This window comes from Cucumis melo, chromosome 8, assembly GCF_025177605.1.
Source record: "Cucumis melo cultivar AY chromosome 8, USDA_Cmelo_AY_1.0, whole genome shotgun sequence".
NCBI classification, from domain to species: Eukaryota; Viridiplantae; Streptophyta; class Magnoliopsida; order Cucurbitales; family Cucurbitaceae; genus Cucumis; species Cucumis melo.
The window spans coordinates 25,478,495-25,622,673 of NC_066864.1; the positions used below are offsets into that span (position 1 = coordinate 25,478,495).

The window sequence follows — 144,179 nt, forward strand, 5'->3', positions numbered from 1 at the left end:
TTCACGGGAGTCTGAAGCCAAACATCGTGAAGAAAAGTAATTCAGGGCTGTGCGCAGAGTACCATATGCTATATTGATGTATATTGACTCAAGTGAATATTAATAAAGATTACTCATCAGGGCTGTGCGCAGCTCCCCAGACGTAGACAATATTGACCGAACTGGGTTAATAAAGTTTCTTGTGTTATTCTCTTATGTTGTCTCTCTAGTTATTACAAAAGTTATTAGCTTTAGTGTTAATTGAAGATTTAATTATCTCATTGTTTTTTCAATTGGTATCAGAGCGGGTTATTAGATCATGGAGATAATCAGAGAGGGACCATCAGCTTCTCGTCCTCCTGTACTGGATGGAAAAAATTACTCATACTGGAAGCCTCGTATGATATTCTCCATTAAAACTTTAGATGGAAAAGCGTGGAGAGCCCTTGTTGCTGGTTATGAACCTCCAATGGTTACTATGGATGAAGTATCAGTGCTAAAACCAGAAGTTGACTGGACAGATGTTGAAGAACAAGCTTCAGTTGGAAATGCTAGAGCTATAAATGCAATCTTCAACGGTGTGGATTTAAACGTGTTCAAACTTATTAACTCTTGCACTACTACTAAAGAAGCTTGGAAAATATTGGAAGTTGCATACGAAGGAACTTCTAAAGTGAAGATATCCAGTCTGCAATTGATAACTTCAAAATTCGAAGTCTTGAAAATGACTGAAGATGAGTCAGTCTCTGAATATAATGAGAGGGTTCTAGAGATAGCGAATGATTCGCTACTGCTTGATGAAAAAATATCTGAGTCTAAAATTGTTCGCAAAGTGTTACGCTATTTACTAAGGAAGTTTGACATGAAGGTCACTGCCATAGAAGAAGCCTAAGATATAACAACTTTAAAACTTGATGAGCTATTTGGCGGTTGCTACTTACTTTTGAAATGGCTATGTCAAATAGAGAAAGTAAGAAAGGTAAAGGGATTGCCTTTAAATCAGCCTATGAACAGGAGACCACTGTAAATCAGTCTGATAATGAAGTCAATCAGGATGAGTCAATAGCTCTCTTAACGAAGCAATTCTCTAAGATGGCTAGGAAGTTCAAAAGTATGAATACTGCTGGAACAACTGTCAAAACTAGAAGACACGATGGTGAGAACTCTATAAGAAAGGTTAATGACTTCTCATATAGAAGAAATAGCGACCATGGTAAGAAAAAGTAAGATGTAGGGAGGTCTTTTAGATGTAGAGAATGTGAGGGGTTTGGCCTCAAATTTGATGCTTCCATGAGGAGTGCCAAGTTTACACCTGAAGTAAGATTTGTTCCAACTTCAGTAAAAGGAACAACCGAACCAAATTGTGAAACTATGATTACTAATACAGCTGTTAAATCTTCCAGATAGGCCTGTTATTATTGTGGTCAAAGAGGTCATATTCGGTCATTTTGTTACAAATTACTAAGAGGCAGGAGATATCAGTAGAAGTCAAAATTTGAAAACCATCATAATAATTCTATGTTTGCCAAATGGAACAAAAGTATAAGGGGAACTCACATGATTTGGAGAGTGAAGACTTCTGAGAAGTGCAAGGTTGCATTTACAACAATTCAAACCCCTGTTGATGCTTGGTACTTTGACAGTGGATGCTCAAGACATATGACTGGCAATCGATCATTCTTTACTGAATTAGAGGAATGCACCTCAGTTCATGTTACTTTTGAAGATGGAGCCAAAGGAAGAATTATTGCAAAAGGAAACATTAATAAAAGTAATCTACCCTGTCTTAATGAAGTTAGATACATGGATGGACTGAAGGCAAACTTGATTAGTATAAGTCAAATATGTGACCAAGGATACAGTGTAAACTTTAACAACACTGGTTGTGTAGTTACAGACAAAAATAATCAAGTGTTTATGAGTGGCAGACGACAAACAGATAACTGTTATCATTGGAGCTCAAATAGCTCAAACATATGTCACTTAACTAAAACTGATCAAACCTGGTTGTGGCATAGGAAATTGGGACACATTAGCATGAGAAGCTTAGATAAAGTTATCAGAAACGAGGCTGTTGTAGACATTCCTTCTTTAGATATCAATGGAAAATTCTTTTGTGGTGATTGTCAAGTTGGAAAGAAAACTAAAATTTCTCACAAAAGTTTAAAGGAATGTTATACAATTAGAGTCTTTGAACTTCTACATCTTGATCTTATGGGTCTCATGCAAACTGAAAGTTTGGGTGGAAAGAAGTATGTGTTGGTTGTTGTGGATGACTACTCCAGATTTACTTGGGTTCTGTTCTTAAAAGGAAAATCAGATACTGTTAAATTATGTATCAGTCTATGTTTGAATTTGCAACGTGAAAAAGGGAAAAAGATAATCAGGATCAGTAGTGATCATGGGAAGGAGTTTGATAATGAAGATCTTAATAATTTCTGTCAATCGAAAGGAATCCATCATGAATTTGCTGCTCCCATAACACCTTAGCAAAATGGAGTAGTTGAACGGAAGAACAGAGCTTTACAAGAAATGGCTTAAGTTATGATACATGCCAAAAACTTACCTCTGAATTTTTGGGCCGAAGCCGTTAACACAGCATGTCATATTTACAACAGGGTCACTACTCGATCTGGTACGACAGTCACATTATATGAACTGTGGAAGGGAAGGAAGCCAAATGTTAAGTATTTTCATATTTTTGGAGGTACTTGTTACATTCTAGCCGATAGAGAGTATCATCGGAAGTGGGATGTGAAATCTGATCAATGAATCTTTCTTGGATACTCTCAAATAGTTGAGCGTACAGAGTCTTTAATATTAAATCAGGAACAGTTATGGAAACAATCAATGTTGTGGTAAATGATTTTGAATCTAATGTCAACTATTTTAAAATTGAGGATGATGAGACTTCTGTTATACCTGATGTTACTTCTACCCTTCTTAAAGAAAATACCTAAAGATGATTCTCAGCCAGACAGTACGAAGACAAATTCAGAAAAAATAACTGATGAAGTTATGAATGATGAAACTATACTTGTCCCGTCTGCACATGTGAAAAAGAATCATCTCCCAACTTCCATAATAAGTGATCCGTCAGCTGGAATCATTACTAGAAGTAAAGAGAATGTAAATTACATGAAAATGATTGCTGATTTATGTTATGTGTCAGCAATAGAACCCACATCTGTTGCGAATGCTCTCAAGGATGAATACTAAATAAACGCTATGCAAGAAGAATTACTTCAATTTAAGCGTAACAATGTGTAGACCTTGATTCCTAAGCCTGACGGGGTGAATGCTATAGGAACTAAGTGGATTTTTAATAAAATTGATGAATCAGGGAATGTAACAAAGAACAAAGGTCGTTTGGTGGCTCAAGGTTATGCTCAGGTAGAAGGTATTGACTTTGATGAAACTTTCGCACCTGTCACCAGACTTGAAGCTATTCACCTTCTGCTCGGAATATCGTGTATCCGCAAATTTAAATTATATCAAATGGGGGTCAAAAGCGCCTTCTTAAATGGTTACTTGAATGAGGAAGTCTTTGTAGCTCAACCAAAAGGGTTTGTTGATTATGAATTTCCTCAGCATGTTTACAAGTTAAATAAAGCTTTGTATGGGTTAAAGCAAACTCATCGAGCTTGGTATGAACGTTTAACAATCTAGCTGGGTGATAAAGGATACTTTAGAGGTGGGACTGATAAGACATTATTTATAAATAGAATCAGCAGTGAGCTTATTGTAGCACAAATTTATGTTGAAGATATTATATTTGGGGGATTTCCCAAGACACTTATTGACAACTTCATTAACATAATGAAATCAGAATTTGAAATGAGCATGGTAGGAGAACTTTCCTGTTTTCTAGGTCTACAGATCAAACAGAGAAGTGAAAGTATATTTATATCTTAAGAGAAGTATGCCAAGAACGTGGTAAAAAAATTTGGTCTGGATCAGTGTCAACATAAAAGGACTCTGACAGGAACACATGTTAAAGTTACTAAAGATGTTAATGGTACAGTTGTAGATCGCAAACTGTACGGGAGCATGGTTGGGAGTCTTCTATATTAACGGCAAGCAGACCTGACATTGCCTATGCTGTTGGTATATGTGCTCGATTTCAGTCAGATCCTCGCACTTCTCATTTGACCGCTATTAAACAGATTCTCAAATATGTACATGGGACGAGTGACTTTGGAATTTTGTATTCTTTTGACACAACCTCTACTTTGGTTGGATATTGTGATGCTGATTGAGCTGGTTCTCCAGATGATAGGAAAAGTACTTCTGGAGGTTGTTTCTTTGTAGGAAACAATCTTATCTCATGTTTCAGTAAGAAACAGAATTGTGTATTGTTGTCTACAATTGAAGCTGAATATATATCAACAGAGAGTGCTTGTACCCAGATGATTTGGATGAATAATATGTTACAGGAATATGGGTTTGCTCAAGAAACCATGACTTTATATTGTGATAATATGAGTGCCATTGACATATCTAGAAATTCGGTTCAACATAGTCGAACCAAACATATTGATATTAGGCATCATTTTATTCGTGAACTTGTTGAAAATAAAGTTATTAGACTTGATCATATTCGCTCGAACTTGCAATTAGCTGATTTTTTTACTAAGCCTCTAGATGCAAATATGTTTGAATATTTATGTATTGGTTTAGGAGTTTGTCACATTTAACTCCATGACCAGCTATTAAGACGGCACATGTTTACACGTTCTGAATCATTAGGGATGTCAGCACTCCTTGAGGATTTAATGGCTATCTTTTCGGCATATGGAGAGTCTCCCCTGACATAATGGAGTTCTTAACTAGTAATTATTTAAACGGCCATTAACCTGTTCGTCCCTTTATTTCCACTATTACAATAGTTCATTTTGATCATTGTTCACTATGGTTAATACTCGCAAGGGTTCCTACATGTCGCAACCATCTGAAGATGCACCTGAGGTTATAATTTCATCACCTTCTGTGCGACAGGTGAAGGTGAGAGGAAGAAGGTTCAAGAGTACTCTGCCACGAAGGCCGTATTGACTTTCATATGAAAAATCACAGGAAGAGGCCTCAAGTAAGTTGCATGAATCAGTGCTGTCTGAGTCTGTGCCTGTAGTGGGTGAGTCTTCTGTTCCTGCTTCTTCTGTCGTACATGCACCTCGAGTTCCTACGACTAATGTGTCAGATATGGATTCGGATGACCGGGATGATGTACCTTTAGCTCGATTGTTGAAGAAGACCTTGATTCTATATGTTTCAGATAAACTTCCTGTTGATCCCCCTAGCTCTATTCATTCACAAGAAAGTTTGTCAACTGAATGAGTATTTATTCCTACTCCTGGTATTCCCTCCGCATCTAATATTCAACCGGGGTCGTCAGCTCGTTTCCCTCCTGCATCGGTACGTCCATTTGCTTCGGTTCATTATCATGAATCTGTTCCTGATGCTGTTCCTGGTGATATTTTTGCTGCACCTGTACGTCATCCAAATGATCGCCAAGTTGAGGATGAGGTGAAGCCTCAACACCCTGATATCGGCACTGAAGAAGTTCCTCTGAATGATGATGAAAATCCAACTATTCTTTCTGCTTCTACTGATATACTCGCCGCATCTAAGCCAGCAGAAAAGCAAGCTCAACAAAAGAGGCGTAATATAACTACCAAAACTGGCAGGAAGAAGATTCCTCCAAATATTCCTTCTGTCCCCATTGATGGAATATCCTTTCATCATGAAGAGAGTGTCCAACATTGGAAGTTTGTGGTGCAACGAAGGATAACATATGAGGTAAAAGTTTCTGACAAACATCAATCCTGCATGAGTATTATGGACCTTATTGAAAGGGTTGGTTTAACAAAAACTATTTCGAATGTCGGTCCATTTTATCCCTAGCATATTAGGGAGTTTATAGTTAATTTGCCTGATGATTTTAATGATCCAAGTAGCCTGGATTATCAGACGGTTCATATTCGAGGGTTCAAATTTGTGATTTCTCCTACTGTGATTAACGAGTTTTTAGGGAATGTTATTGATGTTGGCTGTTCTCCATCGTCTCCTTCCAATGATGTTCTGGCTTCTGTCTTATCTGGTGGGACATTGTCCACTTGGCCTGTAAATGGAATTCCTGCAATCGCTCTCAGCATCAAATATGCCATTTTGCATAAGATTGGCATTGCTAATTGGTTCCTTTCCTCTCATGCCTCCAGTGTATCTGTTGCCTTAGGAACATTTCTGTATCAAATTTGCAATGATGATAAGGTGGATACGAGTGCATTGATTTACAATCAGCTGTTACGACATGTTGGCTCATTTGGGGTTAAGATTCCCATTGCTCTTCCGCGACTTTTCTCAAATTTGTTACTACACCTCAATGGAGCTGTGCTCACTGCAGCTGATACTCTTGGACCTGACCCTAAAACATTAACTCTTAGTTACAGACTCTTTCAGGGCAGTCATATGCCTGATATTGATCGTGATGTACATCCATCTCATGGCCCGCGCGTTTTCGACACTAGTGACTGGGATGAGTCTGCTGAAGGTTTCTTTGTTGATCATGAGTTAGCTGCCCGCATTGTTAATGCTCTGACAGCTAAATCTTGTGCTTTAACTAACTCCATCAATCTGTTGTCTGAACGACGGTTGGAAATCGATGCCATCATTCGACACTTAAAGACCTTTGCTCCATCTACTAGTTGTAGAGAATCAGCTACTGATTGATATATGTTTTCTGGTTCAAAGGGGGAGTGTGCTTTTGTTGGTTGGGTTTTTTTTTGAAACGATATTGTGTGTTTTTTTTAAGATTTGTTGTTTTTGGTGATAGAAGTAATTGACTAAATATTCTGTCCTCTGTTATGTGAATTTTTTTTTTGAAATGAATGAACTAGAGTTATTAAGTGTTGAAGCTTGTGGTCTTGTCTGTGTGGAAGTTTTGTGTTGAACCATAAATGAAATTCCTTTTAGACAGAAAGGGGAGTTTGTTAAAGATTTTGTCTAAAAGATTTTTTGGGAATATCTTTAATTATATATCTTTGATCAATGAATTAATTAAAGGATGAGATATTCAAAGGATAAAATTATTTTAGGAATCTTGTTATTTATCTTTAAAAGAAAAGAAGATTTATACATATAATATATATGTATAAATAAGTTGTTACGGTGTGGTTTTGTGGGCGACGAAAAACTGAGAAACACAAGTTGAAGAAGATTGTTCACGTCAGAGGTCGTCTGCAGAAGCTACCGGATTCTAAAGGGATTATGATCTTATGTCTATGAGATCGACATGTTGATCTAAGTTGCAATAATTGATGAGTAACAGACGAGACAGTGACTTGTGTGATCACTAAGATCTTTAAAGGGATTTAAAGACGTTGTCAAAGATATTCACTCATGTGTTCAGGGGGAGCGTGAAGCCAGACATCGTGAAGAAAAGTAATTTAGGGGGAACCTGGAGTTTGATGTCAAGACACATGTTATTGAGTCATATAATTGAACAGAGTACCATATGCTGTATTGATGTATATTGACTCAAGTGAATATTAATAAAGATTACTCATCAGGGGTGTGCGCAGCTCCCAAGACGTAGGCAATATTGGTCGAACTGGGTTAACAAAGTTTCTTGTGTTATTCCCCTTATGTTGTCCCTCTACTTATTACAAAAGTTAGTATTAACTGAAGATTTAATTATCTCATTGTTTTTTTAGAAATTAATCGTAGTAAATGAGAAATGGCTACCATCCATTTAATTCAGACATTTCTCTTTAGTATTAAGTTAATTTTTGCATATGAACAAATTTTGTACACATGTGAACATTATTGACTAATTATTTAAAATTAAATTCTAATCGAATATCTAAATTGATTCATTTACAAAAGTTTAATATAATTATTAGTTTGGAGCTTTAAAACATGTTAACTTCAAAATCTAGAAATATAAATTGTTTCTATCCTCTAATGAAAAGTCACAAAGGATAAGAAAATATCGATTTTAACCTTTAATTTGAAAAAAATCTACCAATCTTCATCTTATAGACCTTTGATTTCATCAAATAACATTTTAAACTTTGATAAATGTTGCATATCTTGACTTTAAACTTTAATAAGCGTTAGATCAAGGGGCGGATTTATTAAAGGGCTAGTGGGGGTACGTGTCCCCCTTCACATTATCGATTTTTATATTTTAATATTAATTTTGAAATGTCGGACTACAATATATATTAAATAATGCTTTACATGTTTTAAAATTTGGTTTTGATGTAGTGGTTGTGCCCTCATTTTGTAGCAATTATGTTGGGTTTGAATCTTGTTTTTATAAAATAATTTTGATTACAAATATCAATAGTTTTGTTTCCCAAATATCAAATTTGTTCCTAAATTGCATAAAATATATTTTATTCTACACATTATTAATTTTCTTTTCCCTAATATCTTTCCAAAGTTCAATAATTTTATTTCCAAAATATCAAATTTCTTTCTAAATTGTCACAAAATATATTTTATTCCAAACATCATTAATTTTCTTTAATTTTCTTTCCCCAAATATCAAATATCTTTCAATTTTCAATAATTTTATTTCTCCAAACGACAATATTAATAAGAGGAAAAAAACCTCACTAAGATAAAACCTAACTTATTTCCTAGCCGTCGTCATTTGTTATCTGACAAATATTTAGTAAAAAATGCAACAAAGTCTGTGATCTAAACTTTCACTCTCTCAACAATATTCCATGAAAAATGTATTATTCTTTTTTTTTTATATATAATTTTTAAATTCACATTCACATTACTTATGTATATATTTATTTAATTTAATTTCAGAATTAAAGGCTAGAAGATAATTTTTTTCCATTCATCGTTAGAATGTACATACCATATCAATTTGTCAGAAAGTCCAAATTCTTAGATATTTTTAATTTTAATACTTTTTCAATTTGCTATGTGATAAATCATAATACTTATATCGTTTAATATTGATTTTGTAGAGTTAACATATTAATATGGAGAGATATTTTAAAAGAAAAACAACAATAGAAACTATAGAGTCATCATCCTAAAAAAAGATACATAATCCTAATTCTAATAGATCTTATACAGAAATTAATTTAGGAGAACTACCTGCAAATCCTGGTCTAAGAACTAGAATTTCTGAATATAATTATAATATTCAAGATCAAGTTTGTAGAGCACATCTATAAAAAGATCCTTGTCAACCTCTAAATCATACTTTTCCATTCAAGAAATTTGGGGCAAAGTCAAGACGATTTAATCCAACTTGGTTTAAAGAATATCCCAATTGGTTAGAATATAGTATTTTTAAGGATGATGCATTTTGTTTATGTTGCTACTTGTTCAGACTAGAAGTAAGTGGAGAATTAGGAGGGGGATGTTTTGTTAGGGAAAGATTTTCCAATTGGAAGAAAAAAGAGAGGTTGAAAACTCATGTTTGTGGTCCTAGTAGTGCACACAATCAAACTTGGGGAAAATGTGAGGCTCTTTTAAAACCAAAGCAACTTATTGAAACTTTTTTAAATAGGATGTCTGACCAAGTACGAGCTGAGTATCGAACTCGATCAGGTGCATCAATTGATTGTACTCGATTTTTATTACAACAAGGTCTTGCATTCCGTGGACATGATGAGACTGATGATTCAAAGAATCAAGAGTTTCTAATTTCTGCAATAGGCATGATATTAAAGTTCTTAAAATGGATGCTATGTTTTTAGTTCGGGGACGAAAAAGTCAAAAATCTCAACCAATTACAAATTTGCATCATTATCATGTTGAAGTCTTCTATGCTGTCATTGATATGCAACTTCAAGAGTTGAATAATCGTTTTACTGAATAAAGTACTGAATTGCTTCTTTGTATGGCTTGTTTGAATCCGAGTAATTCATGTGCTGCTTTTGATAGACAAAAACTTAGTCGACTTGTTCAGTTTTATCCAAGAGATTTTTTAGCTATTGAACTCTTTATGCTTTAGGATCAACTTCAAAATTACATTATTAATATGAGTTGAGAGTTTGTTGAACTAAAAAACATTGGTGATCTTGTAGTGAAAATGGTCGTTACCAAAAGAGATAAGGTCTACTCATTAGTTTATCGGTTGCTCACATTGACATTGATTTTACTGGTTGTAACAGCTACTGTAGAGAGAACATTTTCTGTTATGAATATTGTGAAGACTCGACTGTGCAATCAAATGGAAGATGAATGGATGAATGATTGTCTTATAGCTTATATTGAGAAAGATTTATTGGATAAGTTAGATAATAAACTTATCATGGTTCGATTTCAAAACATGAAAACTCATAGAGGACAATTGTAATACGTATTAAATTAATTAATCTTTGAAGCTATTAATATATATATATATATATATATATTTTTTTTTTTACATTTTTTAATGTGTTTATTATATAGTACCCTCCTATATAAAATTGTTGAATCCGCCACTAGTTCTATTCGCTACAAGAAAAGGGACATATTATGACAATTCATTCCATCCCAAATTGAAAGGAGGAAAAACAAATGTCATAAAATGTTAAAATGCGTGTTTTTGGCGGGAAAAAATGGTGTTTCGGATTTCAGTTATACAAGATAGTTACATTGACTACCACTAAAATTTTATGTTGTTACATTTATTTAGTTCATTGATTTCCCTTTTGTTTTTAAAAATTATGCATTGCTTATGGATTTGAATTTGGGGTAGTGACTAAGATGCTTACTTAGATTAAGACTTGTAAGTCTTAAGGAATGATATTTAAACATTTTGGCACTTTTCATCAAACTTTTTGTGGGTTCTTTGAGTTTCATTTGTTGGGTTATTGTTGTTGTTGTTTTTTTTTGTCATAGTACATTCTTTCATATATTCTTGAATGAAAGCATAGGTTCATCTAGTCTTTTATCGACTTATTTTGACATAATAATTCTTTAAATTTTATGTGGCTTGTTGACTACAATGCAACCTTCGCATCTATTTGCTTCATGACATTGCTTGAATTTGTAGATGGTGTTCTGAATGAATCTTGAAGAGTGTGAGTATTTTTTACTTAGTTTACTCACTCGATTGTAAGTCTTTAATTTATTTTGACATGAAGTCTCTTATTTGTCGTAAAGATTAGGAAACTGCTACTGCCATTGTGATTTCAAGTTTTTTTTTTATTTAGTCTTTTCTCTTTGAAAATTACCTTACAAATTTCATATTGAAAGGATTTAAATTTTGAATTAATATTCTAAAGGATCACCAAGAATCCTGCTTGCGAACAAAACTTCCGTTTCTTTTTTTTTTTTTTGAAAGAGAGCCAAACTACTCAAGTTAAAGGCAAATAAGAATTAACTCCAACAAACCGCCTAAAAAAGAACACCTCCAAAAATATATGATCAATAACATATTTATCGAGAATGCACTCCAATGAGGCCTAAAGGCCAAAACAAAGCAGGAAGTTTCTATATAGCAGGCAATGAGTAAATTCTCCCTTAACGCAACTAACAATGAGAAAAGTTTAACTATCTTCCAAAGTTCAAAAAATCAAGTGTTGCAATTCGTGGGCCTTGAAGTAACACAAAACCATGGGAAGGGGCAATAAGTATTTAACTCATTTAACTCTCTTTCAATGAAGTGTGCTTCTGGACTGGAAGTAAAAAACAGACTGCTAGAGGAAAAGAAGAGTAAAGGTCGTGTGAGATAAGAGCAATTGTTTTCAATAGCGAGAGAGTAAAGGTGAGGGTATTGGGTAAAACAACTAAAAAGAACTGTCAATCCATCGATCCTCCTGAAAAAATATCAAACACCAACTTGTTATTTGTTATTATTTGTGGCAGATTGATTCAATTCTCGAAATATTTTTTTTGAAGATGGTGTAGTTAAGCGTGAGCATTTGTGGATCACTTCCAAACTCTGGTTTGTTCCTTGTTACATATTATTCCAAACTTCGGTTCTTGTCAGTTTTATAATCGTCTTTTAAAATATTTTGGTTCAGATTGTAGATATTTTGATGCTTCTACTACTTTTTTTTTATTTGATTTCTCTCTTTGATCTTTGATTTATATATACTATGCTAGATGTTTGTAGATTTAAGGTGTTCTCCCTCATGTGCCCGTGCAGGAGTTCATGGTACAGAGGCAATATGTCCTCCTAACTGGTGGTATGTATGTGAATGTGTTGTGTTGTGTATGTGTTGTGTATGTGAATGTGTTGCAATTAAATGAACTGAGTATAAACCTATTGTGTATGTGAATGTGCTGCAATTAAATGAACTGAGTATAAACCTTTCTTATATTTTTATGTTGATGTGTAGAGTCATACTCTAAAATTTCATTTTGTTTTCTTACTAGGTTTTGTAAGAATCCATTGGAGCGGTGAAGCCATATTTGCGGCAATTGATTAATTTATAGGCCTTTTTGTAGGTTTGGTAGCAAAACTTTGGTTCAAATTTGGTACCAAAACATGCATGTTCATTCTATCATTGTGCAAATCTTTTACCAATAATTTGTATAGATATTATAAAGTGTATGTTAACGTATATACATTAAAGCGTTCGCGGTTTGTTTCCATATAGGTGTGTTGTATAGTACTTTGTGCTTGAATTGGTCTGTGTAATGGCATGGCGGCAAGAAAAATAGGGATTGAAAAAAAATAAGGCAAGAAAAATAGGTACTGAAGAAATTATGATATTGGAATTTAAAAAAAAAAACCATCATGGAAAAGGTATTCTTGACAGTCAATTAAAGTCATGGTAGGTGAAATGAAGACAGTTTTGTCATGAAAAACACCTATTGTGATAGTTTTATCAAACTCTCATAATATACTTTCCATGACTGCTAAAATAATGACTGCAAATAACTGTCTCGAAATTTAACTATGACAACGTTTAACTGTCATTGTGGGCCCTTTTTCTAGTAGTGATATGGAATTGTGAATTATATAATATATTGATTAGTTGTAAACCCTGAATCTTGAAGAACTTTCCAAGTCTTTTAAACTGATCATTCTTTCAAAATGTTTTCTCACTTTCCATGTAAGGATCAGGTTACATTGAGCTGAGCTTATCGCTGCCATGCTGACTAGTCTTTTAAAAGAAATTGCAAAGTTGTTATAATTATGTTATACTGTGGTGGGTGGAGGATTGTATAAAGGTCTAGGAGGCGGTCAAATCTTTTTAAGTAACATGTCTTATATAATATTGTAATAAGAATATGGACTGCGCTTTATTTTTCTTAAAATTAGAATGATAGTATGCTTCCACTGTATTTTAAATTAAGTAATGGTTAAAGGGATTAGGATCAACATGTATCGTCAAGGTAAGAGACGGTATCAATTTACTTCATGCCGTCTTTCGGGTTAAGAGTAGGTGGTTCGAAAGAGGGTGTGACATTAGTTTTGAGAGAATTATCAATCTTGTCTTTAATTTGAGGTAAATTTAATGAAAAATGAACGTGAGCAAAAGTAAGTTGGCACGTTTTTATTTGATTATATTAAAAAAAGGTTAAAAGTGATGTAGCTTGACAACTTATTTTTTTTAAAGAGGGTATATTACAAAGAACTAACAAGAATCCTACAAACAACACTCCTCACAGATAGAGGAGAACCAAATTGGCACAAAACAATCCCCAACAACATCATCAATGGAGAAAGAAAAGGGGGAATAAAACAAGCCTTACAACTACCTAAAGAAATAACCTCACGAGCAAGGCGGCGAGCAACACCATTTGTAAGCGTGAACACCACAAAAAGGAGATGACCCCAACAGACAAAGCAAGAGACTAATTGTCCAAAATAAAGCAAGAGAACTTCGATAAATCAATCCACACCATTGATATAATTAAAAACTTCAGCGCTATTAGACTCCACTTTAACGTGAGGGATAAAATTAATATCAAACTTGGAGATAATGTCAGACAACCTTTTAATCATAGCAAGGGCTTCCAGGTGTTTTATGCCCCAATTTGATGTCACTTTTTCACATTATCAAGTAAGGATAAACGATCTAATGGAGTCACAGATGAACCAATCGACTTCTTAGCTTCATTGAGATCGTTCCAAGATGCGTCGATGTTGATCTTTTAGCAATTGATTCAGGCAGAGACCACGATCCATGACTCAGCTGGCTCACCTCAAGAGGTAACCTCCTAAACACACGAGCCGAACTCCTTAGTATGAAAGAAGACTTCCCTGACGATGAACTCTCTTAGTGGAAGGAAAGTGCCTGACGCCAGTTCTTTTCTAACAAGGTGTCAATTTAGAATTTATAATGGACGAACACAAGTTTTCGTCTCTACTAAATGCGTTCATAACATCCCAACGTCAGTTACTACTAATGTTGGAGTTGTTACATAACGACACAAAGAGGATACCCTACATCCTACAGGACACTAGGCATAGGATTAGACAGTTAGCCGATTTTCGCATGATTCATGAGTTAGACGAGTGTGTCAGCAAAGTACGAGAATGGACTGAAGATGTTTCGCCATTCTGTGCCACCTACTTAGGACCATTGCTGGACTAATGTCGATGGAAGTCCTCGATGTTGGGAGATGGTCGCAATGTTCCTCCACATACTTACCATGACATGAAAAATCATGTCATTTAAAAGGAGTTTATACGATTGGGTGAGACAATTTCGCGTTATTTCAACGTGGTATTTTCATAGTTATTCGACTGCATGACGAGCTTTAGAAAAAACCATAACCAGTGACGAATGGTTGTACAAATCAAAGATGAAGGTGGTTTGAGGTTCGTCATTTTTCTCTAACTACGTACGTCAAACCATCCGACGTAAGATCTTGTTATTAATCATTAGTTATGCATTGCAGAATTTTCTTGGGCATTAGATGGCACATATATCAGGGTTAACGTTCCAATAAGTGAGTAGCCTAGGTATAGAACACACAAGGGAAATGTGGCCACAAATGTCCTTGGCGTATGTGGTATGGAAGGAGATTTCATGTACTTACTAGCTAGTTGGGAAGGATTAGCTGCAGACTCATGTATCGTTCAAGTTGCCATTTTAAGACCTAACGGCCTCAAGGTGTCCAAGGGTATCTACCTACGACATTGTATCTAGAAGTACAATTTTTCAATTATCAGATGCAACATTTTAATGGTACAATGTGATGATAGACTATTACTACCTAGTCAATGCCAGATACCTAAATGCAGAGAGTTTTCTGGCACCATACAGAGGGAAAAACTACCACCTATAGGACTGGCGTGGCATTGAGAATGCACCTTCAACGTTGAAAGAGTTCTTCAATATGAAACATTCTTCTATGCATAATGTAATTGAAAGAGCATTCAGTGTCTTGAAGAGTCGATGGGCGATACTGCAAGAAAAGTCGTACTACCCTATAAAAGTCCAATGTCGCATGATAGTCGCATGTTGTCTACTGCACAACCTCATCAATAGGGAGATGACGAACTTCAATATACTAGACGACATAGATGAGAGCGATTCAAAACATGCGACTACTATCGGAGATGATATACATTACATAGAGATCTCTAACGAGTGGAGTCAGTAGAAGGACAAGCTTATAGACGTAATGTTTAGTGATTGGGAGTTGTGTAACCAGTAGAAAAATTAGTGTAGCACTATTGAATGTTCTGCGTTCAATTTCATTGTTAATGATTGCCCTGGATCTTCTTTTGTCAGAGTTTTGGAATATATTTGTTTCAAATGTATTGATTAAGCAAGTAAATGAATGGCAATATGACAGTTCTCTAGGAGTTGAATGTATTATGTCATTATGTTGTAATCGTAGGGAAATTAATGACACTAATATGTTTGCGTTTGATTTATAGCATGGCAACTATATCAAGACTGCCTATGCACAATTGGACGAAAGAGGAAGAGACAACCCTCGTCGAGTGCCTCGTCGAGTTAGTAAATGCTGGTGGCTGGAGCTCCAACAATGGGACCTTTAGACCCGGGGTACCTAAATAAGCTCATAAGAATGATGGCCTTTAAGATCCCAGGTTGTAATGTCCATGCTTCAAATATCGATAGCTGGATAAAATTACTAAAGAGAACGCTCAATGCACTAGCGGAGATGTTTAGCCCGTTCTGTAGTGGCTTTAGATGAAACAATGAACAGAAGTCCATCGTCGCAGCGAAGGAAGTGTTCGACAATTGGGTGAAGGTGCGGTATTACTTATGTTAACTGTTACTCTAGTATAATAAAAAATAGTACCAACAATTTTTATTGTACTTAAATAGAGTCATCCGATGGCTAAGGGCCTTCTTAACAGATGGTTTCCCCGCTATGGCGAACTTTTGTACATCTTTGGCAATGATCGTACGACAGGAGGTCGAGCAGAAACTTTTAGCGACATCAGGTTTAATGATCCTACTGGGTACGAGGGATTTATAGCTAATGCTGCGCACGATATAGAGTTCCAAACAATGTACAGTTATGGACTAGACATATCGTCTAACGAAGTAATGGAAACAAGAACTGCTTGGGCAAGTGAGGGTAGACATGTTTCTAGCAGAACTAAGCGAAAACGAGGAGGATAGTCCATAGACAGTGGGGACATAATTAACACTGCCATTGAGTAGGACAATGAACAACTTAGTCGCAGTGCTGACTCGCCTGCCCTACAACATCAAGAAGCATGCACAAGATGACAAGAGGTCGTCCAACAGTTACAGGCCATCCTTGAGCTGACGTTAATGGATAAGTGTTGCTTAATGCGTAACGTGGATGACATGAAAGCTTTCCTTGATGTACTTGACGAAATGAAGTTCCCGTACTACAGTGTGATTCTTTAAGAAAACCCGTGACCACTTTGTTTGTTCTATTTATTTCATTGTCTTTTCAATTTGCTTAATTATCCATGTACATTACTATTTTTGTCTTTTTATCATATGTACTGTTATTTCACATTTCTTAAGTTTGTATTCAAGTGGTTATGGTATGTAGACAGATTCTGCTATCGTATGTAACTTTATCGTATTGTTATTGTATCATATGCATGTACTGTTTTCCTAGCATGTTAACGACAAGTTGTAGTGAACCACTACTTCCCAATTGCATTCACGTAAAAAAAATATTTCAATGCACTAACGAATTTATCCGTTAATTGTCCACGACACAACATAAGAAAAGAAAAAAATAAAAATAAATGGGTCTCAACGTAACAATTTATAAAATAAATATTTTGCTAATCTCGGGGTATGTAAGAAAATAATTTGAGAACGTATAATATGGTTTATTATAATTACATATATTAATATTTTTTATTTACAAAAAAATTATATGATATTTTTTTAATTCATATATTAAAATTCCTTATTTTAAATAAAAACATTATCCTAAATCCATTAACGTAATCCTTACCCCAAACGCATATTATCATAATACTACACTCATACCCGTTTCTCCAAGCACATGTTGTAATAACACTACAATCATAACCCTTTTTTCAAACACATATTATAAGAATACTATAATAATAATCATTCTCTCAAACACATATTATATTATAACACTACTATCATAATCCCTCCCCGAAACACATACTATCATAACACTCCTTTCATATTTCTTCCCCAAAACACATATTATCATAACACTACCAATAATAATCCTTCCCCCAAACACATATTATTATAACACTAGGATTATTATAATCTTTTTTTCCCACAACTTTTTTCCTCCTCTAAACGCACACTTAGAGTATTTTCGGAAATAATATGTACGATTTTTCCTATTTCCTAAATATTTTCCTTTTTTTATTACTTATTGTATTCTATTTATTCTCCCCCTTTGTACCTATTGTATTCATTCATCAGAAAAATAATAAACAAAAAACATCGTAATTTTTCTCCCTGTTCTTGGGTTTCCACGTAAGCCTTGGTTTCATGTTTATTTCTTTCAATAATGTTCATATATAAATATCTCTCATAACCTATAGTTTTAAGGGACATTTTTAAATATAGTAAAATAAACTAAAATATTTACAACATACAACAAAATTTTGGATTCTATCTGTTGGAATTTGTGTCATAAAACTCGTACTTTGTTATTTGATTCAATAAATTTTATTATTGAATACTATAATCTTAAAACCAATTAATTAAGGTCCCGAGGCTATTTTAATGAGTTTTTCAATTACACTTGAACTTTATGTAGAGACATAAACATGGATTAAGTTCAAGTTAATAGCCCAAATAGTCTATAATGTATGAATAAGGTTGGGCGCCTTATTCTGGATAAACACTATGGATGCGTCCCCCTCCGTAGTTAGTACAAATGATGTAATCTTGAATCGTTCATGTAGAGACATAGGAGTTGAGGCATCCTATGTAAATGGTTTGCATAAGACTGGAACCACGAAGTAGTCACTTTTAGTTATAACACCGTAAATTACAAACTAACTATTTCAATTATGATGACCTAGGTAACTTGATTTTAATCCTGAGCTAACTATGAACTTCTATTCATTCGATAGTATCCTTAGATCTGCATAGGTGAGGGCAGCTCAACGTCGCTGGCCCAATAAGCCTCCTATTTCAAGGGTAAGACCGAGTGGATAGCTAGGGACATAGGGTGCAAGAAGGAATTCACTCCTACCCACTTCTGGGATAGTAGATAGGTTGTTCCCTTAAGGACTGAATCCAAGTCTTGAACAAGGGGCCCCACCTTCTCATTGGCTCAAGAAGGATTCTAGTTTATAGGTTGGACCTTAAACCAATTGTTCAATAGTGGATCAATGGGTCTTAAGGAACAAGATGTAATCTCGGGGGTAAAACGGTATTTTGACCCAACCGAGATTACGAACAACCTGTGAAGGATCAACTTACTCATCATGGTTATATCAGGTGGACAGAAATATATTTATAGTGAGGAGTGTGCAACCAAGAGTCTTTAGTGGAATAACTCTTTAGTTAACGAATGTTGATTAAGCTTGGTCTAAAAGAGTTTAGCCAGTTAATCTCGAATCGTTGGAGCCCATGATCTATAGGTCCATTAAGTTTCCCTACTAGCTCATATGGATTCAACTAAGAACAAGTATGTTGAAGTAACTCGAATTGTTCGAATAAAGATAAGAGAGAGAAACCGAAAAATATATAAGATATAAGTCGATAGAAATAAACTTTAAGTTTTTTGTTTAAATATAATTTAAATAAATATGGATATAGATTCATATTTAAAAGCTTGAAAAGTTTTGAAACGGTCAAAGTTGTAAAAGTCAACATGTTGACTTTTAACTTTGAACGGATTTATATTCAAATATGATTTGAATTTTAAAGAAATGAATATGGTTCATACTCGGGAGGTTAGAATTAGTCAAGATGGAAAAATTAGTAAAAAGTCAAAAAGTTGACTTTTGACTAAGAAAAGTCAAAGTTTGACTTAGAAAAGTCAAAATTTGACTTTGACTTAATTGGTCAAATGACCAAAATGTCCCTTTGATAATTACTTTATTAATTAAAGGTTAATGGAAAATGTGGCAGATTATTGTGAATTTGAAGCCACTAATTACATTAAAAAGTTAATGAATTGATTAGGTGTTGATTATATATGAAATAATTTACATGCAATTTGCATGTAAATTTCATATAAAACTTCTCATTACAGAATGAGAAGTGGATGATGTTTTTCTAAAAAAACAACACACCTAAACGATACATCGCTTCCCATCTCTCATTATTTTTTACTTCACAAAACCAAATCCCACAACTCAGCTCTTGGTCCTAAGCATAGTAGGTCAACTTGGTGGTTGTCCTTGTTTGTGATTTTCAGGCAGAGAAGAAAAAGAATTCGAAGAAGAAGTACAAAATAACAAAAGGTAAATTCATCGTTTACTTTTTAGGTACTTCGTTTAGGTTCATCGCATAGCATGTGCATGCTACCTTCTAAACCGTTTAGATGCATATAGAGTAAAGCATGATCCTTTATTTCCGCTGCAGCATGTCTCTTATTGCTTTTCCATCACTATCAATGGTAGACGCTGATAGATTTCTATTATTGTCTATTAATATGACTGATAGAAGCATATCAGTGTTTATCATTGTCTATCATTGATAGAATTTGAAACTTTGCTATATTTTGTAAATTTTTGTCAAATTTGCTATTTTTGACAATTCTCATAGTTATGTGTATTATATACGCATAACATGTAGTCTTAATAAAAATTTAATTCACATTAAAGTAATATTAAACTTGTTCAAATATTTTATTCTCTCATAAATTAATTTTGAATCATATCCAAAATTAAATTTATATAATAAATTTTAATTAAAATATAAACTTTATATTATAATGTATCACCATACGTTATATTAATTCCCTAAGTAAATTTGAACATTTCAAATTATGATCAATACATATTAATTTCATTACCCTTTACAAGCTAGGAACGAGAATTAATGGACCTACAGATAAGAAGTTACAACGATATAAGATTAATTAGCTAAACTTATTAACCACATTAATCAATATTCATTAACTGTGTGTATACTTGACTGAAAATTCACAGTTGAACTCTTCTCACTGTAGATATATTTATGTGTCTATGGATATAGACCAATAACATCAAGTTAGTTTTTCACATATGTTCATAATACTAGTTGGGTCAAATTACCGTTTTACCCCTAGGTTACTTCTTACTTCTTAAATACTAGTGCTTCTTTAATGAACAACCTATTTATGGTCCAACTGTGAGGCCCTAATTGAGATCTATCTTATGCATACGATAAGATTCATACAGTAAAATTGGACTATGCGATGAAACCATTACGTGGCAAGAAGGCTACGCGATGAACAATTATGTGTTTTAAGCTTCTTCATCAGGAAATCGTGATGTCATCCTTGTGTAAGTAAGTTGGCGACTGATTTGATCTTACTACCTAATCCAAATTGAGAATAAGAAAGTGGCAGGGACACATGGCGTTCTAACATTGAACCAATTCTCACCGTCGGTAGAAATAATCATTCTGTCATGGAAGAATTCATTGGAAAAGGCTTATAAATAAGTAAAGATTTGGTCATTTTGAAGCTACTTTAACCTTGGGCTTACTTTAAAAAGAGTAGAGAGAATTTCCAAGGTTTTTAGAGATCCAAAAAAGAACTTGAATTCAGCAAGAACTGCAAGGAAGTGCAAAGAAGCTTGTGACTAAGAAACTAGCTGATTGTGATTGTGAGTGGTTCTTCTTATAAAATATTTTTCCAAAATAAAAAGAATTTGTAAAATGTGTTTAAAATCCTTATTATATTTCTATTGAGACCATGAACAACATGATTTCTCCTATGCTTTCCAATTCTTAAAATGTATGCGATTTATAAATAAAATAGATTTATTATGAACTAAAATTAGGTGATGAGATAATCTATATTTGAGAAATACATAAGATTTAATGTAGATTGAAATGGTGAAAGGAGTTGATATTCTATGCAATGAGATGTCTTATTTTTGTTGTGTGATCTATGATAAGATGTTATATCCTCGTTGTGTGTTCTGGAATAGAATATAATGCTCTATTCATTCTGTGTGATCTTGAGTAGGATGCCTCATACTTTCTGTGTGATCTGGTATGGAATGTCCTTTTCCTGTTATGTGATCTGGCATTAGAAGATGCCTTAAGTATAATGGAATTGATTGAATTTGTTAAAGCGTTGAGATTACTCCGCATAGCTACAACTTGGCAAAAGAGTGTGGTAAACACTTGGGTTGAGGAAAGGGTATAAAGATGAAATTAAACCAATGGACTAATTCCGCAAGGTGATTATATTATATGTGAGATGGATACCATGCGATATGATTTACGATGAGTGAATTGAAAAGAAAATGATTCTGTGTTGAGATGTTAAGAGTTCCACATTGAAAAAACCAAGGAGACTCGCACTCTTTCTAAGATAGATGAGCTACTCTTCTCATTGCCAATTGGTTTTAAGATGGAACCTTATACTATCAAACATGGTATCAGAGTCCATTAAGCCTAAATAAGTATTCAGTCTAAGATAAATGAACCCAAAGAGGTATTATCTTGAGGGGCATGTTGATATGTCAAGAGTTCCACATCGAAAAAAACCAAGGAGACTCACACTTTTTATAAGATAGATGGACTACTCATCTCAGTGCCAATTGGTTTTGAGATGGAGCTCCATACTATCAAACATATACTCGTAGAAAAGCCCACGATGATAGAAAATGACGAGGCAATCATGAAAATTATTTTATGACAGTTCTACAAAACTGTCACGAAATATGGTGTTCATGACAAAGAATAAATGTCACGAATTACTTATTTTATGATAGAGAATAAGTGTCATTATTAATCTTCTTTTACAGATATTAAATGTCATTATTTATCATTTATGACACTTATTAACTGTCATCATTTAACCTACCATGATTTTAATTAATTGTCATCATTTAACCTACCATGATTTTAATTAACTGTCAAGAAAACGTTTTCGATGATAGTTTTTTTTAGATTCAAATGTCCTAATTGTACTTTTAGTCCTTGTTTTTCTTGCCCAAATTTTTATTGAATCCCTGTTTTTCTTGCTGCCCTACTATTACACAGACCAATACAATCACAAAATACTATTCAACACACCCATATGGAAAGAAATGGTGAACGCCTTAATATATATACTTTAATATATGTACAATTGTTCATAAAGTGTTTGTACAATGAAGAATGAACATATATATTTTAGTACGAATAAGCTATTTAAATAAGTATATTTGAACTAAAATTTGGCTACCAAACCTACAAAAAGGCCTATAAATCAATCAATTGCCATAAATATGGCTTCACTACTCCAATAGATTCTTGCAAAACATAGTAAGAAAATAAAATGAAATGTCAGAGTATGACTCTACACATCAAGATAAGAATATGAAAAACAAAAGCATATGCCACGAGAACATTGCTATTTTTGAAAGATGATGGAACTTTGAAGTCATTGGTTATTGAGTTAAGTCTGCCACACTCTCAAGGTGATCAATTTGGTGCAAATAGAAAATAAAGTTTTCCAGCTGAAGAAGGAGTTAAAAAATCAATATGGCAATTGGCTAAGGCTTATGTTGTTGTCAATGATGCTGGTTTCCATCAACTTATCAACCATTGGTATGTTTGCAAATAATTAATTATCCCTCTAAAGAATGGTGTTCAATATATTGCCCTCAATTGAGAAGGTAATGAACTATTTTAACATTCTACATCAAAGTAAATCAACGCTAAGCTATATGCAGGTTAAGCAGACTTTTGACTTGTGAGTCCTAGACACATGGACACTCCAAAGCCTAGTCAACTACATCCTCACCATATAGTAAAAGAAACCCACAATGATCAGAACCGATTGAATTCTTAATATTAAATGCATGTATGACGTAAAGATAAGTACATTACAATTCAAAACTTTTCTCAAAATCAGTTTAATATGGACCAAACCAACTTAGCCATACCTAATCGACCATCCAGCAAAACTAGAATGCAAGAAGTGGTTATAACTACTATTACAAAATTCATATTTATAAATAACACATCAAATGGGCACTACATATCTCAAGTCTATACTTATTTAATGCAGAAAGCAAAATTTTAGTTAAAGCTTGCATCATTAGCCAGTAGAATATGATACACAAGCCAGTCAAATATAATAATGATTCCAGTTTTAAGGAACTAAAATAAGAGAGAATAAAAGTCACTAAAATTACCTGTTCAAGAGAGTAGCATCTTTCTTAATGAAGTCATAACATTGAAGAAGTATATTCTCAGAGAAATCAAGAGCAATTACGCTCGAGAAGGACCCAGATATTACAAATTTTCTTGAAAACAAACCATTACCACAACTCGCATCCACTAAAAGACCACCTTCAACAGATTTAAAATACTCCATGGCCATTTTAAACTGCAATGGTGTATAGTTACAGAAAAGGTATCAACTTATAGTCACTTTGTCCAACAAACAATACCAAGGAAAATTATGTAACTTTGCAATTAAATCACTTGTTTTTCTCCACGAATAATATTTTATGTAATTTTGTTGCTTTGAAGAATAGTTTTGGGATTAAAAATGTCTTCAATTGTTCCAAGAAACAGATCAAAGGAAATAAACAAGAATATAATATAAGAACGAGCGATTTTCAAAGGTTCTAGCAAACAGATATTCACTAAACTGGATTCAAAGGTTCTAGCAAATGACTCAAAGTCACAAAAGTAACAAACTTCCACGTAAAATGAGGCTATAAAAGTAAAAAATATCCAAATATGAAGTCAGACTTACATAAACCAAAGTGACAAAATAATATGCTGCTATAATGTTGTGGAGTCCAAATATTAGGACACCTTCAAATGCCAGAGTATGAAATTTTTCTGCATAAGGAAGACAACAAATACTTGAAAATCAATCCAATAAACCATAGAACTATACATTTAATATCTCATTGAATAACATATGTTATCTTCAATGCATTACAATTTTGGTTATAAAGGAAAAAAAATTCATTGAGAACAAACCTAAACAAAAAACAACTACTCCGTAAACATTTCTTCATCCAAATCTCGCACCAAAATATATAAAACAAGGTAGATTAACTTCCCATATGTCATTTGGAAACCCATACAAGCATAGACTTTCCTTCTCCGTAAGCATCAAAGAACCAATATACATATCTAAGAAGGGAGTTCATCAACTAACAGAACCTCGTGACAACAATTGAAATTTTAGAGCAAAAAACCAGAAACTTAATAACCAAATCCAAATTACTTAAGTTCAGATAAAAAACCAAAACCTACACTCCTAACAAGAACAAAAACCAACATTAAAACAACAACAACAACAAGAACCAAAAAGTAGTCAAAACTTGGGGGACTAAGATTCATAAGAAACTTAAAGTAATGGAGCATGAAAAAGAGCAAAAACCAGCCACTTAATAACCAATCCAAATTGATTAAATTTGGTTAAAGAACAAACCAAACCAAAATTAACAAGTTCCATACTTTGCGTAGGAAATGAGTAATATGATACCTCATATAAAAAAGCTTGTCCAAAGATGGAAGAAGTTTTGTTGGTGAAGTTCCTCACTTTGGGATACGTAGGAGGATTGTAATATTTCTACCAAATATATTCTTGCTCTATTTGATGCATTCCATCACTCATATGTTCATACACCTTTCTTTAATGGATTGCACCCAAGATCATCTAAGCCTCAAAGCCTATCAAAATAGGTGAGATATTAAATAAAGAGATGTAAATTTTACCTTATTATTTGGATTTTCGACGCCCAGTATCCCAAAGTAAATGTCATTGCATGAAATGCCAAAACTAGAAGAACCAACTAGGCTTAATGGATTGACAAAATTTGGCTTCTGTTTATAGTAAGGGGGCTACCAATGCACAATGTAACTACAGATAATTGTTTTTTTTCTTCGAAAAAGGTCTTGAAGTGCCATATTTGCAATCCCACCACTGATAAGTGAACACAAAAGGAGAGAAAACTCAACCATGCCATATTATGTTTGTACTTCTATTCAGATTTTGCATCTCTTCCTCCTTGCCACCACATATTGTTCAAAATTTTTAGACCTAGAGAACCATAACAAAATTCACTTTTTTTTTCTATTTAAAATGCATTCTTTTCAAAAAAATTAATCACTTGAAAAGTTACACAAAACACAATCTTATTATTCTGTTTTACCTTTCACGGAGTTAATACATCTCTTCTTGAATAGAATTGGCAGTTATGTGAGAATACCCATCTGAGTGTTGAATAAATTGAGAAACTTGCCCCAAAAAGAACACCAAGTTGGCTTTGAAATATTGACTACACTAAGCCTAGCCATCTATTGGCACAACAACAAAGTTATAAGCCATCTAGGGAGAGAGAGATAGAAACCAACATAAATTCATAAGTGTGAAAAATGAGAACTTATTGCAAAGGCCTTAGCTAAATCTCCTTCTGTCAAAAAAATTAAGGTACACATGTATTAAACAAAACAAAACATATTACAGGCAACAAATAAATACAAAATGCCTACAGAAAACACACGCATGATCCATAAATTCCTACTATATTATGATTTCTATATTATAATACAAAACACCTACCTTACCGCATATAATTTCTCCTGCTTTAATACATCAACAAAACTCATCCCTCAAAGTCTTAACTAAACGAACTCTTAAGAACCAAAGCATAGCTAAGTTCTTGAATTGACGAGTTCACAAAAACGCACATGGTTTCAAATTAAATCAGTTCATGTAGATTCTAAAACACATAGACCATATTTCTTCTAGTGAATGTGCAATGTCTAATTGATTGATCTAAACAAAGTTTTAACATAAAACTTATCGAAAATGAATTTAGTCGTAGCTGAAAAGTGATTGAAGAAGTCCAAAACTACAAAAGAGGTTCCAAGTGTTTTGAATGAGATAATGAAAATTTTCTACTAACAAACAACTAATAGATGTTTTCGGCACAACAAGAATTAATGATTTTTTGGGAGTTCTTGAGAATTATTATTCATCCATTAGACTACGAATGAATCTATTTGCAAGTTTTTTCAGAAATAAATCTCAGTAGAATAGTTTCAAGGCACATTTCCCTGGTATATAAATAATTAAAACTAGGAGAATTCAACTTCTAGAACAAAGCAACTGCGGAGCGGAAACAATTCTACAAGAAATGATAATGAATTCAAAAAAAAAAAAAAACTAAAATTCTGTTCAATCGGATAGAAGTAGGACCAAACAATTAATTGAAATAAAACAAAATAATAGCAATAATATTATACTAAACTGCCAAAAAATGTGTCCTTCATACACGTATCGACGTAGACATAAGCAATACAATCAAAGATAAAGAAGAAATGAGAAAGAAACCTTTTCTTCCTTCTTCTTCTTCTTCTTAAGGTCTTCCATTTCAGGTTTTTGGTCCGGTTCCATCTAAAAATCAAACAAACCAATCACTAACCAGTGTTTTAAGAAGATACAGAGTGTGAGATGAATGGGAGGCATCTGCGATCTTGTCGGAAGGCTGAGACTGCAACAGCTGAGGGCAGCGTGGTAATGAGAGGGAGTGAACGACTAAACGTGAGATAGGATTTAAATGAAAAATAATCGGACATGGCTATCGTGGTTCATCGTTCGTAGTGGCCGTGGAGATGGAAAGTAGAGATGGCTGTCGTCGTTCGTTGTTCATGGCTGCGATGGAGATGGAAAATCGAAATGGTTGCCTTCATTTTGCCGTCGTTCGTCGGTTGTGGTTGCCGTAGAGATGGAAAATCATTCGTGGCTGCCATGGTTTAGGTTAGTTTGAGATGGAAAATGTGGAGATGGAATAGGGTTTTAAGGTAGTATAGTGGAGATGGAGAGAAAATGCGCTTTAGATTTTTTAAGTTTTTAACCAATCAATTTTTTCCTTTCTCTTCGTTTAATTTAAAATAAATATTTATTATTTTATTATTTATATTTAATGATATCGAAAAACTATCATCGATTTATGACACTAAAAAAATGTCATAAAATTGTTCAAATCTAAAAACTTTCGTCTTTTTCCCGCCAAAATTGCAAATTTTGGCATTTATGACAATTGTTTCTTCTCTCCTTTCAATTGGTGTTTTAGTGAACTGTCATAGTAGCTTGTTTTTCTTGTAGTGATGGTATATTAGACCACAAGTTCACCCAAAAATTTAAACTAGTGGTTGAAAGAAAATTTAATTATATATCACTAACACTCCTCCTCACTTGTGGGCTTGAAATATTTGAAAGGCCCCACAAGTGAAAATCAATTTTAATTGGAGATGAAACGACAATGCAGAGGCTTGGACCACCTGCTCCGATATCATCTTAAACCACTAATTTACCAAAAAGCTTAAACTAGTGATTTAAGGTAAATTTAATTATATATGACTAACAGATTCCATAGGCAACTTTTATTTATCATAGGCATCGATAAAAGACCCCACTCACTAGAAATTTTTGTCTAATCTTTCAAATGTTTTGTTTTAATTCCCACTCCCACAGGTAGCGAAGGACATTAAATACTGAACTTGTAGCCTTGATCGCCTACTGTGCCATTCATGAAACACATCATTTTGGTATTGGTCACTATCAACTCGCATAGAACGTATGAGCTAGGCGAGAAGAGTCTAAATGTTGTTTTGAGTTGTATATAGTTCTTTTGAAAGAAACTTTGTATTAAGTACTAAATGTACTCTGTTATTTAAAAATATTAATGAAGTATTCTTGTTTCATTTGAGTTCCTATTATTTGTTTAAGTTTGTTGGTCACATTTATTTCTGCTTACTAGGCATTTTGCATGCCATCCATCTTGCGAAGAGACTCATGTAGAATGTCTAGACGGTCACGTCCCCACTTGGTCGCAAAGTGTGACTTTTGGGGTGGGGCGTGAACCAACCAATAAAAAAATCCATCTCGTTTAATAGAGAGGGTATGACTCTTTGTTCAAGTCTTGAAGATACCATTTCGGGAAACACTCATCTATTTACTCTAAAGTCGGGAAGGAGTGAATTCCATCTTGTGTCAATATGTTTTTAGCTTTCCACTCAGTGTTGTCCCTAAATAATAGGCTTATTGAGTTAGTAATCTGATCACTTTCACTCGTACAATTAAAAAAACAATCTCCTATGAACAGGACTTCATAAAACACACAGGATTAAAACTAAGTTATCTAGGTCATTCTATTAAATTAGAAGTCTAATGAGTCAATCGAGTTACATATAAAGGTTACTATATCATGGTCCAATTTTATGTAAACTCATTGCATAGGATGCCCTCACTCGTCCATCACCTACACAAACGCGTTTGAACATTGTGTTTGTATCAAATACAAAGTGGGATAAAGTACACATCCTTTATTCCAATACCATAGATCGTTTAAGTTGTATTTCGAAGATTGATCACTGTACGTCTCTATATTCAATTCAAGACTCATAAAGCAGCTTTGGATATTAGTTTACTAAATTTAAATTATTAAGACAAAACTAATAAAACAAACAATAGCACGTATTGAAAATACAATAATAATAATTTATTAATAACAGTCAATGTATTACATTTACTATCTACGAGTTTTAGGACATAAAACCCAACAAACTTCCACTTGAACTAAAACTATAGTCTAGTAGTGGTCTACATAAAGTACATAATAAAGTAATCGACAAGCATCCAAAATGGTAAAATGTACAAGTATATTATATAAAATGTATGTATATAAATACAATAAACTAAGGCCTCCTCATACCCATTAAACATCTCCTACGTTCCCTAAATTACCTAATGCACATATCTAACAGACCTAGACACTTTAGACGTTAAAGTCTTCATAAACAGATCAACAATGTTGTGCTCAGCGTGATCTTGGTTATGATCACATCCCCTTGTTGCACAATCTCCGTATTAGGTGATATTTCATCTCTATATGTTTCCCTTGTTTGTGACTATAGGGTTCTTTAAAATTGGTTAGCGCCCCACTATTATTATAGTATAAATGTGAGGCCCAGATCCAAAAAGGAAAGTTTTGTTGAAGAAGAGCTTGACAAAAGGATTATTTTGGCTAAGTGTAAAATTGAGGCGTTTTGCTGAGAAGGCTGCGCTTTAAGGAAAGACGACGTAGGGTGAAAGTTTGTGGTAGTGAAGTAGGCATTCTATTGCAATGAAGTTAGGCGTTCTGTTGCAGTAACATTAAGTAAAGTTAGGTAAAAGGAGTAGGTATTTATAGTTTGTCGCGAGAAAAAGAAAAGGGCGAGGAAGAGTTTAACTTCTCGAGATGATAAGGTTAGCATCTTAAGGGTGCCTAATCTCGAGTTAACAGCTGGCTATGCATTGAGCTTAGATTGACTGCATGGTCTGACAAGTAGTAAGACGACACGTTTAAAGTGATAAGTTGGAACTGGAAAACAAAGAGAGTTTTGTTGGTGATTAACTGGACCAAAGAATTAGTATAAATAGGACCAACGACATCAAAGAAAGGTGATTATTTAGAGAAGTTTCCAAGGAAGAGCTAAGAGTTGAGTTGTTGCTGAAGAAGCTAGGCGAGAAAAGGTAGTGAGCTAAGTGCCAGGAAAGGAAGAAAATCGAGTATTTTATGAGTGACTTTTGTAAACTAAGTATTCTTGTGAGAGTGATCTTTAAAAAAAAAAAAGAGCGATCTTTAGAAACAAAAGAAGTATTTTGTGAATGTTTTCTTAAAAAAATGTATTTGAAAGTATTCTTTTCAAGTCTCTAGTTAGCATAACGCCTCATGTATATCTATGTATTGTTGTGTTGCTATTGATGTTGTTGTTTAAAAAGAAAAAGCTACTAATTTCTATGTGATGATTGTGATACTTGTGTTGGCGTAAACCATTAGCCTTATTCCTATCAAGTGAGCAGCTGTTATGTGGTGTACACACAATGTGTAATGGCATCATGTGGACGACCTATGCAACGAGAAGTGAATTAGGAAAATTCCTGGATGCTATAGATGGAGTGAACATCACAATATTCTAAATGTAGGATGCTAGTAAGAGTAAATCCCAGTAGTCTTGGCACAGGGAACGATTCATGTTCTTGGTGGAAATGAATACGAAGCTAATGTGAGATTTATGTGATTTATGAAATGAGGCATTGTGAGCCTACATTTATGAAATAAAAATGAGTTTATGTGATTGTATTGTATTCCCCAAGACGGTATTTCTAAAAGTTTCACTCATTAAGTATTTGACTTATGTGTTAAGTTTCCGTTCCCAGGTGTTTAGACGTTGAGGCCAAGTAAAGAAGGATAAGATGAGATGCTTATGTGTGGAAGATGAGCGAGCAAGCGGTGCTCTTTTACATTGTATTCCCTTATAATAAGAGAGTAATTATACTCCTAAACATCTTGAATGCTGAGAACTTTATCAAAGTTTTGTGAAGGCTAGGCTAAACATTCAAGTCTAAGATTTACCTTTATACTAGGAAGAAAGGAAAGTGTAATTGTAAAGTGTTGGTCTAAGAAATAGAAGATGTGTTTAATTATTTTCCTCTATATTATTCTATGTTTATCGCTGAGTGGTTAAAAGCTTAAGAAAATCTAAGTTAAGTGAGTTCTCAATTGGTTATTTAAATTAATTTTCCGCTATGTTGAGTTGAGGTCTCTTAAGTTCAAGGTTGGAGCTTTGCGTTGAGACTGGTAAAAGAAGTTGTTTCGCTTACTAGGCGTTCAACGTTTATCACGTGGTGTGATACATGTTGAGTGTTTAAGCGGCACACCTCCATCTGGTCACATGAAGTGACTTTTAGGGTGGAGCGTGACAATAAAGTGATGCACAAGTTCATGTTTGGAACAACTTCCAAATCATGCTGGAACTTCCTGAGCCAAACTACTTCACAAGCAATGACACATTCAACCTCCATAGTGAAGTCTGCAATGTATCCTTGCTTGATCCTACACCATACTACAGCTCCCCCATTCATGGTGAACACTGATCTAGACGAAGATTTCCTAGAATTCTTATTGATTTGTAAATCAAAGTTAGTGTATTATGTAAGGATCAAATCCTTAGCACCATACACACGCATATAGCCCCTCATTGTCCTAAGTTACTTGAGGATAATTTTAGCTGTCATTTAGTGGTCTAACCTTGGATTGGACTAGCATCTACTAACTATTTCCACTAATAACAAACATCCGACCTAGTACAAAGCATATCATACATTAAGATGTCTGCAGCTAAGACATAGGAAATATGTCTTATATCCTTAATTTCTTAAGAGGTGTCTTAAACCACTGTTCCTTATACAAGTGAACCTTGTGCCAGAGAGGTAATAAAATTTTCTTAGAGTTTTGCATCGAGTATCGAACCAACATTTTATCAATATAGGATGCTTGAGACAAACAGTGCTAGCATTTCATTTCTACGGTACCTAATGATTTGGATCTCAAGAACATGTTGCGCCTCTCCCAAATTCTTCATTTGGAATTGAGTTGCTAGTCAAGTTTTAACATCGATTAGGCATCCTACATCATTTCCAATGAGAAGGATATTGTCCACATAAAGTACTAAGAAAGATACTTTTCCTTTGTTGATTTTTTTTTTGTATACATAAGGTTGATCAATATTTTGGTCAAAACCATAAGGTTTGATTGCAATACCAAATCTAATGTTCCATGATCTGAATGCTTGCTCAACCTATAAATGGATTGATTTAGCTTATAAACATTTTCCTCCAGACCTTGGGTTATGAATTATTGGGGTTGATGCTCTAAATCTCGTGGTCTTGTAGTTTGTAGTTGTATTATACAAGCATTTTATTTCTTTAATAAAATAAAGTGTTTTGTTTTATTTGACATTTAATTTCATTAATCCACAATGTTGAAGATTTTGTCTAAAAGATTTTTATGGGAATATCTTTGACTAAATATCTTTGATTAATGAATTAATTAAAAGATGAGATATGAAAAGGATAAAACATTTTCCATTATTTTAGGAATCTTGTTAATTATCTTTAAAAGAAAAGAAGATTTATATATATGATATATATATATATATATATATATATATATGTATAAATAGGTTTTTACGGTGATGATTTTTTGTGTGTTTAAAAACAAAAGTTGAAGAAGATTGTTCACGTCAAAAGTTTCTCTCAGAGAATAGTCTGTAGAAGCTACTGGAATCTAAAGAATCATGATGTTATGTCTATAAGATTAGCATGTTGATCTAAGTTGAAATAATCGATGAGTAATATAACAAATGAGACAGTGATATGTGTAATCATTGAGATCTTTAGAGGTATTGAAAGAGGTCGTCGAAGATATCCACTCATGTGTTCAGGGGAAGCCTGAAGCCAGACATCATGAAGAAAAGTAATTCAGGGGGAGTCTAGAGTCTGATGTCAAGACACATGCTATTAAGTCATATAATTGAACAGAGCTGTATATGTTGTATTGATGTATATTGACTTTAGTGAATATAATGATTCACTAATAATTCACTACTGCTTGGTGAAAAGATACCTGAGTCCAAAATTATTCGCAAAGTATTGTGCTCTCTACCAAGAAAGTTTGACATGAAGGTCACTGCCATAGAAGAAGCCCAGGATATAACAACTTTAAAGCTTGGTGAACTATTTGAGTCGCTACTTACTTTTTAAATGGCTATATCAAATAAAGAAAGCAAGAAAGGTAAGGGGATTACTTTTAAATCTGCATATGAACAGGAGACTACTGTAAATGAGTCTGATAATGAAGTTAATCAGGATGACTCAATAGCTCTCTTAACAAAACAATTATCTAAGATGGCCAGAAAGTTCAAAAGTATGAATACTACTGGAACAACAGTTAAAACTGGAAGACACGATAGTGAGAACTCTACAAGAAAGGTTAATGATTTCTCATACAGAAGAAATAACATTGTAAGAAAAAGGAAGATGTAGGGAGGTCTTTTAGATGCAGAGAATGTGAGAGATTTGGTCATTATCAGGCTGAATGTCCAACGTTTCTCAGAAGACAAAAGAAAAACTATTATGCTACCTTGTCTGATGAGGACTCTGATGATGCCGAAGTTGATCATGGCATGAATGCCTTCACAACATGTATTACAGACATCAATCTTGATGATGATAATGAGTGTTCTGATAATGATAAGGATGAAGATCTAACGCTTGAAAAACTCAAAATGCTGAGGAAGAAAGACTCGGAAGCCAGAGCTATTCAAAAAGAAAGAATTCAAGATTTGATGGAAGAAAATGAACGATTGATGGGAGTCATATCATCTCTAAAAGTGAAATTGAAAGAGGTTTAGAATGAGTATGATTAGACAATCAAGTCTGTGAAGATGCTAAATTCAGGTACTAACAACTTAGACTCAATCCTAAACTCAGGACAGAACGGTTCGAGTAAATATGGTCTTGGGTTTAATGCTTCCATGGGGAGTGCCAAGTTTACATCTAAAGTAAGATTTGTTCCTGCTTCAGTAAAAGCAATAACTAATACAACTGCGATTACCAATACATCTGCTAAATCTTCCAGATGGATCTGTTATTATTGTGGTCGAAAAGATCATATTCGATCATTTTGCTACAAATTACTAAGAGACATGAGGTATCAGCAGAAGGCGAAATTTGAAAACCATCAGAATAATTCTATATTTGCCAAATGTAATAGAAGTATAAGGGGAACTCATATGGTTTGGAGAGTGAAGACATCAAAGAATTGCAAGATTACATTTACAACAGTTCAAACCACGAATGATGCTTGGTACTTTGACAGTGGATGTTCAAGACATATGACTGGTAATTGATCATTCTTTATTGGATCAGAGGAATGTGCCTCAGATCATGTTACTTTTCGAGATGGAGCCAAAGGAAGAATTATTGCAAAAGGAACCATTGATAAAAGTAATCTACCCTGTCTTAATGATGTTAGATATGTGGATGGATTGAAGGCAAACTTGATTAGTATAAGTTAACTATGTGACCAAGGATACAGTGTAAATTTTAACAACACTGGCTGTGTTCTTATAGACAAAAATAATCAAGTGTTTATGAGTGACAGACAACAAGCAGATAACTGTTATCATTGGAGCTCTAATAGCTCAAACATATGTCACTTAACTAAAGCAGATTAAACTTGGTTGTGGCATAAAAATTCGGGGCACATTAGCTTGAGAAGCTTAGATAAAGTTATCAGAAACGAAGCTGTTGTAGGCATTCCTTCTTTAAATATCAATGACAAATTCTTTTGTGGTGACTGCCAAGTTGGAAAGCAAACAACTTCTTACAGAAGTCTAAAGGAATCTCATACAATTTGAGTTCTTGAACTCTTACATCTTGATCTTAAGGGTCCCATGCAAACTAAAAGTTTGGGTGGAAAGAAGTATGTTTTGGTTGTTGTGGATGATTATTCCAGATTTACTTGGGTTTGGTTTTTCAAAGGAAAATCAAATACTATTAAAATATGTATCAGTCTATCTTGAATTTGAACCGAGAAAAGGGGGAAAAGCTAATCAAGATCCGTAGTGATCATGGGAAGAAGTTTGATAATGAAGATCTTAATAATTTCTGCCAGTCGGAAGGAATACATCATGAATTTGCTGCTCCCAAAACTCCTCAGCAAAATGGAGTAGTGGAATGGAAGAACAGAACTTTACAAGAAATGGCTCGAGTTATGATACATGCCAAAAAGTTACCTTTTTGGGCCGAAGCTGTTAACACAACATGTCATATTCACAACAGGGTTACTACTCGATCTGGTATGTCAGTCACATTATATGAACTATGGAAGGGAAGGAAGCCAAATATTAAGTATTTTCATATTTTTGGAAGTACTTGTTATATTCTAGCTAATAGAGAGTATCATCGAAAGTGGGATGTGAAATCTGAACAAGGAATCTTTCTTGGATACTCTCTGAATCGTTGAGTTTATAGAGTCTTTAATATTAAATCAAGAACGGTTATGGAAACAATCAATGTTGTGGTAAATGATTTTGAATCTAATGTCAAACAATTTAGTGTTGAGGATGATGAGACTTCTATTATACCTGATGTTACTTCTACTCTTCTTAAGGAAATACTTAAAGATGATTCTGATCAGCTAGATGGTACGAATATAAACTCAGAAAAAATAACTGATAAAGTTATGGCTGATAACCCCGTACTTGTCCCAACTGCACATGTGAAAAAGAATCATCCACCAAGTTCCATAATAGGTGATCCTTCAGCTGGAATCACTACCAGAAAGAAAGAGAAAGTAGATTACTCGAAAATGATTGTTGATTTATGTTATGCTTCAGCAATTGAACCCACATCTGTTGAGGTTGCACTCAAGGATGAATATTGGATAAACGCCATGCAAGGAGAGTTACTTCAATTTAAGCGTAACAATGTGTGGACCTTAGTTCCTAAGCCTGACGGGGAAATATTATAGGAACTAAGTGGATTTTTAAAAATAAAACCGTTGAATCAAGGAGTGTAACAAAGAACAAAGCTCGTTTGGTGGCTCAAGGTTATGCTCAAGTAGAAGGTGTTGATTTTGATGAAACTTTCACAATTTTTGCCAACCTTGAAGCTATTCGCCTTTTGCTCGAAATATCTTGTATCCTCAAATTTAAATTGTATCAAATGGATGTCAAAAGCACCTTTCTAAATGGATACTTGAATGAGGAAGTTTATGTAGCACAAATTTATGTTGATATTATATTTTGGGGATTTCCCAAGGTACTTGTTGACAACTTCATTGACATAATGAAATTAGAATTTGAAATGAGCATGGTGGGAGAACTATCTTGTTTTCTAGGAGTGAGGGTATATTTATATCTCAAGAGAAGTATGCCAAGAACATAATCAAAAATTTGGTCTGGATCAGTCACAACACAAACAGACTCCAGTGGCGACACATGTTAAAATTACTAAGGATATTAATGGTACAACAGTAGATCACAAACTATACAGGAGCATGATTGGGGGTCTCCTATATTTAACAACAAGCAGACCTGACATTGCCTATTCTGTTGGAATATGTGCTTGATTTCAGTCGGATCCTCGTACTTCTCATTTGACCGCTATTAAACGGATTCTCAAATATGATCATGGGACAAGTGATTTTGAAATTTTGTATTCTTTTGACACAACTTCTACTTTGGTTGGATATTGTGATGCTGATTGGGTTGGTTCTCCGGATGATAGGAAGAACACTTCTGCAGGATGTTTCTTTTTAGGAAACAATCTTATGTCATGGTTCAGTAAGAAACAGAATTGTGTATCATTGTCTATAGCTGAAGCTGAATATATATCGACAGAGAGTGCTTGTACCCAGATGATTTGGATGAAAAATATGTTATAAGAGTATGAGTTCACTCAAGAAACCATGACTTTATATTGGGATAATATGAGTGCCATTTATATATCTAGAAATTCGATTCAACATAGTCGAACCAAACATATTGATATTAGGCATCATTTTATTCGTGAATTTGTTGAAAATAAAGTTATTAGACTTGATCATATTCGTTCGAACTTGCAATTAGCTGATATTTTCACTAAGCCTCTAGATGCAAATACGTTTGAATATTTACGCACTGGTTTAAGAATTTGTCACATTTAACTCCATGGCCTGCTATTAAGAGGGCGCTTGTTTACACGTTCAGAATCATTAAGGGTGTCAGTGCCGTTTGAGGATTTAATGGCTATCTTTCGGCATATAGAGAGTCTCTCTTGACATAATTGGGCTCTTAATTACTGATTATTAAAACGATCATTATCTTGATCGTCCCATTCATCCCAGTTGTTACAACAGTTCCATTTTTTTGGGGGTTTCGATCATTGTTCACTATGGTAAATACTCGCAAGGGTTCCTACATGATGCAGCCATCTGAAGATGCACCTGAGGTTACAATTTTGTCGCCTCCTATACGATAGGTGAGAGAGAGGAGATGGAGGTTCAAAAGTACTCCGCCACGAAGGCCGTATCGACTTCCATCTAAAAAATCACAGGGAGAGCCTCAAGTAGGTTGCAAGAATCTATGCTACCTGAGTCTGTGCCTGTGGTTGGTGAGTCTTCTGTTCCTGCTTCTTCAATCGTACATACACCTCGAGTTCCTGAGACTACTGTGTCGGATATGGATTCAGATAACCGGGATGATGTTCCTCTAGCTCGATTGTTGAAGAGGACTTTAATTCCAGATGTTTCAGATAAGCTTCGTGTTGATCCCCCTAGTTCCATTCATTCACAGGAAAGTTCGTTAACTAAAGGAGTATTTATTCCTACTCCTAGTATTCCCCCAGCATCTAAAGTTCAACCTGGGCCGTCATCTCGTTCCCTTCCTTCATCGCCACTTCCATTTGCTTCGGTTGATGCTCATTAATCTTTTCTTGATGATGTTCCTGGTGATATTTCTGCTGCACCTGTGGGCAAACTGATGTTCGAAGTAATGAGGATGAGGTGGAACCTCCACACCCTGATATATGCACTGAAGAAGTCCCTACCAATGATGATGAAAATCTTGCTGTTCCACCTACTTCTATTGATATCCACGTTGCACCTAAGCCAGCGAAGAGGAAATCTCAACAAAATAGGCGTAATATAACTACCAAAACAGGTAGAAAGAAGATTTCTCCAAATATTCCTTTTGTCCCCATTGATGGAATATCCTTTCATCACGAGGAGAGTGTCCAGTGTTGGGAGTTCATGGTGCAGCGAAAGATAACATATGAGGTAAATATTTCTGACAAACATCAATTCTGCATGAGTATTATGGACCTTATTGAAAAGGCTGGTTTAGCAAAAACTATTTTGAATGTCGGTCCATTTTAACCCCAGCTTATTAGGAAGTTTATAGTCAATTTGTCTAATGAATTTAACGATCTAAGTAGCCTGGATTATCAGACGGTTTATATTCGGGGGGTTGAAATTTGTGATATCTCTTACGGTGATTAACGCGTTTCTAGGAAATGTTATTGATGTTAACTGTTCTCCATCGTCTCCTTCCACTGATGTTCTGGCTTCTGTCTTATTTGGTGGGACTCTGTCCACATGGTCTGTCAATGGAATTACTGCAGCCGCTCTCAGCATCAAATATGCCATCTTGCATAAGATTGACATTGCTAATTGGTTCCCATCCTCTCATGCCTCCAGTGTATATGCTGCCTTAGGAACATTTTTTTATCAAATCTGTAATGATAATAAGGTGGATACGGGTGCGTTTATTTACAATCAGCTGTTACGTCAAGATCCCAATTGATCTTCCGTGATTCTTCTCAAGCCTGCTACTTCACTTAAATAGAGTTGTGCTTACTGCAGTTGATGCTCCTCGACCTGACCTTAAAACATTAGCCCTTAGCTACAGACTCTTTCATGGCAGTCGTGTGCCTATATTGATCATGATATGCATCCATCTCGTGGCCCGCGCATTTTCGATACTAGTGACTGGGATAAGTCTACTGAAGGTTTCTTTGTTGATCGTGAGTTAGCTACCCGCATTGTTAATGCTTTTACTGCTGAATCTCGTGCATTAACTAACTCCATCAATTTATTGTGTAAACGACAGTTAGAGATTGATGCTCTCGTTCGTCACTTGAAGACTTTTGCCTCAATTACTAGTCGTAGAGAGCTACCTACTGATTCGTGTAATATTTTTTTGTTCAAAGGGGGAGTCAGTGCTGGGTGCAGAGTGCTGTCATGAGATTGGGTTGGTTTGTTGTTCTTTTGATGATTTGTTGTTTTTGGTGACAAAAGTAGTTGATTAAATCTTCTGTCCTCTGTTATGTGAAGTTTTTTTTTGAAATGAATGAATCAGTTTCATTAAGTGCTGAAGTTTGTGGTATGCAACACATTTGTTAAGTGTTGACTGATTTTGACTTGTTATCATCTGTTAGTCTCAACAATTGATTATGTGGAAGTATTGTGTTGAACCGGAAAAGAAATTTCTTTTAGACAAAAGGGGGAGTTTGTTGAAGATTTTGTCTAAAAGATTTTTATGGGAATATCTTTGACTAACTATCTTTAATTAATGAATTAATTAAAAAATGAGATATATCTTTGATTAATGAATTAATTAAAAGATGAGATATATCTTTGATTAATTAATTAATTAAAAGATGAGATATTCAAAGGATAAAAGATTTTCCATTATTTTAGGAATCTTGGTAATTATCTTTAAAAGAAAAAACATTTATACATATAATATATATGTGTATAAACAGGTTTTTACGGTGATGATTTTTTGTCTGTGAAAAAAAAACAGAAGTTAAAGAAGATCGTTCACGTCAGAAGTTTCTCTTAGAGAATAGTATGCAGAAGCTACTGGAATCTAAAGGATCATGATCTTATGTCTATAAGATCAGCATGTTGATCTAAGTTGAAATAATCGATGAGTAACGTAACAAACAAGGCAGTGGTATGTGTGATCACTGAGATCTTTAGAAGGATTTAAAGAGGTCGTCGAAGATATCCACTCATGTGTTCAGGGGGAGCCTGAAGCCAGACATCATGAAGAAAAGTAATTCAGGGGGAGCGTAGAGTCTGATGTTAAGACACGTGCTATTAAGTCATATAATTGAACAGAGCTCTATATGCTGTATTGATGTATATTGACTTAAGTGAATATTAATAAAGACTACTCATCAGGGTTGTGTGCAGCTCCCCAGACGTAGGCAATATTGGCCGAACTGGCTTACCAAAGTTTCTTGTGTTATTCTCTTATGTCGTCCCTCTAGCTATTACAAAAGTTATTAGCTTTAGTATTAACTAAAGATTTAATTATCTTACAGTTTTTTCATACAAAACTAATAAACTATCATCTAACACTACAACAAATCTGGCCTTTAATGTCGGGTGGAAAAAATGAAAAATGGGCTTTAATGTCGGTTTTCAAAAGGTGGACGTTTAATGTCAGTTTTAAACCGACATTAACCGACATTAAAGAAGGAGCTTTAATGTCGGTTTAAAACCGACATTAAATGACCACCTTTTGAAAACCGACATTAAAGCCCCTTTGTAATTTTTTATTTTTTTTAATTTGGTAAAAAATCAAGTTTTCTCTCTCTTACTTTACCTTTTTTTTTTCCTTAAAAGTTTCTATATAAATTCTCCTCCTCTCTTCTTCCTCGTTTGAAATCTTCTAACCCTAATCAAAATTTCTTGCTTTCATTTCCTATCATCGTAGATTTTTTTTTCCATCAACGATTTGAAGATTTACTATGGCCGGTAAAGGAGAAGGTCCGGCGATCGGAATCGATCTTGGAACCACGTACTCTTGCGTCGGTGTGTGGCAGCATGATCGAGTTGAGATCATTGCCAACGATCAGGGCAACAGGACGATGTCGTCGTATGTTGCTTTCACCGATTAACACTGTTTTTGGTAAGTTTTATTTTTCTTTTCTTTTTATTTTTATTTTTATTTTTTTTGCGCTTTGTGTTCTGGTTCTATGGAGTTTTTAATGTTGCTTAAGAAATGAATTTAGGTTGTTCGAGTTTGGAGAAGGTATGAACATTTGAAGAAAAGGAAGAATGATTCAATTTCATGTAATCAATCTCGTAGGAAGATGAGAATGTACGATTTGTTTACAGTCAAAACAGAACTTGAAGAAGAAGAAGAACTTGAGAATGTAATCAATTTTATGTAATTAATCACTTCTTCAACTTTTCTTTCCAACCTCTTTCCTCTTCAACTTTATGTAAAAAAATTTCGTATGCATTGTCTTCTTGTTTTCTGTGGATTTGGTTGGAATTGTGGTTTTAACTTTGATTGTTTGAACTATCGGAGCTATAGCTAAACGATGTTAATTCGATCTTCAAATTTGTATCATTCTCACTTTATCTGGCTGTAAACAGGATCTTCGTTGTTGATTAATGATTCTCTTCGTTTTGTTTGTATTCGCTGTGTGTGGTTACGGAAATGACATGTTGAAGTTACGATTGTTGATGTTTCTACCAGTCATCAGATTGGGATCGACAGTTTGGAGAACAGAAAAATTGCTCATTTTATAGCTGATAAGATCAACAATTCATCAGCGAAGGTTCGTGTTTGCCTGCCACGGAATGGTGTATCTGCTCTAGATGCACCAAGGAAGTCATTTTATGATCCTGAGGCTACTGCTACTCTTATAGAGGAACTACAGTAAGCTATTCAGTTAAATAATGATAGGCAGGTACTCGTAAAGTTATTATTATCGAGTTCTTCTCTTTGTTGACTGATCCCCCATCTTTGTGTTGTAAAGCTTAAACCTCTTTATGATACAGGTGAAGGTATATCCTTATCATATTAATGATCCTGAGTTCGCTGAGGAATTGGTTAAATCATTCTTGGAAATTACTCCAAAAGATACGGACTCGTGTGGCCCAAAACTTGTTTTAGCTGAAACTAGTCAAGACCTTCGAAAGGATTTCATTTCCAAGTTCAATTTGTCTGCCAATGGAAACATTACATACAGTCTTAGTGACTTCCCAGAGGCAAGATTGATTGACCAATATCATTTGCTTGACCTTCTAGTGTAAGAAGGCACACAATTTCGGTAATTAGTTTTTCTGGGCTGCTTAATCTGATTATGTAATAAACAGAAACTTTGCAAAGAACACGAACGATATTGGGGAACTTGAAAGCTCAAATACATAAAGGAGTTCCCATAATAGGGGTTGGTGCAGGCACTGGGATATCTGCCAAGTTTGAAGAAGATGGTGGTGTTGATCTGATAGTAGTGTACAATTCGGGGTGGTTTCGCATGGCTGGAAGGGGTTCTTTAGTAGGTTTGCTGCCTTTTGCCGATGCTAATGCCATAGTGCTTGAAATGGCCAATGAAGTATTGCCTGTAAGTTCTATCTTTTATGTACCTGCTGATTCACAAAGTTAATTCTAGGAATTGTATCTACAAATTTTGGATCGACGCTTTGCAAGCATACAATTTTGAAGAATAAATTGTATAAATATAGTTCTGTATGTATGAACATTGGAAGTAATGTTGTGTTTCCTAGAAGTGAAATCGGTTTATCGATAAAGTAGGAATTTATTGGACATCGAAAATGACTTGAAATGATTTTTCTAGTTAAGCACTGTGATAGACCCAGTGGAAGTGGAGATCTTGAATTTAGAGAATTAGGTATATCAGTAGATTATTTGGGAAGTCTCTAGCTAACCTGAGTGAGAGATGTTAACCTCTTTGATTTGTCTATTATGTTAGAGTTTGTACATTTGAAGTGTACTCGTCTTAATTTCCTGAATATTTTAAACTCTTTTGGACCCAAGAACAGAGCGGTATTCTGAATGTTGTCTATATTTTTTTTACATTAGATGTCATATCATATTTTACTGTTTTCTTTGGTTTTGCATTCTTAATCCTGATGAATATAAAACTTGTGTCATATAAATATATATATGGATTGGGGTGTGGATATAAAATCTTAAGAACTTTTCATCCTTCTCTGCAATTTCAGTACTTCAAACAGCTTTGTTATTCATATAAATGGTTTATTTGGATATTGTTTGTAGATAATTGAAGTGATATCGGGTTGAAAGCTAAGCGATTGTGTAGAAATGGCCAAGCGACCGTTGAAAATTGAAGACCGAGAAGGCATTTAGGATTTTTAATTATTTAATTCTTGTATTAGAATCTTTTTTCATGTACTATTGTAGAATGTATATATAAACATAATATTAATATTTTATTTTGTGTATTCAAATGTAAAAGACAAATGTTATAGTTTCTAACATAATATGAATTTCATTGATTTGTTGGCGTGTGAAAAACATATTTATCTACATTGACACAATGTCGGTCTATAGGACAATAATGTAACAATTAAATAAAAATAAATTTGTAAAAATGAATAAAAAACTAGGCTTTAATGTCGGTTATAAACCGACATATCAGAGTTGAACCGACATTAAAGGGCTTCAATAACACTATCAAAGATGTCGGTTGAAAACTGACAAACCGACATTAAAGAGGGCTTTAATGTCGTTTTTAAACCGACATTAAAGCCCAACCGACATTAAAGGGCTTCAATAACACCATCAAAGATGTCGATTGAAACCGACATTAAAGGTCAAAATTCTTCTAGTGTAAGGTTATCTTCAGTAACCTAAACATGTATGTAGAGACATACAAATTGATCACGTTTAAGCGATAGCCTAAATGGTTTATAATAGACGGATGAGGTTAGATATCTTATCTTGGTGACAATAAGAATACATCTTGCTTTATAGTTGTTACAATTGTTCTAAAGTGCTACAAATGATTTGATCCTAATCATTCATGTTGAGACATTAGAGAGACGATATTATTACAAAGAGTTTGTATAAGACTGGACCATGAAATAAATAGTCTCTCTTATTAACACCGTTACTAGTTGAGACCACATTTCACCAAGATGACCATAGGTAACTTGACCTAAATCCTGAGTGAGTTGTGAACTTCTGCCTATGAATGCGGTTCTTTGATCTACCTGGATGAGAGTGGCCTATGTCGCCAACTTAATATGTCTACCATTTTGGGGATTCGTCTTGATTAGAGAGCTGGAAACACGGCTACACAAGAAGGAATTCGCTCATTCTCTATAGATAGAGTAAGTAGAGAAATTGATCTCTTAAAGGTAGATTCCAAGGCTTGAACAATGTAGCGCCACACCCTCTCTTGACTCGAAAGGAGTTTAGTTATAGTGAGACTATAACTTATTGTTCATTAGAGGAATCAGTGGTACTTAAGAAGTTAGATGTAACTACAGGGGCAAATCAGTAGTTTTTAACACAAGTGTACTTACGAGCAATTTTTTAAGGGTATTTGCATTGTTGATTGGTTATATCTAATGGACATAAAGATATATCTATAGTAAGAAGAGTGCAATTGTTAGTCTATAGTGGAATGACTGATAACTAATGAGATTAATTAAAGTCTTTAATTAATTTAATTAAAGAGTTTAATTAAATAATCTCATATCATGGAGCTTTAATCGTAGGTCCATAAGGTCTTATTGTTAGATCAATAAGGATAAATGAGAATAAAATTTATTTTGGTTTAATTTGAATTGTTCAAATTGATTAAAGAGAATAAATTGTATATCGTACAATTAATATAATGTATTTGATACATTATAATATAAAATTTTTACGAGAGAAATTAATATTTGAATATGATTCAAATAATAATAATAATCTGAATAAAATTCACAAATAAACTATAGCTTAAAATTGATATAGATTCGGTTCATATTAGAACTATAAGTCATATGAGAGAACCAAACCATTGGTTATATTTTATATGATATAATATAAAATTTATATTAGATGAGATATAATATGGTTTAAGTTTATATTAATTTTAATTTATTTTAGTTAATATATATTTAATTAATAGGGAGTAATTCTATGTAGAGGGAGAGGGAGAGAATTATTTGATATCTTCCCTCTATCTCTCTTTATAAAATGGTTAAAATACAGAATCTCTTAAGAGAACTTCTCTACTCTATTTTTCACGATCTCTCATTTTTTCAAAATCTCTCAAAAGTTTTCCCTTCGCCAAATAATATCACAGAAGTCTACAACTGTTTGTGTGATTTTCGCCTTGAGAATAATAAGGAAAACTTCATAGTGTTCATAGTGTTATTGGGAGGTTTCTACAAATGTTAGATTTTTTTTTTATTTCTTGCTTAGAAAAGCATGTTCAATTTTAACTTTTGTTTTCTCTAAATTTTGTGGGTTTTTTCAAATTGAATTCTATTCGGATGACGTTCGTACGCTTCTGCTATGGGAGTTTTATTCCTTCATGAACCCATCAGACTGAGACATAAAGATACTATCCTATTTGGGCATATACCACAGCACCACAACTGCCTTATGGCTCCACAATGCTACGAAGTTGTACGGCGAAACACGGGCAGGCAATTGCACTACACCACAACTCTAGCCTATGGCACCATGGTGCCACCTCATTATTTTGAATATTTTACCTAGTCGATGCCTCAGGACACACACTTTTACACTGATTTTTAGAGATCATTCACACAAAACTCTTGGCAATCTTTTCATCCTTTCAATTGAAGACTTTTACTTATTTTATTTTATGCTTTTGACGATGTATCGAGACTAAGGTACTCTTTTTTAGATTGGGTGGTTAGGATTCTTTCCCTATTTCTTTGTTTTTGAGATTTTGAACTATGTTTGATGTAACAAATGATTTATTTTTGTTTTCAATATTTAGTAAAACATATTTTCAAACACTTATGGATGTATGTTTATTGCTTGAATTAATATACAGCATCGTGGCACTAGGTTGTGTATTTTTTAGAAGCAAATGGTTGAGTTAGCTTACATTCTAATTAATTAAAAGAGTATTGATCTAACCAATCTTTGATCAAATTAATAGAATAATTAGGTAGGTGCTTGAACCACTAATTGTTCGTCTAACACCCTAGACTTAATCCAATTTGTATTAATTTGAATTTTGTATGGGTCATCTATTCAATAATATCAAATAGTCGCTTAGAACAATTTGGTTTGTGTTTCTAGTTAAATTGCTTTGGATTTAACATTAGATCTAGTGATGAAATTGGGATGATCGAACAAATCGAATAGGGAGTTCTATTTACACCCTAAGTTAAGATCTTTATCCACTGGATCATTATAATTCACTTTCATTTCATGCAATTTAGCCTCTTACAACGAAATTCAATCTCAACACCCCCTCCTCAGGTTACCTCAGTTGGAAATTATTTTGCTTCAAAAAATAGTGTGCACTTTGAGTTCGAACTGGACTTTTCACTAAGACTAGAGCTTGATGTATATTTCAATAATTTATTTGACATAGATTTAGGCAATGAAATTTGTCTGTCAACCTACCTTTAAGTACTTGAACAAGCAGAAAATTAAGATTCCAAAAAATTCCCCAACTCAGCTTAGCAAGCATAGCCTCGTTAAAGAGGTTTAAATCCTAAAACCTCAACCCTTGAAAAATTGTTATCACATATTCTTTTCCAGCTCATTTAGTGTGCTTTTTTCTTATCATTGTGCAAGGCCTACAAAAATCATGCACATTTACTATTGGTATAATCACAAAGGCCCTTGGATAGTTTAAACAAACCTATGGTATATATAGGAATGGCTTGTGCTACAGACTTGATGAGAGCATCCTTCCTCCTTATTGAAAAGAAGTTTTCTTTCCATCCCTACAACACATTCTAAACCCTGTCCCAAAGTTTGTTAAAACATTTAGATTTGTTCCTTTTGTTGTGTGCAAGCATGCCCAGATAAATTTTGAAAGAATTGACCTTTTTTACTCCTAGAACATTGCACGAGTTGGAAGAAATGGGGGATATCATGCCCCTACCCGAAACGCGTCCCTTCCTCACGTTCTAGTCATGGTGGTGACTTGGACAGCTCCAACACTACTAAGTGAAACGCTAGAATGATTGAACTTTACTTAAAAGAACGTCATAACATTCACCCCTTAAAACTTAAGCTTCTATTTAATAAGTACTTGCTTTGTGACGTGAAAAGGAAACACTAATAAGCTTGGGAGAACTTAAAACTTTATTCCTTCGATAACAAACTTAGTACAATTGCAAGGTAATGCTTTAAGAACTTAAACTCCAACATCCAACATAGCTGTTATCTCCTAGCACAACGCAACGACTCGCCTTCTTTGCGGCTTCCTTGCTTTGCTCACCTGGAGAAGGAAAAACTTAAAACGTAAGTCTAATCCTTAATGAGTAACATTTTAGGAAAACCTTTGGGGAATACAAGTACATGCATAAAACCATTTTGCCAAATCAACTTCTCAACGCTTTAACATGCACTAAGAAACAATAAACATCACATTAGTGTCTACTTATTCATTTTTCCTTGCATCGATCCTTCTCCACACATAGACTATTGTGATAATTCTCATTTTACCACCAGTATCCCTGGAGAACTCATGTTCAATTCCAATTGTTCAGGCAGTTAGCTTGAATGCAGATCTCTCAATGCACCCAGCCACCTTTCTATCATGTAGACCACTCAATGCATGGTTGCCTTGACTCTTATGTGCACATAACAACTAGCTCATGGTAGAAATAAAGCTAATGGTTTACTCGTAGACAAGTATTTCATTCAAGTAACATAAAATAAACACTTTAACTTAGAAACAAACTTTCAAACGGTCATGCTTTTTTTATAAATCATAATAAAGAATATAACAAGCACTTCATTGTACAGAACATGACCTTGAAAGAAAAGTTTTAAAAATCTCAACTCTCTTCTTTAGAAGGGTCACTCACAAGAACTAAAACATTTCTTCCTAACCCCCCTTTTAACACCATTCTTCTTCTCCTTGCCTTATGTTCTTTTGGCAGCGCTTTAATACTTAAAACTTCTTTACAACTTCCTTTGAACTCACAAGGCCTATTTTTATTAATCCTAAACTGGATTAGTCATCATTAAAATCATTTTAGCTCACCAGCTTCTACTTAGTGTCTTACACGTGTAAGTTTAACATTTCCTCTAAACATGCTTAACTTAAACTTAACACCTGTTTAGCTAACTAATAATCATCTAGGTTTAACACTTAGTCAGAACCTCTTGCCTAGCTCGTCACTTGATAATTGGTTAAGTATCTACTGCCACCTTCCCTTCTCAACTTTCCTTTTCACTTGACTCTTCCTCACCTAACTCGAAACGCCTACTATACACTCCTTCTCGCTTTAACTTGTCTTAACACATCACATAGCCTTATTACGTGTACTACCCTTCCTAACGTTGCCTAGCTAGAACGCATGTTCCATCCTCAAAACGTGTAGTACTTATGCTTAGTAATTTTTGTAGCTTTCTTCTTCACAACCTCTTTACTTTAGAACGTGGGCTTCACACCAGGCTAGACGTTCTTGCTAATAAGGAAATCAGACTTATCCAAGTTAATCTTTTGACATCCTAATTTTTCTAGTATAAATTGAGGATCGAACGAATATGCCAACATTCATGAATTGAAGCTTTAAAGAAGATTAGACGATCATATGCAAAAAATGGGTGAGAGATAGTAAGGCAGTAAGTTGGTCTTGTACCACATCTCGAGTCTAGTGAGGAGGTGCTCCAGGATAGGGTCACAAATGTTTAATCACGATCCATGAAAACGATTGAGTTTTCTCCTAATCTCATTAAATGAGTAGTAGCAAATCTTGATCTTTAATCCATAGAAAGAGTTGGTTCAAAGTTTTAGTAACATAACCAAGAGAAGCTTGGAAAGTAGACGTAGGTTGGTTGTCTTGAACTACTATCAATTTCTCTATCCCTCTTCTATTTAATTTTGCAATTAATTTGTAGATATAGTTCATGCATAAAATTAATTGCTACAACTTATGCTTGAATTTGTTTATGTCATTTTATAAGTCATTTTGATGTGACTGCATTTGTATTAATGAACAACAATAAGGGTCTCCCACATACACCGCCCGATACACGCCATAGAGTTAAGGAGCTTGCTTACTTTCGTATGATACACGAGTCAGATCTTGTGTGTCGGCAGAGCACGCGGATGGATAGGCGAACATTCGCAATTCTATGTCATTTACTTAGAAATATGGCTGGTCTTTCGTCGACTGAGATTGTCGATGTTGAGGAAATGGTAGCAATGTTCTTGCACGTCCTCGTTCATGACGTGAAGAACCGCGTCATCCAACGGGAATTTGTACGGTCCGGTGAGACAGTATCTCAACATTTTAACATCGTATTGTTGGCTGTTCTTCGACTGTACGAGAAGTTAATAAAGAGACCTGTTCCGGTAACAAGTAACTACAATGATCAACGTTGGAAGTGTTTCGAGGTGGGCATCATAGAAGTTCACTATATTTCACCTTTACGTACGTCGCACTTATTTCAACGTGTTTATTTCAACCTGCAGAATTGCCTTAGCGCGTTAGACGGGAAGTACATAAAGGTCAACGTCCCCGCAGGAGATCAGCCTACATTCAGAACGCGTAAGGGAGAAATTTCCACAAACGTTCTGGGGGTCTGTGACACGAAAGGAGATTTCGTTTATGTCCTCGCCGGTTGGGAAGGACCCGCAGCAGACTCGCCTATCCTACGTGATGCCCTTTCACGAGAAAATGGACTACAAGTGCCAAAGGGTATGTCTTCTTTATAATAAAACACCGCTGCTTCCTACTTACCTATTTAAAGGTCATAAAATAAACCATTTAATAACAGGATATTATTATCTGTGCGATTCGAGATATCCAAACGCGGAGGGGTTTCTCGCCCCGTACAGAGGCCAACGGTACCATTTGCAAGAGTGACGTGGTGCTGCAAATGCGCCAACAAATGCAAAGGAGTACTTTAACATGAAGCACTCCTCGACAAGGAATGTTATTGAGCGCGCGTTCGGTGTTCTCAAGGGTCGTTGGGCCATTCTTCGTGGAAAGTCGTACTATCCCCTGCAAGTCCAGTGTCGCACCATTCTAGCATGTGCCTTGCTTTACAATTTGATCAACAGGGAAATGACATATTGCGAGGACGTTGACGACGAGGATGAAGGGGACTCCACGTACGCGACAACCACGGCTTCAGAAGACATTCAGTACATTGAGACAACAAACGAGTGGTCTCAGTGGTGCGACGACCTAGCCAAATCGATGTTCACCGAATGACAGTTGCATAACGCTTAGCTAAGACAATGTACGCGTGCCACAAGTTTTCGATTGTAAGGTCGCAATTCTATCATGTCTAAAATGTACTATAAAAAGTAATATGGGTTGTTGCATATGAAATGTACGCGTGCCATGAATTTGTATCATGCATATTTTTTTTACTGTTCAATTGTGAAATTACTTACGTACTCCATGTATTTTTTCTAATTTCTCATTCTCAGTATGTCAACCTCAAATCGTGTCCCGAGACATGTTTGGACGAAGGAGGAGGAGGGGACTCTTGTGGAATGTTTAATGGAGTTGGTGTCAATGGGGGGATGAAAATCAGATAATGGTACGTTTCGCCCAGGATACCTTGCGCAGTTGGTACGCATGATGGCAGAGAAACTACCTGGATGTCAGGTACGAGCAACAACTGTAATTGATTGTAGGATCAAGACACTGAAGCAAACATTCCAGGCCATTGCCGAAATGCGGGGCCCAGCGTACAGTGGCTTTGGGTGGAACGATGAAGAGAAATGTATCATTGCGGAGAAGGAATTATTTGATAATTGGGTTAGGGTATGGAAAATAATTTAAACGTCACACAACGTTCACAATGTACATTTAGTTAACAATTTTTCAATCAGTACTCATACATGATATTTTTTTTGCCCGCAGTCGCATCCTGCAGCAAAGGGACTCCTGAACAAACCATTCTCGTATTACGACGAACTTACATATGTCTTCGGTCGCGATAGGGCGACCGGTCGGTTCGCTGAGACATTCGCGGACGTGAGGTCTAACGAGCCTGGTGGCGTATATGACAGATTTGATATGGGGGATGGAAACGAGGACTTCCCGCCCGTGTACAGCCAGGGAATTGACCTCTCGCAGGATGATGTACGTGCATCCCGACCTTCTCGCGCTTCAGAGGGTAGGACCGGATCGAGTGGATCGAAGAGGAAGAGGGGAAGTCAGCGAGACTTCGATGTTGAAGCGATACATCTGGCGCTCGACCAAACAAACGAGCAACTCAGGCAGATTGCGGAGTGGCCTGCACGCAACCTTGCAAATGACAACCATGTGCGCACGGAATTTTTCCGCATATTGCATGAGATGCCAGAACTTATGAGTTTGGATAGGGCGTTATTGCAAAGGCATCTTTTGTCTCGTATGGACGACCTTCGGGGTTTCATACTCATGCCCGAGGATGAAAGGGAGGGATTTTGTAGAGTCCTCCTACGAGACATAGAGAGATAGTTTATGTTTCTACGGACCTGGGTTGCTTATTATTTCCTTACATTTTTTTGTCTATGATGTTGACTATTTATGCATTTCCTATTGTAAAGAACTTATTTTCGTCCTTACTAATGTTTATTTTAAATTAAGGAAAATAGTCACAATTTCCCAAAAGCGTTAAACGACTATTTATATAGGTTTAAAATAGGATGACATCGCTATCGCCGATTAGAAATATTCAATAATTTTTTTGTCTTTCTAAAAAATTAATTGTAATAAATTTCTCACAATATGTTCAGAAATTAATTTTAATTTGGGCAACTGTATGTACTAATTTAATAACATTACACATACAACAAATAAAAAAGGACAATAAGACGGATTCCAGGGTTTCGTAAAAAAGTATGCAATAATTTTTTTATGATATTTACAATTTAATTTAAAAAATATTATACCACATAAAAAAAAGTTATTAACCCAACCCATTTAACAATTTCCCCAAATAAAATTTATCACAAAATCCACATAAACCTACCCACCTAACCCTTCCCCCAAACACATTTTATCATAAAATCTCCATTAACTCTTCCCACCTAACCTTTCCCCCAAACACATATTATCATAAAACTACATTTTTAAACCCTTCCCCCAAACAAGGGTTATGATAAAACTAGGTTTAACTTAACACTAGTTTTATCTTAACACTAACCCTTCCCCCAAAAGCACCCTTAGTGTTTATAACATTTATGAAAATTAACCTACTTTTAACCTAATTTATTTTATGATTACTTTTTTATTTTTATTTTACAATAATATGTTTTTATAATTACAGGGATTTATTTCTCATCTCAATGCATGAGATTAAAATAGGTAAATGAAATATTTTTCTATATAAACCTGCAGCAGCCTACAAGAGGCATGTCGTTTTAAAAAAAAAATAAAATTCCATTTGTTTCTTGAAATTTAGAATCAGGTTGATTTTATAATTTTTAAATGTTCAATTTTAAGGGACGATTGCAAATATAAAAAAAAATTATGATAATAAGGCCCATATACATTTTCTAAATTGTAAAAGTAGCAAATTTAAAAGCAGATAACCCTCTGATAGTCATTTGATAGCCATTTGATCGTCTGATACATCTAATTACTTGTCATATTTGTCCTTTTTGCTATAAAAAAAGAGATATTATATTACTTTAATCTATTTGCTTTAATAAATGTTGAATTTAATATCTACGACTAATTTGACTTTGTCTTTTTTTTTTTCATTTTTTGTTATTTATTAACATTTTTACAATAAATTTTTAAAACATGTTCACATAATCTAGTTTCTTGCATGAAACTATTATTATTGTTATGGATAATTTTGGACGAAAAGACATAATCAACATCAAACCAAAATTGAAAGGGAAAAGTTAACAAGATCCAACAAAAAAAATTAAATGAATAAAACCAAAATCCCAAAATGGGCCTAAGAAATCTAGGAGGAAAGGTATGGCTTGGGCCAACAAGCTTGACCTCGTCGTTGGTCGAGGTCGAGGCTAATGAAATACCTAACATGGCATACCTTTGCAGTAGGGTGTTCATGGATCGGGTTAGGCTAATTTGAAGGAATTTTTAGACCCTACACAAGTTCTACACAATTTTTTGGGTTGTAAATTTCATCGACTCAAATAACTCTTATTAAGAAATGAACCCAACACAACCGTTGAAACATTTTGGTTTAGGTTGGTTTGTATTATTTGGGTCATTTATTAAATTTTTTGTTTTAAAAATAAGTAAACCCTTAATACGTAAAAATCTTATTTAATTATTTTCATATATTGAAATAAGATGAACAACTTAATTTCAATTCATATAATAAAAATAATTAAATTATAAAAAATATCCATAAATTTTGTAATTTGAGTAAAATATACCCTAAAAACTTTCAAAAGTTAAACAATATGCCTTTAAACTTAAAAAAGGTTTAAAATACACTTTAAACTAAAAAAAACAAAATACTCTCATTAATTCGCTATTTACACAAAAAAATTTGTCATTCAAAATAAAAACCAAAATTTTAAATTAAAACATAAAATTTCACAAAATCTTACAAATTTTCAAAATAAAAATTTGTTCTTAAAATATATTAAAACAATTATTAGTCAAATAAAAAACTATAGTTAACTATCAGCACACATCCAACTATTAAAATCCAACTTCGTTGAAACATCTAAGTCTTAAAATTTATTGTTATTTTCATTACTCTCTTTATTTACATTAGAGTCGGTATAACTTGTTAAATTGTTCAGTTTTATTTAATTAATTACTTTTACTGAAGAAGAGAGGGAGGAAAAGTAGAGAAGTAAGATAGTATTAACCACGATAGTATATAACAACAAAACGTATTTTTTAACTTTTTTTTTTTTTTTTTTTTAAATTGTTTTTTAAACATCTTAAAGTTTAAGGGTTTTTTTTAAAAAATGAGTGATTCTTACTGGTCAAATACAATTTTGGTCAAATACAATTTTGTAGTTCACCGGTAATTGTTTTAATATATTTTAAGAAGAAATTCTTATTTTAGAACTATTTTAGAATTTTGAGATTTTGCATAATTTTATATTGGTTGGTGAGTAAATTGGTGTAAAATTTTAGATGAACGAGAGTATTTTGATTTTTTTCTTTTTAAGTTCAAAGGTATTTATGGAATATTTCAATAGTTCAAGATTAGTTTTTTAGACAAAATTTTAATCCCTGCAAAACTAACGAAAAGGTATTTTTTAAAAACTTAAATTAACTTTTAAGACTTTTGAAAGTTTAAAAGTATTACGGACAGCTATAAAGTTGTGACGCCTTTTCTTTTAATTTAGCCAATGAAAATTTTCTTTTTTACATTAAATAAAGCTAAAATAAGTATTTGTATCATAAGTAAATATAATATACATTTTAAAGTTAATTGTAAGTTTGGATTGGATATGGTTATAAAAAAAACCATGTCAGGTGGGGGATAAATTCAAATCACAACCCATTACATTAGGAAAAATATAATGACTTTATCCTACAATATTGTTAATAATAAATTTAATCATCTTGTTATATCCCCTTTTTTAAATCTTTTCAAAATCTAATCCAAAGTTTTGAAAATTTGAATTTCTTTTTTTGAAATTTAACTAAAGTTCAAATGTTTCCTTAAAGGTAGATGAAAAAGATTATATAAAAAATTGTGAGAAAACAACCCAATTTCGAAAACTCAAACATAAATGAAGATTTTTGTTTGTTAACGATTTGTTTTTAGTCAAATTCCAAAAGTTAAAAAGAATACTTTTTTTAGATTTCAAACTTTTTTTTATTTTTAAAAACACAAATATAAAATGAATAACAAAACAAACAAATAAACCTTTAGGTAGTTGCAGGTATTTATAAGATTAATTTTCAAATACCCAATACCATAAATCAAAGTCTCATTTGATAATCATTTGATCTTACGAGAGTTAATTAGCTTAATAAACACTACTTATCTATTGGTTTATATCCTTTTATGGTTACTTTTAGGAGCGTTTTCTAAATCTAAACCAAGTTTGGAAAACTAAAAATATATGTTTTAAAATATTTTTTCAAATGGCTATAAGGCTTAAACTTGTAAATTTGTATTCAGATGTTTAAATTTGTATATTTTCTCACTTAATAGACATTTTCTAAAGTCACAAACTTATTGGATATAAAATTCACTGAGTCCCAAGAATCTATTAAGTTGAAAATTCAAATTTTGGTTTGATAAGTTTGCGAATTACTTCAAATAAAGTTAAATAGTTTAGATACTTAGTAGCTACAAAATTAAAAGTTCAAAAATTTATTCGATACAAACAACAAAATATACATTTGGTCTCTGAGAATTGATCGAACCCAATTTCTATTTGATCCTTAGGTTTTCAAAACTACCATTTTTGGTCCTTGAAACTTAAATTTAGCATATTTACTTGATGTTCTAAATCTTAAAAGCAACCGACTATGATTTCTAAAGTCTGAATTTGACTTTTTTTTTTCTTCTAATCTATGAAAATTGACTAAACAATATTTTATCCAATTCACCTAATTGAAAGTTGAAGGACTAAACTCGGAATTTAGCAGTTAAATATGGTTGATGAGAAGAGGACAACAAACAAAAATAGTTCAAACAACAAAGAAGAAAGAGGTTTGAGAGAAGGAAACAAGTGAATAGGAGTTGAATAGAGCTGAGCCAACAAGTTTGAAGCCAAAAACTCTAGAAAACACATTGACCATAGTGCTACCTATTGGGCATTCAAATACCAAATCCTTCTCGAATTTTCACTCACTTTTCTTGACGGGATTCATTTGTACCTTTATTACACTTCTTTCCTCAAACATTCACATGTGGACCTCTCTCTCTCTATTATTACTCTATTTTTTGTACTGAAAGTCTATGGATATGTTTTTTTTTAGGTTCTTGAAAGTTTTGGGATTGGAGGTGGGGGATGGAATGAGGAACAGATCGATGAGATTGATTGAACTCTATTGGTTTCGCTTCGATTTGGATTGTATTTGTTAGTTTATTCAGGTTCTATAGGGTATGTATTAAAGCAAAAAAGTAGTTTGTTAGTCTCATTTGGATACTAGATAGGTTTTGTGCAAGTTGTTACCAATTCTATTGATTCTTTTTTCTTTATTTTTTTTTTTTTTGGTTTTTTTAAGGAGTGAAATAATTGAAAAATAGTTCTCCTCTATTGGTTTCAACGTGTTTCGATTGCTTTTTTCTAAGTTGGTAGTTTATTCTATTTTGTCGATTTTGAATGTTTGGATTCCAAACATTTCGATATGGGTTTCATTTATTTTTATTGTAAATCAATAGGTCCATTGCCAATGAGTTCGATCGAAAAAAAAATAGATGAATTAACTTGTACTTCATATGTCCTTAGTTTCAATGCTACTCTATTTTTTTAAGCTATTTGCTCCTTTAGGTCATTTCTATGTTATATCATGTTGAATTGGTCTATTTTTAGATAATCGGCTCATAACAAGCAAAATTAGAAATTTTATTATGATGTCTGATTGATCTTTGTAACATTATTGAATCTCATGGGTGTGATAATTTTATTTTAGAAATGTAAACATGAAAATTTAATCTTTTTATCTTAAACTAGTTCAACTCGACCCATTTTTTTACATAAATATAAAATAAAACCTCCCTAATATTATATTAAGTAAGTTAAATTCATTTAAAACCCCAAATTTAGCAAACAAAAAAAATTAAACCCAACTCATTTTAATGGAGTCCCACCTTCCCTTTTGATTTGAAAGGAAGATATTTCCAAGAAAGATAGAGAGAGAGAGAGAGATGAATAGCAATTGAAAAGAAATACCAAAGAAGAAGCTAAAAAGCAAAGGACAAAAAGAAAATTAAAAAAGAGAAACAGGAAAAGAAGACAGTCTAAGAAACTACAAGTCCTTTCTTTCCATCAGGCCAACATGCATCAGTGAGTAGGGAATTGAAGCACCTTCTTCTGTTCAATTCAACCAAAAGATTATATATGGGTGACATCTACTATTATATACCTACTTCATCTTTGCCTTTCTCAAAAAATATTTGGATTTATCTTAGATTGCATGCATGTATTGTTTTACGACTCATTTAATTGTCTAATCATAGTTTGCATGATTATATGTATATTTTGCATGTGTATGTATGTATATACATATATATTTAAGTTTTTTTTGAAGTGGAGTGCGATAGGATGAGTGCAATAAAAAATACACTTATATATTGCTTAAAAAGAAAAAACCACAAACGTAAATAAATCATTCCTATATATCTATTTTTTTACGGTTTATTTAATTTGTTCAATCATAATTTGTCATATAATAAAATCGTTTAAGTTGGATGGTTAAAGTGAGCTACAAAAGAATAAGCGTAGCTGATAATATAAAAAAGAACTACAAAAGAATAAGCGTAGCTGATAATATAAAAAAGAAAGAAAGCTACGGATGTAAGTAAACCACCCTATATTTCCTTACTGTGATGAAAAGTGATTTGAATATTTCTACATTCTTTGTTATTGTGATCAGGATGAGGTGTAATTATACACTTGAAAGAAGGACCTCACTCTGCGAACACATGAGTGCAATTTTGAAAAGCTATTTCTTTAGCTATCATGTAATGTTTGAGGCTAAACATTCATAATTTTTGAATTTCACACGTTATGACTGTGTGAGACTTTAATGTTATCAAACTAGGGTTTTGTCTAGTTTTTCGCATCCAATTTAAGGATGAATTGAGCAAAAGAAAGATAGTAAATCCTATGACGCTAGTTCCAAAATAGTGAAGAATCCATTATTTGTAATTATAAATTAAGTATGAACAATAAGTACATCTTGAAAATTTACAAAAAAAATGTACCCGAGGAGGTAGAGATTGTGGAAGTATAAGACAGGTTAAGGAAAGCTTCAAAAAATTAAAACCAAGATAAGATATATTTTATTTGTGGGCCTCTTTGTTCTTCGGTAATTTATTAAAAAATAAACACATCCAAAATTTATAGAGAGACAATTACACATCAGGTGACTTTTTAAGGACATTGGTATCCGGTACAAATGTGAGGACAACCATACTAAAATAATTAGTGCTGATTTGTGGGGTTGTCTTTAATTTCGAGAGTGATCTAAGAAATTGTATTTGTTGATCAAGTTGTGAAAGTCGAAAGAAAAGATTCATATATTATTAGTACTAAATCCGAATTTTTAGGGTAGTGGAGCATTAGACAACAACTTTTTTTGTCCAAGTGATAGATTTTACCATTTATTGTAAGAAAAGACATCGATGTTGGGTAGACACACTTTACTACTTGATGAATTTCTAGCCTTATATGTTATGTTTCAATGAAAATCCTTTTACTTTTTTGTTTGATAGACATTTGCCCTACCACCTTCCTCTTTGGTTTTATTCTTTGGACCACATTATATGGAAATTGGTCCCAAATTAATGTTATTCGTAACACTATGCATCCTTATTGCACAAACGGTAAATGTTTCAAACTTAGAAGACGGAAAGAAATACCATATATACACATACATATCAATACAATAATATGTGATAGAACAACAAATATATATATATTATAAGGCTCCATTTGTTTTATTGGTTTTTCCATGGGATTTGAGACATGCATTAACATCCATATTTGTTTAACACAATTCCACTTTTTAAAATCTAAGATATTATTATCTACGGAAAGGTGAAAATGAAAATGGAGGGGAAAGGCAGTGAAGAAAGAGGAGAGAGGAAGGGATGGAAGAGGAGAGATAATATTTCTTCTTCTTCTTTTTTTTTTTAATTAAAATATCCTATTTTAATTATTCATTTAATAAAAATAAATAAATTACCTACGCTTCATAGAAAAAATTACCAATTTGATTTTTCTATAAAAGGTAAATATTTTGTCAAATTTTGCTATATCTGAAAATTTCCTCAATCATTAACAAATTTTGGTATATTATCGATCAAATTGAAAGTTAAAAGAGTGTAATGGTAACAAATCCTATAATTCATGGATTGTTTATGCAATTTTCTCTTTTATTAATTTTAAATATAAACATATTATTTTTTATTTAAAGGTAATTGTTATAGGTAGAAAAAAAGTTAAATTATTTATAAAATAGAGCAACAAGAATTAAATGGGCTGAAGCAGGTTTAATAAATTTTTGCTATATTTTAATATTGTCAATATTTATCTATTTTTAAAAATGTCTTTTATTTAAAAGAAAACTTACATAAATGTAATAAAACTGTAAACTATTTACGATCCGTATAACAAAGCCCATAAAGTTAGTCATTTTTTAAATATTTCAGGTTTGCCCTTTCATCTTTCTTTTCTTCCTCGTGATTCGTCTTCCTCCTGTTATTTCGTCTTCCCCTGCAATTTCGTCTTTCTTCTTTTCTCTTTTTCTTTTCTACGATTTATTTCCATTATCTTTCTTATTTTTCAATTCTTTATTTATGTCGTTTAATATTTTCATCGTTTTTCTTCTTTTCCTCTTCGTTTTTTTCGCTTCGATTTCATTCCATCATCTTTTTACTTTTCCTCTTCTTTTTTTGTTGCGATTTCTTTCCATTGTCTTTCCTTTTTTTTTTACGAGTTTACATTTGGGTAACTAAATCTAAACAACTGTGTATAAGACTGTGTACAACAAAATAGCACAATCTAAAAGATTGTGTATAAAGAATCTTGACAAAAAATCATTTAGATTAGAGTAGCTAAATGTAAATGATCGTGTAAAAAAATAAAAGATTGTGTATAAGAAATCTTAAAAAAAAAATCATTTAGATTGGAGTAGCCAAATGTAAACGATCGTTTAAAAAATAAACGATCGTGTAAAAAAAATAAAAGATCGTGTATAAAAAATCTTGAAAAAAATTATTTGGATTGGAGTAATCAAATGTAAACGATCGTGTAAAAAAAGTAAATGATCGTGTAAATAAATCTAAACGATCATGTAAAGAAATCTAAACGATCGTGTACCAAAAGAATTAAAAAATTCGTGTACCAATTTTTTTTTTTTAAAAAAATGATTTAGATTTGGGTCCCCAAATCTAAAGATCGTGTAACAAAATTAAACAATGAAATTGAAAAGATAAATTGTAGGCATATATAAACGATCACGTATAAATTGTAATCATATCTAAACGATCGCATATAAATTGTAGACATATCTAAACGATCGCGTTGTAACCATATCTAAACGATCGCGTATAAATTATAATCATATCTAAACGATCGTGTTGTAGCCATATCTAAACGATCACGTATAAATTATAGCCATATCTAAACGATCGCATATATATTGAACAATATCTAAATGATCGCGTATATATTAAACCATATCTAAACGATCGCATATAAATTGTAGTCATATTTAAACGATCGCGTATCAAACAATAACCAAATCTAAACGATCGCAAATATATTACGTGCGCATTATTGACGGCATGGTTGACAGGGCATTTTTGGTATTTTATACTGTAAGCCTCTGTGCTTTTTCCGTTTTTGGAATTGTTCCACAAAGAGTAAATATTTTGCCTTTTTTTATATTTTTTAAAAGATCCTTATTTAAACTTAATAAATTCCGACTAATATATTTACCATTATATTTTATGCTATATATGTACATATTTAATATAAATTATATATTAGTATTAATTATCAATATTCCAATTAATTTAATTATTTTTTAAACTAAATTAACTTTATTTAATTACAAATTATTCATTTAATTTTTATTTTATTAATTAAATCATTAATTAATGTTGAATTTAGTGGATCTCTTATATTTAATTAAATAATTTTTTAATTTTTAATTTTAGCTTATATATACAAATTATTGAATTAAACAGAAATATTTAAGAGAAATTGCATCATATGACAAAAAATTTAGAAAAAAAAACAACCTATAGCATCTCTCTTTTGCATATTGCGAATATGGCAAATATGACAAGTAATTAATGATATTATATGGCTATCAAACGGTTATCAGAGTGCTATCGGAGAGCTATCAGAGGGTTACTCTCTTTTAAATTTGCTACTTTTGTAATTTAGAAAATTTAGTGACGTGAACCCTATTATTATAAAAAAAATTGCTATTTTTGCAAATTCATCAATATTTAACTTACAAACATTGATTATCATGCAAATCTAAACACAAACACAGACATTTAAAACTCAAATATTTCAAATCACAAATATTTAATATTTATACCCATGAATCAATATTTGCGATCCAAAAGAGACTCGTAAACGGTGGGTCCACATTATAAGAGGCTTACACACATTATAAGAGGCTTCTACACAATTTGTCCATCCTTCAACCTATCGGGCATAACTCAAGAGGAACTCCACTTAGCTCTTTTCTCGCTCACTTTGAAGGACGAGGCAAAGAAATGGGTAGGAACTCTAGAGGTTGATGAAATAACTTCTTGGGATTAACTGATAGAGAAGTTTACAAATAAGTTCTTCCCGCTTTAAGAAAATGCTTGAAAGAGGTGCAATATTGATAATTTACAACAGAAGGACAAAGAGACTTTGTTATGATGCATAGAATAGGTACAGCCACTTGATAAAAGATATGCCTGCATAATGACATTCTACAATTGCATCTTAATGGAGATTTTATACTATGGGTTGAACAAGGCGACGCAACAAGTTGTTGATGCTGCAGTGACATGGCACAAGGGGTTGCTGAGCAAAGCCTACACCTAGATTCAAAAGACTCTAGATGTTATGTCTAGAAATCACGAAGATTAGGAACAAAAACAATCTTAAAAAATAAAAATAAAAAATAATTTAGATGAGGGCAGCTCATTATCACTGGCTCAATAAGCCTCTCATTTCAGGAAAAAGACAGAGTGGATAGCTAGGGACATAGGGTGCAAGACGAAATTCACTCCTACCCATTTCTGGGATAGTAGATAGGTTGTTCCCTTAAGGACTGAATCCAAGTCTTGAACAAGAGGCCCCACCTTCTCATTGACCCGAGAAGGATTCAGGTTTATAAGTTGGATCTTAAACCAATTGTTCAATAGTGGATCAGAGGGTCTTAAGGAGCAAGATGTAATCTCGTGGGTAAAACGATATTTTGACCCAGCCAAGATTACGAACAACTTGTGAAGGATCAACTTACTCATCATGGCTATATTAGGTGGACAGAAATATATCTATAGTGAGGGGAGTGCAACTAAGAGTCTTCAGTGGAATGACTCTTTAGTTAACAAATGTTGATTAAGCTTGGTCTAAAAGAGTTTAGCCAGTTAATCTCGAATTGTTGGAGCCCATGATCTATAGGTCCATAAGGTTCCCCTACTAGCTCATATGGATTCAACTAAGAACAATATGTTGAATAACACGAATTGTTCGAATTAAGAAAAGAAAGAGAAATCAACAAATATATATGATATAAGTCATAGATATAAACTTTAAGCTTTGTGTTTAAATATGATTTAAATAAATATGAATATAGATTCATATTTAAGCTTGGAAAGTTTTGAAACGGTAAATGTTGTAAAAGTCAACTTGTTGACTTTTAACTTTGAGAAACAAAACTTTGACCGGATTTATGTTCAAATATGATTTGAATTTTAAGAAAATGAATGCGGAATCATACTTGAGAGGTTAGAATTAGTCAAGAAGGAAAAAATGACCAAAATGCCCCTTTGACTAATTACTTTATTAATTAACAGTTAATGGGAAATGTGGCAGATTATTATGAATTTGAAGACACTAATTCCATTAAGAATTAATTGATTAGTTAGGTGTTGAAAATGTATGAAATAATTTTCATGCAATTGGCATGTAAAATTTCATATATATATACTTCTCATTACAGAATGAGAGGATGATGTTGTTTTTCTGAAAACTACCTAAACGATACACTACCTCCTTCATTCTCTTCAAGTTTTACTTCACAAACCGAGTCCCACAACTCCGTTCTTGGTCCTGAGCTTAGTAGGTCAACTTAGTGGTTGTCCTTACTCGTGATATTCAGGCAAAGAAGAAGCTTTGGATCGAAGAAGAAGTTCAGAACTATAAAAGGTAAGTTCATCGTTTACCTCTTATGCTCTTCGTTTAGGTCCATCACACAGCACATGCATGTCAACTTTTAAATTGTTTAGATGCATATAGAGTAAAGCATGATCCATATTATTCCGCTGCAGCAGGTCTCTTGATGTTTTTCCATCATGTGGTATTAGAGCATGCTTAGTTTTACTCATATGCATATGGTGGGTTCTTACAATTTATATGATAAATTGCTATGGTTGAACTAAAATGGATTAGTTTTGGATTTGGCTCTAAATTAAGTTGTTAAATTTGCATTAATTATTGTAATTAGCCCTCTTGGTGGTTTAATTTATTTTTTGGTTACGGAAAGATGGTATAGAGAAGGAAGTGATATGTGCAAGGCTTTAACAAAGACATGAAAGACAAACCTCGAAAAGAAAACTTTGGAATGGATCCCATTGAAAAATAAATACATGAAAGACTTATAAAATTTTTTAGAATGTTTTCTATGCTAACATTGTTTGATTTTCTCTCTTTTCCCTTTGAAGAATACAATTTACATTTGATTTAACTCATCCCACTCCAACATAGAAGAAGAACAGGCAGAATTGATGATATCTATTAGTAGGCTTGAAGTGCACGACAACATTATGCTTGCCCCAATTCTAAATGGGGATGATTTTCTTTTGTCCTTTGTTTACACATTTATTGCCAAGTATGTCAAATATAATTTCTTCTTTAAATGGGTTGGATATTCAATATTGATTATGAAGCATCTTACATAGAGAAGCATAAGTGCCAGCATCATTAAAACTTGAACTTGATTTGGCTTTGCAACTAGTCAACTTGTTATTAGATTTTGTAGAAATGAAGTATGAACTTCTTGTCCAACTTCTCATCCAGAAATGCAAGAATGTAGTCCTTACAATAATTTGTTTATTGAAACAAGCTCAATAACGAACTTGTAGTCAATAGGTCCAACACGATAGTAACCCAGCGTATTCAAGAGTGTTGTGCTTCTAATCTCTCCAACCTTAGAACTTTTGATCTATCAAAATACAAGCATGAAAGAAAAGCACACTAATTGTATAAACAAACTTTCTTACGTTCTACCATCCAATGTCCCCTGTCCAATCTCTTTATTACCATTCGTAGAATGGGAACTGACAATCAAGGGTTCCTATGGTGTTAAAAGTCACCTTGTCCTTAAGATAGAAAATGGAATTTTGTCTAACCATGATTCTTGCTTCCTTCAAGTGTAGCCAACATAGTGTTATTTGTTATCTTCTCATAGAGCCTCCACAACAATCACCAGACCAGAGAATAAAGGAAAGTTGTTTGTTGTAATTATGCCTCCATAGGAACTCACCATCTCATCTTTCGAATAATTTTGAAATGTCGTTGGATTAAACTTAAACTTAAGTTTGCATAATGAGGTCCAATCATTTTGGGTACACTAATTGTGATGCCATTTCCTTAGTCGCTCCAATTTGAAAAAAAATGTGATGCCGTTTCAATTAAGCACAAGACAGTGCACAATGGCTCTATCATCTGGAAAGAGTTGATAGATTTGCACCCTCTTCCCTTTTAATCCAAATTACAAGACGAACCCAAGATCCACAAGCAATGACATCAAGTAGTATTCACGAAGTATCATGTCAGACCAAAGCAAAGCTCAACCCTTTTCATTTTTAATTTCTTTCTACAATTGTTTTCTAGTTTTCTTAATTCCTTTGTGCAGTGATTATTGACAATTGTATCTCTATTATTGACAATCTTTACATATATTGGGAATTGTATGGTAACTATTTGTTTTCCTATTAGGTTTTGCAAGAATCTATTGGAGTAATGAAGTCATGGTAGCACTCTCATTATGTTCAACTCTACTATTCCCTTTGTAGGATTTAAAACTTGGATTGCGATGTACCTATCATACTTTATTACATGTAGATTCTTGTAAGCCCTTTACCAAAAATGGTTATTAGTCAATCTTTTTGTACAAATATTATAAAGTGTATGATAACATATATATTAAAGTGTTGAGTACTGTTTGTTTCCATATTGGTAAGTAATTAAGAAGTACTTTGTAATTGAACTGGTTTGTGTAATGGCAGAGCTGCAAGAAATAACAACCTTTGATTAATGTATTTTCTTATAAAAAAATATGGTAATACAGAAGTATATGACATTTGATTTTTTAAACGGTCGAGGTAAAGATATCCATGCTAGGCCTGTTCTTGACATTCGATGGAAGCCATACTCGACATGTTCTTAACATGCAAAACATGTCGAATTATATAAATTAGTGACATTTCATAACATTCATCAATATGCAAAAATTTACAAATAACTGTCATAAGATATAAAATAATGGCATTCATTATTTGTAAATACTACTAGATACGTGATATTTATTTTTCATCATGAAAATACTTATTGTCAATCTGTCATAAAAAATCATAATTTTATAAGCGATACAATGGCTGCAAAAAACTGTCAAGAATTTTAAATTGACAACTTTTAAATGTCATGGAAGGTCATTTTTCTTGTGTAAAAGGTTACACTAATTTTCTCGCTAATCAAAATAAAAACCAAAATTTTAATTTATAATATAAAATTCCTTGAAATCTCACAAAGTTCTAAAATAAAAATTTCTTTTAATACAGACTAAAACAATAATTAGTCAAATAAAAAACATATGTATTTGACTATTAAGACACATTAAACTTTTGAAAATACCCTTTAGCTTTCAAAAGTTTCAAAAATGCTCTTAAATTTTTTTAAAAAGAATTATTGTAAATGACAAAACTATTGCAAATATTTACAAAATATAACAATAGTTCATATTCTTTCGTTGATAGACATTAATATACTTTCATGAGTGTCTATCAATGACAGATATAAAAATTTTGATATGCTTTGTAAATATTTTGGTCCACTTTGCTATATTTGAAAATGCCCCAAAAATACTATTGTTGTTACGTAGCACAAGTTGTTTATATCGTCTTACTTCTCTATTTTTCTCCCTTCTCTTCTTCAACACAAGTAAACAAATAAAACTGACAATTTAGTACGGTATATTAACTCTAATTAAATAAAACAAATAATGAAAACACCATGAAATTTCAAGACTTAATATTTTAACGAAGTTGAATGTTAATAGATTATTGTATATTAGAATAAGTTATGTAAAGTTATTTTATTGAATATTTTCTCTTGTGCTTTTACATCAAGGAAAAGTGGAGATAAATACAAGTTCCTATGAGATAAGAAAGGCAACAAATAATACAAAATAAGATAATATCTTTAAAATAATATCCTGTTGGGAGAGAAAAGATAGAAGAGTGGAGTCTTTATACTCTAAGGAATTGTCGGTGCGAAGGGTTTTGATGGGACAAGAGAATTGGGTACGAATCATATTAGCAAACTCAATATAAGTGCGAGATAATTCAGAGCGGTGTTTGAGAAAGTAAATCCATGTAAATCGAGAGAAATCATCAGTAAATAAAACATAATAGCGATAACCATGGACAATGGAGGTAGGGGCAGGGCCCCAAATGTCAGAATGGATTAAATCAAAAGGTTTATCAGATATAGAAGTGGATGTAGAAAAAGACAAAGCAGGTTGCTTACCAAGTTTGCAATTTAAACAATTAAAGGGACAAACTTGGTAGTATTGTTTATCTGGTTAATAGAAATTAAATGACGAAATTTTTCTAGAGAGGCATGACCAAGATGAAGATGCCACTGATATGTATCAAAGTCAGTGACAGGGGCAGAGATGGAGAGGAGGAGGGACCTAAAGTGATAGGAGCTCAAACAATCTTCCTACTTTGTGACCCGTCCCAATCGTCTGTCCCGTCTACGGATCCTAAACCTGACAACCATTGGGAGAAAAAGAGACAGTTAAGCCAAGGTCGCACAATTGACCAACAGATACTAGATTAAAGGTTAAGTTTGGGACACAGTAAGTATGAGGAAGATTCAAACTGGGAGTATTAATGGTGCCAATGTGGGTGATATTCATACAATTGTCGTCAGCAGCATAAATGAGAGGTAAAGATTTAGCAGGACTAGGAGTGTTCATAAGAGAATAATTAGATGTCATATGATTGCAACAGGCAAAATCAAGAAGCCATCGGCTACCTGGTGAGACGGCAGGTGCAGAGGAGGATGATGAAATTAACTGATTTAGCAAACTTTGGAGATCACTTATCTGAAACTAGAGGGTGGTAAGATTATCTGAAGTAGCAGCAACAACAGAGGAGTTCCTGGGTTTAGTGAAGTTCTTTGCTCTTGTAGAATAGCTTCAAGGCCGAGGTGGTTTTATGGGACAATTATCCAGAATATGACCTGGTTTATGGCAGTACCTGCATTCTATTTTAAGACAATCAATAAATTTATGACCAGTAAGCTTACAATTCTTACAAAATGTGCTTGATGCTCCAGGTGATGAATAAATGCTGGCAAGAACAACATCAGAATGTTTAGAGAGATTGATGCCAAGACGTTTTTCTTCAAATAATATTTCTTGGATAGCAGCATCCAATGAAAACAAGGGACTGCGGTGTAACAAGGCAGCCCTAACAGATTCATATTCTGGAAGAAGTCCCATAAGGACTTTAATAAGATGAAGATGATCTTTACTGATTTTAGCTTGATCAAGTTGAGTCCAGATAGGTTGAAGCACGGCTAAATACTCATTGACTGATTGACCAGCTTCTTGATTAAGATTAACAAGGTTATTGTGCAACTGATAGTAATGCGCTAATCTGACGGACTTAAATCGTGTCGAAAGAAAGTCCCATAACTCCTTAGCATTTTCAAAAGCATCAAATTGTGTATGGATAGTAGGAATTGATGTGTTACTAAGCCAGGTGATAATCTGATGATTTTTGTTGTCCCATTCTTTAAGGCGTTTGATAAATTTGTCATCATCTTCCTTGTCTTGTTTGGTCGGTTTGATAATATCACCTGTGACAATACGCCATAATTTTCGTTCAATTAAGAAGCTTTTTATTTGATTTGCCCATGTTATATAATTAGAGCCATCAAGAATTATGTTAATTGGACGAGCAATTTCACTTTTCTCCATCTACTCACAAGAAGAAACCAAGTCAGCGAACAACAATAAATAAATAAAAGGAGGGCGGTTCTGGGTCGGGTTTCGGCGTGAGGAAACAGGAGATGGAGCGGTTTCGATTTTCGGCTTTGGGTCTCACGGAGATTGAGGGTTTTTGGGTTTCGGGTCTGTGAAGAGACGACGTCAGATCTGATGGAGACGCACGCTCGGCTTTCGAGTCTGATAGGCACGCGAAGACGAAACGTAAAGAGATTGATGGAGCAATTTTCAGCTTTCGGCTTTAGACGACTGGAGACGGGTTTCACGGAGATCGGAGCTGAAGAGACCAAATGACAGAGAGCTGAGGAAACAACAAGATTGGAGCGTCGGCTTTGGCTGGGTTTCACGGAGACCAAATAACAAGGAGTGAAGGTCGGAGATTGGGGCGCGATGCAGCTAAGCTTCGACGGATAAAGTGGCTCGGGTTCGACTTTAACTGAGTTTCACGGAGACCGGCTCGCACGTACACAAACTGGCCCGCCTTTGGAGATCTGGAAGTGCATAGAGAAGACGCGAGCGTCGGATAGGTGTCGGCGGCGACGAACGCGGACATCGGATGGGTTGCGGTGGCGGCGGTTTGAACAGTAACCTAGGTTAAAGAAGGCTCTGATACCATGTAAAGTTATTTTATTGAATATTTTCTTTTGTGCTTTTACATCAAGGAAAATGGGAGATAAATACAAGTTCCTATGAGATAAGAAAGGCAACAAATAATACAAAATAAGATAATATCTTCTTAATTACAATAAAATATATATACATTAATAAGATATCATCTTCTTAATTACAATAAAATATATATACAATAATAAGTTAGATAATCAATTATGCAATTTTTTTATTTGACTCTATTGTTTAGGTACATTTTAAGTAGAAATTTTTATTTTGTAATTTTGTGATCGTGGAATTTTATGTTTTAAGTTTTAATTTAAAATTTTAATTTTTATTTTGGGTGCCAAGAAATTTAGTTAAAAATTAGATAAATGAGAGTTTTTTAAAATAAAAAATTATATTTTTAAAGTTTAAGAGAGTTTATGAAACTTTTCAATAGTTAATGGATACTTTTTAGACAAAATTTTAAGGATTTTAATCCAAAACGAACGATAAAGATATTTTTAAATATTATTTTAAAGTTTAAAGGATGTTTTGGAAAGTATTAAAAGTTTAAGGGGCACTTGCAAAAAAGGCAAAACAAGTTATGATAATTAAGTCTATAGCACATAAATGTATTGTTTGCAAAAATGGTCAAAACAAAGTCTAGTCCACATATACAAAATGTAAAATGTCACAAATGCTTTTGTTACTAATATACATTCGATACACCTAATACACTTTGATATACACCTGATACACCTAATATTCCTTGATACAACTAAAACTCCTTGATACAACTAATACTCCTTGATACACTTGATATACATTTGATACTTTTTGATAACCTTTGGACCTTGATACACTTAATGCACCATGGTACTCTTTGATATACTTGATTCCTTTTGAGACACCTGAAACACCTTGATTGTGAGACCCGTAGTTAAGATAAGAAGTAAAATATGACTAAGTGTTCTGAAACAGACATTTTGGGTAGACTACACGAGAAAAGGTTGGTTAGTCCGCGACAAGACTTTTGGAGTTCAAGTGTGACTATGTGGTTAAGGTTCTACGCGAGAAGAAAGATTTGACAAGAAGAAGTAAGGAAACTTCCCAGAAATTTCCTAACGTTTGCTTAATGGGCCACATGTAGAGTTTAAGTTAAGCATGATTAAGTTAAACCTTAAGCTTACACGTGCACCACTAAGAAGCAAGAGGTGGCGATTTACCAAGAGCTTAAAGGTGACTAAGCTTGTTTAAGGAGTAGTATAAATAGAGGATGAGAATGTTAAGGATTACTATTATGAGAATTTGAAGAGAAAAGTTTAAATGTTGAGGTACTGTCAATTTGTCTACGCGAGAAGAAGAAGTAGAGAAGCATTTGAAGTTTACTTCCCAAGTGTCGTGAGTGTTTCTTCAAAATGATTTACATGATTTTTAGCTTCCTTTATAAAGTATTTACTAATTTGAAATAATGATTTCAATATGCATGTTTTCAAAGAGATTTCCATAAAAAGTTTATGTTATGTTGAAAGTATGTTTTATGTGATTTCAATAATTGAAGAAACAATGTTCAAACCATTAGTCTATTTCCTATCAATGAGCTGACTATTATGTGCACATAAGGATTAAAGGCAGTCATGTAGAAAAAGATTACATAGTGGAGTGAAGCTAGCCAATGTAGAAAAAGACTACATTGTGTTTAGCGACCTGAGCAACAAAATCGAATTAGAATATTCTTGGATGTTGTTGTTACAGTAGTCTAAACGTGAAGTAATGAAACTTAGCATGAAGAATGATTCGGGATTCTTGACAAAAGAAATGATTGTTGACTAATGTGTGTTTATGTGAGATGTTAGATTTGTTATGCGAAAGTATGTGTTTACATAATAGGTGAATTTATGTAATTTTGATATTTTATGAAATGATGTTTACGAAAGATATTTTGCGAAAGATTTCATAAAACCTCACTAAGTCTTTTAGACTTATGTTTTAAAGTTTTACCTTCTAGGTTCCAGGTGTTAAGGCCAAGCAGGGAAAAGGTGAAACGACTTAGTAGGCGAGAAGAGGCTAGAAAAGCGTTTAGATTAAATTTGCGTGTTGTACTTATGTAATTTATATAAAGAGTTGCAGAACAGTTGCTTCAAGTTAATAAAAGTATTTGTTTCTCTTAGTCCTCTTTGTTAAGTTGTTTTATCGCCTAAAATATGACTGTAGTTAGGAAAGAAAAGAGTATGCCATTAAGCGAAGCTTAAGGACCTCAAGACTGAGTGTCTTTGGTGTTTAAACACGTCAAGGATGCTCAAGTCACATCGCATCTCGCATACTAAGAAAGGACGTGTCCGGGGCGGGGTGTGACATTGATACACCTAATACTCATTGTTACGCTTGATTCTTCTTAATACACTTGATACCCTATAAGTCTTGATACACTTAAAACTTCACTGATAAGTTTGATACATTTGGTGTACTACTAATAAACTTGTTATGCTTTATTAATATACTCAACAAATTTGATACACTTGATGCACATGATCATATGTTTGATACATCTGATGTACTACAAATACACTTATTATTCTTCACTGATATACTTGATTAATTAAATATACTAGATATGCTTAAAGTCCTACTTATACACTTGATACACTATTAATATACACTTGTAAACTTTATTGATATACTTGATAATGATTCACTTATTTGATATGCTAATATAATTTAATAATATATATTGATATACTTGATGATAATGGTACACTAAGTTATATCATTCATATACTTAATAATACTATAATGAACTGCATAAAATTTGAAAAAAATGAAAATTACATAACAAGTATATAAACCAACTAATACATATAATATAAATACATCACAACACTGATATACAAAACTAATACAAAGTAAAACAAAAACATAACCAACATAAAAAAAAATCATTTGAAATCAAATTCAACTCAAAATACACATCGAAGAAAGTAGAGAAAAAATACAAACGAAGTTAAATTACTCCGATCAACACTTATTATATTTCATATTGCAATTAATATATCATTAATATTCTAAAATCAAAATTAAGACGGGAAGAACAAATCATTTTTTCCGTTTAAGAAATGATGATTAAGACCTTAAAAATGAGATAAGAAATAAGGGATGCTTAGAGTATTAAAAAAGGAGAAGAAATAAGTTATTGAAGGTAGTTAGGAAATACTAACAAATTTAAATGTTGAGTATTTTAAAATGCAAGAATTTTGCCATATTTGCAAAATTTTAAAACAATGTGCTATATTTGCTATATCGTATTCTCAAGAGGCTACCAACTACAATTTCCCAAAAGTTTTAGGTTTATTTTTTTACACAAATACAAAGTCTTTTTATAGTTTAGACAAAAGAAAATAAATATAAAAAATGGGTCTTTTAAAAAATATAACAAAGCATCAAAATATTTACACGATATAGAATAATTTCGAAAACGAAAAAAGGCCACAGTAGAAAATACAAAAAAAATGTCTCGTCAACCGCTGTCAACAACGCTGGTAATATATTTGGTACACGATCATTTATATTTGGCTATTGTTTAGTATATTAAATATTTTTCAAAAATAAATATTTTTAAGAATATATTTAAATTTGGTCTTGACTAAATGAATTTTTTTCAAGAATAAATATTTTTAAGATTTTTCTGGCACACGAAAGCGAAGATGAGAAGGAAGAGATATGACAAACCTAGAATATTTAAGAAATGATATGAAATTTTGTTACATTAAATATATTTTAGCATAAAAAATAAAAAATTATTGGTTTTGGTTTTTGGTCGTAAGTGTAAATACTTTTGTTTACAATTAATTACCCAAGAAAGAATCCTCGTGGCTCTGCAGTTCACTTCATCTCGGAACTAGTCAATTTGTCGAAGAGGACAATGCAACAATGCCCTAACAAAATCCTTTGATCAGCTTCATTTCAGTCTCTGATCATCACTCCTTTCGGTTTTTCAATCCACTGAGCACAAGCAAGTAGATTCAAGCGGTTGCGGAGACAAAGGGGCCACTGGCAGCGGTGGAGGAAAGATTTTCAAGTCAAAGATGTGATAGGCGCGAGGTTTTCTGATTTAGGGTCAAGATGATGTTATAGTCCCTTGTTTTGGTTACTGAAGAACATATTCAAGCTTTTAGGCATTTTCAACGCTGAACGGCGGAGCTGCCTTCAGGTATTATTAATGCTCGGCATCTTCTCTCTTCCTGTTTCTTGTGGTTGTTTTACGTGATGAGAAACTGTTCTTTTGTCGCTTCTTGTGTTGAAGATGTTGATAATTTGTTACGATGGTTGTTGTGCATGTTATTGTGATGTTTTCTTGTTTAAATTTAGGATTTTCATTTAGATGCATCTTGATTGTGAAACTGGTATGGTCTCTAGAGTCTCTTTAGAGTGAACTATTGCTATAAGAGGATGAATCTTGACAATTAATTATATTTGACCTAAGAAAAAGAATGAAACAGAAAGAAGAATGGTTATTTGATTGACCACTACTTAATTAAGTTGTAATTATGAACTGGAGACTTTTAGTTAACGGAAGCAATTGTCGCTCTTCTTAAATCTTACTTACTTCATTGTACTGTACTATCTTCGGCTTGTGTACTTATGTTTCAACTACAGTTGGGAGATGTGAGAATTTACCTATTGTACACACTACATGCAGGAGATATTCTTTTATGAGTGTTATTATGGTCCTTCCATGGTGGGCTTCTTTTTGAGATTTTTATGGAGCAGCTAAAACGTTGCTAGTCTAGGTACGAGTCATATTAAGGGAAGAAAACAAGTTTTCGAGAGATGCTGAGTATGGGTCTAGTACAGTACTATGAATTAAGTGTGCTGTAAATTTTGAACATTGGTTTCTGAATTTTACCTTCCTTTCTTTGTCTGTAGAACATCATGATCTAATTGGCATGCCTATTGAGCTATTGATGATCTATTCTAATTTCTCTAATACTTCATTTTTGTAATGTATTTAGTAACTGCCCCTAACCATGTTGAGTTTGTTTCTAATTAAAGAGACTTCCATTGGGCTGATTTTCCTTTCTGCAAATTGAGCTTCCAGCCCCAGAAGATGTGCAATATATACTTTCTAATTAATAGAGGAATTAGTTATCAGAAATCATGAAAAGGAGACTATCCTTTGGTCTTTAGCAAGAGAGGAATTGATTTTGTTTAGTTTGACATGTATATGGTGATTGCAAGAAGAATTGATGAGTGAAAGTGTTAGTTGGACTTCTGTCGAATAAACTCGATTTCATTGTGGATGGGAACTTTGTAAATGGGCTGAAAATGGAGTTACTAACGTTGATATGGGTGCTCAAATCATTGTGCCAGTCAGTGGTATATTGGACTGCAGGGATGGAAAGCGCAATGTCGTATTAGTTGGACAAGTGTTGAATTAACTTGATTTCATTGTGGAGGGCAGGTAGATAAATGTGTTGAAAATGGGGTTACAAGGATTGCGTGGGTTCTTAAATCATTGGGCTACTTGAATAAAATGGGGCAACTCCATTAGTGACCTTAATATGACGCTGGGAATTGGAATAGAGGGGAGCGTATGATTCTATAGCATATTGGAGTGTGGGGGTGGGAACTCTTTTGGGGCAAGGGCAACTTTGCCTGAACGCTCCCTTCTCAGTCGCATGTTGCCTTTTGCATTTGAAAGAGTAAAATTTCAAAGACTTATAATTTGTGGAGGCCATTATAAGTTCTCGGTCATTCTATTTGGCCTTTCCAAAGTACTTTCAACCTTAATCCTACTGATCAATATAAAAAAATGCAGTTTTTGGATAGAAAATGATCAAGTATGTGATGAGCATAAAGTGTGGGTTGAGGGAATGCAAAATGCTTTGAAGTCCAAATACTACTAGATGCAATTTGTGATATGTCATGCGCCGGATAAAGTTTAATACTTGACATTATATATTCATAATAAAGGAAATTACATTAGCTATAACTGCAATTTGATCTGCTAATGAATTGATGCTTGATGGCACCATTAGACTATTGGAGAAATTGTGTTCAACTTCAAGATCTCATGGATTAATGCAAAGGTAGTGAGTGGAATGCCTTGCTAGCTATTTATAACATATCAACTAGTACAAGTTCTAACCAAAAGCTGCTGCTATTTATGTCATAACTAACAAGTAACAACCACAATGCTAAATGCTAACCATCTTCAATTGTAACAGTGATCATTGTGTGCACATGGCGTTATTGTACAAGAGTCTGAGTAGGAAAGTTTTGCTTACATCTGCAGCTATGAAAAGAAGAATTACAACAGATGCCTGTCAGATTTTAATGTCTCCATCTCTCACATCCATTGATTTTCCTGATATTTGGACTAGTTCCAGCTGTTCTGATTATTCTTCCATCACAAAATCGTATGGTACGTCACCATTTCACTCTAACCCTTCTCCTACGTCAGCTCCTTTTTCCCCAGTTCAAATCCAGATGGTGTCACTGTATAGGTTTTGTATATCAATTTGTTCATCATCAAACTCTTTCTTATCTGTGTTTGGCGTCTATGATTTAATGTTTCTTGCAGATGACCAACAGACTGCAACAGTAATTGATGGTAGGGTGATTGCTGAGGAAATTACATCAGGAATAACTAGTGAGGTGAGGAGGATGAAGAACGCTACTGGAAATATTCCTGGCTTGGCTGTAATCATGGTCGGCCAAAGAAGGGACTCGCAGACTTATGTTCGTAACAAAATAGCTGCATGTGAAGAAGCTGGAATCAAGTCAGAGATTTCTAATTTGCCTGAAGATTGTACAGAAGATCAAGTTCTTAATGCTTTGTCACGTTTTCATGAAGATCCATCTATTCATGGTATACTTGTGCAGCTTCCTCTACCGCAAGTAATTTCTAAAACTGGGCCACAATGATATTTAATTTTGCACGTTTTAATCTGAATACCACCAACAAAATGGTATACTTGTGCAGCTTCCTCTACTGAAAAGTAATTTCTAAAACTGGGCCATCATCTCATTGCTAATATTGGTTTTTTGTTTCCACAATGTTTTTCAAATCTTGATTTGGTAATTGTTGTCTGCCATGTTAGTTTCTATAGGCGACAGATTTTGCTATTAACTTGAATTTAAAACTCATTGGGGGGTTTCCTTGGGGAATATAGAGGGAGACTAACAATTCAACATTGTGGAACAGCATTTGGATGAGAGTAAAATCCTCAACTCTGTACACCTAGAAAAAGATGTTGACGGCTTTCATCCGCTTAATATGGGGAATCTTGCAATGAGGGGTAGAGAACCACTTTTCTTACCCTGCACTCCCAAAGGCTGCATCGAATTGTTGATCAGATCCGGTGTAGAAATCACGGGAAAGAGGGCCGTGGTGATTGGAAGAAGTAATATTGTTGGATTACCCACGTCTTTGTTGTTGCAGGTTTAAAATTCACACTTTTATGTCCAGAATTTCGTAGAAAATGAGATATTATTCTCTATTCTTCTGATTTTGGCTTTGTGCAGAGGCACCATGCTACTGTAAGTATAGTGCATGCATTTACTAGGAATCCTGAACAAATAGCTCGAGAAGCTGACATAGTGGTGGCTGCTGCTGGAGTTCCTAATTTGGTTCGTGGTAGTTGGCTAAAACCTGGTGCCATAGTTATTGACGTGGGGACTAATCCAGTTGAGGTAATTGATTTTAAGTCTCTACCTTTGTGCATTGATTTGAATTGAATTGAATTTAAAAGCCATTCTCATTCTCGTCTTTTCAACTTTTAAATTCTTTTTGGCCCTTTGTTGCAATATTGTTAGTTTAGATTTTAAACTTCATTATTGACAATAATTTTATATAAGTGGATGAATATGCAACTTCTCAACATATGTTTCATGCATAGTTATCTATGTCGATTTTCCACTCCCTTTAGCTATTGGGACTAGATTTATAAGGATTCAGGGGATTGTGTCGGTTATTGAGGTCCTATATGATACTCATTTGGACTTTGTCTGATAAGAATTTCAATTTATTTTTTTGTGTTTAAGATTTATGTTTGTTTTTTACCTCCAGTTTTTTTGAATTGCAACCTAAATTCTAAAAAAAAAAACTAATTTTTTTAGTTTTCAAAACTTAAACTTAGTTTTTGAAAACTATAGTAGAAAGTAGAAGGTAGAAACTTACTGGTGTTGATTTTTAAAAGTCAAAAACAAAAATTCAAATGGTTATTAAAAGAGCCTTTGTTTTCTGTATCTTGACAACTAAGTTTACAAACACAATTTCTTCTATGACTTTTATTATTATTAGGGGAAAATACCCTTTTAGTCTATGAGGTTTTAGAAATAGATGCATTTTCTTTGAGAGGTATTGTAATACAACTAGGGGCGGGGGATTTGAACCCGGAACGTCTTGTTCTTGGGTATATACATGTGCTAGTTGAGCTGAGCTCATTTTGGCTAATAGGTGCATTTGATTCCTAATGTTTCAAAGGGTCAATTTAGTCCTTGAGTTCTTGAGAATAGGTTTAAAAGGTAACTCAACTATTAAATCTATTAAATTTAAATATAAAATTAATTAAACATATGATGTGGCAAGATGACTTGAAAAATATATTAATTTTTAATCTTTCCCACTTCTCTCTGTCTCTCACTCATCATTCTTCCACTTCTCTCTTCTCTCTTTTTCTCTCTTTTTTGGCTCTTCTCCATCTCCATCTTTCTTTTTGTCGTCATTTTTTCAATTAAAGAGCTGATTCACGTTAATGACACCGTCGGTACATTTTTAAGCTTAAATGCTTTCAAAAACCTAACATGGCCCTCCTCCACATTTGAAACTTTTGTCCTCCATATTTGAAACTTTTGTGGCACACCACCTTGCAAATTGCACCTACAAACTCTTCAAGAGAAGTGAAGTGCCTACTTTGGGTTGAAAATCTTTGCAACAGACAAGGATACATCATAAAATGTAGTTGCAAAGAAACTAAACAAGAATAGAGGAAGATTGCATCATGATACCAGCTGGAAATGACAAAAAAGGTTCTTGTCCTTCGTAGTGGATTTCTTTGGGGGGCTCAAATCTTCTCCTTCCCCACCAACCTTTTTTGAAGAAAGACTCCTGGAGGGCACCCCGTCTACAAAATGACGGACAAAAAGAAAGATGGAAATGGAGAAGAGAGGAAGAAAAAGGACAGAGAGAAGAGAGAGAGACGGAGAGAAGTGGGAAAGATTAAAAAATAATATATTTTTCAAGTCATCTTGCCACGTCCTATGTTTAATTAATTTTATATTTAAATTTAATAGATTTATTCAGGGACCTTTTAAATTTATTTTTAAAAACTGACAGACTAAATTGGCCCATTTGAAAAATTATGGACCAAATGCATCCATTCCTAGAAATTATGAGACCATAAGAGTATTTTCCCCTTATTATTATTATAAATATTCTCAAAATCCAAGTCGATTTTTGAAAATCATACAAAAATAGTTTTTAAGAGCATGTATTTTGAATTTTGTCGAGAATACAAATAGTCTTTTAAGAGTTAGATAAAGAAATTATGAGGAAACAAACACAATCTCTAAAAACAAAATGAAGGAAATAGACACAATTTCTAGAAACAAAATTGTTATCAAACATGGTTAAGATGTTAATTTATTTTTAATATCTGTAGTTGCTACAATTTTCTTGAAGAAATATTCTTTCACAATTTTTGCACTAATAGATGCATTATTTAGACTAGTGTGTGTATATGACACATCACATCTACCAGGACCCTAGCTGTGAGTTCGGGTATCGACTAATTGGAGATGTTTGCTATGAAGAGGCATCTAGGGTTGCATCTGCTATTACACCAGTTCCTGGCGGAGTTGGACCGGTGACGGTTGCTATGCTTTTACTCAACACTCTGGAATCAGCCAAACGAGCACATAACTTTGCCTAACATGCTGTTACTTTGACATGGTGCACTGTTCCTCTAGTTTTGGCTTCAACGACACAATCATCTGTTTGTGGTGTTCATGTTTTAAAAGCATTTTATCGTAGGATAAGACGACCTACCTTGTTTCCACTTTCGGGATATTCAACTGACCCAATCAACCTGAATTTGAGAAGTTTAACATGAGTATGGAACGGTGTATTGCGTTTTAAGTGGGATTAAAAGTGCTTTTTAGTTTTAGAACTTGTTAAAAATAGGTTGAAGTAACCTTTTTGATTACTGGATTTCGAAAATGGTTCTAGTTTAGTTTTTGTACTTTTAGAATAATAAATTTTTTTAACATATTTCTATGTTTGTTGATATTTTCTTTTGGAAAAAAAAACCTCTACCGATAGTTTATAAACTAATTGATACTAATTCATTCCATCCAAAGTTCGAAATATCAACATCCGTTGAAATTTTGTAGTTAATGAAACATCGACTACAATTGACACTCAGTCACCATCTTTTCTTAAAAGTAAAACAATCTTTAGAAGTTTACTTAAATGTGTAAACGTTGAAATGAAAGCATAAGTCTTGAAAAGAAATGAAAAAAAAATTACAACATAATATTTAGCAATATTTTTTAATTACAGCATAATATTCAGGTGAAAACTTTTTATGTGAAAAGAAAAAAAGGACTCCACCAATTCAACTTTTGAAACGAAGTGAGTGAAATTTCAATGAAAAGTATGAAAGAGCATAAAAATAAATATAGGTTTCTTTTCTGTAATTTTCTCAAATTCAATCTCTTTACCAACGAAAGTTGAGTTAAAAATAAATATGAAATTTGAGAAAATATGGAAATCAGAAAAAATAGATCACAATTTTCATCATTTTTTTTTTCAAGAAAGGAACGCTGACATGTGTGAAGCTATAAAATTGTATATAAATCCAAAAATAAAAAATATTAAATTAAGGCAACCAAACTAAATAAGAAAAAAATATCGAAATTTATTGAAATGTTTGAAATTTCTAAAAATAGGGAAGAATAAAATTAAAAAAAATCTCAAAATTTCTTGGAAATCTGAGAAAAAACGAAAATTTCTGCACCTTCATTTCGAGAAATGTTTGAAAATTTTATACGATGATTCGACTCCAAATATAAAACCCCATTGGGTAATGGAGTACATTGTTAAATGAATTTGTAAAATTTCATGGACATTTAGGTTGTAAAAATAAGGTCATCCAGTTTCTTCCAACTCCAAACGAGAAATTTAAGTTTGGATTACATTAAGGAGAGGCACACTCCTTAAGAAAGGAATTTCACAAAGTGATTGTTCTAAGCATTCACACAAGTAAATGAGCATTTCCAATAATTACAAAAGATTTTCCCTTTTTTCTTTTGGGTTAATTGTATTGTTTACAAGATTTCATCTATCTGCAAATCTTGCAAAGAATAGGATCTCAACGAGTGATCGATCAAACTCTTCGAGAGGATGAAACTATATAGAAAGTGAATTTATATGTTACAATCTAAACACTGTTGTCTACAATAGAGTGGCGGCTGGAGACACTTATTCTTCTGCTGCAGGTTGCACCGGCTCTACCACGGGAGGTATACAGTCAACCTTATAGCGCAAAACCTAAAGCGCACCAAGAAATCCACATGTCAAGCTTATTATCCAGAGCAAATCATCTAAACAAGATTATTATGAGATCAAGAATGTACCAATGACCAACCGGAATTTATGTAATTCTGTTTAGAGCAGTTTAAGGGAAGGAGTAGAATGTGATAGACACACAGGGGTAAAGGTACATAAGTAGGCATAAGAATGGAGGGAATACGTTAGATGGTTCGCTGTTAAGATGGGCCTGGAATATTGCTAGTTAGGAGGGGGTCTGAGTATAGAAATACTATTGCATATTTTTGTGACTTATGAGGGGAAAGTAGTAGTTATCTTTTGGAAATTATCTTGTAATTGGTCTCTTTTGGAGAATTAGAGAGATATTGGGAAGCTTTTGAAATCTTCCCCGTTGTTGATAAATAAAATTGAGGCTAAAGGCCTATCAGAATGTTGTTTGACAACAAAATTGAGGCTAAAGGCCAATCAGAATGTTGTCGAAAGGGGAATGTTGTTGCAGAAACTATGAAACATAACAGAATTCAGGTAGCGAGAAGGATGACACCACTCAGTTCATAAATTCTATTCACATATTAAAGGTCCATTCAAGGTCTTTTTCAATGGACATCTGCGTATATATCAATTCAGACTTGAGAAGTCGAAGGAAAATCAAATAGATTAGGAGCTTAAAGAGAAGTTGAAGAAAGAAGTTGCATATCGTGTTCATTACCTTCTTAAAAAAAGTTGAATATGTGTTATCCCAAATCAGCTTGTAGTCCCCAGCCATGCAAGTGCAGAAGTTTCCCTAACAATACTCTCATCAATGTACGTTTATTGTTTCAATATTTAATAAAAGAAAAATGTTACCATTAACTCACTTGATCAGACTCGTAACGTTTGTGAGGCAATATCAACTGCAAGAAAACAGTTCAAATCCATCATACAAGTTGAATTAAAAGAGTACGAAAAAAAGAAAGAGAGAGAGACTCCAAGATGATTTTGAAGATCAAAATTAAATGGTCGAAGAAAATGAAACAAGAAAATTACTTGTAAGCTTGAAAGCTTCAAGGTCACTAAATCAACTTACCGTCTTTACTCCTCCAGGACTTTCACACTCCACACTGAAACCAATATCCTGACCAAGTATAAAGTGAGCTCCCATTTTAATAAGAACACATGAACATTCAACCAAAATGACTGTGAAGGAGAGAAACAGCCACAATAAAGAAAACAGAATTTGTTGGATCTTAACCATTGCAAAGAAATATGCATTGCATATAGTTATACCACGTATAGCTTTTCAGTATCGAAACTCATCATCGTTCTCTTATATTCTTTATCGTTCAGAAGCACAATATGACCACATGAAAAATAGTTTTTTTTTCAAAAATCACAAGGAAACAAAATAACGAGCTAGGGAGGGGCTCCAGTTAAGGGAACTTCAGAAGTTAGTTTAGTTAACTACAAAAGAAAGTTCAATAGCATTTGTAATTTACAGAATCTTAGATATAATAGATTGATTATTGATTAGGACTTTTGATCAAATGTATTCTTCAAGACCTTGATAAAAAAGATAAGAGATGAAGGATCACCTAGACGATACTCTCTTAATACTAAAAAGTTAACCTCCCATTAACAAAAGTAGATAGATCTTCCATAATCGAAGACAATTCCCCATCCAACTGCTCCACTTATAAACCAAGCTTTTCTTTTAGATGAACTTATCTAGACCAGATCTACACGATTGTAAATCTCTACGAAAATCAAGTTTGACAATCAATGACTCAATCCCATTCAAGTACATTGTGGTTTACAATAATGCCATTAGCAATCTGAACCTTATCCATAACATTAACTTCATCGAGTACAAAGTAAAGAAAAACAAAACTCTCATCGACATAAAGCTATAAGAATATGCTCCGGATAAAAATGAGCCATCTAGAAGGCAAAAAGTATTCTACAAAAAAAAAGATGCAATCAAGTCAAAGAAGGTTTGGGATTTGGTAGCTGTACCATATTCATCTTGCCTTGAACCAATGAGAAATCCCAGGCAATATAAGAATTGATAGACTCCACACTTAACGAAACCTATAAAGTAATCCACAATAAAAATGCCACAAGCAGTGAGCTACAGCAAATGGTTTATCAACACAATGGAGGCAAGATATGCAAGAACTTTGACCAACTCGCTATACACAGCGAGCGTTTAACTAAAACCAATAATATAACTGTTCAATTCCATCAATAAAGTTTATAAATGACAAGGGCCAATTAGAATGGCACAAAAAGTCCTTAACTAATGTTCTTACAGACAACTGTACATGACTATTTATAAATTTTACCATGAATAAAAAAAGGCCATCTAAGTAAAATGCTTTTATGACTTGTTTTTGTTTCACTGATGGAAGAAATTCCATAAAAATGGATCAAAGCCAAAAGATACAAAAAAAAAAAAAAATCAATCCAAAGGTTTTAACTGATAAAGCATTCAATGAGAATCTAACATAACATTTTTACAAACTTCTGGGTGCTGAGTGATAATATTGTGTGTAAGGAAAGTATGCCGCTAATCGTTTTAGAATTTATTTTCAACAACCTAAAGTCATTTCTGAATAAAAATTTAAAAAGTAAAACAAAAATCAAATAAAAGTTTGATGCTAGCTACTGAACTTTATAAAAATATGATATCAATCAAGATGTTTGTTCTTCCAGTCAAATGAACCGAATAAAATCTCTGCTACCTTAGCACAGAACACTAAACAGAGAGTAATGCTACGAACATAAAAAATTCATGGGAAGATCGTAGCCAAAAGAGGCATATTGCCAGGGAGATCCCTTAGCCCCTTTCCTCTTCACGAATGTGGGGAATGCTCTAAGTAGCCTTATCCATTATTATAACAAGAAGGGGGTAACTAGAGGTTTCTCCTTTGGAAATATGTCCTCCGACTTATATGCGGCGACACTCTTTTATTCTCCTCTTGGGACGATGGAAATTTGGAGGCTTGATGGAATGTTGTTAACTTATTTCTTTTGAGGTCTGGTTTGTCCCTTAATGTGGCTAAAACCATTAACCTCAATAGGGCAGAAATTGATGCTTTTGCTACTAAGTTTGGGTGCAAAGTGGATTCTCTTTTTTTCACCTACTTTGGTTTCTCTATTGGCGGGGATTGCAATGTTGAGGAAGTGTGAAGTTCTCTTGAGGAGCAGTTCAGATCTAAAGTTGATAAATGGAGAGGAGTCTCCCTCTCTAATGGTGGCAGATTGACCCTTGCTCAGTCAGTCTTGAATAGCCTCCCTTGCTATCTCTTCTCTCTTATGCAAGCCCCCAGTTAGTATTATTAACAGGTTGGAGAAGACCATTAGAGATTTTGTTTGGAACAAGGGGACCGATAATCAGTCCCACACCTAGTTAATTGGGAAATTACCTCTCCTGATCTGTCATGAAGGCCTTGGAATTGGTTTGCTTTGCCAAAAAAACACTGCTCTCGTGTAATGGCTGTGGAGGTTTTGTAAAGAAGAAAACACTCTTTCGAGGCATGTAATTGTGACTATTTATGGTTTGGAACCGACAGGTTGGTCTACTAAACTGCCGAGAAGGGGAAGGTCTTATCGACTTTGGGTTGGTATTTTGAAGCACAGTGAACTTTTCTTGAGTTCACGGCTTTTATATTGAGGGCTGGAAAAAATATTAGATTTCGGAAGGATGGTTGGTGTGATGCTCAACCCCTCTGAAATTTCCGGATACTTTTTCCTTGTCCAATAAGGTGGCCTTTATTGCTGACTGTTGGTGTACCACCTGCCCCTCATGGAACTTGGGCCTTGGAATGTTTTGGGGAGAGCGTTTGGCAATGTGACTGCTATTTTGGAAATTCTTCACTCTTGGGTTCCGCAGTGCGGGTGTGATGATTTGCTTTGGAAGATTGATGCTTCAGGAAACTTCACAACAAAGTCTACTTTCCTGAACTTAACTAAAAGAAACCCCCTTAAGGTCTTCCCTTTGGTGCACAGCATATGGAAGATTAAAATCCAAAAAAAGGTTAAATTATTCCTTTGGTCCCTTACTTATAGAAGTCTTGATACTCGAGAAAAGATCCAAAGAAAACTCCAGTATGCCTCCCTTAGCCCCTCTATCTGCTGCCTTTGTCTTAAATTTTTGCACTGCAACTTCGCTGTGAAAGGGTGGATTCGTGTTGTCAGAATTTTCAATGTGGACTACTTTCTTCCTAACAAGATTGATAGCTGAATGATTGAAGGACTCAATAGTAAAGCTTTTGGTCTAAAAGAGAGTATCCTTTGGAGATGCGCCACCCGCTTTCTTTTGTGGAGCATTCAGAAGGAGAGAAATAGTAGAATTTTTTAAGATAAGCCTGATTCTTTTTATTCATTTTGGAGCACTCAGCTTCTTCGTGGAGTACTAATTACACCAAATACTTCTGTAACTATAGTCTTTCTATGATTTTTAACAATTGGAATGCCCTTATTCACTAGCTTCTCTTGGGGAGGGTCCCCTCAACCCTCGCCCCTTAGGCTGTCTTCTTTTGTTATCTTCAATACAAGTATCTATTTCTTATAAAAAACATAAATAAATAAAATAAGATGCTAAGAACAGTGATAAATTTTTTGCCAGAGACCAAAATGAACACAATTAGTAAAATTTAAAAATAGTTTCTTCTCCGTAACATTCGACTTTTGAAACACTTTAAATAACAATTAATAAATTATTATCTCCTTGCTCCAGTGAACAGAATCTAAATCTGATGAATCCAATAAATAAGTAAAAAAGTGAATAAAAAAACACGCAAGAAAAAGTGAACCTCATAAGTCTTCCCAGCTGGAACACTAATCTCTTTGTAGCTATCACTTTTCCTGTATAAAGAGAGAGATTGATGGATGGACAAGTAGTTACAGAGAGATGGCTTTTAAGGGGGAGAGAAGAAAACAAGTTGATAGAAAGAGAGAGAGAAGAAAGCAAATAAGTAAAAAAGCTTAAGGGTGCATTTGGTGGTGGATTCAGTAAAAGTAGCAGATTCATGTCGTATGTGATGTTTTTTTGTGTTTTCAACATGCATTTCATAGCATAACATATATATATGCATATTATATTATGAATGTCAATTTTGATAGTATAATTAAAATAGTAGTAATTACAAACTTAATTTAGTTGCAATTTTTGTATCACTGTTGTTTACCATCATATAGCCTATAATATTAAATATATTATATTATACTTAATAAAAGATGAATGAATTTATAACATGAATACTCATCAAAGTTTTTATTTTCTAGTGTAATTTTACATTATTAAATTTCAAATGCAATAAAACATAAAAATGCTGTTTATGTTTTCATAAATGCCCTACTATTTGGATCACCAAACCCAAATACAGTTATCAAAAACGTATCTATCAGTTGAATAGTCTTTGAATCCTGCTAATTGAATCTTAAAGCAAGAAACAGAACCTGAATTCCACACTAAACATGCCCCGACTTTTTCACGTCATTGATATAATACAATAATCCTATTTTGCTTGAGGTTATTGTGTGTTGGTCTAAGGGTGTCAACACTATGTATTGGATTCAGAGTTTTCCTCCTTTTTGAGGCTGCAGTGATGCTTTCTCTGTAGGAAGGCATATAAGAACTTAAGTCGTCCACTATGGAGTAGCAAGTTTGTTTAAATGATATGGGACCAGGACCATTTGTTTGTGGCTTTGGGTTTGTGCTTTCCTATAACAGGGATAGTTGTCTGATGATGGAGGAGGTTTTGTTTCATTCTCCTTTCAAGGAGAAGGGTAGGGGGTTTATGAAGAGTTGGTCTTTTTGCAGCTCTTTGGGGCATTTAAATTGAGGGGAGCAATAGAACCTTTAAGGATGTGAGGAGATCAAGAGAGGAGGGTTGTCTTCAGCTAGATTCAATCCCTTGGTTTAAGTGACTATACTTAAAAATTTGTAATTATTTGTAGGTCATATTCTCAAGACTAGAGCACATTCCCTTGTTCTTGCCTCCTTTTTAGGTTGTCGTTGTTTTGGTCATTTTTCTAATTGTTGGTTTGTGTTTTCTATCCCTTGTGTCCCTATTTTCATCCACCAATGAAATGTTAATGGATCCAAATGTAATTTTCAGTGTTAATTAATATTGTTAGTCAACAATAAGCTAAGAACCCATTTCTTTTGAGACTTGATGATGGAAAATATACAAAGGGATGTTTTCCAAGAAGAAAACGTACTTTTTGGCCTTGAGGAGGAAGGCTGCAAGAAAGGCTTCATGTGAGATAGTTACAAGGAAGGTGGGTCGCTATTAGGATACCAAAACACAGAAAATATATGAACGCCAAAGACAACTGATCCACCAAGGACTGACTTACCAAAATATGACCTCCCTGTTCTCACCTCAAAATCTCTATTTATAATCAATTCACCCCAGAAAACATAATGCACTTCACCTAGGCCCGGAATCGGATGCACTTGATGGCCCCAACATTCCCTTGAATCCCAGCAACTTCCCAACATTTCCTACCACTAAAAAGAAAGATGCACCTTATTGGTATATGTAATAACTGTCTAACTCTTTTAAACCCTTTTTAACCTTTCTTTCAAATTCTCAGAATCCATCTCATTTGAATGTAATACCGGTTCATTCATGTACCCCTTTGAACTCAGGCATTACGAGTCAAGTACTATTCCCAAGATACCCTAATAGTACTCTCATATTACCCCACCTTTAACACACCTTATCCTCAAGGTGTGGGCTGCATACCTTCCAGTATAGGCACAAAACAACCCACCTTCAAGTTCAAGATCAAGGTAACAAATTCTGTTTGGGCTACCATTCTAGTTTTTCTCGAATGGGCCAAGCCAACATTCTGCTTGCACTGTCCACTTAAGGAGTAGCCCAGCAATGAACATCTCCTTTCTCCTTCCCTTTATTGCCAACAGAGCACCCTAACTTATTTTCTAAACGAAGCCTGCTAGGCCTACTTAGCTCACATGCGATGACAGGACTTCTTACCCATCATACCGTAGTCAACTACTTTGCATCTACCATCGCTCAAATCCCTTGGTCCCTTATAGAAACTCATAAAAAAAGTACCTCAAAATAGTCTCCTTTTGTTCAGACGAGTAGTTTTTATTCATTGGGGACGAGACATGTTTCAGAGTTACGTGAGGATTATTGCATTTGCTATGGCCCCTGGTCTATTCAATTTCATCACCTTTACTTATTATTTTTTTCACTAATACCCCTATTTTGTTGAATTATACTCGGGTTAGTTCCTCATTCAAAGATGAAAATCTTTGTTGCCAGACTCTGGATTCTGCTGGAATTTTCTGCTCTGGATCTAATGGTTACCAAGTTGGTTTACTCATCAAAGTCACAGTATCTATCAAATCACTAGAAGCTGGCAGTTCAAAAACTGATCTGATTCTTTTCTTGCCTGTCTGTACACAATTCCAGATAATAGTAAAAACTTCAAATGATTTATCTTTAAGTCTGCAGCAAGGCAAGGCGGTCAATCAATCTTGGGACGAAGGCTCTTTTCAACCAATGTTTATTTTTGAGTTAACATTGTCAACATGTTTTGAAGTTCATCCATTCCAAGTTAGGTCAACTAGTGCATACTTGACAAGGATTTGAATCATTTACAATCAGTTTGTATGTTCTCAATTTCTATGTGGGAAGCTTCCAGTAAAACTCTTGTTGTTAGTTTCATTTCACCCAAGCACAATTGTAAGTTGCCCTCCCGGCCCTCAGTTTTTTGTTTGTTTTCCAGGTTCTTAGTGCACTGTCCCTTGTTACTTCGTATGGGCTTTTGTTGTTAAGCCTGTGACCTATCAACTATCTTAATGGAAGCAATGCTTTTTATCCCACATAGATGTGCACACAAAAATGTCAATGTACCTCTCATTTGCTGCACAGGCCACATCTGCTGAAATAAAAAACGGAGCATTGTTGAACACCTCGCTGAAAAAAAATGAAGATAAAATTAATAACAATAGAGATACTGAAAAACCAGAATCACAATACACCATGGGCTTTAATGGGCTTGTGAAATTTTTTGGAAACAATTGATTTATAAATGACAGGACCACTTCTAGATGCATGATTTCAATTCTCATTTTAGGAGAAAAGAGACAACTTATAGCTACTGAATTACAGAACTCCCAAAAAACACAAAACGATAAAATGAACAACCATTACACAGAAGTGCCTTCCAGCTGAAATCAGGTGCACTGGAAGAGTAATGAAGATGGAAAAAAGAAGACTTTGAAAGGGAACACCACTAGGAGGCATAATTCTTTACAGAATCACACCTATTTTAGCTTATTTGAATTTCAGTAAAATATTATGACACCATAGGCACATTGTGAACGATCATTCTTGTATCGACTTATACCAGAATTAACCAGATACGAACAACCAAAACATATCACTCTACCCCCAACAATCCCTCCCACCCAAAAGATATAACAAATGCATAACTTCGACAAATTAATACTTCCAGAGCGAAATTAATGTTTAAAAGCACATGATGGAGTTCCACGTACGATTCAGAATATTCAAATCAATAATAGATAGAAAAGTATCCATGAGATACAACCCATTGTGGGCCTTCAAAGTACCCAAAAAGGACCAAACATATTGGAACTGCAAGAGGAAGGAATAATACCGAATGAACCCAAGGAACCTCTCGATCTCAGAGGTGTACACATCTACAGCTTGCTCCAAAATACCAAGATGCTCCCTTCTGCTCAATATAATTGCAACCATGAACCATCAAGGAAGAAAAGAGAAGCAGAATGTTTGTTCCCTCAACAGGGAAAAGAAACAATTAATAACCCTTTATATAAAATGCTATATTTCAATGAACCACTGTAATATAAAATTTAGTAAAAACATTCTTACAGTTTCACAGCATCAAAACGTCTCCATGATAATGAAATACAGAGTCGAATAAGGCGGACCATTGTTGTAAGTTTATACAAAGGTGGTCCATAGCGTTGTCTTTGTTCTTCCATTGGCCTGTTAATTTTCACACATTATCTTAAAATATAGAATACTGAATGGTTCAACAATACTCAGTTGAAGTGCCTAGAATAGAACTGTTCTTACTAATTATTTATAACAATCGAAATTAAAACTAGATAAAACTTCAGGACTGTAGATACAAAGTTACCCGTCATCATCATTTATTTTCTGAATGAATTCTAGCAATACCTGCATTAGAAAGAAATGAAAAAATGAATTATGACGCCCGGTGTTTATAATTTTGATTCGATAACACAATTCCAAGGTGTTACTTGCAAAATAGATCAAAGAAATTTCTCAGGGTTCCTTCCCTGAATATTCTTTGAAGGACTGTCAAGACATTCTTTCTCTAGGTTTGTCTTTCCATCCACAAATCCTAAAGAAGAGCTCTATAGCATTAGTCCAAGGGATTATTTTTTCCCTCTGAAGGGGTTAGGTCACAAAAATGGCTCCATAGTTTCTTTGACCGTTTTAGGAAAGCCTATATTCATTTACCAGAAAACATCACCACTTACAAGCAAATTTACGATTTAAGAAAATATAACCCACTATTTCATTGCCTCCACATACAAAATACACCCAATAGACAAGATGGATAAAACGATGAAATTTCTATAGTCGATCATTGGTATCAACTCCTCCCCTCCAGAGTCAAAATGACTAAACAGATTTACCTTCTTATGAATATTAACAAATATAACACCATTCACTTTTCTTTTCTTTTCTTTTCATTATAATTTTTTTTTTTTTTTTTTTTTTTTTTTTTGGATGAGAAACAAGAATCATAATTTCTTTGATAGTATGAAATTACAAAAGGGAAAAATGTAAAGTTACATAATGCTATCCCAATGAAATTACAAAAGGGCAAAGAGAACACCATTCACAATAGTTTCCCCCTTATCAAATAATGTTGTCACTCCAGCACAAGTGGCCTAACTACCTGCATTAAGTCTCCAAGTCCATTTTATTACATCCTTCTCCAACTCAAATAAGTGAACCTGCGAGGTTGCTTATCACTTATCAGAGAGCAGAATGACTAGCAAGAAGACTGATTGGTGCTCCAACAAAAAAAAATGCCTTTCTGTAATCTATTTCATCAAATCCCTCCCAATTGTCTTCTGCACCTGTAAAGTGCTGCTCTTCCACATATAATGCTAAGGATGGTGCAAATGTTATCAAGTATAATGGTGTATACTACCATTGACACAAGGGAAGTATAGCTCATGAAGTTAAAATAACATTACTTAAGAAAGTAGCAGGCAGTGTTTTTTAAAGCTCAAGACACAATAAAGCATGATAGTGTTTTAGAGCTTAAGCACAAGGTACAAAAAAAACCAGTGTGAGGCAACCTATATGTAAAAGTACATAGAGAGAAAACATAGTTGAAGTGGAAGTATGGAGGAAAAGGAAAAAAGACCTCTTATTTGCATTTAGGCTTACTAAACTTAATTTTTTTAGTTAATAAAGAATTTTTAAAATAATGTAAAAACACCAAGGCACAGGGCTGTGAGCCTTGGGGATTCACAAAAAGCACAAGGCATGCCTTATTTTGTGAGGCCTTCTCAAGGTGAGGTGCTAAACCTGAGCCTTGATCCTAGGGACACGCCCAGGAGGGCTTTTTAAAACATTGGCAGCAGGGTCATCTGATGAGGTAAATTGACAAACTTGGCAGAAGGTCTTAAGAATGGAAAGGATGGGGTGCACTTGACGCACCTTTCAAGAACTATTCAGTCCAGATGAGTGTAAACTGCTTTTCCCTTTCAGAATTGAAATTTAAATTGAGATAATATCAGGGTTGAAGACTAATCCAAAGGGAGTTCAATAGCAGGTGTCAGTAGCTCCAAGGCAATAATGTTCAAATTGGGATTTCCTTCGTCTATCAGTGAGAGATAATTTAGACGTTTTGGTCATTCTTCAGGGTTGATACTAATAGTTGCTCATTTTGAGAGCATATGATCAAAAACATCAGCTTGAAGGAGGAGGATATGAATTATTATTCATTTAGGAAGAAAGTGAATTCCAAGTAGGAAAAATGGAAGAAAGTGCGTATGTGTCAAGTTGGCTACTATCTTGTAGGAACTCTCCTTTGTACTTCTATCAGCTAAGAACTCGCTTGATAACGTTTTTCTTTCTAGTTTATGTTCTTCACTTTTTAAGAAATAAAAAAGTTTGGTAAGTCATCCCATTTCTTGTTTCTACATATGAAGAAATGTTCCTTAAAAAAGAGCATATATTAAAAAACGACAAAAAGCAGTTTCTCAAAATTTTGTTCTTTTCTAATTTTCACCCATGGGTAACTTTTCTAATTCCCCCCCTCTGCCCCATATCTCCTCTATTTCTCTCTCCAATCATAACTTCTGTTCTTTTAATACTTCCTTATTCTCCGTTCAGTTTCTTTCTCTTTTTTCCCCTTTTCATTTTTCATTTCTCTCCCCCTTTACCTTCCTATTTTTCATCTTTTTTTACTTTTCTTTCCATTGTTGAGTCTTAATTATATATTTCTATTTGACTTTCAATACTTTTTCCTCAACAAACGTAGATGGAAGTAAGCTTTTCTACCGAAAGGAGGAAGACAAATTCTCTCATTGCTTTCTTAATCAACAAACGCAGTAGGTATAGTCATTGACCAGGAAGCAACAAAAGGTGTATTTACAGTAACTGAGAATATTGTACCTCTGGAACTCCCACCAAATATTTCACAAGGGTTTTGTAGACGCCTGTTGCAGAACCCAGTTGTGCTAACTGTCTCCTCCTGAAAAGGTAATCGATAACTACACCTACATTATAAACCCACCTACAAGCTAAGCCAAAAACAAGGAACCTAAATAAAACAGAAAATACCTCTCCATCTGTTGTTTCCATAAGAGAGCATATCGATCACGTATGCTTCCTCCAGAATTAATCAAAGCATCAACCTCTGCTTGCTTGTTTCTCTCTGACCGTTCTCTTTGTTGTCTAATTATCGTTCCTCGGAAATCTTGAGGCATGTAGGTCATAACTGCAAATATATTATTCTTCATAAGAAACTATCGAATATATAGAATACAATACAAACCCAAAAAGATGCAAGAAGTGTAAGAGAATGGAATCAACACAAATACAAAAGCCATCCAAGCAGCACTCTAGAAAACTCAACGGTTGACTCCACTGGAAGCCCCACAAAATGGAACTTTAAGACTCAAAAGTCAAAGGTGAAGTGTTATACTAAAAAACATTTCCACATTTCTGCACCCCAAAAGCATCATACCACAATTTTAGATTCTTTTTTTTTTCCTTGGGGATTGAGAAACAAATGAATAAGACTCCTGTTGTAAAGACGTGTAGAAGAAGACTCTGGGCTAGAAACAAAGAACTTTCTCAAGTAGACCTATATTAAACATGATTTTGGGCAGACAAAGGCACCTAAGGATAATGAAGTGCCAAATTTAGAAAACTAAAGGTGGAAATAAGGTTAGACCTATATTTTATACCAGAAACAAAAAAAAATCATTATATGAGAAGGTAGAGTATATCAAAGTACCTAGGAGTGACAAAAACAATCTTGCATTGGTAATTAAACTATTGGCAAACAAAAAAGAAAAGGATCAAATATAAGGCACCAAAAAAAAGGGGTGTTTGCAAAAATAGCAAAAAAATTTATGATAATTGGGCCCACGTCACTACATTTTCTAAATTGCAAAAGTAACAAATTTAAAAGCGGATAGCCCTTTGATAGCTCTCTGATATATCTAATTACTTGTCATATTTGCAATATGTAAAAAAGATGTGCTATGGGCTGCTTTTTTCTAAATTTTTTTGTCATTTAATGCAATTTCCCCTCAAAAAAAGTAATAAAAGATAAGCATCCCATCTTTGATATTGTCTTCTCCTCTGTCTGAAAAATACTCCAAAGTTAAGCACAAATCCATCCGACCAGCATCTAGTTAATTTTAAACCTCTAACTAGTCAAGCCTTGAATCACAAGTCTTCAGGATGTCTAAGAAAAGCCAATAGTATGTTAAAGACATCCAACAACTTGGACCGTGAGGCCCCCATGGAGAACCAAGATCTAAATAGACGGGATGCATTTGCCCATTTGCAACTATAAAAGCAGTATCATGTTTCCGGTAGCAAGAGGAATTTCCGATCCAAAATTTATCGAAATTATTAAGACCTCCTAGAGCTATTGACCAATCTACGTCTCTCTTTTTCTAAATTTTTATTTTCAGAAAAAAAAAGAATCGTAAAAGAAAATTTCTAGTTTCAACTATTATTTCAAGCATCCCCAAACATTCTTAGCCTTCAGCTACTATTCTAATTTTTGAAAAATCTAATTTTTATAGTGATCCCTCAGCAAAGAAAAGTCGGTGTTTTGGTCTTCATCCAGTAATGGACTCCAGATTGTGTTCTTTTTCAGGTGATGCCAAACTATATACATATTGGAATAGAACTTTTGTAGTCTTTGGTCTTGGAGAACTACTAGAAACAAGTTACCTCCTTCAACTATGGTTTCAGTGTATGTTTTCCATTTTCTAAAAATTCTAAAATTCTTTAGATTTCTTTTTTTGATAAGCGATTTCACATAATGAATGAAATATCCAAAGATAAACAAAAGATGCTTCCAATTTGACATAGGAAAAGAGAAACTATGAATCTTGAAGCTATGTAAAACTATATACCAAAAGTGGGCATTAGTAACGGATGGCTAACTCAAAAATTCTTGGAAAATAGACAAAAATACCAAATTTTTGGGATCTCAAGGATAATGGGTAAAACAAAGGGCTATAATTTTCTTTTTTGGCTTCTAGATAACTCATTCTTCATAAAGAATTCTTCAAGTGATCTCCATTTTTTGTTCAAACCAATTAGCTATCCTCTTTAATATTTCCTTTAGTTGTTGGCTACAGATCCTCCACTTGTTTATTTGTTTTGTTGGCCAGAACAAATATAAAAATCAAACAATCTTCAACCAAACTACACCATTTCATAATAACAGTACATATCAAAACATCAACCAAATGACAGGTGAAAAGTTACGAGCAAGGTAAACTTTCAAAAAAAGCTTCCTCTTCAAGAATAATGATCTATGAATAGTAACCTGTGTTGAACACATGCTCAGAATTTTTCGATTGGAAAGCCACCAACACATGTAAGGCATTCCGAGCTTTTTCTTCTAGCTTTCCTATAATATTAGCAAGTTCAGATTTACCAGTTGCAGACTCCTTTTGAACCTGCAGTTTAAATGCCTAAATAAGTTTGGGCTCAGCTTCTAAGACTATGCATTAGAAAACAGGTCAAGATCCCACTACAATTTTAGGACTTCTATAGATAATATATGCATCTTCCTAAACATGATTGGCTCATGAATCTTACCTCTTGAGGCCAACGAGATTTTTCAAGCAGAAAGAGAATTTCTTCCACGTTTTCCCGATTCTTCCACATATTCTCATCGATTTTATGAGGAGGATGTTGGTTTGCTTCATCAAGAAGGGTGCTTTCCTCTGAAATTATGATGATCCCCACAAGAAAAGCAAGCAACATCAGAAATCAAAGATTTAAATGAAGTGGCTAACGGCTAATGTGAGAAAGCACAACAATATGTGTTAATTCAACTAGTATAATGACAATTTCAAAGGATAAACAAGAAGGTGAAAACAATTGAACTGATCTCAAAATAGATCTAGACATAATTCCGTATTAGAACCAACTTCTATGACATAATGACAACGAACGCAATAATAGAATTTAAAGCTCCAGTTATATCTTCATATCATGTATTTGAATGGTTGCTCAACAACATAATTTTCAAGTTTTAAATCACAACTACTAAGAGTTGGTATTCGAATAGTGGAGATCATGAGATTAACATATAATACATTAAACTACTAAATGCATAACAATACAAAGACGCGCGAGAACTGCAAATAAGCTATAGAATCACACAACAGGAAGACCCCAGAAGTAGAGATCTAAAACAAAACAAGCTCAAAGCTTCAAATCATCAACAACCAGTGAGACCATGCCCAATACTGCAAACAAAAACTCATTAAGATACAAGTCAATGATGAAACCTGAAGTAGGCGGAAGTTCATCAAGCAAACTGTTGGCCAGAGCGAGCATCTCAGTCGAAAGGCGAGAGACATGGTCAGATAGAGGCGCAAATGGGTACTTATCATAGTACGAAGCAAGGAAGTGCCTGGTTATAGGCACCAGACCCTCCATGGAAGCCATTTTCGCCTATACCTTGATTCTCTTCACCGAATCAAAATCTTTCAGTACAATTGCTCCACTCTGGAATTTCCTCCTCCGATCGTTTGAAGCCGAAGAAGATGCTTATTGTTAAAGCAAATTATCAAACAAAAATACTTCCACTGTGACGAAATTCTCCAAGTTTCTTCTGGTAAAGCCTTTGATCGACCCTCAAAATACTCGTAGAGGTAGAGCAAGAAGAATACGGCTCTACGCCGCTACGCCACAGTTCTTCGATCGACGTGTCGTAGACAATCGTCCATTCTGATATATATGATACATCTTCTTATCGACTTGTCGTTTACTTTTCTCCCTTTTTCTCGTGCGTTTACTTTTCTTGATTACAGCAACAATAATGTCACCAATATGAGCATATCGTCCATTAATAACCTCTATGATTAGAATACACATCAATTTTCGGACATCCGCCCTAATGTATCATTTCTAATACATCTGTGGGGCAAGCTCGGACACATTGAGTACATCCTATACATGTATCATAAATCTTTACTGAACGTGACATTGGATTATAAACTTTTCTTAAGACTACAAATTTTCGATCGAGTAAATTTGTAAATGAATTATATATTTAGATACCATATGAGTCAATAATTTATCAAAATTTTGATAATCAATCTACTTTCAAATTAACTCATGCGATAAGGTCAAGATACTTTGATTTTTTACGTTTTGAGGTTTCTTTCAGTTTCTTAGTAAGAATGGATGACGGTATTCTGCCTAAATAGTAAACACAAGTAATAAATAAGAGAATATTCAAGATTCGAGCCATAGAATTTCTCAATTCTTACACAAAGTAATTATTATATCTAATGTACTTATTAAATCTAATGTACTAGATCTAATAGAATTATTTTGCTGTATCTAGACTAATATCAATCCAACCCATTTCATGAATAAAATGTGACCAATTAACCAACCAACAAAACTACTTGTTACAAATAACAACTTGTTGTTGCATCGAAACATAGAAATGTTGACTAATCTGACTAACATTGAACTTGGTAAAATGAAATGGTTGAATAATTGAAAAATGAGATGATTCAGGAATACACATTGAATGCTAAGATTACGCATTGAGTTTCTGGCAGTAGATCCATAATCAAAAAAGTGTTTGTAATTGTTTCAAAAGAAATGGAACAAAAGATACGGTAGAGCTTGGATAATTATTGTATGAGGTCTATCCAATGCTAAATGCAGAGGCGCATAATATCGATATGAACATCATGAGCTGTCCCGTAATAAAACCAGAAATGCAAAGGTGAATATGGATAAACAAGTCCAAGGATGGGTCAAATTACGAATCAAGAACCAGTATGATAGAATAAGAGAGAGTATGAATGAGATCTTTCGGCAGACAGGAAGGGGAATAGCCCTAGCCGCTTGCATTCAGTCAGAATCCAAAAGTAGGAGTAGGGGAGTAGGTCAGATCAAGACTAATCTGTCTGCTAACTCGATTTTGAGTCTTGTTGAGGTCACTATTTTAGTAAATGATGCAGAGAAGGCTAGTGACATTGATCCACAAGAAGCTCAGCAAACTCTCGAAATAGTGGAAGCCAACTTGAGGAAAGTTCAGGGTAAGAGACAAACAATCGAGGCAAATTTAGCTCTCAGACAAGCTAGGACATGAGTAGAGGCTATCAATGGCGTACCTAGTTAATGCGTCTAAATAATAAAGTGAAATGAAAATTTCATGAAAAAAAAGGATTACAATTAAAAAATGAAATAAATATAGAGTCGGATGGAAAAGATAGAAAATCACTAGAACAGGGTTGAGTAGAAACCGCAGTGTGTGAACCAGCAAGACGAATTCACTCGTCAGCTAGCGAAAGTAAAATAAAAAGAGGATTGATGCCTTAGAGCTCCCCTCAGACGAGGATATGGTGTAAAGGTCCCTGGTGTCGTGTCAAATGAAGAAAAAGAAGGTTCATGGCTTCAACCAACCCCGTGAACCATCTGAAAATGGAAGAAGAAGTTTGAGCCTTACCTGTCGAAAAAACTCCCTTTCAATACCAAACTATTTACTGCCCGTATAAGAAAGTCTATTTAGTTATTTTTAAAATATTTCAAGTTTGTTCTTCCATCTTTCTTTGCTATTTCTTTTATCGTCTTCCTCCTACGATTTCGTCTTTCTTTTTTCCTATTTTTTTTCTACAATTTTTTTCCATCATATTTCTTATTTTTTAATTCTTTATTTACGTCATTTAATCTTTCCATCGTTTTTCTTCATTTTTTTTTTTTTGCTTTTCCATTGTCTTTCTATTTTTCTTCTTCTTTTTTCGCTGCGATTTCTTTCCATCGTCTTTCTTCTTTTCCTTTTTTACGTAGTGTAATAGCAAAATCTAAAAGATAGTGTATAAAAAATATTGAAAAAAATCATTTAGATTGGAGTAACCAAATGTAAACAATCGTGTAAAAAAGTAAACAATCGTGTAAAACAATAAAAGATCGTGTACAAAGAATCTTGAAAAAAAAAACCATTTAGATTAGAAGTAGCCAAATGTAAATGATTGTGTAAAAAAAATAAAAGATTGTGTATAAAGAATATTGAAAAAAAATCATTTAGATTGGAGTAGCCAAATGTAAACGATTGTTTTAAAAAAAGTAAACAATCGTGTAAAAGAATAAAAGATCATGCATAAAGAATCTTGAAAAAAAATCATTTTGTCAAAAAAAATAAACGATCGTGTAAAGAAATCTAAACGATCGTGTACCAAAAGAATTAAAAAAATCATGTACAAATTTTTTTTTTAGATTTGAGTCCTCAAATCTAAATAATCAAATCTAAACGATTGTGTAACTAAATTTAAACGTAACCAAATTAAATGATGTGTAACAAAATTAAACGATGAAATTGAAAAGATAAATTGTAATCATATCTAAACGATCGCGTATAAATTGTAGTCATATCTAAACGATCGCACTTGCGTTGTTAACGGCGTGCTTGACTGAGCATTCTTGGTATTTTACACAGTAAGCCTCGAGAATAAATAAATTGCCGTTTTTTTATATTTTTGAAAAAACAAAAAAAAATGATGTTTTTTCTAAATTACAAAAATATAAATTTAAAAGCGGATTGTCCTCTGTTAGTCTTTAACTCTTTGATAGTCGTCTAACATCATTAATTAATTGTTATATTCGCAATATGCAAAATAGAGATGTTATGGACTATTTTTTCTAAAGTTTTCTTTGTCATCTAGGGTAATTTTCCATTTTTATAATTTGTGATATTGCTCTTAAGTTTTTTTTTTTTATATATACTTTTTATTCCGATATAAATATCGATATTAATTTTAAATTTTAATTTACAAAAAATACTTTTTCATTCTTTTTAAAATCTTTTATAATTATCTTTTAATTTAAAATATTTTTATTCATTTCTTTTAATTTGAATTATGTTATTAATCTAATTAGTTTCAGACTTTAATTTTATTCCAAAAATATCATTGCTTTTCTTTTAATTTCATACTCCTTCGCTTAATTTTAAAAGAAAAATTTTATCCTAAAATCTTTTATTTATTTGAAATTGGATAATTTGATTCTTTTTTTAATTTTATTAATGTTTTTTATTTTGATAATATGTGTGAGTACCAGATCTTTTTAATTTAGATTTAGATGACGTGATTATCTTTTATTTTCAAATTTTATTTTGAACTAATTTTTTTATCTTTTCAAAAAAATAACAAACCAGCAAAATATTTACAAAAAATTTTGAAAATGAAAAAAAAAATTATGAGCCACGTGATTAATTGACACCCAGCGCGCGATCATTTAGATTTGGTTATTCTTTAATACATGTTAAGATTTGATCGTTTAAATTTGGGTAGCCAAATCTAAATGATTTTTACAAAAATTTTAGTGCACGATCATTTAGATTTGATCGTTTAAATTTGGGTAGTCAAATCCAAACAGTGGCTTATATTTATACACGATCGTTTAGATTTAATCGTTTAAATTTGGATAGTTAAATCTAATCGATTTTTTTTCAAGATTTTTTTGGTACATGATTGTCTAGATTTGAACGTTTAAATTTAGATAGACAAACCTAAATGATTTTTTTAAAAGATTTTTGGTACACGATCATTTATATTTGGTACACAATCGTTTAGATTTGATCGTTTAAATTTAGCCAAATTTAAACGATTTTTTTTAATTCTTTAGTACACGATCGTTTAAATTTTACTATTCTTTGATACACGATCTGATGTGAACTCAATGATTGAACTTTTGCATGTCGAAGGACCAATTACAAAATGGAAGGCAAAAATGATTCAAGAGATTTTTACATTACACGTTCAAAAACTAGCAAATTCACATGAAAGAACAAGTAATTTTAACCCTAAAATTATTTACAATGTTAGTTTAATGAGTCAAGATGAGAATTGATTAAAGATGACATTGGAAAAGTTCTAGAAAAATTATTTAAGCCACTGTGAAGACTTTCTACATTTTTTTAGTTTTTCAAATTGGCCTTTAATTTAGTATGTAATCTTGTGTTAAGTTCCTAGGTTTTATTTTTTTGAGGAGGCATTTAAGTATCTTTGAATGGTTATTAGGCTTCCACCTATGCATGTATTTTCTTTAATTAGCATTTAATTATGACTATTGGCCTTCCACCTAATGCATGACCATTTAGCCTATAAAATGGCTTATAATGTTCTTGTAAAGTAGAATATCAATATTAAAAAGCTTGTACTTATTCAACCCTTTTGAGGTTATTTTTTTTAAAATCTTGCTTTAGATTTGATGTTCAAAATCAATTCGTTGGATTAGTGTTAATCAAACTATTCTCGGAGTGAGGTTTCTTAATATCTAAGAGTGACCGTTGAATAAGAAATTTTGGAACCAATCACAAATTGCCACATCATTTACTAAAATAATTGTATTTGGGATTAACTAAAAATTGGCATGTGTCCCAAATTAAATTTAAAGACAAATTGGACAATTCTAATGACGTCACGTGTCTTTATTATGACAAATTAATTATTTTGGTTCAATTAAATATTATTTACTTGGACTAAAATTCAATTGAGCCAAAAAAATAAGCTTAATTTAGTCCAAAATAAAATATGAGCCAAATCTATGTGATTGAGCCCATAGGTATGATCCATGGACCAGACTAGGCTCAAGTCCATAAAAGCCCACTAGGGAACTCTATAAATAGAGAAGTTCTTTTCATTTGTGGGGAGACAAATTTGTGACTTCAGAAAGTCTAGAGAGAATTCTTCCAAGAAATAGAAGACTCATCAACTACTAAAGTCGAACAACCTTGAAGATTAATCCTTTGAAGATACAAGCTTTCTTCCAAGTCTCGAACTTCAAGAACACCCTCGAAGATTAAAGCTCCTTTGAAGATACAGTTTTTCTTCCAAGACTCCAACTTCAAGAACATCACGTGCTTCGCTTCCTCATATCAAGCGTAAGCATCTAGCCGAGAGAGAATCAAAGGATCAAATTCTAGAGATTGAACCACATCGCATCAAATCAACGTAAATACAACATCAACACAAGTTCAACTCCACGAATCAAATTTCTCTGGAAATCTCGTGCGAACAAATGCACGTGTATGGGTGAGTGAATCTCGAAAAGAGTGACCATCATAGATTCTAGATTTGATCTAAGTAGTTTTCTTTGTGAGTATTTTCAAGGATCCTAGAAGGACCTCTAGCTTTGCATCTAACAAACATAGTGGGGGCTAATCATGCTTAGGCTTTCGTTGATCTGGAAATCTTTCTTTTCTTAGATGAACCCAAACCCAATCACCGTGTTTAAAAATCAATTGTTTTCTCCCTTGGTTCTTTCTTTGGCAAGCTTTTGATTCTTCTTTTCAATTCTTTCTTTGATTTCCTTATGCATGATTTTTATGTATTTTGCCCTTAAAACAAATGCATCACTAGTAAAAATATTCAGCGGCAAAGGCGACAAATCTAAAGGAGTTAAAGGATTAAAGTCATACACAACCTCAAAAGGTGAACAATTAGTAGTGCTATGTATCCTAACCTTGGGTGCTTTTCACATTCAGCTCCGGAAGAGTTCTGGAAAGGGAAGGCTAGAGCGCCCCTTACTTGCTTATACCCCTTTGACCCTATTTCGTTGGTCGCTCTATTGTAAGCAAACTGTACAAAAGGTAAAGTATCCTTCCAAGACTTAAGATTTTTAGAAATGAGTGTCCTAAGCAAAGACCCCAATGTTCTATTAACCACTTCAGTTTGTCCTTCAATTTGTGGGTGACTACTTGTTGAAAACAAAATCTTGGTTCCCAATTTTTCCCACAAAAGTTTCCAGAAATGACTTAAAAATTTAGCATCTCTATCGTGTCCTTCAATTTGTGGGTGACTACTTGTTGAAAACAAAATCTTGGTTCCCAATTTTTCCCACAAAAGTTTCCAGAAATGACTTAAAAATTTAGCATCTCTATCGCTAACAATGGTTTTTGGAATGCCATGCAATCTAACCACTTCTCTAAAGAATAGATTGGCTATGTTAGTAGCATTATCCGTTTTGCTACATGGAATGAAATGTGCCAACTTACTAAACTTATCAACTACCAGGAAAATGTTGTCATGATGCCTCTTAGTTTTTGGCAATCCAAGAACAAGATCCATGTTAATGTCAATTTAAGGTTCACTAGAAACATCCAAAAGTGTGTAAAGTCCATGTGGTGTCTTAGATTTAACTTCCTTATATTTGACACATTGCTTGCACACTTTGTTCACATCTTTTCTCATTTTCAACCAATAAAAGTGTTCGCGCAACATGCCATATGTTTTGAATTCCCCAAAATGTCCCATAAGTCCACCCCCATGAGCCTCTTTCACAAGTAATTCTTGAATAGAACATTTAGGAACACAAAATTTTCTTTTTCTAAAAAGTATTTCATCAAAGACAATATAATCATGCACATTTTTTCCTTATATATATATCATGAAATTTAGAATTCTCAACTTTGTACAACTCAACCATGTGTTTGAAACCAAGAACTTTTGCACTAAGGGAAGAAAATAATGCATACCTTCTTGACAATACATCGGCTACCATATTGTCCTTACCTTTCTTGTAGTGAATGACATATGGAAATGTCTCAATGAACTCAACCCATTTAGCATATCTTTTGTTTAACTTGGTTTGGCTTTTGAAGTACTTCAAGCTTTCATGATCTGTGTGGATGATAAATTCTTTTGGCTACAAGTAATGTCGTCAAACTTGCAAAGTTCTAACAAGAGCATGTAATTCCTTGTCATATGTAGGGTAGTTAAGTTGTGCTCCATTTAAATTCTCACTAAAGAACATGATTGACCTCTTTTCTTGCATTAAAATAGCTCCAATCTTCATTCCACTTGCATCACATTCAATCTCAAAAGATTTGTCAAAGTTAGGCAAAGCAAGACAAGGTGCATTGGTCAATTTATCTTTTAATTTATTGAATGCATTTTCTTGTTTTTCTTTCCATTCAAATTTCACATTCTTTTTCACAAATTCATTCAAAGGTGAGGCTATGCTACTGAAATTCTTAATAAACCTTCTATAAAAACTAGTCAAGTCATGAAAAAAATCTCACCTTAGTGGCATTGGTTGGCATGGGCAACTCTCGAATAGCTTTTACCTTTTTTTCATCAACTTTAACATCATCCTTTCTAACGATGAATCCTAAGAAGTTGGTTTGTTCTAGAAAAAACTACACTTATTGAAGTTGGCATACAACTTTTCTTCTCTAAGTTTAAGCAAAATTGTCTTGACATGCAAAATATGTTCATCCAAGCTTTTTGAGTAAACAAGAATACCATCAAAGTATACAACAACAAATTTTCTAATATATTTTCTCAAAACATAATTCATTAGCCTCATAAAAGTGCTTGGTGCATTAGTAAGACCATAGGGCATAACAAGTCACTCATAAAGACCAAATTTTGTTTTGAAAGTCGTTTTCCACTCATCTCCCACATGCATTCGAATTTGATGATAACCACTTTTAAGATCAATTTTTTAAAACAAATTTGAACCATGTAATTCATCCAACATGTCATCTAATCTAGGAATGGGATGTCGATACTTTACCGTTATTTTGTTGATGGACATTCAACACCCATCCTCCATGTTCCATCTTTCTTGGGTACCAAATCATCGGAACCGAACAAGGACTCACGATTTCCCTCATATAACCTTTGTCCATGAGTTCTTCTACTTTCCTTTGGATCTATTTGGCCTTGGTTGGATTGATTCTATAGGCAGCCATATTTGGAAGAGTTGCTCCGAGTATGAAGTCAATTTGATGTTCAATTCCTCTTAAAGGAGGTAGACTCGTTGGTGCATCTTCGTGTGGAAACATGTCATTACATTTCTGCAAAAGAAACTTAAAAGAACTAGGCAAAGCATCATTAGAGGTTCAGCCACTAAACACATTCCTTTGAACACAAGTACAAAGTTTAGTGCTTCATTTGAAAATAAGTCTCTACATCCTTCTTTCTTATAACCAAGCTCACATTCTTTATTTTTTTCCTCAAAATCACTCTTTTTTCCCTCTTGATTTTCAATCACCTTTTGCCCCTCTCTTTTTTCGCTTCTCTCTCTTTCTTTAAACTTGCTTTCTTCTCTCCTCTCTTGTTCTTCAAATTCTTTTCTTTTCTTTTTCTAATTTTATTTGATCACATTAGACTTCAAATGGAAGAAAAGTAAACTTCTTCCCCTTTAAAGTAAATGTGTATTTATTCAACAACTAATTATAGGTGTCCTCTCTATCATATTGCCAAGGTCGCCCCAATTATATATTACCCGCATGCATTGGTACTACATCACAAAGGACTTCATTTTTATATCTTCCCAAGGTAAAAGAAATAAGAACTTGGGAGTTTACCTTAAGTTCACTTTTGTTTGTCAACCATCGAAGCTTGTATGGTTTTGGATGTGGACGAGTAGTAAGTTAAGTCTTTTTACTAGAAAAGTACTTACCACATTGGTGCAACTTCCATTATCAATTACCAACCTACATGGAGTTCCTTCAATCAAGTATCTTGTGTGAAACAAGTTCTCCCTTTCATCTTCGACCTTTTCTTTCTTGATTTATACATTAAGTATTCATCTTACAACTAAGAATATGGAACTACCTCCTTCAATGTACTCATCATCATGTGCATCAGATTCTTCCTCAAGTGGTGCATCATGCTCATCACATTCGTCTTTTGAATCAATTATCCCATTTCTTATCACCATGACTTTTTTATTAACACAATCTTTGCTCATGTGTCCAAACCCTTTGCATTTCCAACATTGAACGGAATTAGACTTCTCCTTTTCCTCTTTTGAAGCTTCATTCTTTTTACTGTTGGAGCTCTCGGCTTCCATTCTCTTGGCAACCACAAACTTTCCTTTTGCTTCACTTTTATTTATAAAACCATCCTTGTTCCAAACATTAGAATTTGAAAATGTATTAGACTTAGAAGTATACCTCTTGGAATGCTCCTTTTCTTCTCTCAATTGTTCTTCAATTTTGATTGCATAATGATACATATCTTCCAAGTAAAACATGTGAACTTCTATCAAATTGGATGAGCAATTTCTCGATTCAAACCTCTAAGAAATCTAGACATGGTGTCTTCTTCTTCCTTTTGAATTTTTGCTCTTTCCATCAAAGTTTCCATCTCATGATAATATTCTGCAACACTTTTTGTTCCCTTCTTCAAAGCTTGCAATCTAGTTTTCAAATTTTAATCATAATGTTTTGAAACATACCTTTTTCTCAAAGCATCTTTAAGTTCTTCCCACATTTCGATGGAATCTTCCTCTTTCCTTCTTCTTTTGGATTTGAGATGTTGATACGAATTTTCGGCATGGCTAGTGAATTCGACAATGGAAAGTTTCATCTTCTTCTTGTCACTAAATGTGTTGCAATCAAACACATGTTCTATATTTCTTTCCCATTCCAAATATGCTTCCACATTTGTCATTTCACTAAAGGGTGGAATTTTGAGCTTAATTCTGTTGCCTTTATCTTCATGAACTCATTTGACTCTATGAGGTTGCATAAGATTATTTCTTCCTCTACCTCTCATTTTCCTCGTTGTCTTTCTAGTTCAACTAAATCAATCACTTCCTTATCTTCTTGCAAGGCTCGTTCTTCTCTTTGTTGTTGTGCCCTCCTTTCTTACCTATCTTCCCTCATCATTTCCATTATTCCTTAAATGGCTTGAAGAATGACCATAGTAGGATCTTGTACTTGTGGTACTCCACCCTTTGACATTTTTAAGTTAATAAGAGTACCTCACCACACTTGTCACCAATTTCACTTAAGAACACTCGTGTTTATCCTTCAAAGGTAGGCTTTTGGTACTAGGTCAAAGACGTATGGGTTGGTTTCTTTTTGTGCAATCTCACAAAGAGTTTAATGTAAATCAATTCAAATGAATAACGCTCACAAACTAAAACTAGAACAAAAAAAAAAAAAAAAAGTGCTTTGGATCTTCCTTCTCTTTTTTTTGCTACTTTCTTTTGCTGATTTTTTTTTAATGATCCAAAAGCGATTTGAAAAATATTTCAAGACAAGTTGTAGTATGTCTTGTATTGCATGCAAAGAAAATTTGAAAAAAAAAAAAGATTGAAACAAGTAAAGATAAATTCGTCTTAAGAGTTGGCCAAGGATGATAACCAAATGCTCTAATACCACATGATAAGCGACTACTATGTTTGTTAGATGCAAAGTTAGAGGTCCTTCTAAGACCCCTGCAAACAATCACAAAAAAAGCTACTTAGACCAAACTTAGAATCTATGATGGTCACTCTTAGATTCTAAGACAACTCACTTTAGGAATAGTTTGATCAACACTAATCCAATGAATTGATTTTCAACATCAAATCTAAACCAAGATTTGAAAGAAATAATGTCAAAAGGGTTGAATAAGCACAAGCTTTTTAATATTGATATTCTACTTTTTCAAGAGCATTACAAGTCATTTTATAGGATAAATGGTCATGCATTGGGTTGGAGGTCACTAGTCACACTTAAACGCTAATTAAAGAAAATACATGCATAGGTGGAAGCCAAATAGCCATCCAAATACACTTAAATGTCTCTTAAAGAAAAACAAAACCTAGGAACTTAAAACAAGATGACATACTAAATTAAAGGCTAAATTAAAAAACTAAAAAAATGTAGAAAATCTTCACAATGCCTTAAATAACTCTTATAGAACTTTTCCACGTCATCTTTAATCAATTCTCATCATGACTCATTGAACTAACATTATAAATAATTTTTGGCTAAAAATTATTTGTTGCTTCATGTGAATTTACTAGTTTTTTAAGGTGTAATGTAAAAATCTCTTGAATCTTCTTTGTCTTTCTTTTTGTAATTGGTCCTTTGGGTACATACAAAGGTTCAATCATTGAGTTCACATCACGATCATTTAGATTTTATCATTTAAATTTGGGTAGCCAAATCTAAACGATTTTCTTAAAGATTCTTTGGTACACGATCGTTTAGATTTGAGTAAACGATTTTTTTCACGATCTTTTATATTTGGCACACAATCTTAAACAACCAAATAATAATTTGAATTTTTTTTTAAAAAATAGATCTTTTATATTTAATACACTATCTTGAACCCAATAACAATTTGAAAAAAAAAATAAAAGAAAAATTACAGAAGAAGAGAAAAAGTGGATGGAAAGGAAAATAAAAATTTCAGAAAAAAGAAGATGGAAAGGAAGGGAAAACTTAGAATATTTAAAAAAAATAGCCGGTTTCGTGGGTTTTTTTTATTTTTTTTACATGGATCGTAAATGTTTTTGTGTTTTGTTATATTTATGAAAAATTTCTTTTTTTTTCTCCTTTTTTTAACATTATTTCTCGTGCATAAACCCTCTAAACCCTCAAAACTTATAGCTGACACGAAGAATGAAAAAATTAGAGGTTTACGTTGTATAAATGACGAATTTATTTTTAAATTGACAAAATAGTAAAACATAAGAATTTTAAATAAAAATTGGGGGGACAATGCCTTAAATTCCCCTACCTAAGTGACAAATGTGATTCCTAAATATATTTGTTTACTAATCCCCAAATACCCTACAATTAAATAAAATTTTGCACCCACAATTGAATAATCTACTTTCCCTACTTTCCCCCTAAAACAGAAAAGAACCCATCAAATCATATTCTCAAAACTCTGCAAGTCATTAGATTTCATTCAATTTGTGCAGGCCACTGTTTCAGATCTTCCATTATTTGGAATTTAGAAACAAAAGATCTTCAAGCATTTCCTTCCTTATTTGACATTACCTTCCCTTACTTCGAAAACCCTAACTTCGTCCCCTTCAAATTGAAAAACACAAACTTCATCCGCATCACATCCTTCACATCGTCCATTTTGCATCTCCTTCGTATTAGAAGAGAACCCATCGTTCGTTTTGCATCTCCTTCGTCCAACACATCATCTATTTCACATCGTCCTTCGCATCTCCCTCGTTCGGCACATCTCCAATCTTCAACTTCGTCTGTTTCACTTCAATCTTATTTGCATCTTCAATTGTCCGTTCCACTTAAATCGTCCATTCCACTTCAATCTTCAATCTTCAAATTCGTCTGACACATCTCCAATCTTCAATCGTCAGTTCACATCTTCAATCTTCAGGCTTCGCATCATAGCATCTCCTTCGTAGTCTACAAAAGGAACACATTTACTGAGAGTCAAGTATATTCTTAAATTGGCAAAATTATTTAAAATGTGTGGAAATAATTAAGTGAAGAGATATATGTTAAAATATTATTAAATTGCAAAGATTTGATTTTTAGCTTTATCATAGCATATGACGGATGTATCTTAAATTATTTTCTAGTATATTTTTAAATTGGCAACATTATTTAAAATTTGTGGGAATAATTAAGTGGAGAGATATATGCAAAAATACTATTAAATTGCAAAGATTTGATTTTCAGTTTTATCATAGCATATGACAGATGTATATAAAATTATTGTTTCATAAATTATACAAAATAATTTTAGGGATTCAAACATTATATTTGGTATAATCTTAAGGATTCAAACTAAATTAAAAACAAAGTGCAATTTTAAGATGGGATATATAACAAAAACTATTTTTGGCATAATTTTAGGGATTCAAATAAACAATCTAAAATTAATGTGTAAAATTTTAATTTAAAAATAATTTGAAAATTTTGAATTAAAACTAGAGAAAACCGTGGCCTAAGATGTAAAATTAGGGTGGGATATATATCGAACATTATCTTTGGCATAATTTTAGGGATTCAAACTAACATTTTAGTAGTGTGTTGCAAGTTTGGATCAAAGTGACGTTAAGAAATCTAAAATTAAGGGATTCTCCATTACCTTTGGTATAATTTTAGGAATTCAAACTAATAATCTAAAATTAATGTGTATAATTTGGATTTTGAAATAGTGTTAAAATTTTGAATTAAAATTAACGGTTAAAATAGGGTGGAAAATAATGTTAAAAACAATGTTAGAATATCAAATATGTATTATGTATTATTTATGTATATCTTTTCATAAATAATTTGAAGAATAAAAAATGTGAAATAGTTGAATTTATCTTTGAATTTATTTTAGGGAAACGAGGTAGAGTTTGAATTCAAATTGACGATTTTACGGGATGATGTTGATTGAAATTGTTATTAAAAAATTGCAATATATATTATTTAATATATTTTTATAAATAATATGAAATATAAAAATTCGTTAATTACTTGATTTTCTATCCTAATAATTAGGGGATGTTGAAACTAAAGATATATCTTGGGGATGTTGGTTCAATCTTCTATAATAATAGAATATTTTTTAATTTAGTTAAGATTTACTAAAAATGAATGTGTTTACAAATACAATGTATTCGTCCTATGTGATATTTTTTTTTTATTTTTTGATCTCAATAAATACACTATATTTGTATGTGAGCAATTGTCATTCGTGGAGGGGTAAACTCGGGCCAGAAAAATTGAAAAAATTAATTTGGCAGGCAGTTTTGCCATAAATCAAAATAATTTTGGGATTTGTTATTTATTTTTTTTTATCCAACATTTTGCTATTTCCACGATTTCCTCGAAAACTTATTCGCAATGCTCTTTTTGATAATGGGTTGATTTAATTAAAACCTTAATTACATTGATTTGGAAAATTGACATTATTGGTTATAATTATTTACTAGATTTCTAAAAGGAGTTTTTTAAAAAATAGAACAAAGCACAAAAATATTTACATCATATAGAACAATTTCTAAAACGAAAAAAGCCCATAAGATATTGGTAGATGATCATTCACGACCTTGGTACATGATATTGTACCAAATTTAAACAATCTCGGTACACGATCTTGTACCAAATTTAAATGAAACAATCATGTACCAATATCTTGGTACATGATCTTATACCAAATCTAAATGATCTTTGTACACAATCTTGTACCAAATCTAAACGAAACGATTGTGTACCAAGATCGTTTACCAATATCTAAACGATCTTGGTACAAGATCTTGTACCAAATCTAAGTGAACTTCGTACACGATCTTGTACCAGTACCAAGATCATTTAGATATTGAGATACGATTGTTTAGATCTAGGTAAACAATCGTTTAGATCATAATAAACAATCGTTTAGATCTATCACTTATCTATCAGGGACAGATAGTGATAGTAATCTATCTTTATCTATTTGGGATAGAAGACTGATCGTTTAGATTTTGGTACATAATCGTGCACTACAAGAAGTGGGGCCACCCTCGACACATAAAAACGTCGATATAAGTGTAAATAACATCGAGAATTCAATTCTCGATGCAGAAAAAGACGTCAAGAAGACCGCCAGAAGATATGCGTCGGGAGACTGATTCTTGACGCGCCACCAACACAGCATCAGGAATATACTTCTCCCAATGCAGCATTACCAACGTCATCCATGCGTCGGAAATAACCATCCTCGACGTAACGTTTACACCATATTCCCAACTATGTACTGCGTCAGAAAATAATTTAAATATATATATATTTTTTCTGAAATATTTTCCTGTAATATTTTCGTGTAATATGTTCTTCCTAAAATATTCACATTTGTTTTCGATTAAATTATAGAAAATTTACAATAATTTGGAAAATTACAAAATACAATATCAAATTGAACACAAAATTAAATATGGCTATGTAATGGAAAATAGGTTCACGATACAAAAAAGTTCAAAAAATGTAACAAAGTTCATAATACAAATAATAAATAGTAATCATTTAAAAAATGCACAGAAAGTTGTATAAACTAACGTACTTCTCCTAACGAGCCTCGCAAGCTATTCTACACCGTGGGTCCTACAATGATACAAAAGTGCCTAAGTTTAGTACATATGCATATCATCACTGAATAATGTCATTTTAAGAACTTAAGAATAATAGAAACATATATATGTACCGCAAAGCTAGGAATCATGTGGTGGTCCTTGTTGTGCCCGAGTCATGTCTTCTATGAGCTTCCGTATGCGTTCCACTTTTGAAGCTAACGCATCGTGATTTCTTGTCTATTCTTCAATTGCTCGTGTAGCTTCATCAAGCTTAGCCCATAATTGAAGCTCTATTGTGGATTGCAAACATAACATCGTGACACTGCTCGCATAGGTCGTCTTGCAGGCCTTTGGCTTGGGTTCCCAACCAAGGCCTTTTGAGTAGTCTGATCGTCTACCCAACACAATCTCGCATATCTCGTCCCCAAAGAGTGGCTGAGTACCCTTTGGGGTAGGCAGGGACTGGAGTTCCAACATTCGAATCTACAACAAATTTAAAAACTAAGTAAGCAAGTCAAAAATATATTATTAAAGAGAACAAATAAGGGCAGAAGTGTTGCTTAGATAACTTAATAACTTACATGCGCATTCTCTGCAGCCTGCGACACGAACATCCTGTCTCGAACATGTGTTTGCCAGAACAACTTTACACGGTTGACCAGTTTTCCTTTTTGCTCAACAAGCTCGTGTTGTCATTGTAGAAACGACTTCGACCTGTTGCTATGATTGTAAGGTTGCTTCTGACGAATAGCCTTGTTGATCCGTGATTGCTCCTGCATAAAACAATTATATTATTTATTTCTTATACATATTAAAAGTTGAAATCATAATTAACCATTACAAAGCGTTTAGTTGCTCAACTGGAATGCATGGCTCATGTAGTGGTCACAAAGGTAGTGACAATCCTCCTTACGTCCCGCCAATGTGTGTGGTGAGTTGACACAAGCCTCATCGGGGTCGCTGTACTTTTTGAAGTGCCTGTGACAGTTGCCTTGGAACTCATAGATGGTTGGCAAGTACCTACTGAATAAATTATAATTAAGAACATATAACGTGAGAAAAAAGTTTAAATAATCCTGAGTTAAAATGTATACCATTATTAGACTCACCCGAATTGTCGCCCACCGATGATGACCCTCTCATAAGGTTATCTTGATCCTCAGTGAACTCGAGGAACACTTTATCCGTCTCATCGAAACCACTTGGAAATGAAAATATAGTGCCTGTGGACCTAAAAACCAAATATTCAATAAGCAAACACAAACACATAATTAGAATCAAAATATAAACTAAATAAATATGTGGGTACGTGGTTCATCACTATGATTCGTTGTCGCTTGTTCCGTTTTCATGTGACAAGTGTTGATCCACATCGTTTATAAAGTCGTCAGTGACATGACGCACAACCAATCTTTCAACGATTGTGGAATTAACGTTAGTCCTGCACAGAGTGTCATCCTCGATGTGTTCATCCACTCGATGGCCGACAATGATTTCTACTACATTCAGGTGCTCATTCTCAACATCGTCCACTTCTGGCATGTCTCATATACGCTTATTCTGAACGACTTGCACAACTTTCCAATTATTATCTTTTTTGGGTTATCTAGGTAAAATACTTGCTGTGCTTACGTCGCAAGAATTACAAGTTCCTCGACGAACCAAAAACGGGATGTGTTGAGAGATTTGTACCCTAATTCAACATGTGTTCTTTGACTTTTTTTGACGTCGTGTCATACCACCGACACTTAAATAGCCAAATATTTCTTCCCATCGGATATTGAATGTACAACACTTCGTCTAGAACACCATGGAAATTATTCAAAACTACTAAGAAATAAACAACTAAAATTGAACTAAAGGCTACCATAACTGCAGGATAGCCAAAACAAATCTTAACACAAATTACACAATTTATAAAAGAGTAATAACCCTTGCCCTCCCTCGAAATTTCATCCTCAATCCCCCTCTCTTTAAATTTTCAACTCATCCCCTTCAAATATTCAATTAAACTCACCCCACCCCCTTGAAAAGTTCAATTTATCAATCCCCCATTTCAAAATTTCAATTGAACCCCCTCCCCCCCTAAAAAAAAAAAATCAAAATTCCAATTCAATCCCCCCTTTAATTCTTAACCCATTCCATTCCATTCAATAAATTCTAAACCCTCTTCATCCTCAATTTTTCAACTCAAAATTTAAATTTCCCAACCTCAATTTCCCAAATAACCCCCCTCAAATTTTCAACTCGCATTCAAAAAATAATTCAATACTCTAAAACTAATTCAATATTCAATCTTAAACTAACTTCAAAAAAATAAAACTATAAACCAACTAACCTAAACTAACTTCAAAGCTAACAAAAGAATGATTTGAAACTTACCAAAAATGGAAGACGGCGACGGCAAGGCAGACGGCGGTGAACGACAAGGCAGACAACAGTGGCGATCCTTCTTCTTCTCCTTCTCCTCTCTCGTTTCTTTACTCCTCTTTTAGTTTTGTCTTTCACAGAACTGAAACGAAATATATAGGGTCACTCCCAATGCACCATGAAAACATCAAAAGTTCTGCCTAGTACCTGATACCATTAATGAATTGTTAGAAATAATTTGAAACATTTCCGATGAATCATTAATGGCATCGAGAATATGTATAACCATTCTCGATGCCATGCATAAGGCATCGAAAATCTTGCTTTGACATAATTAATGTTTGTGTTTTTCTCGATGCCTCATGCAAGCCGTCAGAAACTATGTTACCCATTTCCGACGTTAGACGAGAACCGTCAAGAATAGGTGTATTCATTCTTGATGTCATGCACATGACATCGGGAAACATTATATATTTATTTTAATTATGAACTATTTTCGAAACCCTAGACCCAGACGTCGGAAATGACTTCTTATTTTTCGACGCCCTTCATGAAACGTCTAGTCAAAGTAATGTTAAAATAATGTTTCCTTCGTGGCTCGACGTATGCAAAATGGCATCGAGAATAGGTGTCTATCCTGACGTTCCCTCTTTCGATGTCGTCTTGTGCGTTGGGAATCCTTTGATTTCCTTATAGTGGTCTAGTGAAAAAATAAGAAGAAAAAAAGTATGAGAAATGATGAATAAGGAAGAAATTTTGGAAGGGATGAAGAGATCGCGAATAAAAAGAAGTGAGAATATGAAGAAGGAGAAGTAATAATATGAAGAAGATACGCAGGAATTCATACTCGTCCCGAAAAATTTGAAACAAAAAAGGCAAATCTGGAATTTATGAAAAATAACGGTGGATTCATAGACTTTTTTTGTTATACGGGTTGTAAATACTTTCAACTTTTGTTCTATATATATATATATATATAAACTAACCTTTCTAAAATTATAGGTACCAAACTTTAAATATGGCTTAATCATCTTAAAACTTAATTTTGTTATTTATTGTAAACTAAATCTTCAAGACTTAGACAATTGATCAAATTTAATTTCACACTCATTTGTAAAAAAATGTATTCATAAAAGAAAGGAAAAAAAAAAAAAGAGGATGGATTAATTAGAGCGAAAGGTAAACATGGATGGAGAATTGAGATTCCTTTTGAATGACAAAACTCATAAAATATTTAGTACTCAATTGTTTTATCGTATAAAATGAAAGGAGGTTTTAAAAAATAGAACAAAGCATCAAAATACTTACACCATATAGAACAATTTTGAAAAAGTAAAAAGTCCCCTAGCCCACAATGTGAAATAACAAAAAATCTCTCGCGATTAATCTGTCACACACATGTGAAAAAACTATTTTGTACCCAGTCTAAATGATCTTGTATAAAGTCTAAACAATGTTGTACCATTGTACCAAGTCTAAATAGTGAATAATATATTCTTTTTTGTTTTAAGAGATAACAATAATCTAGACATGAAATTTTAAACTAGAGTTAGAAGATTCCATCGTGTTTTGTTTCCACATAGTGAGTTGGAGTAGAGCGAGTATAGGACCAAACATGAGCGAGAACCATATTAGGATGGTAAACGAGAGAGGAATTTATTGATGAAACACATTTTTGAAACCCGAATTTGAGATTGGAAGTCAAATTAATAAGAATAATCTTGCTTTACAGTCTTAAAATCATAGTGAGAAGTAGTGTATATGACTATGGTCACATACAAGAGTTTGAGAAAGAGTGATAGGCAGAACGTGAGGCCCTGATCTAGAAGGAAAGGGACCTTTACAAGAAGATTGATTTTAGGTAAGTGTTGAAAAGTTCTGAGAGAGGATGCGAGAGAGTGGGGCAATGCGAAGAGAAATGTGTAAGCCAAGATTCTCTCAGGTGATAGTAGGCAATGCGGTAAGCGTAACTAATGAGGAAGGCATTGCATTGGGCGCCAAGAGCGAGGTGTTTGGCAGGATACTCCCAAGAGAGAGTAAACGTCTTGTCAAGCGACATGACAACTCGTTGTGGGAAAGGAAACGACAGTAACTTTTTGGGAAGAGAAAATGATAGTCGGACAATTAAGAGTTTGACTTCCTAAAGCAATAGGGTGTGCATCTCAAGGGAAAGTCAAATCATCGCTAACGATTAGATTACGTATCAAGTTCGGATTAGATTACGTGTCGGATGAAGGGAGAAAGCTAGAAGCCAAAAAGGAAGAAGTTGAGGCTAAGTATCTCTTGTGAGTGACAAGATGAACTATATGTTTTGTTGTGAATGCTACACTGTTTTGTTTTACAAGCATTGTTTGAAAGTAATAAAAGTGATTTACAAGCGTTACCTATGATTGATTATCCTTTTGTGAATGATAAAACTAGTTTCATAAACATTTTCTAAAAAATAAGCGTGAGTTATGAATGTTCTTCTGCGAAAGGTTAAATGCTTTTCATGAATATAAGTATTCTTTAGAAGGTGATAAAGCGTGATTTATAAACGGTTGTGAATGGTTAATCGATTTCTAGTGTGACTTCTAAACTATTGTTATGATCCTCATTCTAGAAAAGTGATGTTCAATAAACATTATATGTTGAGTATTCTTTGCTCTGTGGTTGTGTTTATAAGATGTTTCACTAATCTGTCATAATTCGTGTTAAGGGTAAGTAGTGAGTCGTTGCTCACTTATCCTATTCGCGTGGCTGTGTGAGTAAGATAGTGATGGGACCCTGGTTGAAGGTCTGAGTCCACTAAGTCCGTTTGACTTACGCTTTAAGTATTTTTCCTCACCAGGTTGTCAGACGTTGAGGCGTTGTAGCCTAGCTAAGGAGAGAAGGTAGAGTTACTTTGTAGTCTTACATGGCGTACTAACCATGGCATCTCATCATACGCCTAAAGAGCTTGTTAGTAAGTGAATGGCTCCTTAGCGCGAATAGTCTGACTCTTGAGGAAGGTGTGTGTGCAATATCTAGGTTGGTAAGGCCTTACTCGGTGAGCCAGCGAGCCAAAAAGTCGAGTATGGGAAAACTAGCCCTAAACGCGGTCCATTAAGAAAGGTAGTTGGGCAACCTAGGCGAATGAGGAAGTGCCACCTTTACACCTCTAGATACCCGCTACAAGGAGTAGCGTTTAGCAGAGAAGAAAGAAAAGGAACATTATGGCGTCTGTACTCGAGTTGGATTGAGGATAAGAAAAAGGACATGAACGAAGTATGATGCCCACGACCAATGTTATAGAGAGCATCATTAGGCGGTAGATGAAGGAAAGAAGGTGTGCTACGCCTTGATGGGAAGAAGAAGGATGTGAGAATATCAGAGATAGTTTATTTTTACGTAAAGCAAAGTTGTAAATTATAAATTTGTACTTCTATAAGCATTAAGTTAATAAGGAGAGGTTAAGTCATTCTACTGTGTTAATTCTTGAGTATTTTTGTTGCAAAAGATGTGAAGGTCTTTAAGGCTCAAATTATGGAAGAGCTTCGCGAAGAGATGAAAAAGAATAGTTGTTCCTCTCACTAGGTGTTTGACGCGCTATCTCGCGTGAGGTATGCATTGAATATCTAAGTGGCACGCCCTCCATTTGGTCACGTGGTGTGACATTTGGAGCAGGGTCGGTTAGGGTCAGTTTGAAAATTTTTCAAATCGAGAAATTTCGAAAAAGATATTTCAAAGAATGAAACAGACCAATCAATAAAATTTTACTCTTCGATTGTTTAAGCCAATACGAACATTTACTAAAAAAATTGATCGATGATCACTCCTAATACAAAGCACGAGCAAGAGCGAGATCAAACATAAGTGGAAGTGAAATGCAGAGAAAATTATCACAAAAATAATTTGAATAAAGCTAGATAGTTACATCTCAATTGTCATTTTAAAGGTCATGAAGATGATATAAACTCTTTTCGTTGATTTTTATTAGGATAGTCTCTCCTCATTGTTGACAACATGGTCAACCAAATATAAATTATTTATAATTGAATGTTTAATGTCTAACAATGTTATTTGTTGGGCATTATAGAAACTAAGAAATACTGAGTAAATGTTGAGAAACAAGCTCGTAAATAAATGCGTCACGACATTGATAGGTGAAGCTAAAAAACTTTTTTACTAACATTGTTGTGTGTTGAGGACTTAACACGAGAGTTTGTAAAAGTGATCTTTATATAAAAATTTATGGTCTCTATTTGAAAGAGAAAGTTGGATGAATATTGTTGTTTCGTAAATATTTGGTGAAATATGGTAGATTCGAAAGTAATTAGTGAAATGGGGTAATTTGTGGTTCTCTCTCCTAATACTCAACCTAATTTTTTTTTCTTTTTTTGTTTTTTCAATATATATATATATATATATTGGAAAATTATTGAAAATGACAAAACTGTTGAAAATATTTACAAACAAAGCAAAATTTCAGATTCTATCAATAATAAATCTATCAAATTCTATCAATGATAGACGCTGATAGACTTCTATCAGTTCTGTCACACCTCCTCCCATATCACCTTCCCTTAGCCCAAGAGGCAGCGTGAAGCTAACAGATAATGTTCTCCTTCTAACGATACGTGCTGACCCTACTAGACTAGAACGTAAACTAAACTTAACATGAAACATATAAATACAACGAAAAACTGAAATAGACTTCATTTCAAAAAGTAGTGTAGCCCAGACTATGAACAATAGAGTTCAATAAGTCTACATAGACATATACCAACCAATACTCAAAAGTACAAAGACTAACTCTAACAACCCACAACTTACAAACTCCAACTAATCTCATGTATAAACCATAAGTATAAATATAATGAAACTCAAAATACTTTAGCAAATAGCCAGATGTAGTCAGGGTTCATGATCTCTGCCTGAAAAGTAAGAAAATAATTTTGAAAAGAGTAAACTAAAGCTTAGTGAGTGACTAACTTTTAAACAAAAACGTGCTTTACAAATCAATAAGTAATAAACAACTTATTAAATACATTTTAAGCAAAGCAATTACATAATTCTAAAACTTAAACAACTTTCTCAAATATATCTCTTTCTCTTGATATACCCTGAATCTTTGTACTTTATGAGACAAATTTAAGCATAAGTAGTGCCCTACTCTATTATGAGATGAAAAATTTAGGCGTCCATAGAGGCCCTCATCTCTACCTAGTCATGGTGATGGAAACTTTAGGCATCTATGTAATACCCTTGTCACAAGACCTCTGTGCACAAGAAAAACTCCCTCGTAGGGTTACCATAAATCTCTAGATATCTTAGGTATAGACTAAAACATGCCCAAACAATCTCATGCTTAAAACATTATCTCAAACTACAATAACATATATAAATCTCTAGCATTTAGTAAGTCTTAAATTTGTAAATAAAGTTTTGCTTAAACAACATTTAACTTAAATACTTTCAATAACTCAACAGACATATGATTGCTTATAAATTTCATATTTAAAGAAATATTCTCAACAAATTTAGCAATCAAACTCATGCTTTTCAAATTCTTTCTAAACTTGAAACTCTTGCTTTGGAAATCAACTATATAAAACAAGTATAACATAAATATTTTAACTCAAAGCAATTTTTAAACATAAGCTTAGTAAATCGTGTTTAGAAAATAACTTTAAATTCACTTTTGTCACTCACAGGTGATAGCTAAATATCCTTGACTTATAAATTTGCACATTCTCCTCTTGCCTTAAAATTAGAGAATTTAAACTCATTTTAATCCTCTAAGATCAGAAAATATCCAAACTTAACTAAAAAATTCTAAAAACACCAAAAACAACTAAAAAACGATGTCAAGCATGGTTGGTCATTGGGCATCGACGATAGGCAGCACACATGTGCACAGTGTTACGAACATGCTTGTCCAAAGCGTTGTTTGCCTATGATCGCATGTTCAAATACCTCCAATTTATCATGCCTTTATGTTTTCTTCATTGTTTAATTTATTGCTTTCATTTTCATGTCATCGAGCTAGGAAGTGACGTTTCGACATTTTCATATGCAAGGCTGCCAAGGTTAAAAATGTTCAAAATATTCTATAGGGGAGACATAGTAGTTGAATCCCTGACCAAGCCTTGTCGCACAATTTGAAAACTAAGCTTTTTTTTGCAACTAATAGTCTTCAATGCTTTCATTTATGATGTTTTCAATGATTTCCTTTCTCTTTCATGTTTTATAAAACAATTTTCTCAAGAACGTGAAGGGAGACTACATCATACCGCGAGTTTGTCCGTGAATTTAAAATTTCAAATGGTTGACTTGTTGATCGAGCAGAACAGGTGTCGCACAATCGTGTTTGAAGGATTACGATTGTGACAAGTGGTATTAGAGACAAGTTGGCTAATTGACAGTTAAGACAGAAACATGTCAACGCTGAATCAATCGGGCAAGGCCCAGAAAAAACCAACTAGTAAAGATGGAAAAGCAGATGGTCGACCTAGTAGAAGTTCCCGACTCCATCCGTTTCTTGGAGTCCCGTCTTGAAGAAATTTCTGAGAAAGTTGTACTATCCATTCGGTGGCTGGTCGTGTCGAAGGATTAAGGATACAAGAGTTGTTGGCAAGAATCGACACTCTAGAAGGAAAAATTGGAAGAAGTAGTAGCCACGAGGGTGAGGATAGTTCGACAGGCTCTGTTGTCCATATGGAGAAACGTGTCATTGAGCTAGATAGCACTGAAAAGACACTTTTAAAGATGATAAATGTAATGTCAGAGGATTTTGAGCTACCCTCAATGTCGTTAGGAATGAAATCACAGTTGTGAACACGAGACGGAATCTCATAATGCGAGCAATGGCAAACCAAGCTCTGGTCGGAGGAGCATGTCCTGTTAGCAGAGTAAATATTCCAAAACCCAAGCCCTTTTGTGAGGCAAGAGATGCAAAGGCCTTAGAGAACTACATTTTTTCATCTCGAGCAGTACTTCAAGGCCACCAACACAGTTACAGAGGAAGCTAAAGTCACATTAGTGATGATGCATTTGTCTGAGGATGCCAAGTTGTGGTGGAGGTCCCGGTATGTTGACATTAAAAAAGGACGTTGCATAATAAACACTTGGGATGCTTTGAAGAAAGAACTCCACTTGCAATTCTTTCCCGACAATGTTGAAATCTTGGCTCGACGAAAATTACGTGAATTGAAACACACATGCAGCATTCACGAGTATGTAAAACAGTTTGCAGGGTTGATGTTAGACATAAGTGATACGTACGAGAAAGATAGTTTTCTACTTTGTCGAAGGGCTGAAACCGCGGACGAAGACAAAGTTATATGAACAAAGGGTTCAAGACCTCACATCAGCCTACGTTGCGGCCAAACGGTTGTTTGATGTGAGACGTCATCCAAGCTCCTCATCTAGGGGAAATAAAAACAACCGTTAGAGATCTCCCAAAACCGTTGCAGGGGACAAACGTCTTAGTGGAGATCGCAGGCCCTACCAATCGAGTATAGGAAACACCTGGCTTGGGTTCAATCGTCCTCTCAATTGTTTCATATGTAAGGGACCACATATGGCTAAAAAATGTCCAAACAAAACTGCCTTCAATGTCTTCCAGGCCTCTTTAGCCTCGAATTCAGACGATAAACAGGGACAAATAGAAAAGGAAGTGGACCAGATAGAGGAAGGTGATAATCCTTGAATGAGGGCCTTAAAATTCTTGTCGTCTCTCCAGAAGAAGGTAGGGGAGATAAGTACACCAGTAGAAAGGGACTTAATGTATGTTGACACTTGGATCAACTAGAAACCGACCAAGAGCACGATGATTGATTCCGGTGCAACTCATAATTTTATAAAGTAGGCAGAAGCTAGGCAATTAAATCTTCGTTGGTAGAAGGATACAAAAAAAATGAAAGTCATGAATTTTGCTGCCCTACGACTAAAAGAAATCTGGCCTTTAATGTCGTTTGGCAACCAACATCTTTGCTAGTGTTATTAATGAAGGGATAAAAAGCCCTTTATAGTGGAAGAATTACAGAGACCCAATTTTAATTGGAACCTTAAAAAATACCAATACATTGGCAAAATTATAAAATAATTTCTATGGTTAAACATGCTTTGAAGAAAATACAGAGAAGAAGAACTTACTCTCGTTGACGACTCTGAATCTACCAAACACCAATTTGGGGCACCACCACTTGGAAACCTTCCTATTCTCTAATTGAGATGGTTTGTTGGAACCAAATTGGATTAAGGGAATTTATCTTTACAGAGAATTTTTTTCAAGAGAATGGGAGAGAAAACTTGTTCGCAGAACTCACTTTATGTTTTGTTACGCAAAAATTCCCTCTTCTTTAGACAGAATAAGTGTTAAATAAGACTTAAATAAGAAATCTTAAACGCCTTATCAGTCTTCAACCTTCAATAATAGTCTGGCTATCTACACAATCACTTAGCTTTCAACCCGATATGTCTTCAATCTTTCTACAAGCAATATCAAAATACAAGAAATCTTAAATGCCTTCACAGTCTTTAAGCTTCAACGATTGCTTAACTTTTTATCTGATCGCCTGGCTATCTACATGATCACTTAGCTTTCTACAACAACAAAGAAAGCGATCTTTTTCCAACATCATAGAGATGAAGTGCTAAATTTAGGGAGGAAAAACAATACAGATGAAGTGCTAAACAACCGACTTCATTAGGGCAGAACCAATATCCAACATCATCATCAAGTAATAAAACACTACACATTACTGCAAAATAAATGCAATAATTCCTAAAGCTAAACGTAAAGAGAAGACATACTCTCCCAAAAGAAAATAATTCTTCAAAAAAGTGAATACGCGTTCTATCAGTAATAATTCAACTCAAGCAGGCAAGGATATGGATCTACTAGTAAAAAACTCCCCCGTTATAGCACCCATTGCCTACATGTCTACAAAAAAAAAAAAAAAGGAACAGTAAGAATCTAGGATTAAGCTTTTACAGGGTTGGACCAAATGTAGGTTGGATCTGTTCCTCACCAACTTTAGGACCATAGAGATAGGACAGAAGCAGCACCTCCGGAGCTTTATACTTGAGACACAAGATTAAAGGTTACTATACGGCATTACTGCAACCAGAATTTGTAATAGGCAAGAGATGAGATGCACTTACCACCGTGTTGAAACATACTCAGTCTAGGGTGGTATTAGTTTCATGAGCAAGCCCATAATCAGCAAGTTTTATCAAGTCTTTAGCAACTAATAAATTTTCTGGAAAAATAAAAGTTCTTTAAATAAAACAAATAAAAAGAGGGGGCAAGTCTTTTTCTTCAGAAACTATTATGAATATACTGAGGAACAACCAGTAGAAAAATATGAAATAAACAACAAAAATACAAACATCATGCATCACAATATAGAAAACTGAGAAAACCCGATCCAAAAATTCCTTCCACCCATTCTACAGTGTTCAAATGAAATTTACCGTTGCCATTTCTATCTTCCAATCAATGAAACCCAATACATAATTCCTTCCAAGCATCTAGAAAGCTTCTAACTATGTATATTTATTGAGCAAAAAGTATATCCCATATAAGAGAAAAAAGAACATACTAGGAAGACTTAAAAATACTAATAACAGATAGCATAAGTGAACCCACAAATTAGTGCATTATACTAGACATGAGAATAATTGAGGTACTTGGCTTAAGGTCACGGTGAAAATATCCTTGTTGATGCATGTAGGCAAGACCTTGAAAGACTTGAAAAATCCAATGGTAAGGTTTGAAAGGTTTCCAATCGCCCCAACCAAGCTTTCGAAAAGGGACTAACTCATAGCTCCTCCGTGAAAAAAAAAATCCAGAAGTTAAAGCTAAATTGTAAAAGGGTTGGGGCACTAACAGCAGAGGGCAGAGGTGCGAGTTTGTGTGCAGCGACAACTAGAAGAAACACGAAATAGAATGACTTCGCGATAGGCAAACGGACAACCAACCTTGTTTCCAAGAAGAAAAGCGATGCTCCTCTTGAAATGATGCTGATTGACAATTATGATTGGTTAAACAGAGAAGAATTAAGACTTTAAAAGAGATGGTTTATTTCTACGATGGTAGAATGCAGTTCACAAGTTGTTAGCATGATAGTTCAAAGAATAATAATCCAATAGCTAAACCTTCAAATTTTTAAGGTTATAAAAATTGCAGTCATAGTTTTTTGTTTCTTGACTGGTATACTAGTTGATTAAACGGCAATATACAAAAAGATCTTTGCATTCATAATTATTCATAATTAAATAAACTGAACTAATATTTTTTTCGGCATTCTAGCAAAACTCCAATCCTAGATTGTTCCAAAATTTATTTCTTAATCCCAAGATTATATCCCAACTACACATGCATTCTTTTATATTTGCAAAGATGCTTGCTTGCTTGTGCACCAGGTGATGGAAAGCATACGAACGCAGCGGAAATAAGATCAGATTTTTACCCTAATTGCAACTAAACCTAATTTAGTGATTAACATGCATACTAAACACAACCCTAATTACATTAAATTAGGGTTAAAAGAAATACTTACCTTTGTAGCTTCTCGAAGCTCCAAATCTTCTCTCGAACTCGAACTGAACCACCACTAGAATTGACCCACTATTCTTCAGACTTTGAACCGGGTTGTGGAACCTGTTCAAAGTAGGAAATTTGAGAAACAGATTAATGATAAATGAATGGAAATAGGAGAAGGAAAAGAAGGGTTGGGAGAAAGGTTTATTTGTAATTGAAAATTACAAATTGGAAAAAAATCTCTTCCATTTGAAAATTGCCCTTTAAATAGACAAATTACATGCAAAAATTTGCATGTAATTGGACCACCAAAGTCCAACACCTCAAAATCCACTATCCATTAGTGGATTGATTCACCATTCCATTTTCTCTTAGTGAGCTTGGTGTCATCACCATAAGCTTCCACATAGCCCACTAAAAGTTAGTGAAATTATCCAACAAAATGTTGGATTTTCCAACTAACTTTGGTCAAGGGGCAAAATCGTCATTTGACCATTCTAGTCAAAGTTAAACTTTGACTTTTTAAGTCAAAAATCAACATTTTGACTTTTTACCATTTTGTCCATCATGACTAATTTCAACCTCCTGAGCATGAATCCGCATTCATTTTTTTGAAATTCAAATCACATTTGAATATAAAACCGATCAAAGTTTGACTTTTCAAAGTCAAAAGTCAACATTTTGACTTTTCACAACTTTGACCATGTCCATCAATTTCGAGCTTCCAAATATGAATCCATATTCATATTTTTAACATTTAAATCACATATAAACATAAAGCCCTATAACCGATGGCTATATCACATATATTTGTCGGTTTCTCTCTCTACCTAATTCGAACAATTCGAATTATTCCAACATATTGTTCTAAGTTAATTTTGTATCACCTAGGAGGAGAACCTAATGGACCTATAGATCGTGGGCTCGAACGATCTGAGGTTAACTGGCTAAACCCTTTTAGACCGAGCTAATCAACATTCTTTAACCAAAGGGTAATTCCACTAAAGTCCCGTAGTTGCACTCCCCTTACTATAGATATATTTGTATCCAATTAATATAACCGTGATCAGTAAGTTAATTATGTTGGAATTTGTGTCCTAAAACTTATACTTTGTTATTTGATTCAATAAAATTTATTATTGAATGCTATAATCTTAAAACCAATAAATTTAAGGTCTCGATGCTATTTACTAGTTTGTCATATATACTTGAGCTTTATGTAAAGACATAAACATGGGTTAAGTTCAAGTTAATGGCCCAAATGGTCTATAGTGTAGGAATAAGGTTGGGCGCCTTATTCTGGATAAACACTATGGATGCGGCTCGCTCCGTAGTTAGTACAAACGATGTAATCCTGAATCGTTCATGTAGAGACATAGGAGTGAGGGCGTCCTATGTAAATAGTTTGCATAAGACTGGAACCACGAAGTAGTCACTTTTAGTTATAACACCGTAAACTATAAACTGACTATTTCTTTTATGATGACCTAGGTAATTTGATCTTAATCCTAAGCTAACTATGAACTTCTGTTCATTCGGTAGTATCCTTAGATCTACATAAGTGAGGGCAACTCAACATCGCTGGCCCAATAAGCCTCCCATTTCAGGGGTAAGACCGAGTGGATAGCTAGGGACATAGGGTGCAAGATGGAATTCACTTCTACCCACTTCTGGGATAGTAGATATGTTGTTCCCTTAAGAACTGAATCCAAGTCTTGAACAAGGGGCCACACCTTCTCATTGGTCAGAGAAGGATTCTGGTTTATAGGTTGGACCTTAAACCAATTGTTCAATAGTGGATCAGTGGGTCTTAAGGAGAAAGATGTAATCTCGGGGGTAAAACGGTATTTTGATCCAGCCAAGATTATGAACAACCTGTGAAGGATCGTTTTACCCATTATGGTTATATCAAGTGGACAAAAATATATCTATAGTGAGGGGAGTGCAACTAAGAGTCTTTAGTGGAATGACTCTTTAGTTAACGAATGTTGATTAACTTTGGTCTAAAAGAAGTTAGCCAGTTAATCTCGAATCGTTGGAACCAATGATCTATAGGTTCATTGGGTTCCTCTACTAGCTCATATGGATTCAACTAAGAACAAGTATGTTGAAGTAATTCGAATTGTTCGAATTAAGAAGAGAGAGAGAAACCGACAAATATATTAGATATAAGTTGGTAAATATGAACTTTGAGCTTTATGTTTAAATATGATTTAAATAAATATGAATATAGATTCATATTTAAAAGCTTTAAATGTTTTGAAATGGTTCAAGTTATAAAAGTCAACACGTTGATTTTTAACTTTGAACTTTGACCGAATTTATATTCAAATATGATTTGAATTTTAGAGAAATGAATACAGATTCATAATCAGAAGGTTAGAATTAGTTAAGACAGGAAAATTAGTAAAAAGTCAAAAAGTTGACTTTCGACTAAGAAAAGTCAAAGTTTGATTTTGACTAAAGTTGGTCAAATGACCAAATTGCCCTTTTGGTTAATTATTCTATTAATTAACGGTTAATGGAAGATGTGGCAATAATTGTGAATTTGATACTACTAATCCCATTGATAATTAATGGATTAATGAGGTGTTGAACTTATATGAAATAATATTGCATGTAATTTGCATGTAGATTTCATATAAAATTTCTCATTACCGAATGAGAAAAGGATGCGTTTTTTGCTCTTGTAACACCTAAACGATTGACTCCCTTCTCTCTCAAAAAATTCTCTTTTCATAGCCGAATCCCAGAACTCAGTTCTTGGTCCTGAGCATAGTAGGTTAGCTTGGTGGTTCTCCTTGCTCGTGTTTTTTAAGAAGAGAAAAAGCTTTGGATCAAAGAAGAAGTTGAGAACTACAAAGGTAAGTTCATCGTTTACCTTCCTCTCACTTCGTTTAAGTTCATCGCATGGTAGATGCATGTTAACTTCTAAATCGTTTAGATGCATATAGAGTAAAGCATGATCTTTATCTTTCGCTGCTGCATGTCTCTGCTTGGTTTTTTTTCCATCAAATTCTTCACAGGTTGTTTGTAACCTCGGCTAGGTCAAAATACCGTTTTACCACCGAGACTAAATCTTGTTCCTTAAGTCCCACTGATCCACTATTGAACATTTGGTTTAAGATCCAACCTATAAACTGAATCCATTTCGAGCTAATGAGAGGGCGGGATCCCTTGTTCAAGACGTGGATTCATTCCTTAAGAGAACGACTTATCTACTAACCCTAAAGCGGGTAGAAGTGAATTATGTCTTGTACCCTATGTCCCTAGCCATTCATTCGGTCTTATTCCGAAATGGAAGGCTTTTTGGGGCAACGCCGTTGAGCAACCCCTACCTATGCAGATCGAAGGATAATACCATTTGAATAGAAATTCATAGTTAGCTCAAGATTAAGATTAAGTCACTTAGGTCAACATAAACAAAATAGTCAGTTTATATAGTCAACAGTGTTATAACTTAAAAATGACTATTTCATGGTTCCAGTCTTATGTAAACTCTTTACATAGGATGCCCCACTTCCATGTTTTTACATGAACGATTTAGGATCACTTCGTTTGTACTAACTACAAAGCAGGCCACGTCCATAGTGATTCTAGAATAAGGTGTCCAACCTTATTCATTCACTATAGACCGTTTGGACTATATACTCGAACTTGATCCAAGTTTATGTCTCTACATAAAGTTCAAGTCTACACTAGATAACCTCTGGACCTTAATTTATTGGCTTCAAAATTATAATATTCTATTTTCACTAATAAGTCCTCATTATCCACTTTATTGAGTAGAATATAGTTTTAACCTACAAACTACGAGTTTTAGGACATAAATTTCAACACCAGGTTGTAGTTGTACAATCATGAACAAGAAGGAATCCAAAAGGGATGCACAGCTTAGTGCATTGCAACCTTTTCCTCAATCTCTATTTTTCTTTTTCTTGCAAAGATTCCTATTTTCTAGTAAGCTCCACATATATCTTGAGTGATCTCTTTCCAATTCATCTCTCTTTAATTCCTAACTCCTATTCAAAGTGAGCTTGAAATGACTTGTGAAAGTAGCTTTAATTTATTGACTTTCTATATGAAATATATTTTCCCTAACAATGGCTCTATTTACCAATGGAACATCTTAAATGAATAATGTATCACAAAACTATAAAGTGAAATCTTCAACAATATTTTTCTTTCGTCAAAAGTGAATAGTATGTAACTGATAAAAAACTTTCCCTGCTATTACTATAGCTAAAAGGACTTGAGTGCAACTAAACAAATTAAAAAATAAGTCAACAATAATAAAGTATTGGGTATTAATAATCCATGCATATTAGAAGTCATACCAAAAGAGCATGTAGGCAAGTACAAAAATCAAAGCTTGCTAGTTTTATATTGGGAAATAGTTCTTCTTGATCATGCTCAACATGCCAAATAGTTCCCAATGCAGATCATGAACATTCCCTACAAACTCAACAATAACCACTTAATAAATTTTGATTCTGAATCACGAGCATGGAGCAATACATACACATATATAATAATGAAAGGGAAAGACATCTTTACCCAGTACAAATTTTTGGAAAGTGCTTGACAAAACACAACACTACAATTCAAGGTTTCCACATACTGAGAAACAAACAAAGAACATAAATTTTAGTTTGTTCATTTCATTGGGACAAAATACAATACACGACAAAGCTAACTGAGGAAGCAGAGCAGTTGTTAACCTGACCTTGAAAAGAGATAGCACAACAATTAACAAAGAACAAATACATTTACCACAAGATTAATTAAAAGCTAAATATATAGTCTCTACATACCTTTTTTTCCCCCTCTTTTGTTTAACCTCTTCAACTCTCAAAACATTACCAACCCTTTTATTTCCAGCCAAACTCTCTGCTTCAAAATTATGCATTTTTTTTAAACATCAACTTCCAGCAGCTAAACAATCTTAGTACCACTATTTTCAAACACGACATATTGCATATGATCATTCCGCTGCATTAAAAACTAGAACGAACAAAGGTTTGTCTCCCAATCTTCACTGCCCTTATAAAATGCCAAAGGAAAAATGGCAGAAGTTCATTTCAAATTTCCAAGACTACAAAAATGAGAACCATAATCACATTATAAACATGATAAAACTAGACAAAAATCTAGTATAAGGTTTGATATGTTCTCAGTTTTTTGCAAATGCATACCTTTAGTCCATCCAACTTAATCACACATGCACACTCGACTACCTCAACGCCAACTCGCACTGCCATATGCAGTTCACAACCAATTAATATAAACAAACACTAGATTATGAAAAAATTACTGCTCATTAAGAAAAGTTATAAAGAGAAGGATCTCATCTACAGAGCAATCACAAATGGTTTAATAGAACAACATATTACTTCGAACACTTATCACATTACTATCACCTAGTCAAATCACCCAAAGCAAAAATAACTTTATCTTTCTGCAAAACTGCTTTGCAATCCCAGTCAAATCACCTAGAGCTCTAGAAGGATGGGGATGAACACAAGAAGTATCAAGGCAAACATAGACTTTCTTCACCTCATTACTAAACCTTTGTCGGAGCTTCCATGGAAGATTATGACCACACCGATGAAGTTGCAGATTCTCTTGTTTTGAAGAATATTCAAGTAGGTTAATGGGGTTTTGAAGAAATTTTGAGTGTGTGAGTGGGGTTGTTTTCCTCTGTTTTTATCAATCATCTAAGTCAAATTTTGAAGGAAATCAAGCAAGTGGGGTTTTTCCTGTTTTAATTAAAACCCACCTCAAACTTGGAAGAGAATTCATGTGTGTATGTTAGTTTTTTAAGAAATTTCAAATGGGTAAATGAGTAAATGAATTTGTTCACTATTTTGAGAAAAATGAAGAGATCAGTAAGTATGTTTCCTCCTAATTTGATTAAACCCAAGTTCAAATGGGTAAAAACCCAGCAAAATTTTGTAAGAAAACCTAATTTTTTAATAATAGCCTTTTTATTTAGCTATATTAATGAAGAACCAATTCAAAATCTAAATAGAAAATTACCTTCCAAATGAGCAAGCTAATGTCATATTGAGAACTTCTGTACGAAGAAATAGGAAAAATGCTGGCACCCATTGCTATTTCATTACTGATTTGAACAAACCTAGGACATAGCAAATCATAGCAACTGGTTGTTTGATAACTCTATTTGAAATTAAACACACAACAAACTAAAATCAAGAAATAAAAAAAGAAAACTCATAAAAATTTGAAATTAAAAAATAATAATAGTTCGAACTAAACTCCTTCCTTTTTTTGTACTTATGAAATCTTCTTAAAAAAAGAATATAAAAACGAAACTTAAATTTTCAAAAATTCTTAATTACTTCACTAAGAGAGATAGATGGGATCCTTGTTTGTATTAATATCCTCTTTCCTTGAATTAGTAGTGGGACATATATATCAAAAGTTAAGTGTTAAATTTTAATAAGATAGATTATTTCAAATTCAAATTAGTAATTGAATTTACTAATTGAGGTTACAAAAAATCGGAGCCAGAACGGATATATTTTGCTTTCAGACGAAAAATTAGATCAAAGTTTACTATGTAAACTTTATTTTGTATCGTCCAAATTTCCTTTATGTATGTGCTTTCCGGAAACGTATAGTACTCTATTTCATTAGAAGTCCGATGGGAGCAACACTTGAAATGGCAATCCATAAAAAAACACCGATAGGTAGATCGGCTAAAACAAGGCGATAACCAAAAGGAATTACTGAGTAGCTTAGTAAAATTGATATGATTGCTATGGATGGTCCCATATTGAATAAGCGAGTATCACCTCTAGATGGAAGCAGATTTTCTTTAAAAGTAGTTTTGTACCATCTGCTAAAGCTTGGAGAACTCTCAAAGGATCAGCATATTCAGGTCCAATTCGTTGTTGTATTCCTGCGAATATTTCTCTTTCTAACCATACAATTAAATCCATAAAAAAAAGGTCTTGGTGCTATTATCTCCATACAAATCACGACCGACCTGCACATATAATCAAAATCTTTTCATCCAAATTTTCTAAGAAAAAAAGATAAGAAGTTAGAGAAACTATGAACATTTTGATAAAACTATGAAATTAGAGAAATCTTTTCATCCAACTTCCTGAAAATAATCTTATTTAATATAATTCCTAAAAATACTAAATCTTACCCCCAAAAAACCAAAATTCCAAAAACTTGCAAGAGGTATGGGCGATGACGGTAGAGGGTGGAGGTGCGAGTCTATGCACAGCGAAAACTGGAAGAAACGCGAAATAGAACAACGTACCTTACGACAGGGGATGATTGTAGCGAACGTCGACGGAGGGAGAACGATGGTGAATCTAAACGTTGGAAACTAGGTAAACATTGCTGAGATGTTCCTAAAAAACATAGTAGCTAGTGAGCAGACGTAAGATGCACTTTAGATTATGGGAGTCACCGCCAAATGGAACTATGCGAGCGAGGATCTCATAGGCGGAGAGAAGAGAGTTGGAACTTCATGCCAATAGAGATTAAAGAGATGGAAAAGATGGAAGAAGAGAAGATAAAGATGGAGGAAGAGCAGATGTAAGATGGGGAGATGAGAGGGATGGACGAAAGGGGATGGAGGCAGCTGCCAATAGGTTAAAGAAAAAAAGCATCAAATCACTGAACTAAAAGGAAAATACTAATTTTAAAAAAGTAAAAATAAATAAAGAATAGCTTAGTGTCGGTTTTAAATCGACATTAATCCATTCTCTTTGATGTCGGTTTAAAATCGACATTAAATATATGCATTTTAAAAATCGACATTAAAATCTGTTTTGATTTTTTCCAACCGACAAAGGTCATATTTCTTCTAGTGAGAAGACAATGAAGGCTACTTGGGATGATAGTAGCGAAAGTGAAGTTGAAGAAATGGAAAACCATGGTCTCATGGTTCATAGTGACAAAGCAGATGAACATGATGATGAGGTAACTCTAGAACCTCCTTCTATTGGTGAATTGTTTGAAAATTTTGAAAGCATGCAAAATGACCTAGAGAAACTTAGTTCTAAGTATGTTGTGCTTAAGAAGAAATACAATATTTTAACTAGTAAAAATAAGTCTTTACTCAATAAAATTGCTTGCTTTAAAGAGAATGAAAATGTTGTGCAAATTGAAGAATTGAATGTCTCTAGTGATAAGCATGTTTGTGATTGTAATAAGAAAGATGCTTTGCTTGATAAAGTTAGATTTCTTGAGCATGATAGTTGTGAAAAGATAACTTGATTAAAGTGCTTAAAGAAAATGAACTAAATGTTTTACAAGATCTTGATAAAGCTAAAGATACTATTGAAAAGTTGACAATTGGTGCTCAAAGATTAGACAAAATTATTGAAGTAGGAAAATCTTATGGTGATCGGAGAGGCTTAGGCTATATTGATGAATCATCTACTCCTTCAAGTTCTAAAGCTACATTTGTTAAAGCATCTCCCATTATGCCTAAGCTTAATAGGCCTAATGATGTGTCTAATCATGTTAAGTATAGTTTTGTACCTATATGTTATAATTGTGGTGCTGAAGGTCGCATTAGACCTAAATGCTTTAAATTGAAGTATGCTCACTTTACTTCTTCAATAAGAAATTTTTCACAAAGAGCAAAGTTTTACAATGCTCCAAGGAATAATTTCTCCAAGAAAAGTAGAGTACATAAATTTGTTGTGAAAAATAAATCCTTGCATAATGTTGTTTGTTTTTCTTGTGGCAAGTACGGACATAAAGCTTATTCTTGTTACCTATCTAGATTCAATGCTTGTAATGTCTATGGAAAAATGAAATGGATTCCTAAATATGTAAATGCTAACATTCTATGACTCAAACAAGTATGGGTACCAAAGGATTAGACTTGAACTTAGTTGTTTTTAGGTTTGTTTGAAAGCCTCCAAGAAACAAATAGTACTTGGATAGCGGTTGATTAAGACACATGACGGAAGATCGATCCAAGCTTATCTCTTTCTACAAAAAAGGATGGAGGCATGGTAACCTTTGGTGACAATAAGAAAGGTAAAATAGTTGGTAAAGGTAATATAGAAAATGATTCATCTACTTTGATTAAAATTGTTTATTTGATTTATGGCTTAAAACATGATTTACTTAGTATTAGTCAATTGTGTGATAAAGGATTTAGAATAATATTTGATAAAAAAGAATATGCTCATCTCAAACTTGGGTTTATATTAATGAGGTTACGTTTCATAGTCAAATTATAAATGCATAAAATTCAAATTTAATTAAAATAAACCGTTCTTTAAACATAAAAGTGTCGAAACTTTATCAAACACAAAGCTGAAGTAAAAAGGCTACTAGACATGTATACAACATATTAAAAAAAACTTTAATAACAAAATCGAGAAAGTGGAATGCATGTACTTTTCAACCATAGTGAATTTGTAATTAGAATAATATATATCAAATAAATACAGAGGTGTTTTCCCAAATATAAAAATAAAATATTTACATTGTATATAACAATTTCGAAAATAGAAAAAGCTGCTGATCATGTAAAATATCAAAAATACCTCATCAACGATGGGCCTAATATATTTGGTAACACGATTTGGTTTAATTAATTTGATATACGATTGTTGAGATTTGCTTATGCGATCGTTAGATTTGGTTACCCCAAATCTAAACTTTTTTTTTTTCAAAATATGATATACAATCGTATAGATTTGGTTACACCATCATTAGATTATTTGGGGTTCCAAATCTAAAAAAAATTAATTTGGTACACGATCGTTTAGATTTGGTATAAACGATTTTTTTCAATATTCTTTATACACGATCTTTTAATTTTTGTTATTCTAATTTAAATGCCTAACCAAATTTTTATTATTTAAAAATGGCTAAATTTATGGAGTTTGTAAATATTCCGCTAGTTTGTTATATTTAGGAAAGAAAGAAATAGCATACAATTCACAAACCTATTTGATGAAAAAAATTTAAAATTGAAACGAATCAAATGGTAGATACATAAGCTTTCTTGATGAGGTGTAAACTTGAATATAGAGAAGATTGGAGAACAATTTTAACATTGAACTGAAATTGGTTTGATTACAATTCTTTTATATTTATATATTATATAAAAACATAAAATTAAGAAGGTATTCATCACCCTTAAATCTATACTAAATCCGTCGTGTATACTAACTTTAGAATTTGCATTGTTGTTTTATAATCATAAAATTTGAAAAACAATTTCCAATAATAGAATACATGCTTTTCTAACAAAAGAAAAAAAAGAACATATAGGATGAAATCAGTAAGTTAATAACATAAAAAAAATTAACATAGGTTTCATTGTAATTATTTTTATGTGGGTTTTTTCTTTCTATAACAAGAAGTGGGAATAATTAAATTTGCAAGGGCAACCAATTAGTTGGCTCTAAAATTTATTTATTTTTCTTGTCCCAATTAAGTCGTAATATTAAAATTAATTAAAAAAAATATATATATAAATAAACAGAAGCAACAAATATTTGAGACAATAATTATATATAATTATATAATATAAGGTAGAAATAAATATATATGTGTGTGTTGTGAAAGGAAGTGCAAAGTGGGATTGTTTTAGTTTAAAAGTATTTTTGTGTAAGCTCATCGATTTTATAAAGTTAAAACCTATAATTAATAGTTTAATTCACATCGGTAGAATCAATAATACCTAATTGTAGTCATCTTGTCTACTATTTTTGGGAAAATGCGCCTCTTTGTTTGGAATTACCAATTCCCTCTTTTATCTCTCCCACACCCTTTCTTTCTTTCTCAACTCACCCTTGATACAAACATCAATTTAAATCTTAAAATTAACTGTTCTATTAATTTAGAATCGTATCAGAACTTAAAACTAATCATTATATCAAATTAGATGGTAAACTTTTAGAGTTGTATCAATTTGATCTTCTACTTTTATTAATGTATTAATTTAAATTGTTAATTTTCATAAATACATCCAATAAAACATAATAGAGAGTTTAAGTTGATACAACTCAAACTTTGAAGTTTAGACTATACATTTATTAATTTAAACCTTAAAAGGTTTTTTTACTATTATTTAATATTGTCCTTCCATCTAATTCGAGAAATCAGATTCTCTTTAAGTTTTTTAATACATAACAAATTTGTAGTTATTACGTATGATTCTGTTTTAAAATTTATAATATATGCATGTATATATATTATTATTATTAGTTATGTTATATTTATTTGACCAATATAAAGATTGTACATGCAGATTAAGGATTTAATATTATTAGTTAATGTTATACAAATATTTTCTTTTACAATAAATGTGAATATAATTTTTTTTTGCCATAAATTTAAGAGAGAATAAACGATAATTATTGTTGAGTTAGATTCATTAAATAAGTAAAAAAAAATGAAATTATATATTTGAAAGGTAAAAAATGAATTTATATTTATCACGATGATAAATTTTCAAAATTTGCAAAGGTAAAATAATATGTATATTTACTTTTTAGGCTTAAGGCTTAAATATCATAGGTGGATTTTTCTGGGCGTCACTTACATTTTTTATTTATAATTTATGTGTGATCCATTTGACGCAATATTTAGAATTTAAGTTAGATTGATTTAATATAAAGTACTTAAAAGTTAGGAGCTAGTAAACTAAAAAAAAATGTTATGGTATGTTTATTTTTGTCGTGCATCGTAGAATTAAATATTTAAACTCTATGTTCTATATACATCTATATTTTTTCACTTTATGTTAGGATAAAATTAAATTACAACTAGAAACTTTAGATGTGTCAATTTTTCATGATCATAAATTTAACTTTAAAATGTCTTTTCACTCTATAGAATTTTATTTGGTTGAAGAATGTGTCCAAATCCTATTATGATTGCTTTGGATGATAGGACAAAAAAAAAGGAAGTATCTTAGTGCTTAAACTCTTTCATGATTTCAGAATCAGTAATGTGCCACAAATTTGTTAGGCTATGCCATTTTGGGGACCTAATGCCCAGGTTAGTTCGTGAGGAGATTGTTCGGTGTGAAACATGGGTTGGGCCTATTGCCAAAACCTGGGCCTGGCTTGGGCCCCAGACTCACCTTGATTGGGCCAAACGTCACCATACAGGCCTAGCCCATTTCTTATCTTTAGCTCTAGCCCAGCTCTTTAGCTTTGGGAGCCCTAATTTCACACTGCCTTTGATCTGCACCACTGTCTCTCTGGAGCTTACCCACCACCCTGTCTCGACGACATTGAAGCTTCTTCGGCCATTATCGCCGGCAATCCACCAATATCCTCACGGCTCACTGTAACCCACCACGCTCCCTGCTTCAGCGTTTCGCTCTCATTTCTGGGTTGCATTCATTCACCCTCCCTCAGCGCCTAATTCTCATCTCTCAGCGTGAGTTTTTATGTTCTCGTGCTTTCTGCGAGTCTGTTATTCGATTTATTGATCTTCGATTCAGTCTTCTTGTGATGTTTTGTTTGTAGTCAATATTGGGTAAGATCAGTTGTTTGAGTGCACTATTTGATTTATCGCAGTAAAAGGTTATCTGGTTAGCTGTTTTGGTTGCGAATCTTGGCATTTCTCTGTTTCAGTTTGCTTGTTGTGCTGTGATTAGCTTTGATTTGTGATTATCAAATACGAAGTATTTGATAGTGTAGAAACAAGGGTTCTTCTATGAATCTGAACATTAGTGTTTTATTCGTATAGGAATTTGGAGCACTTATTAGTTTGTTATAAACATGGTAAGATTTGCCTGATATGCCTGTGAGCTCAAGACTAACTAAAGAGTTGTATAGAGCTTAAAATAGGCATGCTTAAAGAGTGTTGAAAGCTTATGTCAAAATTTTCACAGTGAAGTTTCTCTCTTCATTTTTCTGGATAATTTGTATTGGAATTTTTACTTGTAACTTAAGGCCTATAAGAAAACTAATCACTTGTTTTCTTGATGCCCCATAGCACAGTTTTTTGAATTAAACCTAACTAGAGTCGTGTGTTCGAATTTTTGGTTAATCTTAATGAAGAAAAGCCTTAAGTTGGGGGTTTAGGGACCTGAGGTGGGCGTGGACTTTGAGAAACAGAGAAAAGAAATACCTGTCTTCTTGACCGGTATCTTGTCCATAGCTCTTTGTTCTTAATGGGTGTTTAATGTTGATTAGTTTGTTGACTTAGTTTTCTTTTATATCCAGGCCACTGAATTGTTCTTCCGAAACTCAAAAATGGGTTCGATTTAAGTAGATTGCTACTTCAGGGGGAAAGTTAAATTTGGTAACTTGAGAGACTCGAAATACATGATTCGTCAACCAAGTTACAAAATAAATACAAACAAGTTGATGAGACTCGAAAGTTATGGACATAATTGCTAAGTTACTCGAAGGGGATATGCTCAATGGAGAATAAGGGAATTTTTCTTTACTTTTTGGTGTCGAGGGATGGAAGTTTTAGGTTATTTGAAAAATGTGAATCCACAAGCCTTATTTTGTTACAATGTATTTTTTCTCAAGTGTTATAATCTTCTTAGCTTTGAATGGGAAATAATTCAAATGTGAATCCACAAGCCTTATTTTGTTACAATGTATTTGTTCTCAAGTGTTATAATCTTCTTAGCTTTGAATGGGAAATAAAAAAGTACCATGTGTAGCTTTGAATGGCAAATAAAAAATACCACGTGTAGCTTTGAATGGCAAATAAAAAATACCACGTGTATATGCTTATCATCCACGTGTATAGCCTGAACTATACATATATCTTTTGTTCATACTAATCCACGAATGTTATATCCTACCGTTTTTTGCTACTTTGATAACTCATGGGACGTTTTAACATTTTGGATGGGCAACAGGGCTTTTGATAAAATCACTGCTGGGAATGACAGTATTAAAGCGCTATGTGTTGCGATTATTCATATCTTTGAAGTACATAACAGCGAATGTGGTAGATAGAAATAATGGACGAGTTGTCGCAACTGCATCCACGGTGGAACACTCCATCAAAAACTCACTTGAATGTGGTCGGTCTTGTAACGCGAAGGCAGCAGCAATTGTTGGAGAGGTGTTGGCTATGCGACTCAAAGTTGACGGTCTCGAACAGGGGCAAGGAAGAGGGATTCACGCGGACATAAACAAAGAAATTGAGAAGAAAGGCTTCAGAAACCGCACAAAAATCTGGGCTATAGTGAATTCACTAAAGAATAACGGAGTTAAACTCATTCTCAACAACAATGTCGACGACGATGCAGCTCAATCGAACTACCAATAACCATCAAAAAGCGATCTTATTGTTCATCCCTAAGAAAAAAGGGGGTGGAGCTAGAGCTCGACCATCATGAAAGACTAGATGCTGCTAAAATGGAAGGTACTATCTTTGTTAGTCATAATCAAATTAAACATCAGTCACTCATGATATTTGGAAGTTTATAAAGTAGAGGCAGCTTTTTATCTCCGCTTAGAAAATGGTGGCATATTGACATAGTGATACCACAGCACATTTGGGCTAATGATAATGTTATTACAGTAAAATGGCCTTACATGATCATCAAACTCTACACAACTTTCTCCTCTTTCTTCTCTGTTTTTACCTGGATTTTTTTCTCCTTCTACTGGTTTAAGAGTTGTATAGAGATTAGCTTTTGTTTTCTGGTTTAAGAGGCTGTCTTTTTCTTGCTTGTGCTGTCTGGTATGACTGTTGCGTGAAAGAATTGTAGAATAAAAAACACTTATTCAGTCTTTTCAGGTTTTTGAATGAAAATTTCATTTCGTAAGAACTTCATTATGAATGTTAAAGCTTATCTTTTAAAAAGTGTTTAGGCTTTAAACAATGGTTTGACCGGAGTGTTAGTAGGGGAAAAATTCAGTAAATTTTGTGTAGAGTCGAGGGTTGTTTAACTAAATTTTACCACTATGAGTCTAACTTTAGATGGATCCCAAACATCACTATGAATTAAGTAAGTAGGTGAAGAATTGACAAATAAGATTGATGACTTCTTGCAAAGATGCAACCTTCACACCTAAAATCAGAACAATCTATTTCTTTAAATAAATTTGGGAACGAATACTTTAAACAAAAGAAATTTGGATGTTCTAATTTACGATACCAAAGAATTATAGTTTCTTAAATTGAGGAAGAAATGATACTATTCAAGCCATTAACTTGTTATGACTAGTTGAAACATCATCGGAGTAGTAGAGTTCATCAAGCATCCTAGTCTCGAATCTTGATCCTAAAAGGTGCCTCGAATCTTGATCCTAAAAGGTGCAATTGGAGTCAAAGAAGGTAACACGACAATTAGCATCCTAGCCTCGAATTCTGATCCTAAAAGGTACAATTGGAGTCAAAGAAGGTAACACGACAATTAGCATACTTGGAGATTTTACTAACAAATAACAAACGAAGATTTTACTAACAAATAAATTGCATACTAAATTGGGAAACATGAAGAACATAACACAAAGGAAGTTTTGGAGTTCCATGAATATGTCTTTTCCCTACCACGGAGGTGAAGCTATTGTTCGCGATGCGAGTGTTTTCACTATAGTGCATCGTAGAGTATGATTTAAATAAATAAGAATATATATGGTTAGGAACTCCAAATCTATAATCCACGAGGAAGAATTTAAGCAAATCGAGTTACCTCCTTATCGTATATCACTCAATTTAAGGTTCAACTCGAGCAACTAAGACTGGTTGCCCAAATCTGAATACATTTGAATCACACTATCCCATAATTCCTTGGTTGCAAAGTTATGCATGTAGTTACTGTTGGGTTTTATGTCTTAAAACTCGTAGATAGTAAATATAATCTATTGACCGTTATTAATAAAATATTATTACTATAACTTTAATAAGTGTTATTGATTATATTATTAGTTTTGTGTTAATAAATCCAAATTCAATAAACTAACATTCTAAGCTGTCTGATGAGTCTTGAACAGTATTGAAAGATATACAAGGATCAATGTTCGAGATACAACTTAAAGAGTCAATAGTATAGGGATAAGGATGGGTACCTTATCTTGGTAACATTATGGATAAACATACTTTGTATTTGATACAAATGCAATGATCAAACGCGTTCATGTAGGTGACATACGAGCGAGGGTATCTTATGCAATGAATTTAGGGATAGTTGCAAATGTAGCAATTATATTCAAAATAATTAAGTATATAGCAACATTTTAAAAAAATTGCAAATATAGCAAAATCTGTCAAAATCGATCAATGATAGGAGTCTATCATTGATAGACCATGTAGCAAATGTTGATCTATCACTGATAGACTTTGCTATATTTGCAATTTTGTTAAAATATTGCTACATACTTAATAATTATTCTAAAAATTGCTACATTTTATAATTACCCATGAATTTACATAAGATCAGACCACAAAATAGTAACCACTAGATGCAATTTCGTTAACTGGTTGGATTTCTATTTCATTAAGATGACTTTGATAATTTAGTCTTAATCTTGAGTGTATTATGAACTCCTATTTGCGATAGATTGTTTTTTGATTTGTATGGGTGAGAGTGACCAGATTGCAGACTCAATATGCTTATCATTTTAGGGACAAGACCGAGTGGAGAGCTGGGAACATAATCACACAAGATGAAATTCACTTATTCCCAACTTTAGGGAAAGTAGATGAATGTTTCCTTAAATAGTGTTTCCAAGACTTGAACAAACTCTCTCTATGGCACGAGAGGGTTTCTGTTTAGTAGTTGGACCATAAATAGATTGTTCATTAGAGGAGCACTAGTATTTGAGGACTAGAAGTAACCCAGTGGTAAAACGATAATTTGACCCAACTGGTGTTACGAACACTTGTGAAAGACTAATTTACTGGTATTGGTCTATATCCGTGGACACAGAAATATATTTACAGTGAGAAGAGTTGAGTTGTGAGTCTTCAGTGGAGTGTAAACAATTAACAAATATTGATTAATGTGGTTAATGAATTTAGCCAATTAATCTCATAGTGTTGTAGTTTCTGATCTGTAGGTCCATTAGGTTATCTTCCTAGTTCGTAAGGGGTAATGAGATTTATTTATATTGGTTGTAATTTGAAATGTTCAAATTTACTTTGGAAATTAATATAATATATGGTGATACATTATAATATAAAGTTCATATTTTAATTAAATTTTATTATTTAAATTTAATTTTGGATATGATTTAGAATTAATTTATGAGAGAATAAAATATTTCAATGAGTTCAAATATTAATTAATGTGAATTAGATTCATAGTAAAACTATAGGTTAAAATTTAATGCATATATGATACAGATTAAAACTATAGGTTATGAGGGAAATTTATATTTAAATATGATTCAAATTTGGATTAAATTAGATATAAAATCTTTAATTTAGGAATAAATTAATTAGATAATTAATTAATAGTTTAGGTTAATTTTATTTAATTAAATTTGATTAAATTTAACTAATTAAATTAAGACTATAAGTTATGTGAGAGATATTCATTTAAATATGATTTAAAAGAAATATTAATTAAATATGATTTATTTAATTAATTAATTAATTTAATAATATTATTAATTTAATAAATTTAAATTAATAGGAAGCGTGGGTGGGAGAAAAATGGTATACATTTTAACGATCATTTGATTTGAAGACTTTTACTATTATTTACATTGGACTATATGATCTCTTACCATAATCAACACTATCGTTTTTCATGATCAGCACGATTGTTTTTCATGATCAACACGATCATCTAACATGATCAACACGACCATTAATTAATAAAATATTTTAGTGGGAGAAAAATGGTATATATGTTATATTAATTTTTAGCTTTCACGTTCCTAGAGTTCACACGTGAGATTCATACTTGGCTTCATGTCGCCTTGAGCACGGCCTCCCTTCGAGAAGTGTTTGTATGGATCAATAACAAGGTGAATAGGGGAAATGTTCATAATAAGTGGGAGAAGGATGCATGTCAATGTATCCTACAGTCTCCTCTATTAGGTTGCACCATGAGATTTATATGATCCGCTTGTGTGTCGTCCTAGAGCGACCATCTCTTCGGAGGGCCTTCTCATTTAAGTCGGAATAGCGCAAACGCCAGAAAGGATAATGTTTCTTAGGTTAATCTTTAACAATTGTCTTTCCTAACGGTAGGCTATTGAAACGTACCTCTGGGATCTGAAAATGGTAGGGTCACACTTACGGGATGAATTAAGTTAGTTAATGAATTTTTGACTGAACAACGATAGCTAAGAACTATAGGAATAAGAGTTATTCTGGTATTAGTAATTAGTTGAGATTGTCTCAATTTAGGAGATGAGTAGTTGATTACCTTTTGGCGGCTGTTGCTCTAAACTTCTGAAGTATCGTTGCAAAAACTAAATCATTTGTTTTATTAGGGTTGTTTGTTTGTTTGTTTTTTCTGAATTGGTTGGATTATTTTGTGTAATGGGTTAAGACAAAGATAAATAATATGGTCAATCGTTTGTTATTTTAGCATGTCTTCCTCAATTATCGCACTGCTTAAAAAAAAAAACAACTAACCGGCGAAAACTATGCGACCTGGAAATCCAAACTGAATATGATTCTAGCTATCGCTGATCTGTGCTTCATCTTAATGGAGGAATGTCCTCCTTTCCATACTTAAAATGCATCCCAGAGTGTCAAGGATGCATATGACCGCTGGACAAAGGCCAATGACAAGGCCCACGTCTACATCTTAGCTAGTATGTTTGACATACTAAGCAAGAAACATGAGATCATGGTCACTGCACGTCAAATCATGGATTCTCTTCGAGAGATGTTTGGACAATCGTCCATTCAGATCAAACAAGAGTCTATTAAGTACATTTATAATGCATGTGTGAAAGAGGGCCAATCTGCTAGAGAACATATTCTCGACATGATAGTCCACTTCAACGTAGCATAAATGAATGGAGCGGTCTTTGGTGAGAAGAGTCAAGTGTTGTTTATCTTGAAATCTCTTTTGAAGAGCTTTCTTTAATTTCGTAGAAATGTGGAAATGAACAAGATAGAGTACAACATATAAATAAATCTCATTACTCTTTATGAGCTAGGAAGGGGACCTAATGGACTTACAGATCAGAAGCTACAACGATATGAGATTAATTAGCTAAACTCATTAACCACATTAATCAATATTCGTTAACTGTGTGTACACTCCACTAAAGACTAACAGCTGAACTCTTCTCACTGTAGATATATTTCTGTGTCCACGGATATAGACCAATACCAGTAAGTTAGTCCTTCACAAGTGTTCGTAACATTAGCTGTGTCAAATTATCGTTTAACCCCTGGGTTACTTCTAGTCCTTAAATACTAGTGCTCCTCTAATGAACAACCTGTTTATGGTCCAACAACTAAACTGAAACCCCTCTCGTGCCATAGAGAGTGTAGGGCCCTTTGTTCAAGTCTCGGAGACACCATTTAAGGGAACACTTATCTACTTACCTTTGAGAAGGAGTGAATTTCATTTTGTGTGATTATGTTTCCAGCTCCCTACTCGGTCTTGTCCCTAAAATGATAAGCATATTGAGTCGAAAATTTGGTCACTCTCTGTAACGACCCAACTTTTTATACTAAGCTGAGGTCGTTACTAAAAACAAACAATAACAAGAGACACTTTCTTTTAAAGGAGGGAAACTAAATTTTCATTAAAAACAGAATACTGAAACACTGATACATAAACGCGGAAGCAAAACTAAGTCCCCATATGGCATGTCACGGATCCTTCTTTGTCGCTCGCCATCTTTCCTCTACCTTTACCTTCGTCTGAAATTTTAAACATAGAAAGAGTGAGTATAAACAAATACTCAGTAAGGGACCAACTACTAATCCCGCTAGGTGTCTGTTAACTTTCCATTAGAGTCTTGAAAAGTGGTACCCAAGAACTGGCATGTTCTTGAACACGTGCAACATATGATCTCGGAGGAACATAATTGGTCTTCGGTGATCCCAAAGGAACACCTAGGACAAGCTGGTCTGTAGTGCACCCGAAAGAAACACTAAGATAATCGGGCTACGAGCGATCTCGTCGAATCACGTCTATGTCAATGCCATACTAGCGGTCCCGTCGGACTACGCAGTCCTAAAAAGGTGGTGATCCCAAAGGACACCCATGCAGGTACGACTCTAATAGAAAAAGTTAACAGAACACCCGAAGGACACCCATGCAGGTACGACTCTAATAGACAAAGTTAACATAACACCCTATCCATAGCATGTAGCATAACATAACATCATAATGTTAGGTTGGTTTATTGAACTTCTTTTAACTAAGAATCTTAGCTAAGCGTCAGGTAAAGGATTTCTACTATTGGACTCAATTAAGAATTGAAATGTATCGACTAATACAAATGTTATAAAATAATAAATGCACTGGTTCGACTGTTATGTATAGATAGAAAGCATTGTTAGTTATACTTTTGATTGAGTATAGACGACTTGACTGCTATAGGTAACTTAGATATAATGATGGGTCGTGCTGTTAACTGAATTTAGAAGATGATGATTTGACTGTCATGTGCAGTTTGGAGATTAATGGGTTGTGTTGTGGGCTAAACGTAAATGATGAGGATTTTGCTGTCATGTGTACTTTAGATATTGATGGATAGTGTTGTTGACCGAACATAGATGATTTGAGTACCAAGTGTAATTACCTATTGATGGTTTGTACTATGGAATGGGCTT

At 33.5% G+C, this 144,179-nt stretch overlaps 7 protein-coding genes and 1 pseudogene across 12 annotated transcripts; 6 read left to right on the forward strand and 2 right to left on the reverse strand.

The window, feature by feature from the left end:
• The first annotated feature begins 3,477 nt into the window (after positions 1-3,477).
• On the forward strand, positions 3,478-4,238 carry LOC127150710 (uncharacterized). The gene is made up of 2 exons (XM_051089214.1): positions 3,478-3,626; positions 4,004-4,238. The coding sequence occupies exons 1-2, from the start codon at positions 3,478-3,480 to the stop codon at positions 4,236-4,238; spliced, it is 384 nt and encodes a 127-aa protein (XP_050945171.1).
• A 652-nt stretch (positions 4,239-4,890) lies between these two features.
• Positions 4,891-6,705, forward strand: LOC103501511 (uncharacterized). Its single transcript, XM_008465108.2, has 4 exons — positions 4,891-4,983; positions 5,053-5,296; positions 5,372-5,775; positions 5,881-6,705. Exons 1-4 carry the CDS (start codon positions 4,891-4,893, stop codon positions 6,703-6,705), a joined length of 1,566 nt encoding a protein of 521 aa, XP_008463330.1.
• Positions 6,706-37,445: 30,740 nt separating this feature from the next.
• On the forward strand, positions 37,446-39,104 carry LOC127150711 (uncharacterized). Its single transcript, XM_051089215.1, has 5 exons — positions 37,446-37,772; positions 37,865-38,225; positions 38,371-38,619; positions 38,723-38,868; positions 38,970-39,104. Exons 1-5 carry the CDS (start codon positions 37,446-37,448, stop codon positions 39,102-39,104), a joined length of 1,218 nt encoding a protein of 405 aa, XP_050945172.1.
• A 1,516-nt stretch (positions 39,105-40,620) lies between these two features.
• Positions 40,621-42,270, forward strand: LOC127150712 (toMV resistance protein Tm-1(GCR237)-like). Its single transcript, XM_051089216.1, has 4 exons — positions 40,621-40,748; positions 41,358-41,540; positions 41,641-41,913; positions 41,994-42,270. The coding sequence occupies exons 1-4, from the start codon at positions 40,621-40,623 to the stop codon at positions 42,268-42,270; spliced, it is 861 nt and encodes a 286-aa protein (XP_050945173.1).
• A 30,084-nt stretch (positions 42,271-72,354) lies between these two features.
• On the forward strand, positions 72,355-78,647 carry LOC103501504 (bifunctional protein FolD 1, mitochondrial). 5 transcript variants are annotated; one of them, XM_017047516.2, is made up of 7 exons: positions 72,355-72,716; positions 74,545-74,595; positions 74,734-74,930; positions 75,090-75,406; positions 75,714-75,950; positions 76,034-76,201; positions 78,236-78,647. In XM_017047516.2, exons 2-7 carry the CDS (start codon positions 74,588-74,590, stop codon positions 78,251-78,253), a joined length of 945 nt encoding a protein of 314 aa, XP_016903005.1. In that variant the 5' UTR covers positions 72,355-72,716; positions 74,545-74,587; the 3' UTR covers positions 78,254-78,647. The 5 variants fall into 5 exon arrangements, with proteins under 5 accessions (XP_016903005.1, XP_050944239.1, XP_008463319.1 ...); XM_051088282.1 differs by having other exon boundaries at positions 72,358-72,716; positions 73,559-74,595; positions 78,271-78,647; XM_008465097.3 differs by having other exon boundaries at positions 72,358-72,716; positions 78,271-78,647.
• Positions 78,648-79,681: 1,034 nt separating this feature from the next.
• Positions 79,682-95,630, reverse strand: LOC103501503 (uncharacterized). Of its 2 annotated transcripts, XM_008465094.3 has the most exons (15): positions 95,113-95,630; positions 94,415-94,542; positions 94,140-94,272; positions 91,904-92,060; positions 91,736-91,814; positions 89,211-89,251; positions 88,940-89,056; positions 88,704-88,781; positions 87,935-87,997; positions 84,854-84,905; positions 82,053-82,127; positions 81,127-81,174; positions 80,918-80,953; positions 80,770-80,844; positions 79,682-80,060 (listed from the first exon to the last, which is right to left on the reverse strand). In XM_008465094.3, exons 1-15 carry the CDS (start codon positions 95,270-95,272, stop codon positions 79,992-79,994), a joined length of 1,311 nt encoding a protein of 436 aa, XP_008463316.1. In that variant the 5' UTR covers positions 95,273-95,630; the 3' UTR covers positions 79,682-79,991. The 2 variants fall into 2 exon arrangements, with proteins under 2 accessions (XP_008463316.1, XP_008463317.1); XM_008465095.3 differs by lacking the exon at positions 82,053-82,127 and having other exon boundaries at positions 95,113-95,621.
• Positions 95,631-101,925: 6,295 nt separating this feature from the next.
• Positions 101,926-104,812, reverse strand: LOC127150713 (uncharacterized; annotated as a pseudogene).
• Positions 104,813-135,659: 30,847 nt separating this feature from the next.
• Positions 135,660-138,025, forward strand: LOC103501501 (uncharacterized). The gene is made up of 2 exons (XM_051088283.1): positions 135,660-135,884; positions 137,329-138,025. The coding sequence occupies exon 2, from the start codon at positions 137,355-137,357 to the stop codon at positions 137,742-137,744; it is 390 nt and encodes a 129-aa protein (XP_050944240.1). The 5' UTR covers positions 135,660-135,884; positions 137,329-137,354; the 3' UTR covers positions 137,745-138,025.
• The last annotated feature ends 6,154 nt before the right edge of the window (positions 138,026-144,179 follow it).

Coding starts and splice junctions, on each gene's coding strand:
- LOC127150712 (XM_051089216.1), top strand. CDS start 40,621: ATGGCCGGTAAAGGAGAAGGTCCGGCGATCGGAATCGATCTTGGAACC. Junction 40,749..41,357: donor GGCAACAGGACGATGTCGTC/GTATGTTGCTTT, acceptor TGTTTCTACCAG/TCATCAGATTGGGATCGACA. Junction 41,914..41,993: donor CATTTGCTTGACCTTCTAGT/GTAAGAAGGCAC, acceptor AACTTTGCAAAG/AACACGAACGATATTGGGGA.
- LOC127150711 (XM_051089215.1), top strand. CDS start 37,446: ATGCTACCTGAGTCTGTGCCTGTGGTTGGTGAGTCTTCTGTTCCTGCT. Junction 38,226..38,370: donor AAAAACTATTTTGAATGTCG/GTCCATTTTAAC, acceptor ACGCGTTTCTAG/GAAATGTTATTGATGTTAAC. Junction 38,869..38,969: donor CTGGGATAAGTCTACTGAAG/GTTTCTTTGTTG, acceptor TGTAAACGACAG/TTAGAGATTGATGCTCTCGT.
- LOC103501504 (XM_051088282.1), top strand. CDS start 74,525: ATGCTTGATGGCACCATTAGACTATTGGAGAAATTGTGTTCAACTTCA. Junction 74,596..74,733: donor TCTCATGGATTAATGCAAAG/GTAGTGAGTGGA, acceptor CAATTGTAACAG/TGATCATTGTGTGCACATGG. Junction 76,202..78,270: donor TGGGGACTAATCCAGTTGAG/GTAATTGATTTT, acceptor CACATCTACCAG/GACCCTAGCTGTGAGTTCGG.
- LOC127150710 (XM_051089214.1), top strand. CDS start 3,478: ATGGGGGTCAAAAGCGCCTTCTTAAATGGTTACTTGAATGAGGAAGTC. Junction 3,627..4,003: donor AAGCAAACTCATCGAGCTTG/GTATGAACGTTT, acceptor TTAATGGTACAG/TTGTAGATCGCAAACTGTAC.
- LOC103501511 (XM_008465108.2), top strand. CDS start 4,891: ATGGTTAATACTCGCAAGGGTTCCTACATGTCGCAACCATCTGAAGAT. Junction 4,984..5,052: donor CTTCTGTGCGACAGGTGAAG/GTGAGAGGAAGA, acceptor GAAAAATCACAG/GAAGAGGCCTCAAGTAAGTT. Junction 5,776..5,880: donor AACGAAGGATAACATATGAG/GTAAAAGTTTCT, acceptor TTTTATCCCTAG/CATATTAGGGAGTTTATAGT.
- LOC103501503 (XM_008465094.3), bottom strand. CDS start 95,272: ATGGCTTCCATGGAGGGTCTGGTGCCTATAACCAGGCACTTCCTTGCT. Junction 88,782..88,939: donor CGTTTTGATGCTGTGAAACT/GTAAGAATGTTT, acceptor TATATTGAGCAG/AAGGGAGCATCTTGGTATTT. Junction 87,998..88,703: donor AGGTTCCTTGGGTTCATTCG/GTATTATTCCTT, acceptor ATTTTTTTTCAG/CGAGGTGTTCAACAATGCTC.
- LOC103501501 (XM_051088283.1), top strand. CDS start 137,355: ATGACAGTATTAAAGCGCTATGTGTTGCGATTATTCATATCTTTGAAG.